Here is a 140,431-nt window from a genome sequence, read left to right as displayed (position 1 = left end):
CTCGTTGTATCCCCCGACACTTCCCTAATAGCACTCAGTATGCTTCCATGATAAGGTAGCGTAAGGACCGGTTTAAATCTACAGAGGTAGGAAGGGCTAGCTGAAGAAGAGGAGCAGCTTACGAGACAGTACCGGCCTAAACTGGTGAACGTTATGCTAACGCGTAGGCTAGCGGATAGGAAAAAAATGACAGGAAACATCAGAAGCGAGAGGCGAGATGGGAGTTTGCATCAGCTTTGTTAACAGAAGCAAGCACGGTGGAAAACAGCATCACTACATCCAGCTTCCTGATGGAATACCATAATTCATATAATGGGAGACTTGGTAAAAGAAGGTCTCTGTTGTGGCATTGTTCCCCTCCTCCTCAACTTGTGTTCCTGCTGGTCTTCCCACCTTTAGATGCACCAGCACTTTTTTAAGCGCTTAGTCTCTGAAGCGTAGGTAAGGCCTATGCTCTTTTCAGTTTATTCACAGTAAATCTTGCATTGAAATATTGAGTGGTTTCGTTGGCTATTATTTGCACTTCAGTGCTTTTCATCTACTCACCGGTTACACGCTTAAGAGTTTAGTAAAGCTCTTAAACTCACTACTGTGACCACCTAGTTTTGCTGGGCAGCTCCCAGGAATTTTATAGCACGTGGCTCTTGGCTACAAACTGGCGCAGGGCTGCCCCGTTGGGGAAAGCTCACTGGAAGCATCACTGACCTTTCCTGACTTTCTGGATGCATCCCACGACGAAGGTGGTCAAACCCCTCAGCAATCTGGGTCCAGCCTCCCTCAGACACTTGTCCCCCTGCCTGGGGTGCAATTCGGCAGCCGAGATCCGTGGGATGCTTCGAGGGCTGCAATCCTATACTTCCAGGTTTTGCAGGACTTCGGCAACCCTGCAGGAGTCAACGGGCCAGATCCATCTCTCGATTCCTCCCCTTTCCCCCGTGAACAGCCAAAGCGTCAAGTTCTCTACGAACGGGTGAGCTGTGAGCCGCGCGGCAGCGCAGGACCGCACTGAACGGAAAAGCGGCAGCTTGATGGGAAGGAGAAGGGCAGACCACCAGCGGAGACCCACGCGAGGCGGCAGCGGGACCTGGCCCCCTCCCATCCGCGCTCCCCTGCCTGTGACCCCGCTCTGAAGGCGGGTGGGCTCCCACCCGCCCCGGGCTCCCCGTCCCTCTCCCTGCGAGGGGCCGCCCGGCCCCGGGCCACCGCGTGGCAGCAGCGCTCCGTCCTCCCGCCGCCGCCGCGGCCGCCCACGGCGGGCGGCAGAGCCCCCGGCCCCGGCCCCGGCCCCGGCCCCGGCCCCGAGAGGCCCGGCTGGCGAGCAGTGCTGACATGCAGAATCCGCTTGCGAACCGCCGGTCAAGGGGCCAGCGTGTGCTCTTCGCCGCGGCCGGGTAACACTGTTTTCCCACCGCAACCAGCTCTTCAGGTGGTCCCTCCGTAGGAGCAGAGGCGGCCCAGAACTCCCATGCGCGCGCAGCAAAGCCCATGCAGGAGGACAGACCTCTACTGCCGTCCCAGCAGCCACCCAGTAACGTGGCCTTGGGGCAGCTGCCTTTTCCACAAGGGTCCCCCCTGTGCCAGGCAGGTTGTGGGTGGAGGGAGAGGTGGCACTTCTAGGTGACAGCAAGCCGTCTCAGCCGCTGACTTCCTCAGACGCCTGCCTGTGTCGGGCCAGAGGACAGCACGGGGGGGAGGCGCAGGCTGGACCACTGTCCCAGCAGGCTGAGCAAGATTTGTGAGCCAGAGTTAGGCCTGGTAAAAATCTCATTTACTGCAACGTAAACCCGTTCCCTCGCATTCAGTGTGGAGAGGAAACGGATTGTTGTCTCCTTCCAGCCTTGTCCTTGCCTCCCTTCGTTTCTCCTGTAGCCGCCACCACCAAGCTCCTTCAGACTGAGCACACACCTCGCATTCTTTCCTATTTTCCTCACTCCCTCCTGAATTGTCCCCAAATTTGCTCCCTCCCTGAGGGCATGGTGCCCACTGCTGAGCACATTTCTCCAGCTGGTGCCTTCCCGGTGTCAGGATGACTTCACATAGTGAGTGACCTCTGCTACTCCTGCTGCCACAGCCCAAGCTTTGTTAGCTCATTTAGCAACCCTCTGGCACTGCTGACTTGGGTTCAGCTGTGGCTCCACAAGGCCTCCTGGGCCAGGCGGCGCAGGACAGCCGCCTGGGCGCTCGATGCCTTGTCCCCCTCGTGCAGCTGGTCCCACCTGCATGGCCCCTTTCTCACTTGGCTCCTACTGCCTGGGACCACATCCCGCAGCAGCCACGAGCGCTGAGGATCCCCGTCCCACTAGCACTTACCTCCTACACCGCATTGGTGTCCTCTGCCAAACCCAGTCGATTGCTGCCTACTCTGTCACCCCGGTTAATAAAGACAATAAGGGCAAGAGCCAGCACAGCCCCGACAAGACCCATCCTGCTACTGCCAGGACAGAGCTACAGAGACACCCGCCGACCAGGTGAGAGGCAGCCAGTCTTCAAGAGCAAGGCAGAGCACTCAGCTATCAATCCTGCCTGAGGACCAGTGCAGGTGTTTGGGATGAAGGGAGTGCAATTTATTCCACCTGTGAAAGCTGTTTCTGGCAGGTTGCTGCTCCCTGCACATCATCCACATGCTGCAGCATCAGGGGCAGACACGTGCCATGGAGGGCAGTAGCACAGTCCCCACCCGCAGCCACCTGCTGAAAGTTGCCAGGCTCTTTGCAGTTAAATCATTGTATGTTGAGAGGGGCTGGGCGAGAGACCGAGGGAACGCTCCCACCTCTCAGGGCCTTCCGGCAGGGGCAGACAATGCAGATAGCCCATGCAGATAATTTAGGGGAAGTCCGAGGGGTGGGGCCGGAGGGATAAAACTGGATTAGCCGTTCAAACGTACATCCTCAGCACTGCTTACCTGTCATGTAACTCGTATATGGCCGTGGGAACTCACCCTGCCTGTTCCCAGCATGCCTGGAGCAAACTTTAGAGATGAGACACAATGAGATCAGGGACCTCCAGAGCAAAACCTCAAGCATCTCTGGCGCTTGCTGCAGGAATATTCCTCTCCTTCTCCCTCAGGTGTCAACTGCTGGCATTTTGGTGCTGGTTTTCCCCCTAGTCCCTGGCTGAGACTCACATTAGCACCCACATGCAGAAGAGGAGAGACCCTGTCCCCAAGGGTGACAGAAATGTCTGTGATAGGTCCAGCAGCACCAGGGCAAGAGCTGGGTCCCTGCACCTGAGGGCCTGGCACCTCCTGAGATCCAGTCGTGAGCCCCAGGCAGGACACGCAGAACAAGGAGTCCTGACACCTTTGGAATCCAAGGCAGGGACCCTCCGGGCACCAAAGAGCTGCCCTAGTCCTACCCCAACGTGTCCTGGGCTCACTCCACCGATTTTCGGGGGGATGGTGCTGGCCAAGTCCTGGCTAGAGACCAGAGAGGCAGATTCCCCAGGAGCTGAAAATGATTCCCCACCTTTCTACCTTTGTCCACCAGTTTTCTCTAACCAAACCACTGTTCAGATGAAAATCATTTGTCCACAGTGCAATATCAACTCAACCTGCACAGTCCTATGCTGCACAGTACTTGTTTTCCTCTGCTCATTCCTGGCCATGTCATTCCAAATAATCCATGAAGGTCCCATTTTATAGGTAGGAAAACAAGATAAGAAGGGCTCAGGTGGCCATTTGAAAAGCCAGAGGCTGGCATCAGTTTGGGGATCAGACGCTACATGTGCTCGATATTCAGGGATGAGCCAATCACCTGGTTGAGCCAGCTCTTTAAGGATAAACTTGACTGATTGAGAAAGAGGAGGAGTTGGGGCCCTACCAGTCACTGGCAACATTGCGTGTTTGCACACCAGCTAGCTGTTACGTGCTTTCCAGCACTTTCCAGACTCCTGCCCCAGCATTCAGGCATGTTAGCTGGGGTCCCTGTGGGGTGCTCCCAGCATATTACAGAAGCTGTGATCAGGTGGGGACATCCTTAGGGGGGGGTGACATTGCAGCCCTTTGCGAGTGGTTTGAGAGGTGCCGTCCTGACAGGCATCCATCCCCCAGAGCTGCGCAGCCCAGTGTCAACGTGGAAGAGAAGCTTTGCTGGTGCAGAACAGGGTAAGTTTGCCTGGATTCTCCCTGTGTGTTACTTTTTCTCTTCAGGGAGGCTCTTGAAGTTTTAGGATTGCTAATCTTTATACCTAATTCCTTTTGCAGCGTTGTTATTCCCAAGGCACAACACAGAGCCAGCAGACTATTTAAAAAGCAGAATGGCACAATGGGCAAACAAAGCAAAACCTCAGCGCTAAGGTGTCCCCAGTGCCAAGCAGAACCAGACAGTTACTCCATGTGTCTTTCCTATGCTACTATTTCTTCATCTGCAGTTCTCTCTGCTCACAGTAGCACAACATTGTGAGCACGTGCTCCACTGTTGCCCCCAGACCCCTATCTGCAGAACTGCTATCTCACCAAGTTACTCTCCTAGCATAGGTTTGGACGGTTGGCTCTTCCCCGCAAGCTAGAACTTTGTACTTGCCTAGTGAATTGCATCCTATTTATTTCAGTCCGAGTATCCCGTTTGCCAAGATCTTACCGGAAATCTAAGCAGGGTGACCTCCAACATATTTTCCACTCTTCCTAGTCTAGTACAGTCTGCAGAAGTAGGCAGCTTGATCTGTCTTCCATCACATGTATCAGCAGGGACATTCAGAGTAGCTGCACTACAGGTATGGATCCCAGAGCCGTTCCAGCAACCCTCTGAAAGTGGGTGCCCTTAGCCCAGCTTCCCAAAACCTCCACAAGCATCCTCATCTAGGTAAAATTAGGAGGGTAAGAACACTCGTGATAATGTCCTGTAACTCTCTACCAAAAGCCATACAATTCTGCTACTTGGCCCTTACCTTACTTGCTTTTCGCAAAGACTCAGGGACAAAATCGCCTGGCATTATCAGCTAGAGAAGGTCCAGCGTGGGTTGGTCTTGAAGCTTATACCTGAATTCTCTGCAGACATGACCCCCTCAAACACAGCTCGGATGAAGCAAAACGCATACCTTCCAGAACACACCAAAAGCCTGCTGTGTGAATGAGTGAATGTGTGAATGCATGTGGTGGTCGACCCTCTGCTGCAGCTCTCCATGAGAACCAGACTTTGCAAGCGGCCTTTGCAGGTTGACTTTTTGAATGAGACTTCTGTGTTAGCACTGCCACAAGACTTCAGAGACAAAACAAGGACACTTTGAAAAGGTAACCAGAAATAGCTAAGAGTAGACATTGGACTGCAGGGTCCCTTCCGTGCTACCTGCCCAGGATTTCTTTTACACTTGCAACAGATCTCTCCCCCTATTAACACTCCAAACGCAAACACCAGGTTAGCACGGGGCATTTTACCCACCCAAACTGACAGGAACCCAGAGGTCTGCAGCCCTTTTCTTTAAGTGAGGAAGTAGATGTGGAAAGGGAAGAGTGTGTTTCCAGCTTCATTCTTTAAAGGAGACAGGGTAGGCAGGTTCTTTAAAGACCTGGAAAGGCAGCTAAACCAGGCAGGCAGGTAAGGGCTTCATTCCCAGCAAGGAGACCTAAAAATGTTCCTGGCCAGCAACGTAACAGCTTGTAGCACCTCTCTCCTTCAGGACTCCAAATGTCCTTTCCTTGGCCAGCCACGCACACTGCCGCAGCCCATCACACATCACGGCGGGGAGGCGCTCTGCTCGGGTGGGAATCCTGAAGGATTTTCAGTTGTGAATGGACTTGGACAAAGGACACAAGTACCACCTCCTCTTTATAGACAAAAAAAAATGCTGCTCGCAAGATACAGCTCTTCACTGGGACAAGCAAAGAGGGAAATGAGGAAAAGCAAGGCTGGCTTCTGGAGGAATACAAAGACAGCTCTCTGCGCTAGCCCCATTGCCCAAGAGGAGAGAAAGCATTCACTTTAAAGGAGACTGAGCTATGGATGTAGGCAAAGTTGGGGGTGGCGGGAAGGGAGAGGCACACCCCATCTTTGAGGTTTTCCTTTGTGTGCCACTGCTAAGCCTAGAGTAGGGAAGGTTGGGACGAGGGTCCAGCAAGTTTTCCCTTTGTCCTTCCTGCTTCTCATACCAGCAGCATGTATGCGTTCTCGGGGCAGCCCCACCAGTTTCTCCCTGCCAGGGTATGCCTGCTTTCCCTAACAGGAGTCTATCAGAAACCTCTCCAGAAGGAGAAGAAATATCTGGGATTCAGCTGGCAGCTTGGAAGGGAGATGTCTTCCTGATCTCTAGATCCCAGGTTATTTTTAACTTTGGGAAACCATTTTTGTTCTCTTAAGCGTTGGGCAGCCCCCGAACGCCCAGGCCGCTATTGCAGCAAGGAGATAGGGTAGAAGGCAATGATGCAAAGAGGATACATAGCGGCATGGGACGCCACGCTTTGCCCAACAGGAGCGGCAGCAAACTGACCTTGGATGTGCCCTCATCCTTTCCTGGTGCTGCAATTTGCCCCTGTGCTGACTATGCGGCAACCCGTCCCCAGGGCTCACGCTCACAGCCCCCCAGCATCCCGTCTCTCCCCACACGGATCCACCCTCAGGTGCGGCTGGCATCTGAGGTGTGTTAGCTGCGTCTAAACCTGGGTGACACCACGGAGCAGGGGACAGTGCGGCACTGCCCACGCCACCGACGCTGCGTCGGAAGGGCTGCCACTAGGAGGTGGCATTTCCCCAGGTCCCTGCGTGGCACTTCCACGGTGCTGGCAGCAGAGGATGCTTGGGCGGATGGTCTCAGCCTGAAGAGAAGAGGCAGGAGGTGTGTGGGCTGCAGGTGTGGGAAGGAAGGCACAGAAGGCCTGGAGGAGGAGAAAGGACAGCCGAGATGACCGGAGCAAATTGCAACCCGAAGGAGGGAGGCTGCAGAACCGCAGAGGGTGTCACTGCCCAGCAAACGCAGGCAGGCCGGGGAGGGTGAGCTCAGCGTGCTGGCTCCTTGGCACCTGGCCTGCCGTGTCTGATGTGGGTAGAAAGACACCAGAGAGCACCAGTGCTGAAGAGAGGGTGGCAACACAAAGACCGCTGTGTTCCTCTGCTCCCCATCCCTTTCTCCCCCTCCTCTCCCAATTTATTTACCCGAGTTCAAAAGACAGCCTCACAGTCCCGAGGGGCTGGCTGAAGTGGCCAAGGGGTGGGCTGTGAGGTCATCTTTAATGAGGGCAAAAATCCAGTGTCAACAATGCTGCCCATTGTATGGCCCTGTTTAGACAATACCGGCTGGGTTCTTGCTGCTGGCAGCCCGAGGACCGGGAGCAAAGCCTGTTTGGGGTAACAGGAGGGGAGGAGGATGGGCGGGGGTCTGGTACTGAGTCAGGCAGCAAGGGATGGGGCAAAGGGCAGAGGTAAGCACCCCATCCCAGTCATCAGCGTGTTATCAGCCTAATTCTCGGTGCTGATAAGATTACTGCACCAATGGCAGGGAATTTAGCCATCCTGGTCACAGTCGGGCGGCATGGCCTGTCACCCCAGTCGTATCTGCTTTCCCTTCTGACCCTGGCAATGACACGCCAGTGATTTCTGCTACCTTACTGCCTCCCTCTAACGCCACATGTCCCACGCAGCAGCAACGAGGGAGCACGGCAAAGGGAGCACCAGCTTCTTCGTTCAGCCCTGGCCCTTCCCCAGGCAGTTGTGGGAAGGCAGCTGGGGGGTTGCCTGCTGCTGCTCTTTTGGGAGCTCCCAATAGCAGCTGTTAACTGAAGAGCCCAGGTAACCCACACTGAATTTAGCCATGCTTTAAGGGTGAGGATGGAGCAGGGGATCTTCAGGAGTTTGGGGGATCCACTGAATTTACGCAGCAAGAGGTGATGTTTTAAGGAGGGGAGGAAACATGTCTGAAAGTGAGCAAGCGAGCACGATGATGCCATTTTTTGTAAACATAAACCTCACTTTTGGTAGATGCCATGATAGCCGACTCCTCGAGCCGCAGTTTCTGGAGCCAGGGGACTACACAAGAGTCTTAGCTTTCCATTCCAAAAAGGAAAGCCATTTGCTACCTTTCCTGGCAGAGGAAGAGCGTGTGAAACTATAACACCGGGTCACCAGATTCCAAAAGAAAGTCCAGGGGAGAAAGCAACATTAAACAAGGGTGGCAACCCCACGAGCTGGCATCTGATCCCCTGGCATCTGAACTCCTGTGACTGACAATCCTGAAGGACCTGCAGTTGCCATCACCTTTCAAGCAGGCATTAACTCTGAGTTCCTGTAGTGTGAGCCAGGTCTTGTCCCAACTCCTTCCGTAGCCGTGGACCCCCACCTCATTTCTCTGCAACACATAACTGTGCCCAGAAGTCAACCTGTCAAAACCAGGGGCACCATTAAGCTCTGAAACTGCTGGCAGCAGTGGTGAACCATGCTGGTGTTCCTCTGCTCTGCAGAGAGGGCTCGATGCCTTTGAAGAGCAGAGTCTTTATGAGGGGAAGGAGGAGAAAGAAAGGAGGATTGGTGAAGTGACAGAAAACCACCCCTGCACCTCTCCTGGGATGAAAGGCCCATGGCGTGATTCTCCTATCACTAGAAAAAGCTCTAAAGCTGAAATTGCTTCACACTTCTTCAGGAAAACAATGCAAGAGATGCAGAAAAATAATCCTAGGAGAATTTTTGCAAACCTTTATTTCTGGCAGAGGGGAAGTGGTAGGGGTCAGCTCTTTCCCCAGTTTTCAGCTTATTCCCTCTTTTATTTGAGTCCCCTCTTCTTTTCTTTCAACTTCCAGTTGTGAAATAGAGGAAAAAGAAAAAGGGGTAGACAGGGAAGGCTGGCAAAGAAGACAAACAAACAACATGAAACAAACCTTGCAAAGCCCTTGCAGCAAGCTTTTTTGTGTATGTGGCTTTTTCAACATTTTTGGAGGGGGTAACTGAGGAAATTCACTAAAATTTCCAATATGTCGACACCAGATGAAATCTCCTTGCAAAACTTACTGCTAGATGGAAAAGCAATACCTTTTGGGGGGTTTGTTTGGGTGTTTGTTTTTTTTTGAGGGGAGAGTAGGAAGGAAAATGTTTTGGTGAAATATCCTTAGCTTAGCCTTGATGCTTTTTTCCTGCACCCCGGCACTGTGGTAGCAAAACCAGGCTGGTTAGTGCATCCCAGGAGAGGAATGCAACCGTTCTTTCTCCTATGGACTCTGCTCACAGATAGCGTCTTGTGATAACCCCCATTGCTGGTTTGTGCCTCTTTTTTCCCCCGACCTTGATAAAAAACTGAGAGACCCTCTGACAAAAAGCACGCTCCAAGAGCTTTTCACTAGCACAGTGCCTCAGCTGGGTCATGAATCTGTGGGGAGGACTTCTCGGGGAAGGTGGAAACAGCCTTACGTTAGACCATGCGTTTCTAAAGAGACCCCGTGCTGAAGTTCATGGCCTGTGCTGCCTGTGGCATGGCTCTGCTCATCGCTGCCCTGCACCATGGCCCTAGCATTGCATCAGCTCATTTACGAAAGACCACGACCTCAGGCAGTAGTCACCAGATGCAGAAGAATTGAATCAGTTTCCTGGGGGCGATGGCTGAAGCTGAATCTTTGCTAAGCAGTGTCGGTGAACTCCACCAGCAACGCACTTCTGCTGAAGGCTCAGCTGGGCAGCTCTCCCTGGCAGGAGGGAAAAGCCCGTCTGGAGAGATACAAACTAGATCAGGAAAAGTCCAGTTCAAGCGGTACTGCTGTGCCTATACTAGACATTGCTGGTTTCCCACCTGGGCTGCCCGGCGATCCCCCCTCTTGTCTCAAGCCTTGAGCAGCAGAACTGAGGCAGGAGTCTGCAGCAGAGACTCAGATGGGCAGGGCCCCGTGGTGGAGGCAGGGCTGCGCAGGGTGCCAGCCATCGCCCCGCCGGCAGCTCTCCATGGAGGGAGGCTGGCTGGCATGGCACAGCCAAGCCGCCAGCCCGCAAATGGCCAAAATGCCCTTTGACAGGCAAGGCTGGAGTTGCCGCAATTTACAAGCAAACTACCCTGCGCACCTCGCCAAGATGTCAATGCCTGAACCTCGTGGCCGCATTCAGGAGCATTAACCTGTTCCAAAAGTGATCAAAATGCCAGCTGGAGAAGCTGGCTATGCTGTGAAGGGCCTTCCTCAGGGCTGTCCTTAGCACGTAGGTCTGAAACCTGCCAGGTGAGCACAGCCCCAACGATGGTCAAGATCCGTCTCTCCGTCCGTACAAGAAAAAACGCGATGTTCACCTCCCAGGATAACTTGGCAGGGGAATGTTCAGAAAACCTACTCCTGGCGTGTGGGAGCAGCCAGACGTGGTGTTAATTTTAGAGGACGACAAAGTCTAGCTGCCCTGTAAGTTCCCTCTTAGCCATGCTCCCTGTCTGAGGAAAGAAACCGGTGGGAAAGGAAGGGGCTCTGGTGGGTCTGAGTATCCGTAAAATGGCAAACCTTGAATGCCCCAAAGCCTCCTTGTCACCCACCGGTAGCATTTCCAGTTCTCCCCCTGGTTTGTGGCATTGAGATTATTTTCGCCGTGTGGCATGAGCTGCTGATTATTTTTTTAAATCAACAAGTGCTGCCATTTATTTATTTATTTATTTATTCCTTTCTGTTTTTCTTTTGGAAATAGCAGGAGTCTGATTTCCTTAGGGTAGTTTTTAGCGGTTTATAGTTCTTCCAATACTCGCATAGAAAGCAGGCAGTATCTTTAATTGAAGCATCATTTCTCCCCAGCGTTCAGTAACCCTCAGTGTTGTTAACCAAACACGTAACGGAGAGTCCTAAAAGGGATGGTTAAAAGTCCCTCTCTGACTCACGTCAGCTTTCACCATCTAGGAACACCTTCTGATGTGGGCTCTCTGTTGTAACACTGTGCCTCAGAAAGTAGGCAAGGCTCGAGTTCCTAATGTAAAACTAAAACACAGACTGCTCTCAGACCTCTTCATCCGTCACAGTGAAATGAAAAAGGAGCGACATATTTTTCCCCCTTTGCTGGACACCTCTAAATCCAGGGAACAACTGGGCTACTGTTATTTTTCATCGTCACTTCTCCCTCCCAGCGATTACAATGCAGCTCACTTCTGACAGCTGCCACTGAATCAGCCCCACTCTGCCCGAGCAGGATCAGCCCGGGGATGGACTCTACAAGATCTTGGTTGTCCGTCTGCACCTCACGTGGTCAGCTCCATCGCTGCAGGATAGCTGTCCGGAGAGGACCTGTGCGAGGGGATATGGGCACACTTCAAAATGGCTTTTGGCATCCTTGTTCCACTCCCAGAATGTCTCGTGTGTCAGCGAGGAGCGGAGATTGAACACGGGAAACACCGTGAGCAGGGGAAGGAGCGGAAACAGGTCCTGGCCAGGGTGATGGCGCTGGGGCACCCCAACCTTGGTGCGAAACGGCTGAGAGTGCCTGGCACGGTGGCCACACGGTGGGGTTAGGAGAGCTGCCTCCGGGCTCTGCCACCAGCAAGGTTTTATTTGTAAGGGCACTCTTTTTCACTTTTGACGGTGAAGGTCTCCTCGGGATAGAGCTTGGATTTTCCTATTGCTGGCATTGCTGGCATTACTGGCTAGCGAGGAGGCTGTTACGGAAAATAGCTGATAGCAAACCGAGCTGCTCCTTTTTCCTGCCGCCCTCCGCCAAAAGGGACTGTTTTCTGGGGGAAAACGGCCAGGACTCTCTTTAAAACGTTACAGCCAACATTTTCCAGACTGGTTTTGCCTATCGAGATAAACACCTACACAGATATTCAGGCTTATCCGGATACACAGTTGCGGGCGTGCTTTTCTTTACAGAGGTGTATGATTTATACATACATATACATGTACGTGTATCTCACGCTCCCCATACAGACGAGCAGGCGTTTTACACTGAAGCCCCCTCCTCCCCCGCCGCACGCCGCACCCAGCTGGGGAAGGGGCGCGGGGTTCCACCGCCGCTCCCCGACGGCCCTCGGGCGCCTCTTATTTCACGAGGGGCAGCCCCCCCACCCCCCCGTCGTTGGAAGGGGGGGTGCCGAGGGCCGGCAGCACCCCCCCGCGCAGGCCGCCGGCCGCTCCGCGCTCCCCGCGCCCTGCGCGGAGCCCAGCGTGCGCGCAGGCAGCGGCGGGCGCGCAGGGTGCGCGCCGCGGGGAGCGAACAGCAGATTGCGGGCAGCCAATGAGCGAAGGCAGGCCGAGGTGGCACCAAATTTCCCGCAGCCAATCGGCTGGCGAGGGGGAGGGAAAAAAAAGGAAAGGAAAAAAAAAGAAAGAAAGAGAGAGAAAAAAAAAAGGCAGCCAGGCATCATGCGAGAGCCTGGCCCTCCTCACCCTCCTCTTCCTCAGCATCCTTCCTCCCGCCCCCCCGGCCCGCCCCGCCCCGCCCCGCCTCCCCTCGCGGGCACGCCGAGAGCCGGGCCCCCGCCGCGACTCGCCGCCAGCCGCGCTGACCCCGCGCATCTCACCCGCGGGCAGGGGGTCACCGGGAGGCCGGGGCGCGGAGAGCCCAGCCCCGCCAGCCGCCGAGCAAGCAGCCCCGCTTAAATACCTCCGCGCCCGCCTCCCCGAGCCGCACAGCTCGCAAGGCGAGGGGCCGACAAGAGCCAGCCGCCGCCTCCGCCTCCTCCTCTCGCCGCCGCCGCGGACCTGCGCGCCCGCGTACCGCCGCCGAGGAGCAGAGACAGGGCCGCCCCATGCCTGCGCACTTGCTGCAGGAGGAGGTAAGCGGGGGGCTGCCGGCAGGCCCGGGGCTGCGGGTGCTTTGGCTTCCCCTCGCCCCGTCCTCCTTCATCTCCGCAGCTCCGGCAGTGAGTGGTGCGCTGCTGCTGTCCTGGCGGGGGGGGTGGGCATCCACGCGTGTCCGTGCACGCGCACACACACGTATGCACACTTGTGTGTGTGCGTGCGACTTCTCAGTCGTGAGGCTAAGTCATGCGGTGCTAGCTTAAGACATCACCCAAGCCTCATGGGGAGCCCCTGAACGAAGCGGGGATCGCCGCCGCTGGGATTATCGCCCCGTGGAGCCTATGCCCTCGGATAGACTGAGCATTTGTCTTAAAAGCGTGCTGGTGAAGGCTGTTCAGGAAGGTCCTTTGTGCCAAGAGGCCGTGGGGTTTTTGGTAGTGCTCAGGCTGTGATTTTTTTTTTTAATTTTCTTAATATTTTTTTTTCTTTTATAAGAAAGGGCTTTGACTTACAGCATTTTTAAGGCAAATGTTGCAGCAGGTAGCGTCTTTAGGACAGACACGAGGTGAAAGCGGCCAGCTGCCCGGATGAAATGAATGACTGTGTCTGCCTTGCCTGAGCCAGGCAAACGTTCAATGGGGAGACTGCCCATTTTTGGCATAAGAAGGTCTGAATAACAACCCGGCACCAAGAAGATGCATAGAGCTGTTGGATCTTTAGAGATTTCATTTTTTATTTTTGCCCCTCCTGGCAGCCACCCTTTGCCTGAGGGGAAGCAGGGGCCGAGTCTAGTATTCCTGCTCTCGCCTTCTCATCCTTCCCCCTCCTGCCTATGCTGGGGAGTGGAGGTAAACCACAGCCCCGCTGTCTTGCCTGGCGCCAGCAGGCGGGGGGTCTCCCCCAGTCCTTTCGTGCCAGTGCTGTGACCTTCCAGGGATGCTGCGATGTAAGGAACTTTACTCCTCTCCCCACCCGCAACGGACGCCAAGGGCAGCGCGCTGAGACCGTGTTTCATGGTCTCGGCGTGTATTTTGGGGCGTATCCTGGAGGCTGGGAAGAATCCTGTCCCTGGGTCATGTTGGGCATATTCAAATATACTGGACCGGAGATGCAGTGCCCTGGGGCCCCTAAGCTGAACCAGCATGGGAGCCTTTGAGCTGCAGTTGGTTGTATAAGCTGGCTGGGTGCCAGGATCACCTATGGCGTGTTCAGTGCTGGTAGGGTGTGTGGTGGGGGCTGGAGATGGGGGGAACACATCTGTTGTGCAGATGCGAGCTGCAAAGTCATTCAGAAATGAGGGAGAGCTCATGGAAGTGTTTTAGCTGGCCTCCTCCCCCTCTCAGTTCTAGACCCCAGATCAATCCCCATCCCATTTTCCTCAGTAGGAGCCAGCCACTGTGGCCATAAGGAGGTAAAAATCCTCTTTCTCTCCTCCTCGTTTCTCCGGTCTCCAGCTAAATAGCTGCCCGCTCTCCCTCCCTCTTGCCCCCGTGCTCCCCCCCCCAGCAAGCCTGTAACGGTGGAGCTGTGTTTCACGGCTGCTTTATAGCCCTTTTGATTTCAGGTTAGTTTACACGTGAGAAATGACCAGTTCGATTACCTCAGTATAATTCCAGCAGCATAAGTATGCTGGTAAAATTCCTCGTGTGGCTACTACGACGCTGGAAGAAAAGGTTTTTCTCTCTCTGCTGTCTTCTCTGCACTCTCCCTCCTCCTCGTCTGCCCCTGTGTAACGCTGACAGTGACATAAGCTATCGCGGAGGAGAAAAATGCAACTCCAACCCCACGTTCTTACTCTGGAAGCAGCATGTCCATATGGGGAGCGTTACCCGTCTAATTATACCACCAGATCTCTGTTGGGACTTTTTCTTGCATAGACAAGTCTTAGGTCTTTTTGGTAGATTGTCTTCCAGCCCAGGAGGAAAATTGTGCCTTCCTGCCAAAATGCCAGATGAGAATATCTGACGCTTTGAAATGGGCAGGACTCTTCCTTGCCTAATCTCTGGATTAGAAGACATTTCTCACAGCGTTTTTTGAGGGGGATTGCCTCTAAATTCTCCAGCAGCTCAGCGTATCATACCCTCAAAACATTAGTTAGGAAAGTTAGGCAGAGACAGCCCATAGCCGGGATGCAGAGGGAGCCCGTCCCGAGCTCAGCAGCTGCCTGGGTTCAGAGAAAGCAGCAGGATACTTCATGTCCAGTTTTTTTCCTCTCTAACCTTTGATTGATTACAGAAGGAAAAACTTGGAGGGCTCCCTCTGTAGATATCATTTTGCTTCCCAAACTTGGGGGGGCATCTGTCAGCTTTGTCAGCTCCTCCCCGTAGGAAGGTATGTCTGTAACCCTCTAGTTTCTACCCCTGGGAAAGGGAGGAGTTGGGGTGGCCACGTAAGCTGCCTGGCCTGATTTTAATGCCTCCCTCAGAAAACTAGGCCATGGCAGGACGGTGGTCTCTGACGAATCCCCGGCGCCTGGGTGGCGATCTGCTGTTCATTCAGGAGAGATTTCTATTGGGAAAGGAGCTCTCCCGGCTTGGCCTCTCTCCCTCCCACGGTCCCAGCTCTCCCGTTCCTGCTGACCGACCTTTAGTGTCCCGTCGCGCGTGGAGGCAGCGGTGCGGACAGCGGAGGGACGTGCCCTTTGGGCAGGTTCCCCGGAGGTGAGGGGATGAGGGCGGCATGCCCTCCCACCGCTGGCATCCCAGATGCTTGGCAGCCCCGGGGTCGAGCCCCGTCGGGCGCTTGGGCTCGGGCCTGACAAAGGGCTGCGAGCACCAGCAAGCACGCGGCTGTCATGATGGAGATGGAAATTGGTGATTCAGGGTTCAATGACCTGTCTCATTAGGGTCAGTCCTGCCTGCTCCTTTCGTCATGCATGCCTGATCGGGCAGGCTGTCACTCAGCCAGGGCAAACAAGCGTGTGCAGAGGGAACGTTGTCTCACGTTTACGGGAGGGAGCCGGGAGCCAGGCTGAGCCAACTTGCCGCTTAAAACTTCCTCTCTGTGTGCTGGTGGCCTCGGCTCAGAGGTTTGTCTTCCCGTGCCTCAGTTTGCCTGTGAGTGGAAAGCGGGAGAGGGATGAAAGCCTTAGCAGCAGGCATGGGGTAGGAGCTGTAGGTCCAACTGGAAGCACATCGCTTGACTGCTTCTGTCCGCTGATCCCCAGGCGTGTCAGTCTTGCCACGTCCCAGCCTGGAAGGTGAGGCAGGAGGAGATAAGGAGGCACCCCAGAGGAATCCCCCCGTGGATGGACCTTCCTGACGTTCTCCCGGTGATCCCTGGTGGGGTGACACAAAGAGGCAGGGTGTCACGAGCAGCCCGATGATTTAAAATAAAACCGTGTTTCAGACCATATTTCTCTCCCACCTCTTTGTTCATTCACGAGATTTCCTTTACTGTTGTCTGCTTATGCACAAGCCCAGACCACAAGCCGACCTAAAAACGCCCACTAATAAAACTGAAGGAAAACGACAATCCTTGCAGCCTGCGAATGATCTCACCAAAGCCACTAGTGGAAAAAAGACTGGCTTTCAAGTCTTTTTCTTTACTTTCTGCACCCTGCCCGCCATTCGCCTCCTCTCCCCAGGAAGATCAGGCCCCCGCCCTCTCAGGCCATGCCTGTGGGGCCAGAGCAGGCTCTTCTTGGTGCCAAGGGCTCAGCCGAAAGAACGGAGCCTGCCAGGGAAACTGCAGGCTGTGAGTCTTGGTACTGCCAGCCTAGCTGCTTGTGTTTCTATGCCCTGCATTGGTAACCACCAACTTCTTGTTTTGTTTTCCCTTTTTCCTTTCTTGAAAATGTCCGTTGCTGCCTCTCCAAGGAGTTCTCCTCCGCTCCCAGCACCACCACTGTCGGCACCATCACCTCCCGGGTGACCAGGAACGGGAATGCCGTCATGGAGAAGAACTTACTCAATCATGAGGACTCGGCAGGAGACCGGGGCATGGTGGATGATCTCTTTGATGAGACCTACCGGGAGAAAGAGGGCCCCAAGCCCCCCTTGCGATACGTCTGGAGGAATATCATCCTCATGAGCCTGCTGCATCTAGGGGCCATATTCGGGCTGATGCTGATACCTTCTGCAAAGATCCAGACGTTGGCATGGGGTAAGCACGTTCCTCCATTTGTTTCTTGGCATCTGCAACCCCCAGATCTGTTGGGTAGTATTTTTCTTTCCTCCAGGCCCACAGACTCGGGGAGGAGAAAGAAGGAAGTGGAGGTCTTCTGTTAGAAGCAGCTGCTCGGCCAGCTTTGGAGCAAGCTGTGGGAGGGCTTGCTAGTATCTCTTGTAAGGTCATGCATGAGAGGGAAGGATTTGGCAGGGAACTGCTTGGTTGCTTAAAGAATGAACTCAATTCACAGGAATTAGGCTTGGAAGTAGCCCACACCTGAATGTGCAGCCACTTCTGGGGTGAAGCAGAGAAAATGTGTGATGGAATACTGTGACAGTCCCAGAAGCTTAGGAAGAAAGATGCTAGCAAGAGCACTTGAAGGGGTGGCTGGGGAGGCAAGGTACAGGGCATGATTTGGCATGAGGCTGCTGCCCAAAGGCAAGAACCGTTCCTGTCTTTACCGAGGGAGGGTAAATCCCACAGAGCCTCCACGTGTGTGTGAGGGGAAGGAGACAAAATACAGTTGTGCTGAAGATAAAAGTCAAGAGTTAAGTCTGAAGCTCAGGTCTTTTATCATTCTTACAAAAGCACAGATTAGCCCCCCTCATCCCGGAACTAAGCCTGACAACTTTCAAAAAATAAATAAGCGGCTCTCCAGGCAGCAAATTCCAGTGGAAAGCACAACCCCGCAGAAGGTAGCTAGGCGAAGCTCCCCTTTCTCAGAGACCTTGCCCTGGGTAGGAACCAAACTTCTCCTTTGACTGCTTGAAAGGCAGCTGGGCCCGGGGCCCAAGCTGCAGGGGGGCCCAAGCTGCAGGGGAGCCTCGCTTTCCACGAGCCTTTGTGTGGACCCCTGGAGAAGTCAAGAAGCCAACCGGCTCCCAGTGGGGAGGCTGAGAGATTGCATCCAGCCCCTGCCTTCCTGTGAAACAGAGCATCCTGAAACGAAAAGCGACAGTCTAATTTGAGACCTGCTGGCATGGCTTTTGGTTTCAGCGGTGCTCCTGCAAAGTGCTCAGCCGGGAGCAGCAACCGGGCCAGCCCAGCTGCGGACAGGCCCTGGAGCGATCCACCTGGTCCGTCACGCTCTCAAAGTCTGTCCTCCCGATGGCTGTGAGCAACAAGCATCACAGCTGGACCGGGAAAGAGATGGCTCCCTGCATGGCCAGACTGATTCTTTTCCTCCTGGACCATCTCTGCCTCTCACAGGCAGAGGCCTGGGGGGTGGGCATCACTGGAGGCCACAGGACTCGGTCAGAGGCTGGCTACAGCATCTGCAGAAGCAGAGGCACTGACACGTTCCCTGTGCAGCTAGCATGGCCTTTCGGGGGGGGGGCATGGTGAAAGAAGACTTTGCTGGGCCTTTCCCTTGTGAAAACCTGACAGGCTGCGTTTTTTCCCGGGGTGGCAGGGTTGGGCAGAACACGCGGCCCGAGCACGACCTTGGAGGAACGTTTCAGGGCTCTTGGTCCTGCTCTGTCTGTCCCATCCCCAGGCTCTCAGCTGGAGGCTAGGCAGGGGCTGCTGGCTTCTCTCACTGAGCTGACAGCCTGGGTCCTCCAACCCCAGCCAAATATCCTCAGAGCACTGCGGGAGGGAGGAGGGAAAAGGTGAGTTGGGTTTACTGGTTTCATTTCAAGCTGCTGAGATGCACCGCGGTTTCCACGTCCATCCAACCCTTCTCCCTTGAGCTCCCCCGAGATACTTAAGTGGGCTCGAGCATCTTGATGCGGAAGGTTCATGCTGCTTTGCATTCTGCTAAGCCCCACCTTACCCCCAGATGGTCTCTGAGGCAGTGTCTTTGCAACCGCGTGCCTGTTCGGGATGTCTGTGTGGCATCCCATGGCATTTTGTGGGAATCTGCCTTGCTTTTTGCCTGATGCCAGTCCCTCCTGCTCTCCTCACTCAGTCGACTCTGATGTGAAGTGCCAGTTGCTCTCCTGCCACTGTGAGGCACTGCAGGATTCCTTGGTGGCTTCTGGAGTGACAGATGCTCTGGGAATGGGAGAAGGACTTGGAGTTTGGGGGAACTGCACTGTTCTGGACTGGCTGAAAATCCATCCTGCCTTACCAAAGCTGGAGTAGCTCCACAGAGCTCCCTGCCCTGCATCCCTGGCTCTTGTTCTGGGAAAGGACCACCCTTCCCTGCACCCAGCAGCCAGGTCAGAGCTTTCCCCTGTGGTCTGTTCTCCTCCAGTACTGACCGGAGCCGGGATGCTTTGGTCCTCCACAGGCCTGGCTTCTCAGCAAGGCTCCTTGCTCCTTCTTGCATTGCCCTTTTCTCAGTTCGTACCTTTCTTTAGCACGTACAAGCATCTGTGGCTGTCATCTCAGTGACTTGCTGTTATTTTCCCGGCACGCCCTGGTAGCAAGGAGAGGACTATGGTTCCCATTTTACACACAAGGACAGAGCAGCAGAGACTTAACGTTGCTCCTGGCAATACACCATGGGCTCAGGGCAGAGCAGCTTTCCCAGTGGTAGTTCTGGAGCTGCTGGGGTTTTTGCTTCTTTCTTGGTTTGTCTTTTCAGATCATTCCTTCCTTAGGCTGTGTACATGTAATATAAAATTAACATGGCCCCAGATGTTCTGTGCTGTGATGTTACAGGCAGCTGCGGTGCCTGGTAGCCGATCTACCTTCTGTATTTTATTATAAGGAGCAATCCCCTGCTTACAGCCTCTTCATCCAGGCCACCGTCTCCTTGAAGTTCCTGTCCCTCTGAAACCAGTTATGTTGGTGACTGTGTCCTCTTGTTTTCATTTCTCTGTGTGCTAATTCCTCTTTGTCTCTCAAGCTCTCCAGCCCTGCCTTCATCGTTGTTTGCTGTTCCGCGTTGCTGTGTGCATTGTATCCCCTGATCTCTTTCTGGTGCAGAGCTTCCCAGAACAAGCTGGGGTTGTTGATCAGGTGAGAGCTCACCATAATGAGGGCTCTCTGAGCCCTTCCAGCACTGGCTTTCTAGGCAGCTCCCCTTTTATTTACTGTCTTCCCCACTGCACTTGACGAAGTCTTGCGCAGTCTTTTCAGGGATCACGGGCAGATCTCGTGTCATTCGCCAAACGGTACAGAGACTGAGTCTGGGAGGTCAGGATGCAAAGGTGATTGACAGTTTCTTCTCTGGCTGTTCTGAGCCTCCCTGGAAACATGATTTGCAGGTTGTCTTCCTGGCCCTCTGGTACAGCAGACTGACAGCGTTTGTGTTAACCCCCTCTTGGCCTGGCCAATAATGTCTATAAAACAGTGACAGTTTGTCTCGACATGGTGCTCTGACAACACCTCAGTTCCCTGCGCTTCCAGCGGTGCCAGAAACATGGGTTGATATTGCTGCTGCATCATCTTTGGACCAAGGAGAATCTTGCTGGATAATTTAGGCAATTCTGACAGCCTGAAAATCTCAGCCAGTACTACCCGCAGGGATGTGTTCAGCAAAACGTTTACGTACCTTTTTTGTTACTTTCCCATCAAGACTACTGCTGGCAACACCTCTCCACTTAGGGTCCTCTCCAGGCTTAACTAGCAGAGGGTGTGCTTTTCCTCCAAGCGTGGAGGGGAAGTTCTGATTTTGCCAGATGGGCAAGTTAGGTTTTAGCAAGCAGTAGCTCCTCTTGCTCCTCCTAAACGCTGTTCCCCTTAGGCAGCCTGCACGTGTTTCCTTGCTCTTGGTATCTTTCTTCTGAGACTAGCAGGACTCACCTGCCTCGCAGGGACTGGGAGGTAAGGAGGGAACAGTCTAAAGCTGTAGTTTTCCCTTGCACTGAGCAGAAGCCCAAGGACACCTGCTGGAGCAGGGACACCTCTTCATGTAAACATCCGTGGTGTTGACTGCAGGTGACAATGCCTTTAGCACATTCCTGGCTTCCCATCATAACTTGAGGTCTGAATCTGGGCCCTGAAGAGGTAAAGGCTAGTGAGTCATATAGACGTGACTGAATCTGGAATGTTTTCGGTTTAATTTTGGAGCACTGAGTACATATTGCTGCCAGTGGTCATAATTCTTTGTATTCCAGTTGAATGGGTCATTGGGAACATCACCTATGAGTTGACAATCTTTTGGATCTCAGATACTTCAAAGCATGGTGGAAGATGACTTTGAAACGTCAGCTGATGGAGTCCCTCAGTCCTTCAGTTTGGGGCAGCATCACAGGCAGCCGTGCAAGTCTGTGCTACTTTATTTCACCTTCTCTGCTCTCTTTCCAATTTCATTCCTAGTGGATGATCTCGGAGGAGCTTTTCTTCTTCCGAGATGCTGATGCCCTGACTATGCAATGATCATCATTGTACCTGTTTGCAGGGATGAACCCGCTGGATTCTGTTGCTTATCATGGACTCCCTGTCCAGTGTTTTTTGTAGAGTCTGTATAGGTTGGAGGTTAAATCCAGACTCCTGGATGCTGCTCTCAGCTCTGCCATAAGCTGTTTGTCACCCTCGGAAATCTACCTCAGCTACTGAGGCGTGGACCGTAGTTATAAAGTTGCCCAGAGGTTTTATGAAACATGGTTTGCAGGGTATAGCAGCTTACATTCAAGGGAGAATAGTGGTGAGTCACACTTCTGCCGCTAGTAGGAGATGTCTGAAACATCCGGGAGCTGGTTTCTTTGTTTTTGCGGTGTCTGAGGCCAGAGAGGTTCTGTGAATCAGTTAGGTGCTTTTTCAAGGTTTGCTCTTGTGTATGAATCTGTGGGGATAGCGACTGATTTAAAATGCGTCTTAAAATCTAAAACCAACGGGGAACCGCTCATGAGCTGCTTCATAACTTTCAAGTCAGCGTTGTGGGGCTGGGTGAGACCTTCAGGGTGTCCAGCATGAGTACTTTCCTGTCAGTAAGGCCAAAGGGAGACCTGAACGAAACGCCCTGCTCCAGCATCTCTCCCCTCTCCCTTCCGGGCTTGGCCAGCTTTGCGAGCTTTGCTTAGCTCCATTGTCTCTTCCAAAGGCCGGATCCTGCTGCATTTGCATGCATTTTCATCCCTCTTCGTGCCCTATAAATCAGCTATGACCAGTGACTGCTTGGCTCCTCTGAGAGACCGCAGAGGTGCTGGGCGACACGAGGCAGAGGTGTGCTGGTCTGAGGCTTGCACTGCGTTCGGCAGCAGGCAGGGAAGCCAAGGGAGAAGATGAAGATGGGAAGTCACGGTCAGATCAGCGGACAGGGATGGTCGCTGTTATACAGCGGTATGGGAGTGAGGAGGGTTCGTGCAAGTTTAAGGGGCCAGAAGAGGGTGTTAAATCAGCCGAGACCAGCTTTTAGCGGATAAGAGATTAGGTTTGGAATGCAGAAAAACAAAAAGGAGGTGACAGAAGGAAGAGAGAGCAAGAGACGATAGGAAATAAAGCCTGGATTATTCTGAATGAAAGAACAGGGCCGTGGTGCCTTGCGCATGTCTCAGATCTCTGATTCCAGACAAGTTTCTGGCAGAGTGTCTATTTTCTGGGTTCAAGATAAGCTTGATTAGAGCCATTTGGCTGGACTGAATGGTATTGTCAAGCATACCAGTGATTCCTATCCAGGGGTTTACGTGTAAGAATAAGGAGCTGTTTTCATGATTGATCCAGTTGGCTGAAATCTGCAAATTTATAACAAAGCAAGAGTTTCCCCTGGGGGACTGGTAAGAAGGCATCCCTTCCCCGAGGGGGCTGAAGGTGGATCAGTTGACCTATGCGCAGATGTGCACCCTTCCTCTCGGTGCCTGAACTTGCAGGGCAAACCAACTGTTGAACGCCCTCCGTCTTAGTGCCAAACTTCCTGACCCTTCCTTCCTAGAGAAAGAGTTGATTTTCAGATGCAATTTTCTTCTTCTCCCCAGCTTCCTAGTGTAATGCTGCTATGACCCTATGGGGGTCTTTTCTCCATTTGAGTTCTAAGACCAGATGCTGGAAGCCAGGCTAAATTCCAGAGGTCCCAGGAGGACACGTGGGAACACACAGCCCAGGGCAGACATAAACGCGCGATCCAGAGGGAGAGGGACGTGGGTTTTTACTAGCTGCCAGAGGGGCAAGGAATTCCTTCTGACCTGCATGGAGAGGGAACGCACAAAGCAGCCTCGAAGCTCAGCTGGGCCCAGCAACGCCTGCCTCTGCCCTGGGCACGACTTGCAATGAGTTGTTGGCCTTGGAATTCCCTTCCGTAAATGGTGCAGGAGCTGAGCAGAGGGGGGATCAAAAAGACCCTGGGAACAGGAGCCTCTGGGCACATTTTAAGTCAGTGGTGGAGTTGAAGGTGAAGCCCAGGCTTCAGTGGGATGGTAGGTTAGATCTTCTTCTAGCCAGCTTCTGCTTAGAAAGGGAGCAGAAGGGAAGCTTAACCCTGGGCTTGAGCTGTCCCCCTGAAGAACTATAAGATCATCTGCCTCTTCTAGGTGGAAAGAATGCAAAAGAGATTTAGTGAGGAGTGGTGAGATAGGAAAGCAAGACCCTTGATTTTTTGGGGTGGGAGGAAAAGGGAAAGCTGTTCCCTGGTGGACTGCAGAGCTGTTACCACAGGGCTATATGGAAGCGGTCGCTTCATACAATTTTGATAACCCTGCACCATGACAGATGGCACTATTATGCTGAAGAACCAACCCTTGTGACAACTCTTGTAAGGGGGAGCCTCCTCCCTTGTCAGAGATGAAGAGCTGAAGTGATTTGCCCCATGTTGCTTAGGAAGCCTGTTGTAGCTTGGGCACTCTCACATTGATTTTTGTTGCCCCAGTCTGTGCTTTCCGTGGGTTCCTCTCTTGCTTATAGAGCTTTGGGGGAAGGCCTGCCTGCGTGTCGCTCTGCCTGAGACTTTGCTGCAGGCTGACTTGCTCTAACTGCTCCAACACTTTTGTTTTTCCTGTCCAGCCGTTCTGTGTTTCGTGGTGAGCGCTCTGGGGATCACAGCTGGATCTCACCGCCTCTGGAGCCATCGGTCCTACAAAGCCACGCTGCCCCTGCGGATCTTCTTGACTATTGCAAACTCTATGGCCTTCCAGGTAAGCACCTCCTCAGCGTGCTGCTGGTCTCAGAAGGAAGTGCTCCCCTGAAACCCTGTCTCAGATGTGGGGCACAGGCTGGCGGAGAGGTTCCTTTCTCCTACTACCTCTTGTTAGGAAACAACCTGCCCTTACCATGTGACGCTGTGGTGCTAGAGTCCATCTCACTGTCTTCACCTTGTCCCATCAGAGGGTGACGCTGAGGCAAGCCGGGTGGGGAGGGGACTGTTGGCCAAGACCAGGGGTAGGAAAGCTCTCCAAAGCAGGAACGTACCCTTCCCTCGAGGTGTGGTCACCCTGTGCTTGCTCCAGGTCCTGTGAAAGAGGTGTGGAAGTACTAAGTGCTCTGCTGGTGTTGCCTCACCCTCCTCTTGCTGCGTGGCTGATAAGAGGGGAGATATCGGCACAGCCCAGGGAGCCAGGCTGTGGAATTTGCTGCTGCAGAAGGACCAAGAACTTGTTGAGATGATGCAGTTAGGGCGATGCTTCTCTGGTTCAGAAGAGTGATATTTAGGAATAACCCTGTTACAAATCACACCACTGGCTTCCAGAGAGTCATCACAGGTCAGTGATGTTTCAAGGAGAGAAGGGTTGGGCCCATTCAGAGTGGCGCAAGTGACTGCAGGCAGCTGATGAGCACCTCATGATATTGCCTAAACACTCAGGAGAGCACTTCACAGTCCACAAAGGAAACAAACTGGGAAGTCCTTAGGGACTGTAGAAAGTAGCAGAGATGGCCCTTCAGAAGAAGTCAGAGTGAAACCCCAGACTGGCATGGCAGAGAAAAATCCTGGGGGTCTCTTGGGTTTGCTGCTGTGAGGCAGCTCTCACGGGACTCTGTCCTCCAACTGTATGTACTTGAAGGGACTTCATACAGGCTTGCTCGTGTGTAGAAAGTACTTGGGAGGGTGGCAGGGTGCAGCACTTTCTGCTGCAAGGAGGTGAACAGAAAAGTCTCAGTGCTGTGCCCCTAAGTAATTCTCCAGCTGAGGTATGGGGGAAGGGTAAAGCCCAAGTGGACCAGGTATTTTAGAGACATTATCTTCCTTTCTCCCCTGTGTAGCCATAGAGGATAGCACTTCATTGACATTTAATCAGAACAGGGTGGGGATGGGTTGTTTCAGCCTTGAAAAACTTCCTAAAACACCACTGACTTTCCTATTCTCTCTCAGTACCAAACCACCAGAGTCTCTCGTGAGGAAGAGGAAGGACCAAGCTGCTGATTCCTGGTCCAGCACTCAGCAAGGGAATGGGATGGGTTGCTGTGTATTGGCTAGTCCCATACAAAGGCCATCTTTCACAGGGTTATAGGGCAGAGGGGGAAAGAATTTGCTGAGCTATTGCTGTAGGGGATAGGAATAGACAAAGATGAGAGACAGACAGATATTTCAGCTTCAATAGGAACTAATCCAAAGTTTTACTGAAAATTCAGTACCATTCCCCATGGATTTTTTTTTTTTTTAAATAGTTACTTTCAATGAGATCAAGAGAAGGTTTATTTTCAATTTATCTCATTCCTCTTAGTAGCAGCAGCTCTAAGGGGAGACCGGTGACTTTGAAGGCCAGAGAAGACTATAGATTATCTTATCTGAGGTCCTCCAGAAAATGCCTGTTGGCTGCTCAGAGACCTGTGGCTTGTGATTTCAGAAAAGTTGGGAATTCTGCACCTAGTCGGCTCCTCCACCTGCAAGACCAGGCAGCTGCAGCACAGCAGAAGCTCTCCTGGTTATAGCCTGTAGCTGGAAACTCCCAGGGAAGGAGGCATTCTCCTAGGCTTTGCTTGCTGGTCTCAGAAAGCCATGATTTTCAGACAGAGCTGCAGTTAGAGGTGGTCCCAAAATAAGATCTGTGGAAAAGATAATGTGCTGAAGTTTGGGTCAAGTTACTGACTTTTCAGCTTTGAGACCCTTGATTTGTGTTTGTGCACAGGGTGAGGTGGACGAGGTGGTACCAAGCTCCAGCTGCGGTACCTGGTCTCTTGCCAAATTTGTGCCTTCTGCCTCTAGCAGAAGGATTTCCAAGGAGATGGGGAAAGCCTCCCCAGATGGGGAAGGCCAAGCTGTCTGACAGCTTTCAGGCTGGGCCCTCTCATGTTACGTGATGCTGTGTAGGGTCTGGAATGTGCAAGAGGCTTTGGGTCACAGGTGAAACATTTCCAGCATGGGTACCGGTTGTGTTTCTCTGCTTACTGGATAGGGAAGGCTGCGGGGCCACCCTCTTCTGGGGGAACACTGAGTGACCGAGCTCTGGCTAACAACGGTGAGGGCTGGTGATACTTGGAGGTGCTCAGGATTTGGCTGGAAGGCAGGCAGCACTTCCCAGTGTTTGGAAGCAAGTGAGAGTTGAATCCTGGCCCGTGTCTATCATTGCCTTATTGCGTGGCCTGCAGGTAAATCATTTTATCTCAATTGGAGGAGGAGTGGTTGCAGCACTTGAGATGGACTTGAGGAGTTGTGTCTCTGCTACAGGTTCCCTGCGCGGCTAAGTCACTTGGTCTTTCCAGGCAAGGAACAGGGATGATTATGCCACTTCCCTACCTTCAAAGTGTTTTGAGGAAAAGTCCTGTGTACTTAGGAGATTAAGGAGCCTCTTGCGTAATACGGGCAATAGAGGCGTGCTTGGATCTCCGTTTCGTGTTTTCTAGGATGGTGTAATAAATGGCTTTAAGCACACCGAAATCGTGGTGTAAAGGAATGAGCACGGGCTCATTAAAATCTATCCTTAAAACCGGCCAAAACAATAATTTCTTAATACAAATGATGAAAGCTTTGATGTTTTCCAAACTATTGATTTTGCAGCTTAAATGGAACAGTTATGGGGCTGAAGGGGCGTATTTTTTTTTGATAACTGTCATTGAAACGGTGCGTTTATTCTATTTCTAAAGAGGGGCCTCAATTTTAAAACTGATTTCCAATGGAAAAAAAAGAAGTTAAAAAAACCCCTCGCCCCTCAAGTTAAACAGGTCTGATTTGGCAATCCCAGGAAAAGCAAGGCAGGTTGACCCATGGAAAATGTCAGGCCAAAGGGAAGGGGCAGGTTGATCAATCCCCGCTGGCACCATGTAGGGATGGGGACAAGTGACCGACAAGAGTGGAGCGTGTGAGGGAGGAGGCACTGACTGGCCAATGGGGGCTGGCTGTTGCAGGGGTGGGGGAACAGGCTGAGCAGTCAGAGCCTGTGATGCTGTAGAGGATGTGCCAACCAAAGCCTGAAGTTAGCCAATTAAAAACAAAAGAGGAAGGGCAGCCCACCAAAGAAGCAGATTTCAAAGAAAATTGGAAGTGGTTGAGCAAAGACGACCCTAACCTTTGTTTTAAAAGCCAAAAACCCCAAGCCCTAATGAAAGACAAAATGACTGATAGGAGTTCACGTCAATGGTATTTAGGTGTCTAAATGTTTTAGACCCTTTTGTTAATTTGAAGGGAATATCTCCAGCGCTGGCCCTAAGTCTCCGCTCCTGTTGCCTTGCAGAATGACATCTACGAGTGGGTCCGGGACCACCGCGTCCATCACAAGTTCTCCGAGACAGACGCGGACCCACACAATGCCACGCGGGGCTTCTTCTTCTCCCACATCGGCTGGCTACTGGTGCGCAAGCACCCCGATGTCATAGAGAAGGGCCAGAAGCTGGACCTGAGCGACATAAAGGCTGACAAAGTGGTGATGTTCCAGCGGAGGTGAGTGGTGGGGTCAGCCCCAGCACAGAGCCATGTGGGATAGAGCAGGGACTCTGCAAATGGGCTAGGGACCCCGAGCGCCTTTGATGGAGCGTGAGGGGATTGAAGGCGTCATTTGAGAATGAGAGTCTTCGGTCTGTGGGATGAACTGTGAGAAATGAGCTGTGCCTCTCCTATAGGAAGTATTTAGGAGCTCTGTAGGAAGTACTTAGGAGCTAGTGCTACCTCCAGCCCTCCCACACACCTTCCTTGCCCGCCTACCCTGTAGCATCTTGCCAGCAGCAGGCTGAGCTTCCCACCGCAAAGCACTTCCACGCCGGCCTGCCCACAGCCCAGCTGCTGCTTTAGCTGGCCCAGAGCCCACCCACAGGTGCCTCCGGGCCATCCTTGGCGATGTTGTGGTATACCTTCCAGGCCATGCCTCTACCCCTCTCCCAACAGCCTCCTGGAAACAGTGTGGTGAAAGAGGAGTTGAAAATGGGGACGTCAGGGAGACAGTAACTGGGAAGGACAGTCTTGATTCACTGCTGCCTCTTGCATGGGCTATCTCTCAGCTGTCTGGGGCTATACTGGGACTGATCCCCAGAGACGGCGAGCCTGTCACCAGGGTTGCAGGGACGGGGGACTGACCCCATATAGTAACCACCCTCACTCAGGAGGTCCCTAGTTCTGTCCCACACAAACCAAGCAAGATTTATGGCTTCCCTCCTTTTTGTGCCTGGGATTTTTCCTGTGGCTCGTCAGAGTGGTTCAGCTTCCTCTACTCCCTTCGCTCTAGTGTGAGAGACCCCACATGCTGGTCTGTTTGATGGCGCAAGTGTCCCTCGCTTGCACTTGTTGATGGGGTGTATTGGTAGGCAGGGCCAAGTCTGCAAGGAAGAGTTGCAGCGCTGGGCCAGAGCCGGAGAAGGGACCTTCTGTGGGACTCTGCAAGCATGGGGTTGCCTTTATGGGGACCAGCATAGCTGAGAAGCAAATGGCAGATGAGGCTAAAAGCAGCAGCTGGTGTCTGGACTCATGGTGATGGGGACATTGCTTTGTGCACATTGAGACGGGGAGAGCAGGACTTCAGTTTGAGTCTCCTGCCCGGTGATAAGACTTTGGAGTCTCCAGGCATGGCTTCTGCACACCCAGGGCAAAAGATGCAGGGCTCAGGGGTGAGGTATTTCTGCACTTGATTTTCCCTGTATAGCTGAGCATGAATCCTCCAAAGGGAGGACTGAACCACCCGTTCCTGTCCTGCCTCTGCCACTGAGCACTTTCCTTCTGGTCCCTTCTTTTCCAGATACTACAAGCCCTCGGTGGTGTTGCTGTGCTTCACCCTGCCCACTCTAGTGCCCTGGTATTTCTGGGACGAATCCATCATCATCAGCTTCTTCATTCCAGCCATCCTGCGCTACGCCGTAACGCTCAATGCCGCTTGGCTAGTGAACAGTGCTGCTCACATGTTTGGCAACCGGCCATACGATCAGCACATCAACCCACGGGAGAACCCCCTGGTCAGCCTGGGGGCCCTAGGTACGTTCAGCGTCCGTGTCTTTTGCTGCGGGTAGACTGTAGAGCGGGGACTGCCCCTTGGGGCTGCAGCTGCTTCTAGGAATTTCTGTGAATCCGGGTGTCCCTATTTGCCCCTGCACTCTTCCCCTCCAGCCTCTGCACCTAGGGGTGTTTCCCAGGCTGGTCAGTGAGTACATAAGGGCAGTGGGCTTATCAGCTCCCACCAGCCTCTCTCCAGGCTGGAAAGGACTCTGCTATACTTAGCACCTCCTTATCTCAACAGCCGTATTTTATTTACCCTGCTCGAAGGTCTCTCTGCCCCGTTCACCAGACTGAAAAACGTGTGCTGTAGGCTCTGCTTCTCTGTCTTAGATTTGTCAACTTGAAAACCAGCAGAAGCACATTTGGACATGTTGTCAGGGCAGCTGGTGATTTTGGGGGTACTTGAGGATGAGACAAGCCAGATCATCGCATGTGTTTTCCTGAAATTTTGGGGACCTAGGAGAGTACATCCCAGGGTCAGCATTTGCCCTGATCTGTTCTCCCAAGCCCAAATCCTCAGCTGGTTTGCATCACTGTACATCACTGGGGCTGCACTGATTTCCACCACCGAAGGATCTGCTCCTGGATTATTAGTAGGGAGGGATCTGAACTGCAAAGACTCAGCGGGGTAGGAGCAGGAGTCCAGGCGATGTCATTGAAGGGGTGAGCACTGAAGCCAGCATTGACAGTGTCCGGAGCAGAGGGTGGCTGACTGGGGTAGATTGCTTAGTAGATGTCTGTCTGCATTATTCCCACATGGAAATGCCTGTTGGATTTGGCATTAGGACTGCCAGTGGTGTAGGAGTATTGATTGGCCTGGCTTGCTGGGGACTTGCTGCAGGTCTAGCTGGTAGCTCAGCCAATACTAGAAGGTTTCTCGTGGTGGCAGAGGAAAAGCCGTTAGGATTCCCCCGGTGTTTCGGTGCAGTCGGTGAGCCCGGGCCTTTCTCGGTTCCTTGCCACACGCTCATTTTCCTCTAAAGCACCATAGGTCCTCTGTGACTGTCATTGCCTCGTTTGGGCCAGCCTGGGCGTGCTGGACCTGCCCAAATGAGGTGGGGTAGATTGCAGAGAGGTGAAGTTGGGCTGAGAGGAGAGAGAAGCCTGGACTCAATCCAGAGCCTGTTTCAGGAATGTGGTGCTTTGGGCCAAGGTAGAGGGCCCATCACCTGGAGCTCTGCCTCACCCCGGTCGTGTTTTTCAGGAGAAGGCTTCCACAACTACCACCACACCTTCCCCTACGACTACTCCACCAGTGAGTTTGGCTGGCGCTTCAACTTAACCACAGCCTTCATCGACCTCATGTGCTTCCTGGGGCTGGCCAGCGATCGCAAGAAAGTCTCGAAGGAGGTCATCCTGGCTCGGAAAATGCGGACTGGAGATGGGAGTCACAAGAGTGGCTGAGTTCCTGCTCCCCTTCACACACACATCCACACCTCTCCTTCCTCCTTTTTTCTCCCTTTCTCCTTTCCTCACCCCTCTGAACACGCTGGACAAAGGTTTAATGTTCTGTTTACTAACTACTGAATAATGCTACCAGTTTGCTTAAGGTAATGATAATGAGTTTTAACCCCCCTCCCACACTGTATTTTACGTGATGTATTTAAGATCTAGGACTCTGCCTTTATAATGCAAGGCCACCCCTTTCCCTCCTCTCCTTCTCCTTTCCATTCATTCTCTCCAGCCCCTCTACCACGCCTCCCACTTTACATCGTCCCGGTCTCTCCCTGGCAGAGGAGCTGGTAGGAAGCAGCCCAGGGCGGCTCATCGCAGCCGGCTACGTACCATGGGGTTAAGGGAAGCCTGTACCAGCCAGCTGAAGAGTGGAGCCAGAGTCAGTGACTCTCTCCCCACCACCTTCCCCCCCCCCAATTCCTTCCTCTGTCCCTCTTCCTTTCTCAAGGGCTGCTGACAGACGTGGCATGGCTAAACTGCTCTCCCTGCAGGGGAAAAGCAGCCCCGTCCCCTTCCCTTGCCACCGGAAAGAGTTGTCTCTTTCCAAGATGTCTCTTGGGAAGTGTTCTCCCAAGCTGGGGCGGGGGGTCTGGTGGCGGCAGCGGGCACTGGAGGGGGAGCCTAGGTGACCTTATTACCTCCTCCGTCTGGTGTCACAGCCTCCCTCTCTGCACTGCCCGCTGTGCCCCACGCCACCAGGGACTGAGGGCAGAGCCTGGCTCTGGGCTCCGTGGCCCCTTTGGAGAGCCACAGTGAGAAGGGGAACAGACAGAGGGGTGTGCCACTGGCCGCCGTGCGGTGGCACCAGCCTGGGGTGGTTTTGTTCGCTGCCGCCACTGAGATTTTTGCCAGGAAACAGGCCTTTGCCAAAACGGAGAGGGGGAGAAGGATGTAAACCAAAGCTCCATCGCTGAGCTCAGCTGCTTTGTGTGCTGGAGGAGCGGTGGGGAGGGCAGGCAGATGTCCTGGTGTCCGTGCCCGCCCTGCGGATCCGCATCCTGCGCTGAGCGCAGGGATGGGGCAAGGGAGCGCCTACAGGCATAGGGAGGGGTGAGGGTGTCCGCGGGAGCAGGTCTCTCCATCCTTGGGGGCTCCGCTCAGTCGATTAGCAAGTGCCTGAGAAACACCGACGCGGGGCCAGGCGGCATGGGGGGGCTCGAGGGAGTCGAGACCTCCGAGGCGAGACACTGCTGCCAGTGCGAGCCACCTCTGGGCTTTCCTGCCCAGGGTCCACCAGGGTGGTTTGTCATTCCCGGCTCCTCTGAGGGGGTGGGAAGGGGGAGGCGAAAGCAGCTCCTCGTTAGTCCCTTAGCTTGCCTCCCAGCCCCCTTGGCGAGCCATCTCGCCACCTTGCTTCTTCGCTGGTGAGGCAGGCAGCGAGGGCGGCTGAGCCTGCGGAAAGGTCAGTTATATCACCGAGCTGACGTGGGCACACAGCTGGAGGGTGTGCTGGGGAAAAAAGTCCTTGTGGGTGTTGTTTCCTGCAAGTTGCAGAGACCGCAGCTTGAGTTCAGGTGGTGGGCTAGGTTCTGGGCATCATGGCCCCGAGCCCCTCACTGGGCTGAATGTGCTCTTTTTCCCCCTTAACTCTCCCCATTATTATTAATTTTTATTATTATTATTAGTTGTAGCAATAGTCTTGGTTTTGTTGCTTAAATGCACCAAACGGAGCTGGAGGAACGCACAAGAGGCGGCCGGAACGAGGTGGTACTGGAGCGGGCTTTGCAGCATCTGCCTTATTCAGGCAGGCCAGGGAGGGCAGAGAGAGTGGATGCCAACTTCCTCGCCTCAGCTTTGCCAGATAGTGGCCGGGCAAGCTTCACGGGAGCAAGTCTCTGCAGCTTTGCTTTTTCCTGCTGCTGTGAAACTCGCCAGGAGCCAGGACAGCTCTGTGATGTTCTCCTTAACAAGAGCACGCTCGTTACTCAGAAAAGAAGTCCTTCTCCTCTCCTTTCCCCTGCCCGCCACCACCATGGCCCTGCTATTGCTTAGCAATGGGACCCTTCAAGGTTTTGAGCCACTGGGAGCGACATGGTCTCCAGCCGAGAGGTACAACAGGGAGGAATGGCGCAGGGAGCCCTTCAGCTCCCAGCGTCAGGAGGTGGCATCCTTGGTGCTCTGAGGCTCGTGACTGCCTGCGGGCTGGCTGGGGCAAAGGGAGTTGTGGCTAGAATTGTATCCTGCCATTTGAAAATAGAAAAAGCCCTCCAAAAAAAAAGAGAAACGCTGTTAGCTCTGTAATTGGGGGCTGACTTTGCTCTAGTCTGAACCTCTCTGAATTCACAGAAGTCTCCAGAGAGGATGAATTTGTTCCATCCAGTAATTTGAAAGGGGTGTGGGAAGGGGAGAAGGTGAGGAGAATGATTTCCTTGCTCCTGCTGCCCTTAAGGGGTCACGTGACACACCCTACCGGAGAGAAGCATGCCGTGACATGCTGCCATATTTCGCATCCTCTCGGCAGAGAAGCAGGATTTGACATCAAGGGTTCCTTTCAAATGTCAAGTGCTGATTCGGGTCCAGAATCTGGAATTAGCGTGGGAGCTGAGGAGCAGTAACCAAACAGTCCTGGTGTTTGCCCAGTCACTTTAAAGGTAGATTGGCAAATATCTCTGGGTGCCTTAAATCTTTCTTTAATATACATAGGAGTATTGACAGCTATTTGCCGTATTTTTTTCTTTTTTTTTTTTTTTTCCTGAATAGTGAACATTCGAGGGGTTTCTTAATTATTTAATTGCCTACATGGAACTGTGGGTGCAGGTGATTTTGAATGTATTGGAGTTAGAATTTTGGTTAGATTAAGGAAGAGATGCAACACTTCAAGTAGAACTTTGTGATATAGGTAGAGATATACATATATATATATACACACACACCCCCCTATAAATATATATATATATATTTTTGGTGGCATGTTTGTATCCTGGGCGCGTCATCCGTATGTTTAGCTTAAACGAGTCTGTGAGAGGTGGAAGCAGAGAAGGCAGCAGTGGGACCTCGTGGCTAGAGCAGCCCTTCTCCTGGGACGTGTTCCCACTGCAGCTACTCGTGCGCTGCGTGATTTGGGACATAGTCAGTCACTTAAAAGCTCTCCGTGCCTCAGTTCCCGGTCTGTACCAGGGGGTTACGCCGTGCCTCCCTGGGGTGCGGTGAGGCTCGCTGCCCACCGGCCGAGCGCGGAGGAGGAAGGCGTACGCACCGCACGCGCACCGCTGCTGGCAGAAGCGCGGACTGGTTGGTTTTCCAAAACCGTTCCCAGCCCCGCTGGTATCGTGAGGAGCAGCTGTCCAAGCGTTGGGTGTTCAGGGAAGGACTGGAAAGTTGAATCTGCACGTCGTCTAAGCTCTGTCGCTGTTGAAATGTGAGTAGGATACAATTTTTCCCAGCTTGGGGGTTTCTGCATAGTAGTATCTCTGTTTTGTGTGCCGGAAAGGAGAAGAAAAACCTTTTTGGAATACTTTCTACTAATACGGCAGCGGACATCCGGTCGTGCTGATCTGAAGTTTTATTTGTTCATAATAAAAACGTTACGTGAAAACTGGCTGGGCTGGTGACGACGCCCGCGCTGCCCCGCCGGGAGGGAGAAGGCCGTGCGCCGCCGTTCCCGCAGCCGCCTCCCCCGCGGCAGACCCGGGGAACGAAAGAGCCCCGGCTGCGGACGCGCCGTGGGGAGCGGCCCGCGGCGGCTCTCGCCCCCCCGCGCAGCCCGGGCCGGCGCGCCCCGCCGAGGCTGCCCCTGCGCCGCGGGGTTACTGCAGGTTAACTCCCGCCGGGGCCCCTCGCCAGAGCCTTGCGGCCCACGGGGAGACACGCCGCATAACACGTACTACCGGCAGCCCGGCCCCCCGGCCGCCGCCGCCTCAGGCGGGTTCGTTCACCCCGGCGAGGGGGAATTTTCCTCCCGCGGGAGCGAGCGTCCCTGCTCTCCCCGCCCCGTTGGCGGCGGCTGGAGGGGAGCGAACGGAGAAGGGGGAAGTCCCCGGCCCGAATCCGACTTTAACTGATGTCAGCTTCCCCGCTCCCCCGCCCAGCCGCCTTTTGAACATCCGATCGTAGCGGCCAATAAGGCCACCTCTGCGCAGCGCCAGCTCGCTCCGTGCGGGAGCAGGCAGAGGGGATGGCCTTGGTCGCAGCACCTTCACCACCCGCAGCACCCGGGGACCCCCGAGGCAGCCCGTGTTTGCCGGCCCTGGCAGCCGGCGTGCTGAATGCCTCGGCAAAACCGGCCCACGCTTCGGTTCCCAGCTGCGGCCGCTGCCGCCGGAAAGCCCTTCGGGGGGAAAGGCCGGAGCCGGCGTGCTGCAAACCGGAGCGCGGGGGAAAGCGCGGGAGAGAGAGCGGGAGGGAGAAGAGGGTGATGCGGAAATGATAAGGTCTGCGCTTTCCCAGCAGCACCATTCTCCCGCCTGGACGTGTGTGACCGGCCCGGGCAATGGGATGTGTGGCTGCCCCAAGCTGTGGAAAAAAGCAAATTAAATGCTCCGGCTCATCAGCTGGTCACAGAAGTACATCCCTGGAGTGACAGAGAGGTCCTGCTTCTGATGATCTGGCGTGCTTTTGATCCCAGCACAGCCCCTCCTAAAACAAGTGAAACGGGCAAGGCAATCTTCAAACCTCCTGATTATTCAGCCAAGCCTAAAAATAAAGTTAATGATCCCTCTAGTCTGGATTTCGTGAGAGTGGAACTCACATCTTGGCCTCTCCCTCTTTGTTAAAGGCTGTTATTAAATCCCCTGCCCAAAATATGTTTTCCTATACTATGAAGCCCTTCAGCGGCGCCAGCTCAGCATTTTGAGCTCGTTGCCTGGAAGTGTTTCACGCATGATTAGTATTCCTGGTTTCCTATGTGATCCATGAATTTGGGCTGCAATTCCAATGCACCCTGACTTTGCTTCTCGAAAGATCTCCCACCGGCCAGGGAAGGAGAGGGAAGCGAAGGGTTAACGCGCCAGCCAGCTCTGCTGGGTGGGAGCGGACAGGCAAACAAGTGCCTGCTTGTTCAGACCCGGCCGAGGGAGGGCTGCGGGCTGGCGCTGGTGGCTGCCAGCAGCCAAGGTGGAGGCTTTGCTGCATCTTCTCGCTCTGGGCACAACGCGCAGGAGGTGCCACTATGGTCTTTGGGGAGGGACCAGGTTCCAGCTGCGACCCCCTCCCCAGAGCTGGGATGCAGTGACTGGAGCTGTGAGGAGCCCAGTGTACCCAGCCCCGGACCCTGGGAGCAGGACCAGGGCGGCTGCTCTAGGGAGGGCAGCGGTCCCAGCAGCAGCGCTGGGTGCCAGCTCTGCACCGGGTGCCAGCTCTGCACCGAGCCACGGGCTCCCACCACACGAGAAACCCGCAGCTGCTGCTTACCCTCCAAGAAAGGGAGCAGGGCCGGGGGCGGGGAAGTGGACAAAGTCCCAGGGGAGCAGGTGGAGGAGATGGCACCACGGCAGCCCTGCGTGCCATATGGATGGAGCGGGCGGCATTTGCTTAATGCCCAGCCAAATAGCCTCGGCCCTGCCCCAGAGGCACCTCTTCTCCTGGGGAGCCCGGCAGCCACCCTGCCCCGGTGGGCAACGCTCCGGCACGTGGCCGCCACGGCCAGCAGCAGGACCGTGGGTGCCGGCACGCACCCCGGGAGAGCGGGGCGCCCACAGGCTGCCCCCCACGCTAGCGACGGCCGACCCGCCGCAAACTCCCACCTCCCGCGGTGCCGGCTTACATAAGGGAGCTGAGCCCCATCTGCTCGGGCTCGAAAGAGCCGCCGGCACAAAAGCGGCTTTGGCCCGAGAGGCCGCGTCTTGCGATGCCCCTGGCTCGGCCGCCGAGGGCGAGCAGGGACCTGCCACGCACACCCCCCCGGGCCATTGGCTGGGCCGCCCGCCACGGCAGAGCCGCAACCGGCTGACGGTGCACAAAAAGGAAAGGGGAGGAAAAAAAACCGAACAAAAAAAAGAAGTAGGCTGAGCTTCCCTGAGGGTTACTGCCGGTCATCCCACGGGCTCCCGGATCGCGTCGGCCGTGTTTACAACAGCCTACAGCTCCTGACCCAGGCAGGGCCAATCGCCGCCGCGCCGCCCTTGTCTGATCCGGCCCGGCCCAATCCGCGCCCCGGCGCCTGCGCCGCACCTCCGGCGGCGGGGGCGGGGGTGGGCGCGGGGGCGGCCGCCCGGCCTCGCTCGGCAGGGCCGCGGCCCATGCCGGGGCTCGCCGTGACGCCCCCCACCCCGCCCGGGAGAGCCCGGCTGAAGCGGTCTCCGTGCCTCCCCAGCGTCCCCGTGCCAGCCCGCTGAGCCCCGCGGCGGTCGGAGGGTTTCACCCACCCACCCACCCAGCGGCGCCTGCGGGCAGCGCTGCCAGCAGCCGCTTCGCCTGCCTCTCGGGGGCTGCCGGAGAGAGACGGAGCAGGGCGCCAGGAAAGCAGCAGATACCCTTCCTTTCCGACGGAGCGGCCCTTTGCCTGCTCGCCTGCTGCCCCTCGTGAGCATCACCCCCTCCAGTTCGGCACGATTGCCCCCAGCTGCTGCCCGCGTTAGTGCTTTCTCATGAAGCATCAGGGGCTGGAGTCACGGGAAGTGCGAGCACCTCGGCTTTCGCGTGGAAATGAGCTGGTTTTAGCTTTGAAAAGACAGTATAAGAACTCCAGGGGACGAGAAATGGTAATCCAGTACGTGTGTGGACACACGTGGTCGCGCTGCAGTACACGTACGTACGTAAACACGCAAGTATCAATCATAAGGCAGGATACTTAGATTTGGGAGAGAGGTGTAAAAAAATACAGCTTTCATACACATAAATACTGGTGGTGGTGTCACCTGCTCATTCGGTGACTGTATATTGAAAGTTGGCATTACATGAAAACAACCAAATCCTCGCTTACCTGGAATTCTTAACTAAAAAAGCAACCTGTGAAACTATGTCTTCTATCTCTTTCTAAACTGCATGGAAAGATACAGCACTTTGCAGAACACACAGTATTTCATAATGGAGACCGTAGTGACGACAGCTGTTCCATGCCAGTTTGGCTTTGTAACAAACACATCCGCTTGGGTTAGGTTTTTTTCAGTTCTCCTAAAATAGCTTTTTACAAAACCCTGGTCTTTAACACTCAAACAGAAGAAATGCGTATCCCTTTTGAAAACGCCGGTGACCTTCAGTCACTTCATAAGCTGACAAAGCGAAATTGTCATTTTGACAACATGATCATAAATACTTGTCCCTTCATCTACAGAGAGGTTTCGCATTCTGCCGCTTTTACACAGATATATAAAATTAACGGTTCTTAAGCTAATCGCCCAAGTCTGGGTGATTTTCAACATTCAGAAACAGGAGGAGACTTACGCAATCATAATATTGCTCTTCTTCCTCGCCTTTTTTAGCTGCCTAATTAAATACTGCTGATCCAAATATGCATATAACTGCCATTTTATCACCTAAAATAGATTTGGCCTGACCCCAAATCCCAAAGAAACTACGCTTAGGTACGTTGTTCTTGGGTGACCACTGGGAAGTGCATCATTGGAAAACCAAGATAATTAATTCAGAAGCCCTGAGAAACTATGGCTGTGACTGAGGTCGGGGCGGTTTCCAACCTCAGGCAGGTGACGGAGCATCAGGCTACCCTGCACTCACCCCCGTGCACTATCCCCCTTCAGCCAAAATTCTTCCAAGATGACTTAGAGTTCAGGTGTCTCTTTTCACAGGGCAAAGACGGTGGGGGGCAGGTTTCAACGAACTTCAGCAATTTTAAACCTCTGTATGAAATCCACTCTGGTTAAATAAGCACCCTCTGGAGTGAAGAGAGACAGGGAGGCGGTTCCCACAGTGACTCACAGCAACAATCCAAGTTACCTGTTATAGAAACGTGTGAATCATCTGCTGGTGGTGCATCTGTAACTTCTATATACGGATACCTGGACTAGCTGTTGGATGCCCGCCTTTTAGATGATGAGTTTGGTGCAATGAGTTCCACACCTGGATTTTAATGAGGAGAGCCATCAACTCTCCAGCAGCGACCCACAAAAGCACAGGCTCTGAGCGCTCAGAGCGAGCAACACTGTAATCGGAGGCATCTTGGTGGCTTTGGTCTGTGACTCAGCTTCCTTGTTTGGAGCTAAGGAGGTTCAAAATGTCTCAAGAACTACTGGAAACTTGAAACTGGAAAATTTTAGATGCGCTTCACAGATAAGAGTACTTTTGGTTTTTTAGACAGGAGGCAATAAACTTCTGGAAATTGTTGCCGTAGGATGTCGTGGCAGCAGACAGCATCAACAGGTTCACAAAGGGTTTAGAGAGACTCACGGTAAACAAGGTCCACAACCAGATGGTAAAAGCAGAGATGTGCCCTCTAACACACACAAACACAAAACATTTGTGGACAAAGGTCTGAATGGAGCAGCCCGGCTTGTGGGCTCTCCCTAAACAGCCTCTCCGGTTGCCACTGATGGAGAACATGACATGGGGCAGGATGGACCATTGGTATGAATGGTCACACCACTGTCAGGCAGGTACAGCGGGATGAGGAATAGTTTCCAGTACTTACCCTGCTCTAAATTCCACTCTTATGATGGCCCCTGCCGCAGCATGGAGACACAGAGGGCTGGAATCACAGCCCCAGGATCCCACCCAGCTTTGGAGGCAGCGCTCCTATGCCTCCGTGTCATTCCTTCCAGATCTTCCAGTTCACTTCCCCCAGGCCTTGTTTTTAATACTCCAAGCTTCTGAAGTCCGGCCATCAAATTATCAAGATGTCTGATGGCACACAATAAATATTGAATCTTTGGGGATGAAGCTCATAACTCAGTTTGCCACTCCTGACTAACGAGCCCATCTCAGACTCGTAAATGAAGGAGTATGTTCTTTGGACTAATGACCACATAACTTGCTGGGATTGATGTTGTGGAAGACATTGCAGACACACGGGAGTTTTCAGGAAATATCAAGCCTCTTTAGAACCACTACTAACAATGCACCAGCTTTGTTTTAATATCTGTGCGGGATTTATTTTCTGTGTTGATGAGATTTTTCTTTGTCTCTAGTCTCTCCAATTCCAATTAAGCTGAGTCATGTGCAGGCAGAGCATAAGGGGTTGTATTAGAGGAGCATCAAAAATGGAAATTTTTGTTTCACAGAAATTATCTATATCACTACTAGCTTTCATTTGGATTCAGAAAGGTGAAAAATTGAAGGAAAAACTTCCCAGTCTTTTCAAATTTATCTGAAGACAGACAAAAACCTGTGATCTCCCAGCTGTCTTGTCTGGTTGATTGTTTGTGAGGCAGTTCTCTCTTTCAGCCTCAACAGAGTTTTCTTTCCTTTCTTTTTCATTTGACTCCTTCCATCGTAATATACATAATCAGCACCTTTGCACACAAATACAGCTGAAAAGTCTTTTCCAAGCAAAAGCCAGAAGCATTTCATCTTGAAAATACCCAAACCAGAACATTTCAAAATGGCCAAAACATTTTTTTCCTCCTCTAAGATGATGTTTCTGGTTTCAGGCAGTGTTTCAATTATGATGACCACGTTTTCTGCTGGCAAGAGGTCCCCTCAGTGGAATTCAGCTGGTCAAAAGCATGATGTAGTTTTATACCCCTTGGGCTGGGCCAGCCTGGAGTCTGAGTCACTACTAATGCATTTGTTTGGTTCCCACTCTGCTATCGGCTGCTTACATGATGCCGGGCAGGTCTCCTAATCCTCCAGGAACTGGCACAGATGCTGCTTTCCTTCTTCCCAGATTTTCTGCAGTGCTCTATGGAGCAGAGACTTCACGTTCCACATCTAGCACAGGGAAGCCAGAGTGTGGTTAGGGATGTTATAATCCAGGTAGAAACCTTCTGTCTTATCTGCTGGGTTTAAAGTTCAGCCATTCCTGTTTCTGTGAGGCTCACAAGGCAGGACCTCGGGCCATCCCTCAGCCTCTGAGGAAAACCAGAGCAGAATAGTATCCCGTCCTTTGCTGCTGTAGAAACCCTTGCCAGAACCCAACTCCTGTGCAATGAGAGACACTGAAGCACTGAAACTAAAGCACCCTCTCCCAGGAGGTGCAGGCACAGGTTTTTCTCTCAAGAGACTCAAAATTGGTTCTAACTGCACATTTAAATACTTAATGCTTTTGAATGATTGATGATTGATGGGTTGAGGTACAGCTCTCCTAATATGTGGTTTGTTCTATGCCTGCATCCTCATCTGGATGTCTTGAGCTAACAGAACAGCACGGACTGATAATAAAGGCTTCTGCCATGGGAACTGGACACATTTCATTCCTTAGCAGCACCTTTACTGTCAGCTCCTTCTTCTACCCGAGCAGGTACAGGACATACTGCAAGGATCGCTAATTGCCCGACACATCTTTGTCAGTAACAAGCTCAGCTGAATTTTCCCTGACCCACTGAGTTACTTTCGTTCAGCCCCAGTATAGTGTTGTGCTGTAACAGATTTCTGGCTGGCTGGAGAAACTCTTCTCTGTCTCCTGCTCAGCCCCGCTCTGCTGCCCAGCAGCACAGTCGCTGAGCTGGGGCACCAGCGAACTCTAAGCTCACTGAATGCTGAAGACAGTCTCTTTGCCCTTTAGTTACACAATAAAGATACACATCCCTTCTGCATGGCCAGCACATACAGGTATTTCTGACCCAAATGTTTGCCTGGGCATAGCGTATGGTGTCAGTAGCAATGGCCTCTGACCTTCTCTGGTCTCTAGGAGGTAGGGCAGATAGCTTTCCTTGCCTCAGGGCATCAGCCATAGCACAAAGGGTAGTACCACACACATACTTATAAACGTGCTTGCTGTTCACTGCCATGCTTAAGTGCATAGGACTGCTCGGGGCGCATCAAATAGTAAATATTTATAACGTCAGCCTGGCATCGGGCATTGCATCTTCCATGCAAACCCCACTTCAGAGCACATTAGCCTATTAAATGGACTCGCTTCCCTTCTGTAAAAGGCTACTGGGGAGAAAATAATCCATTCCTGGTCATGAGGGGGCCCCAGTGCAGCAGTAAGAGAGAGCAGTGCTCACTTAGAAAGTGAGTTAGCTTAAAGATAATCCACCCCCTTAAAGATAATTCCCCCCATCCTCAGTGAAAAATATTGAGACGCTGTAGATTAGCTGGCATAGGTAGAGCACCTCCTGGTAAAAACCCAGATTTATAACTACTGAAAAAGTGCCTCCTTCCTCCTGTATTTGGCAATAGCTTTTCCGTGGCTGAGAGGACAGGGTTAGGCAGCTCTTCCTGTTGGGGGAGATGGGGACACCGATACAAAAATGTTCTTACTGCAAGATAGCCATTACGAGAGTACCATCTCCGAGAAACAGGCAGCAGAGGCTGAGAAATAACCTGGCTGCTGAAGAGCTGTTTGGCTGAGCCAGCAGGGAAATGGGGGTGGGAACTAATTCCAGTTAAGGGCATGACAGGTAACAAATGGCACAGTTGCCATGGCTGGCAGGGTATCTATCACAGTGACATAAGCAAAACCAAGAGAAGGCACTTGGCACTGCAAACCCCCAGCAAAGTCCATGCACAGCACAGTCTGTCAATAAGGGCTGCACATGCCTCTGATTTCCCAAATGACAGCTCTGTAATAAGCTGGGTAAGAAACTTGGCTTTGTGAAACAACCTGTAGCACTTCACTTAGCACTCAAGTCCACAGCTAGTGACTCTTCTTTACTGACACGTCAGCATGGGCTTTTCACGCTTTCCTGCTGGTTTATACTTTTTGTCATACGACCCACAAACCACCACCTGTTTTAAATCTATAATTCTGTGTGGGACTTCTGAACGCTTTTGAAACCTAACAGAAAATGCCAGCAATGTAAAGACGTGCAACATATGCTAGCCTACACACCTGCCGACCTCACCTCCACTGTCACCCGTAATAGCTACACAGCAGCACAACACTCCCAATTTTCCCCACCATGCTATGCGGTGAATGAAGTTACTCATTCAGAGTGTTTCCCCATTCTGGTTCCTTCTAGAAAGCCCACTCCTCCTGTTTTCTTGGTCACACTAGTCAGATCCCCCCTGTGCCTCCTTGTTCCCCTGCAGCTGACCGTGACACGGGTCAGAGCATCAGGCTGCTGGCAGATCAGACCGACGGGGTCCTCTCTCCCTGCTGGCTGCTCCAGCTGCACTGAAAGCCAGCCCTCCTGGTAAGACGGGGAACAAGACCTGAGGGATCCTGCGGTAGGGAAGGGCCCACGTAACGGTGATCAGGAGCCCACAGACTTCTCTATTACAGTGTCCCTTTACCCAACCCTTATTCCCAGCCACTTTGGCTGCTCAGGGCAGGAGCCTCTTTGGAGGGTCAGACTCCATGGGGGGGAAAAGACAGGGCTGGGATTAGGAAGAGTTTCAGAGCACTCACCACTTTCCTCCACCGTGGACACCCAAGATGATAAACAATCCTTTCTCCAGGCTTGCTGGCTGGTGTTAATTTCAGGCTTGCCAGGTACACACCAACTACAGCCCAGGCTTCTTTGGAGACCCTTGCTGTGCAGCCAGCAAAGGTGTTTCCTCTTTCAGCAGCAGGAGACCAAGACTCGTCTGGGCGAAACCAGGGAAAGCCAACCAAGACCATTGGTGAAGCTGCCAGACTGAGCCAGTGCTGCTCACAAAGGAGCCAGACTAATTGGGACCTGCTGAAGGAGTAGACTATTTCAGGAACCACATGTATAGGAAAGCCCCAAGCGAACCTATTCACGAGTAACCAGCGCAGCATGCCGTATGGCTAAGATCCCAAAGAGCTCTCTCCTAGCTTGAAAGGTTGGGCCATCCCACACTGCTATGTTCCAGTATACGGCACAGACATAATTTGCTAGCTGCTGGGCACCACACAGTTACAGTGCTCCTCTTAACCCTTCCAGAGTCTGCAAGGAACTCTGTTCTTCCCCGGCAATCAGGCTGGGCACTAGAACACAGCTACCGGAGGAGGTCATTGCTCCATGTATGAGACAGCAGGACCACCAGGAAAAACCTCTGCACGTCCAGATTCAATTCCATAAAGTGTTAGAAGGAGTGTCCTGAGACACAAATGCTGAGACGGGACAAATGCCACAGATACTATTAAAAATCAGGAACCAGCATTGGTCTACCTGGTCTTGTTATGTGTTTATTTATCTCTAAAGCGTATAGCTGAATAGTTTTGGTCAAAAGGGGAGACAGGAAGATTGGTCATACAGTTGGTCACAAGCCCAAGCACACGCTTTAAAATGGGAAGGGAATTACATCTCCATGGAGGGAGAGATCCAAGGAACAGCAAAGGAGGGGGGGACCCCAAACAGTCTGCAAAACACAAAGGAGAGGTGTAGCAGGGAGCCTTTCTTTGTGTCACATATAGGCTCTTAGACCAGTTGGAGTAGATAAATGTCGACTCCATCCATGTAAGGATGATGGTGTCCGTGTGCCCAAGGACTGATCCATCCAGCTTATTCCCTATGAATTGGAGCCCACCTCATGCCCCAACATCACGTACTCTGCCAAGGACATATACCTTCCACCACCCCAGTAAGGCACTAGCTCCTGGTATCATAAAAGCCCCCTTTGTACAAGTTTGTGTGTTTAAGTTCTGTAAGTTTCTATAGATTCGGATGGAGAAATAGTTACCAGAAAACACCACAGGCCAAAGACAAGAAAAATATGCTAAGAAGATACTGTGCGAAAGTTTCCCAAGGACTGATGACCTTTGGAGACAAGTAATCCTGATGAATTTGCAAGAACTGATAAACTTAGACCACTAGAGTCTAATGCTGCACAAGGCTGCCAGCACACATTAGCATCTACAACAGGTTGTATAACTTGGATCGCGCCCAGGAGGGCAGTGGCTGCTATATGCAGATGAAGAATACAGAGTTGTGTATACAGGTGGTGAAACAAAGAGCCCTCTGAAGGAATTTCTACAGACCTACCTAGAAGCCAGTGGTGCGTCAGGATGACCTTCTGCTTCTGAGTGTGCACATTGGGGTTGGCCTCCCAACGGTTGCTCCAGCTAATAAGTGAACGTGAATGAGTGGTGTGTTATGTGAATAGTTACCTGCTATTACTAATAACACCTTGATTCTCTTAACAACAGCAGCTAATGAATAAAAGACATTTTAAGAAATAGCATTTGTAATCTGTGTTTTCTCCTAACACTATCCTCTATTTAAGGACAAAGGAATTTACACCACCTGTTCGGGAGAAACATGCTAAAGACAGTGTGGCACTCATACCTCTTCATGGTGGGACCTTCAGACCCAGCTAGGACAGACAATGTTAGCACAGGACAGCTTCTTTGACCAAACAAGCCACTAGCCATGAAATGGTTTGTTGAAAACCTTGCCACTCCTTGCCAGAGAGAATTGGTGGCTGTGGGGAATATGTTCCTCCTCCTGAAACATGCTATAGGAAATACAGTCAAATCCAGCCCTGTGGAGGTACTGGACAGGAACCATGTGCACGTTTGTAAGGGCAAGATCTGTTCAAAAGGAGAAGGTCCCACGTAAGAGCCAGCTAACCGCTGTCTGCTCCATCTCCCACACATGGTCTTCTTTGCATGCTTCAATGCATGGCTGGGGACCATGTACTGGCAGACCCAACTCTGTCACTTAGTCACTCTACAGACATGGCTCGTTGCTTGAGTCTGCTGTTTTTCTGAAGCATCTCCATAGGTGATGCCTTGTGGCTGCCACTGATGTCCAGAGAAACTATGCAGACTCAGCACTCCTGATGCAGAAAAACAACAAGTGTTGCAAGTCACACTGCCGCAAAAAAGAGAGACCCACAACGTTTTATCTTGTAAGCCTTCCCCTCAATCTGCCTTCAGGTGACCTGCATTCCCATCTCTCCAGTGCTGTCAAGTCTAGTGCCTCCACTTAAGGAACAGGCAGATTTCTCCATCTATAAAAAGAACGCAGGGCTGTTTGAGTAACTATTGCAACAAAGCTGGCTTGATTGAGTCAGACCAAAAGTATCCTCTGACTAACCACAGCCAGTAGCAGATGCTTAGAGGCCTGTAGAAGAACAGTCAGATTATATCTGGACTTTTATTTTTAATAACTACCAACAGCCTCATCCTCTGTGAAGCACTCCTTCCATTTAAGCGTTGAAAGGCTTGAGCCAGACCACAGGGTCTTGCAGCTCCTACCCTACAGAGAGTTTATAACCCAAGAGGCAAAACCCCATATAAACATGCAGGCACAGAACTGCCTTGCAAAGGCAGCCTGGCATTCATGGCAAAGCTGAGAATCAAATGCAGTCTCTTGACGCTGGGTTATATTTTCAAAACCATCTGTCCAAAACATGATGGAAGTTACTAAACTAAAGAAACAAAGGCTTTGACAGGTGAAACTTCCTTCCAGATTTTCTGGCGGCGTTCCAGCCTCGATCACTGAAATTTCACATGCACACATGACCTCTGCGAGCGCAGGAGCGTGGTGCTCACACACGCCTAGCTGAAATGCCATTCAAGCAAAACTTTCTGCTTGGTGAGCATATTTCCTGTTATCTCCAGTAACCCCTTCAATCCCAGCACACTGGTATCAGCAACATCATGATTTATTAAGACATGGAGTGGAGTTTTTCCAGCGTTTTTTTTTCCTCCCTCGCCATTGTTGTCACTGATGAAGTCCTGGCTTTGAGAGCTTTCTGGGTTCGGGCAGCCGGAGCTGGCACCCCTGGTGAGCTGTGGTCAGCAAACATTTGCAATCAGCAGCTGACTTCCCACTGCCATCTGCCTGCTCGGGCAGACAACGAAAGCACTTCGCTTTTGTGCCCAGCACCTTACTCCAAAGGCAAAAGAAGGTCCCCCAGCCTGTGGGACCTCCTGAGCCCACGCATTGCCTACAGCCATTGGATTTGTTTCATGCCCAAATAAAAGCAGCCAGATTGGGTGTGATTGAAGAACAGAGGCAAAGTGACTGGCTCAGCTCTGCTTTAATGGTATTAGTCATGAATTTTTACTCACTCAGTGTTCTCAAAGCTTACTTTCCTTTTTTCCCCTCTTCCCTCTTTCATCTGTGTGATCACACAGGTGATGTCAATCCTGCCGAGAGAGTCCTGAAAACTTTGCTTATCTTTGACACTTCCACCTCTACCTCAGACTTCAAGGAAAGCCTGCGGGATGTCAGCAGCTGTAAAGCTAAAGGGACTCCTTTCCAATCCTCTCCACCAGTGCCAAAACATTTTCAAATCCCCACACTTCCAGCAGAAGCCTTCCTACTTCAGAAAGCAACATGCCTTTCCCTCTACCTGCGCGTCACCTCCTGTGCATCAGCAAGCAGGGTAGCTGATGGCACGGCTCCAGTGCCCTCTAAAGCTTCCAAACCACTGCTGCCAGCAACCCAAGCAGATGCCACCTCTGTCTTGCAGGGTGGCATTTAGAAAGCCATAGGCTATCAAGTGAGATTTCTCCTAAGCTGTTATCACCAGACTTGCCAGAGAGGAGCCAGCAAGAACCTTAAGACTAAATCCCATCACTTTAGGAGTTAAATTAATTATAGTGCAGATAGAGTGGGTGAGGGAACCTGTATGAACTAATTAAGCAGTACACCTACACAAGTTAAGCCCCAGTGACATCCACTCCCTCCCCTCAGAGAACTGTCTCCAGTCTGGGCCTATATGTAACAAGACAAACATACCAGCTCCTCCACCAACAGGGTAGAAATTCCCAACTCCCCTTTCCCTCCATCAGTCTCATGAGGATAAAAATGGGGGATTTTTCACCTGATGCATGAAACGTGAACTGGACTGGGCTCAAGAAGTTTGGATGCTCATTCCCACTCTGCCACTGACTGGCTGAGCAACCTCAGCCATGCCCTCTTGTTCCTTCTTCACAAGAAGGACTAATCCCCACCTCACTGAGCCTCATGCAACACACCCCTGCTGCAGTTGATGTGATAATGCTGCACATTTTAAAGAGTAATTGGGCCTGTCCTAGATGCACAGAGGCTTGGCAAATCAGTTGGTTTTGAACCATCACACGCCCTATTTGATTCTGCACTCTTGCCCAAGATCATTTTGCAGATGGAGGAGGAAAAAAAAAAAAAAATCAATTTCAGGTCAAAATGTTTTTAAAAATTTGACGTTATTAAGTAATGTAAAGGTTTGCAACTGGTTTATTTGCTTAGTGATGAAACAGCAGAGGATATAGCCACTGGAAGCCTTCCAGCTAGGACATCTGCTTTTCAGGTATCAGAGGAGATATGATAGCTGTTCAGATCTAGTAAGATTCCCTACACACACTGTTTGAAGATCAAACATCTGTAATTTTCCCTCAGACAGGACATCCTGCCAACCACCACAGGGACATGGTCACAGTAACAAAAGCACCAGATTTTCTGCTTGTCTGCAAGCACCAGAGAGTTGCTGAATCTTTGGCTCACCACAGAAACCCAAGAACAGTAAACTTCATGGGTGATAAGACCGATGCCAGGCAGTGAGGAAACCAGCTGATTGATGCACACCCCGCACTCTCTGACATGGCAGGAGCAAGGGGTTACTCGGGTGAAATGACCTGATCAGGCACTGCCAACAAACAGATACCCGCTAAGGCTGAAATCACCCAACCAAGATAGCAGCTCAGGGACAGACCTCATCGAAGGGTGGCCTCAGCCTCTAGCTTCTCAGATGACATTTCCTGAGCTCTGCCCCTCCGCCCCAGGATCTGCAAGGTCATCAGCTGAGAAATACTCCTGACTTGGCCAAAGAGACCCTGCAGCAGACCTGCTCCAGCACAGGGAAGAGCCTACTAAGTTTTTCAGAGACCTGAGAAACAAAGCTCTCCTATGCCTCTGGAAGAGGGCACAAAGGCACTTAAAACAGCAGCTATGTCCCCAGAACTAATTCATAAGCTTCTAGACCCTAATGATATCCCAGCAACAAGCAGAGAAATGCCACATAGGAGGTCAGACTGCCACATCTCATCATCAGAAGAGAGACAAGAGAGACAAGCCTTCATTGCATGTAAGGCCAGGGACAAAGGCACTGCTTTCCTCAAAGGCAGGAGACTCAAACTGTCAGAAACACAGGCTCTGGAGCCTCAGGAGTGCTTCAGGTTCCCAATATCAGACCCTAAAAGCTTCTTATTCACACTACCCAGAGCATACCTAATCCCAGAAAAGAGCCATATGGAAACAGGAGAATTGCAAAAGATACCTCCCTACTCAACAAAGCATGCTTTCTTTCCTGAGAGCAGAGCATGCATTGCTTTGCTCCCCTTCCCCTACAAAGTACCGGTTGTAATAGGTGGTTTAAAAATACATCTGCTTCCCCTTTTCTCCAGCAGCTGCTTTACTAGCCTTAAACAACTCCCTAAACCACAAGCAAAGCTTCTGAGGCTTAATCTCTAAACCTGCACCAGAGTTTTGCTGCAGCCCATCATTTCCCCAGCACACAGCAACACCCCCAAAGCTCCTGTCCCAGCAGGCTCCTTTTATCGAAAAGCCCACTGCTCAGCTGCCCCCTATCCCCCACCAATCCCCCCACCTGGAAGGGGAGCAAGCACAGCTGAGGCTCCCCATAAGGGGTCAGTCTACCTTTCCTCAGCAGAGAAGTTATAAGCTCACGCTAAGTTCAGTACAAACCTTTCAAAAGGCACAGGCTGAGCCCCTACCTATGCCTGAAAGAAATTTATTAACATACTTGAGTGAGCATAAGAGAATGATCCACCATCTTAGCCTTGCATAGAGGACGTCCAGCCCAAGGTTTACATATCTGGAAGGTGATTTTGGAAATCCTGCTAAAGATACTGTGAAGCACCCAGGTTTCAGAGGGCAGGGGCTCTGTTTTTTTCTGGAAATCAGGATTAGAGAGGGTTTTATGACTGGGGGGGGGGGGGGGGTGTCCTTAGATTTTTCTGAGTTCTGCTCTTGGAAACTTGCTAGTAGTCGCTAGTTCCTTGGGAATTCTGGCTTTTGTCCTCTCAAGATAACCCAGCAAAGGGGGAGGGAGAACAGCTCCAAATTACCGTTTAGCTGATGCTACAAACAATGTATTTGGGGCCACTTTCTTATTATTATAGGGCTTAGCACATTTTGAATGTGCGTGCTTTGTCTCAGCTCAGATGAAGCCCCAACAGTGTCTGCTGGTGGTCCAAACCAGAAGAGTCACTCAGCTCTGCATGAGGGGTATCACATGTAGGACATGCTGGGGCTGAGGTCATGAGAGATCGTGGTAGTGGGCACTGTTCCTGTTTGTTGGAACATTGAGGGCAGAAATCTCAGAGGACTGAGTGATTTTACTGGAGGTCCTTCCTTGTGAAGGGTGCTTGCCCCTTTGGTGCATGGGGAAGATGGTGGACATGACAGGACGCTGCTGAATTCTCCTCTGCTACATCATTAATGCAGTTGCTTTAGGAGGGAAGGGGGAGAGACCCTGGAAACGCTGAAGGCATCCTGATATCTAGATTCTTCCTCTGAGAGGAGACTTTGCTATTGGAGTCAACTTTGCAAACAAGATGCCATTTGATTAGTCAGTTGTTTTCTGGGCTGCTATGGCCAGAAATGATTGCAGACTGCTCTGCCTTTGGCCAGACATTTGATAGAGTGCCACATTATATATTTATTGAGTGAAGAAATCCTAACTGGATAAAAATAGCAAGGCTTGGATTAGAAACTGGCTGGCAGATGAGGAACAGAGGTTCATTGTTGCTTCAGGATGCGTAGTGCTGCCAGAAAGATCCTGCACAGTGTTGATGTGGGTCTGCCAAGCTGGGGCAGAGAAGACACAGAAGACACAAGACTGGCCTGAGGAAGCACAGTGAAAAACAACACCAGGTCTTTTGGACGACTGACTGATGTCTCGACCAAGAGTAGTAAGCCAATGAAATAGGCTCTCTCTGGTAGAGACTGCACACAGATCTGCTCCTTGCAGCCCAACAAAGCTGGAAGACATACCATTGGAGGTGAGGTGCACAGTGGGTTCTGCTCTTCTGCCATGCAAGACAGGAAGTTCACTCTCTCAATGACAGGTGGAGCAGTAACAGTGGTCCTCACATTATTTATGGGAAAAGGACAAAACCTCTTGTTTAAAATGTCCTTTGTGAGGCTTCTTTCAGTCAAAAGGGAGTTTCCCTTATGAACTGATACCTCCTACCTCCCATGGTGTTGCTAGTGGGTCATTAAAAATGGAAAAGGGACTGGAGGGTCCAGCCTCCTCAAACCTTCGGTTTTTGCTCCCTCTTCAGACTGGTCAAGAACATCCCTTTGTAACAAAGGTACCAGTTCATTCTCCGGTGCCAGTGTGCTATTAGCCCTGCTCTCTAAGAAGTTGCTCTCTGCAGAGAACCACCACAATTGCTACAAAATCGCACTTTGGGATCCAAGACCAGGAGTTGACTTCTTTTTTTCCCCACACAGAAGAAAGCTTCTAGCAGGCAGTGGAGATGGCATACACATCATGCACCACTTCCACTCACAACCCAGATGTTACACCTTCCGTCACTCCAAACCCAGAAAGTGGTTTTATATACACACACTTTCCTCTGTCACTTCTTATTGCACATGTGATCTGGAGTCAATATGGCCAAAGGAATGTTCAGGTAAATTAATTCATATAAAGACTTTGATGCTTCTGTTAAGATAATGAGTGAAGGCTGCCATCAAGATCAACGTCTCCATTGTGCTGGGTGCTCTACAAACCCACGCCGGGAGACACCCACTGTCTCCAAAAGCTTACCGTCTAAGTAGACACTTGAATGAGGAGGGAGACTGAGACATGTGAAAAAGGAATAATTTATCCATGGTAACAGGCTCAGCTGGAATTAGAAGTGGGATCTACTATCTCCTCTTAGCATCAGCACCTACCAATGACAGATACAGTCTGTAAATACTCATAATAAAAAGCCTCCCAGAAACAAGCCACACTTAATTCCTGAGGACATTTTGTTCTTTCTCTGATTACAAACCATGGGTGGGTGAGGACTGTTCCAGCAGCTGCATGTAAGGCTTTGGACGTAACAACAGCAGGCAGACCATGGCTGTAAGAATGACTCCTGTCATGTGCAGTCATTTATCAGCACACCCCGTGGTGCTAATAAAAAAAGTCCTTCACTGAGTGCACAGCATGCATTATTAGCTGAAGTAAGAGCTGAGGCAGCATTGCCATCCCTGAGTGGGAGAGGGAACTGCAGGGGGAAATGTGTCCAAAGTTGGTGCCTTCCGTACCAGTGTGCGTTACATATTCCTCTTTGCTCACCATAATGGCATGAGGTCTGAATCACGTTGCCATATTTCTGGAAACTGAGGAGAGGAAAGGTGGGACTCTGGCTCCAAACACATACTGCGATGAAATCTGACAGCAGAAAGTCTGGGAGTTAGCACATCTTTCACAGTGGCAACGGGTAAGGACAAAACTACCTAAAGTACATCATTCCAGAAAATACCACCCAGTGATGGATTAATATGAACATTAGTTTCTTCTAATGTGGTGACAGTTGGGTTTTTTTGCTGCCTTCTCTCTTGGTGTGGCAATGAATGCTTTGTCCTCTAAATACAGGGCTCATTCCTACTTCGCACATGTTAATGTAAAACCAGTGTAAACGTCGCTGTTGATTTTCATTCTGAGACCAGATGCAGGTCCCCGTATAAACTCTGATGTTTGGGAAGCTGACTTTATACAGGATCCTCTTTTGCTCCTGAGGTGGTGCCATCCCAGTGTAGTGGGGTCCCAGCCCCCAGCAACCTCTGGCCAGAAGCCAGGATGTTGTTGCATCTTCTTTGGTAGGGTACCCCCCTTCTCAGCACTGACATGTCGTAGGACTACCCTCAGCCCCCTCTTCCTCTCCCTAGTAGCAGGCTGTGCTGTTTTCAGCTCAGATGTATCATACGATACACCATCTTGCTGCCTGAGTCCGGGCAAATCATTACCTGTGCCATGCCTCAGTTACCAGCCTCTAGTCAATGGTTGACACTTCATAAGTGTACTGAGAGGTTGCACTAGACCGTGTCCTGGGTTGCTGCAGTGATGGAGGTCAGATAAGAATAACTTTGTAAAACATTCGTACAAAGCAAGCTTGACTGCTATCAATTGTGACAAATGAACGTAACTGGCCAGAACAAAGTTCGCCGCCATGCATTGACTCCCCTCAGCAGCACCTGACCAGCACAAAGCCCTCTTTCCTAGCTGTGCTCCAACAGTGGCACTCAGAAAAGGGTTATTATTTCTAGCCATATTTTTCTTTCCTTCACTCTCTAGGTCTCTGTTTTTTAGGGCTCAGTGGAAAAATCTTGATCAGGCCACAGACAATGCTCTTAGCCTGTAACCAAAATGCCTGATCCCTTTAGACAGGAGACGAAACACCTCCTTTGGGGAATGTTATGCTTCAATAAACACCTCTTTGTGGTGGCCCTCATCAGTGGTGAAACCTTGTCCAGGCTGACAGTATGAAAGCCAAGGGGCTTGTCCCCAACAGGCCAACAAAAGTGCTGCTTTATTATTTACGCAGCTGCCTGTTTCTTGGGACACTTAAAAAAGAGGTCAGGGTTGCCCAACAATAGTGTGTCTGCAACATTTTTCCAACAACCATCAAGAAAAGAGCCTCATGCTTAAGAGTTTGACAGGAAGCTGGATTCTGGCTCTGTCAGCAATGGCATTTGCAAAGGATTGGTGATAGATTTTGTGGTGCCAGTTTATCCTGACCATCTTGGAGCTGTTTCTTCATCTTAGCTGTCTGATTCGGCCTCCAAGCTCCTCCTCCTCCTCATTTATTGGGCCTGACTGACTATTTTGGCAGAAGAGATGGTCCCAGTCAGTGCAGACGACACTGGGGAACGCTGGAGCCAAATCCTGAGCCCTGGGTTTTATTGGGAAACGATTCTCAGCCTTGCTACCTCCTGTGATTTATGGCAAGCCTTTTGACATTCAGTGTTCATCAGAAAGCCTGATTGCCTGCAGCCCAAGACTCTCAGCTTGCTTTTCATGTGCGGGAACAGCATGTTCCCAGCCATGCTGATTCCAGAGGAAACAAGCCCCAAGAGTACCTTAAAGGCTTGGACACAAATAGCTCCCACTGTGTATTATTTTCAAGCCAGTCTCATGATTTTGCAGGCCTGACTCATTCTGGGTAACTGTGGAGAGGGTTAGTCATGTTAGTCATCCATAGGCAAAGAGGAAGGACTTCACTGGACTTAGGCCAGCACAGTTTTTACTGCTGTTTTAGGGCTAAGAGCTGAGCCAGATTTGCAGGTCCCTGACCTTGGGATTTGTCCTAGGACCTGTTAGGGGGCACACCAGTGAAAAAGTGTGGATCCAGATCTTCTGTGCATACCACTGATGGCTTTACATCCATCTCCCTGCTGAGGGTTGATGAGCACCTGATCCTTCCTGAGCTAAGGCCAGGTGTCAGTAGAAGACTTGTCGGCTGCCACGGCGGCCGGCCCACAGGGAAGCGTGCCGCAGCACACGAGTGGCGGCTGCACCACGGCATGCTGTGGCAGAGAGCTCACGTCAGGGCGCTGCTGGCCCTCTATCCGCGGGCACGGCTGCCAGCCGCTCTGCACCGCTGCTGCGGACACCTGAACCGTTCACGATCATCTCTGGTCTTAGCCCGTGCTGAGGCCTCAAGGTGCATTGGTGTGGAGAAGGAGGGAGGAGGAGAAGAGATTTTTTTTAAGCCCGATTCCCCTGCAGAGCCTGTTGTCTGCGCTGGACGTGGCAATGGCCAGCACAGGAGCATTTCCCTGCGCCCCTGTGATCCGCGGATGCTCTTCAGCAGCAGGGGCAGCAGTGCTCGGCGCCAGCCCGGCTGCAGGCTGGGCCGGGAGCACCATCTGCCGGCTGCGGAACGGCGAGCTGGCTCACCCGAGGGACGAATTACAAGGTGATTCACAGCGCTACGTATGCCGCTGCACGGTCGTTAGGCCGCGTAGCAAATTAGAGATGAAAAAGATCACAGGATTGTGTAAAACCCTCAGCTAAACCTCCTCCTGTCTGTGTTACAAAAGGCACTCTCCAAACCAGTCAGTCTCTGCGCTAGAGCCGAGCAAAACCGCTTGGGTGAAGGATATCCAGTTGTAAGTCGGTTGGAGCTATTTACAGCTCCCGCAGAGCTCCTGGACGGTTTCAGCTAAAAAAAGATCAAAGCATGTAAACGGGTGGTTTTCTTAATAAGAGGGGTCGATTTTGTTCAGTTTGAAATATGGATTTGTTTCCAAATATTCCTGATGATAATAATAATATTGAGGGGAGCACAGGGAGCCTGAAAGGGAAACAAAATGTATGTCTCTGGTGCAACAGTAGACCCATTTAAGCAGCTCCCATGTAGATTTTTGTTGGGTTCCTCAGGTCTGCCAAAGATCCAAGCCAGCAATTATTTACACTGTGCTGCTGAGCCATCTTCCTGCTTTACCACCTCACCCTCTGGTCCACTGAGATCTACGCACCTCAAACCCATAGCCCTTTCCCCCTCCAGCTACTAATCCTTCTGGCCAGTACAGAAGGGTATCTCTGCCTTTTTTTTTTTTTTTTTCCCCATGCTCCAGATCTTCATGTGCAGGGGCGAAGCACATTTCCCACTTGAGAGGCTGAGCCCTCATGGGTGCTGAAGAGAGGCTCCTTTTGCAGAGAGCTGCCTGCATTGATGACTGTGACATTTACTCCCTGTGACACTGAGTTTGTCTGTGGTGGCCCGAGCAAGGCTCTCTGAAGGATGGTGACCGTGTCCAGGATGAGCAGTGGCATGTGGCCTGGGCTCCTGGTCCCCAAAGAGCCATGCTGGGGAGCACTGTAGCTGCCACTCCGCATGGGAGTCTAGCTTTCCTCTGAGGTGCACAGAGACAGGAGTGAGGTGTGGCTGGCAAATGGCCAGGGTATGTTGCTAGACCTGGGAGCTCAGTATGGTTCCTCTCACCTCCAGGGTTATCTCACCTCCTGCCAGCCAGCCAGGAATGCACTTTGACTTGCTCAGTCCTGCCTGTGCTAATTACACCTTCCCGGAGTGCTATACATAATTTCACTCCCACCCTCACAGTCCTTTTTCTCCAAGCTGATCCTGCTTGTCCTTTAATGGCACATCACCTCCTCACTTTCCTTTGATTTTCATCCCCAGATAACCCACCTCTCAGCACTTCTGTCCCTTTCCTTCTCACAGCCCTCAGCCACCTGGTCAGTGGATGCTGGAAAAAGATGCCCTGGACCCGTACTTGCTTTCTGGACTCTTAAGAGAAATACTTTTTTGGCTAACACAGCGTAAGCCTGTGCAAGTCACTGCCATGGCAAGTCAATACCATTGAGAAGGAATATGCTCTAGTACTGTAACTGAGAATATGTGAAAAATGAATCATTGTAGCCCAGGCTAAGGATGAACCAGAGCTTTTGAAGTGCTCTAAGCTCACTTGCTCCAGACACAGCCATATTCTACATACCATGGCTCAAGAGGATGTTTCCCTAGAGACCTTTGCCTTTCCCTTGAAACTGGCTGCCTTGAACGTCAGACTAGTCAGATGGAGGCTGGATCTATCCCCAAACTGCTGCCTGATTCCGGGCCTCAGTTTTGCATCCTGAAAATGGGAAAAGTGGGGGAGCTGTTTCACTAAGGCACTTTGAGAGCTGCAGGTGGAAAATACTTTGTGGGTGTCCATGCCTTGAACCGACCCTGTATAGCCATTGCAACATTTCTGCCCCTTCTGATGTGAAATAATTTTCTTGGTTTCTTGTGCACACCTTAAGCTTTTCTCCAGCAACTGAAGAACAGCCTACACATCTGACCCGCCTGCCTTTCCCCACAGTTTGGCAGAAGTCACTTCCTATGAGATGTGTGATGGATATGTCCAGTCACTGCAGTAGGCAAGGATCTGCTGAGCTGTCCCTGCATGAACTTTAAGGAGAACCTGCATATGTGAGGATACATTCAATACTGGTAAAGTGCAAGCAGACCTTATGGGAGGCTGCTCAGAATGTGTCACCCACGCAGAGAGTGGCATTAGGGAACATAAAGGTTACAAAGTCAAGCTTACAGCAAAGAGGTCATGCAGGCGTTTGCATGTCCTGGTGTGTCAATACCATCTTTAATGGCACAATCTCAGACTGATACAGCAAAAAAACCCAAACAAACCAGACAGGCTTCTGGGCACACCAGCACCTTTCCTGCCTTTTCAGAGCCAAAATGCTCAAAAAAAAAGATGCTTGCTTCTTCCATTGTGTATCAGTCGATCTAATAAAAGCTATTAAATTTCCACAGCCTTTGCCTAGCTTTGTTTCTGGAACCACTTGGCTGTAGGAGCAGAATAGCACAGAGCATGTTCAGTACAGGATTGCAAGCAACACTTACACATTCTTGGGGTGCTAGGGGATGTTTTGACAGGCATTAGACACTATTGAAGCTGTATTTAGCTGGTGCAAGAGGCAAAGCTGCAGTCAAGTCAGTTGAAATCTGCTTACTGCACTGCACAGCTGGACCTTCCTGAGACTTTTTGAGCTCTTTCAGGGTTGAATTCTCTGTGCTCCCTAGACAAGATTAATTTCTTTTTGTTTTGATCTTATACCTTTTGCATATATTTTAAAATAAGAGACTTCAGATTCCGTCTTGATCTTTTTAATGGCCATTTTGTTTTTAAAAATCTGTCCTTTGAGCACTTTGCGTTGACACCAAGAAACTTTTGAGATATCTGTGAGCCAGACTTGGAATTTTTACCCCCGCTCCTTAACCTAATTTTTCATATCCATTAGTTGCATTGGTACCAGGGTGGAAGGCAGCAAGAGCATTAGAGGCTTTGTTTTTCACCATGATTACTTGCATAAGCTCTTTAAGGACACGTCAGATCTTCTCTGTACTCTGGAAATTAAACCTAGACATCTTACATTAATGTTTTGGTTTGTTTTTTTTAACAAACTGGAACAAATTACCACAGATCGTGGTAGGTTCTCTATCTCCTGTTGTCTTCAGACCCCGTCTGCCATTCCAGGAGATGAACAAATAGTCAAACACATATGCCAGTGCTCAATGCAAGGATCAACAGCGATCCATATTGGCCAACAGGTCAGATGGGATAATACACCAGTCATTCTGGCTGTAAAATGTATTTTAATGCTCTCTGGGCCCATTTTAGAAAATTTACAGAGCTTTTGTTGGTAACAATAAAAAAAAATTGAGGAACATTATAAAACAATTTTGTATCCCATTTCTTTAGACAGTACTTCATAGAGTCTATTAAACAGCCTTTGAGAGCTGTGATTAAGTGCTTTGAAACACATTTGGGACAGTTTTGTTTCAGGCTTTGCCTCCAGCCTCTTTGGTTTGAAAAACATGCTTGTTTCCAGGAAAGTGACTATTGCATTTAATTGAAATTAGAAGTTGACTGGGAAGGCTGCTGGCTCTGAAGCACCCAGGTGCTGCTGGTGCTTCTGTGAGCTTGGAGGAAGGCCTAGCTGCCTCTTGTAACAGCTAATAAAAAAAATAAAGTCCTCCTCCTTACTTTGTATCCAGCTACAATTATTTTTTTCCTCATTTTTGCAATCCCTTTAATTTGTCTTGGAGTAAACAAAAATAGCTCACCCCAGTGAACCCAATGGTGTCCTTCCTTTCCAGTTGGTCAAAACATGTCTGAAGGGTTGCATGATTTCAAAATGCTGTTGCTGCCGGCCCCAAGGAATGAGAAAACTCTGGTTCAAGAGTCATGAAACAAACATCTGGAGACTTACAAGAAACAACTGGAAAGTCGTCTTCTTCCTGCCATCAGAAATAAAGGCCAAGTGCAGGGTGGCAGCATCCCCTGCATCCCAGCAGTGCTGACCCAGTGGGGCTGAGACCCCACAGGGTGGGCAGCCTCTTGGCAGCCCCTCAGCTCCCCCAGGGCAGCATCAGCCTCTGCAGCTGCTCCTTACACTGGGTCTGGGACAGCCTCTTCTGTCAGGGAGAGCACAGCCACCCCCAGTACTTGAATTAGACCACCAAAACCATTAAACTGTGCTAAATATCACAGCATTGAAATTCTATTTCAATACAATAATAATAATAAAATTTTAAAAAGTCTTATTTCCCTCACCTTTCAGTTTCTGGGGTTTTATCTTCTACTAGATAAATTTTCAAGCTTTTTCTTGGTGTACGTAACACCTTAGTTTTTAAAATGCTCATGGCTCCAGGAGCTGGGGCTTTAATTAGTGCAAATACTGTCAGCCTTGCTGTAATAGGATGCAGCTGGGAGGCTCAGCTGGCCCTGAGATCAATTGCTGTCGGCTGCATTTTCTCCTCACCTAGGTGCTGGCAAACTGCCTAGCCACCCCCCAGGGTGAGGGGCACCACTGGCTGGGTGAGCAGCACTCTGGGTAAAGGTAGCATTTTGCCAGTGGTGCCCTGCTTGGGCAGAACCTATCTTGTCATGGGATGGCCAAAGTCCGGCTGAGAGCAAATCTTTGCTGGGCAGGTTTCCCTCCCTGAGACTGCATGACCTGGGAGGGACTTTCGTCCGCCTGAGGTGGCCCTGAGCAAAGCTCAGCCTCCAGCCAGCCCTGCCTGATGGCTCAGCCGTGGGGTCTTACTCCCCTTCAAATCCTGCCCTGGTCCAGCCCTTCTGCCTGGCAGCTGCACCCCAGGTGAAATGAGTTTGACTGGTCTCAGCCCATGTTTTAGCTGAATAATGTCCACAGCACAAAAATCAGCTGTGCAGTGTGGAGAAGATGCTCCTACAGCTCTGGGGCAGGGTGCTGCAGCTGGTCCTATTGACCTAGGACCGGTCAGAGTGGCTGTGGTGGGCAGTGTAACAGTAACTGGGATGTCCCACATGGCCAGGAAGCACAGGCTGGATGCACTTCTAAGTAGCTCCAGCAGCTCTTGGCCTGGGATAAGCCCTCACTGAGAGACCGCTGACCCTCCCAAAACAAAGACCCCCTTCCATGGACTTTGTAGGAAAGCCCAAAAGCAAAAAATTAAGGGGGAACGGGAAGGCTTAGTCAGAGGCCTTTCTCCTGGGGTGAAAGTGGCATGCTGCAAACAGGAGGTGGGCAGAAAGAGCCGGTCACCGCGAAGAAGGAGGAGCAGATGGAAGTAGGAATTGGCCTCTATACCCCTTAAAATTCTGGGGGAGACTAAGGCAGAGACGATGGTCACATATCTGTTTCCCAGCCTTCTCCCTGAAGCACGCTGCCTGGCCTCCAAGCAGCAGGCACGGGCGGCCTGAACCCAAGCCCCCCCATCCCAGAGCACCCAACGCACCCCAGCCCCAGCAACGTCTCCAAGGCAGGAGGCGGCAAGGGCATGCCGAAAGCAGCCCTTCCAGTTGCCTTTGCGGGGGATGGAGGCGCAGGGCAGTGCTGCTGGAGATTGAATCTGGTGATTACTTTAAGGGATTTGCTGTCTCTTTCTTTATCCCTCTCTCTCTCTCTCATTTTCTTTCTTTTTTTTTTTTTTGTTTTCCCCTTTTCCCTCCCTCTTATCCCTTTCGTGGTGCATTTGTCTTCGAGGAACCTGGGGTGTTCTTTTCATCAGTTCAATCTCTCTCTGGCACTTGAGTCCTGATTGGCTGAAGGACTTAGTGAAAAAAAAATCTTTAATTAAGTAGATAATCTCTTCTTAGGAAGTTCTGCGGCTCCATTTCACCAACCCCCTTTAGCTCTTACTTTAGGATTGGTTACCCTTTGCAGAAGTTGGGATTCAGGGGGCATATGCCTCTTCATCACACCAGGGCCGCCGGGTGGAAAATAACTCCATCCTTTCCCTAATTTTGTTGTGTTTCTTTTTTTCTTTTTTTTTTTTTTTTCTTTTCTCTGGTGGTGGTGGTACCCAAGATTTTTTTTTAGGATCTCCTTTCTCCCTCTTTATTTGGATTTTATATTTCCCATGGACCCTTATCTGGGCATCTTCTTCCTCACTCCCTTCTTCCAATCCTGCTGTGCCTGGTGAGTATCAAGAGCACCTCAGTCTGTGTCACAGGCAGGTGCTCTTCCCGGACACCCTAAGGAAATTCCTCTTCACTTTCCTAAATGTCCCCTCTTTCCCACTTAGCTCAGTTCTGGTCTTTAATGGGACCAGATATTTAACTAAGTCCCAACACACTCATTGGCAGAGAGGTTAGATCTAAGAAAGTCCCCCTTTTCCCCTGCACCTCCCAACAATAACTATATGGGCCAAATCCTGAGGTGGGGTAAACTAGAGTAGAGGAGAGCGGATGCGGAGGATCTAGCCCCTCACTTCCAACTGGGAAGATAACCCAGTGGGAGAGCCAGGGATTTCTGTTCTTCCAAAGGCTCACAGTCAGCTTGTCCCTTGTCTTAATCAAATCAAGTGGGGTTTCTCCCGTACTCTCCGAAGAGGACAGTCCCTGATTAAGAGCTCAGAGCCAGCAGGGGTGACTTAGATCCACGCGTCACTCTGGATGAGCAGCCTGAGACCCAGGCTCCTTGGCAGGCACAGGGTCAGGATTACACATCTGAAATTTATGTATTAGGATTTCCTGGGGAGAAGCTTTTGGTACGGAGATTGCTACAGCTTGGTTCCCAACCACCTGGGTCCCATCAGACCAATTCCCCTGTGCACAAACCTGTGGTCTCCTGTGGGCCTCTTGCTCTGTCCTAAGGGTAGTTTTACATTTATTTCCAGAAATAAATGTTTTGTAAGGGTGAACAGAAAGAGATTACATTTGCATCAAATCTCATATCATTCCTTGCCGAGTATATCTATCCCATGCCTGAATGGAGATGGACCCACACGACCTGGCTTTGTAGGTATTTTTTCCTATGTGACTTTTACCAAGTACCCCAAGCTTTATTCTCCAATTCTGTGATGCCCTGGGGAACCTGCTCAGTGGGTTACAGATTTATGTCTAACAGCAAGGAAAGTCTTTTTCCATTCAGTTACTAAAATCCCCTGCTTCCCCCATAGCAGATCTCTAGGGTTATTACCATGGATGGAGAAACCAAAATTACAGAAAGAGAAACTCAAGAATAAATGGGAACTCATTCCTGTTAGGCTGGGAGTGAAATTTATGTTCTTTCAGAGTTTATCTACTCCCTTCATTAAAAGAATGTGCAACAATTTGTATGTGTCTAAATATTATACAGTAGCAAACTCAAGATAAATCTCCCTTCTGGAACAAGAGGAGTATGTCTGTTATGCAGAGAGGCTAGGCAAGAATTCATGCTGCTTTTTTTTTATTTTTTCTGATCTTCCTGTATATGTTTCTTGCTTTCCTCAATATAAATAGATTTAGAATATATTAAAAGATAACCCCTCCCAACATTTTAAAGAAACAGTTCAAAGGGGAGAAATTTCAGACCACAAAGTAGAGTTAAATACAGAAATCCCAGGCATTTTCAATGGAATTTGGGTATCTAAATTCTCTGTCTGCCTTTTGGAAGTTTTTCTCTAAGAGAAAAGTTTATAGATAGTCCTGCTTCTCTCTGCCTGTTGTTCATAGGTCATGGTTTCCTGAGGGAAAGAAAAACTGAAAATCTTTATTCAAAACAATCATATTACAGAACCTGTCCCTTAACTCTTGAGGAGAAAAAAGCAAGGTTTGTGGGAATCATACAATAACCCTGCTTGCAGTTTTTGCTGGTCGTCTTTATCTGATCCAACAGCTTAAAATGCAACAAGATTCTTTTTTCCTGTGATTTAATCATGAGAATGGGGGGGGGGGGGGGATATAGATCAACATATATATATATATATGTACACACACACACACATATGTGGCCACTTCTCTGAGTGTGGATTAGATTCTGCCATGTCAGCTAGGTTGAATGGTCAGCATGTTTCTAGATGAAAAAAATATCAGGGTTGCATTTAGGAACTAGAAAATAAATAAATATAACAAAAGAGAGATAAATGAAGTGGGGGGGGAAGTAAAGCTCCAATGATAATGAGTTGCCTCCTGGTCTCCTATGCTGTGGGAAAAATGTGACAATCTAATGCAGCAGCTTGTTTCTAAATGTTTTTTTACACTTCAGCTTTGGGATCACCTTTAGTTTCCAATGTCACTGGTTTTCTAATAACTTGGGGGAGTTTGTACTTGAGAATGAAATTCAGATCCAAAATGAAATTGTATCTATTTTCAGTATTTACAGTAATGATGGTAAAGATCTAAATATAGCTTTATAATTTTCTAAAGAGCTGAACCAGCAGCACAGTAGCATGAGTAGGTGATAAGGTATCAAACAAATACTTTAATGGGAGATTTGATAAGGCTCTTGGGGCATATTAAACTGAGGAGTGGGATGCTGTTATTGGTTAAATTTATAACTGAACAGAAGTTATCAGAGGCTTATTAGTATTTGATATACGTAAAATATAATGGGACAGCTGCTTGGCAGGGTTATTTGCTTTCTGGTTCAATAAAACTATGATAGAGAATTCCGGCTATAGATACTCATTAGCTTTGAGATAATTTCCTAATATCAAACACAATGAAAATCACTTGCTCTAGATTTGCTTTTCACCTGCATGCATAGAGTTGCAGTGAGGGAAGCAGCATGCCCTGCCCAGGGCCCTGCATGGGCTGGGAAGAGGCTGAAGAAGTCAGTGGGACTCCTCTCTCTACCTGCTGAGGTCTGTCTCTGCTCTGCTTCAGTCCATGTAATGCTGTCCTGGAGTCTGAAGGTGGAGGGAAAGAGGTTTAGTTAGCTAGAAACCCTGGATCCTTTCTTGCAGAAAAGAAATAATTTCAAGTGTTTCCTTTCATGTGTGTGATTTCACAAAGTTTTAAATCAGTGTGGTGGCACTGAATTCATGGGAATTGGGCTGGTTTACACCCATTGTGGATGCAGCTAGCTAGTTAGTTTAGGATTATATTCTGCTTTCCTTTAAAGTGGTATGGAAAATTAATAGAAATAAATAAATTTTTTTAAAAAATCACACTACAGAGACAAAAATGGAGATTCATTTTCGCTGTGATTCCTATTTGCAGCACAGAGATTACTCTAGTGGCATTGTCAATATTGCACTACATCCGTGGAACAAGTGGCTTAATTACTCTCTGCCCTTGCTGGACACTATATCCAGAATAGAGATGCATTTTTCTTAGCTAGATCATATAAGCAAAGACAAAGTGCACAGATTTTGTCTCCATTATTATCTTTCCTTCCCTCTCAGCATAAATAAGAAAAATTTCAGCTAGCCTCCAGCCATATGACAGTCCCATCTCCCCTCTCCTGAATCCACTTGCAGCTGCAAGAGTTAAATGTGGGGGGTCAAGTGTACCAGTCTAAATGAATCCTTTACTTGTCTAAGTCCTAGAAACTCACCCAGCAGCGTGCCTGCCTGTTGATCAGAGAGCTCAGGGAAAATGCCTTCTGTCTCTCCAACTTAATAAAAATGTTTAGAATATCCTGCTGGGAAATTGCTACTGTACCATTTGCTCAGCTGCAGATGGTGAATTGGCACATTCTGAACTTGGCCTTTTTGTGAACCTTGAGGTTTATCCTGGGAGGAACAGATCCTCTGCTTTAATGCAGTTATGTCAATTGACATCTGCTAACGGGCTGGTTTGGTGTAAACCCTGAACTTGTGGATTACTGTCCTCCTCCTAAAGCCACCCGTGCAACTGCTCGGATGTTCCTAATCCAGGATGAGGCCAGCAAGGGTTTGAAGCAAATCCTTCTTGCACACTGTGAATTTGGCTTTTCCTACCCAGGTGGGAAGCAATGTATCTCTTGTTTTGGCCACAAAAGCAAGAGAAGAGAGGACTTGAAATTGTCTAGATCTTGCCTACACAGGGGCATTTTACCAGAGTTTTCTCACAGCTGCTGCTAGGGGCTCAGATTCACACTGACACCATCCTGAGTGTGGTCCCCATAGCAAAGCACCTAAGGTCAAGGCAAAGGACAGGAGGGAAACCAGATGGAAAAGTGACTTGTTCATGCTGCTACCCAGTTGCGTTAGGATGGGGACCTATGGAGCTTACACAGTCTGAATAGCCCTAGGTTCATGGCCCTGTGTGATTCAGGTCACCCGATGCTCTAATCACTCGGCTACAGATGCCGTCTCTCCAAGTCCCAGGAAATATTTAATTAGCTGTACAATGCAGAAGCAGCTCCCAAAGGAAAATTCCTCTGCAAAACAGCCATCAACTTCGTGCTAAAGTACCCACGGGGGCTGGAGCATAGCCGGGTCTGAATCCCAGGCCTGGAACAAAGGGAAAGGATCTCCTGCTCTCACAGTGCCCTGGCACAGCCCTCTCCCTCCCGTTCTGACCCAGGGGAATCTTTCCCAAAGCAAGTTTTGTCAATATAGACACATTTCCACAAAAAAAAAAAAAAAAAGAAAGTTAGACTTGCCAGAGTGAAACTTTGCAAACTAGTTCTCTCAACTCTTTCTAAACTGTGAGCAACAGCAAAGATCAGGTTTCTTGCGATTTTGACCAAGCTAAAATAACAAGACCTCCTTTTTGTGGTGTACCTTGGAGAGGATCTCCATGAGGGCAGTTCTAGTGGCAGTGAAACAGGCTTGTTGACCACAGGAGCAGTTTTCCAGGGCAGGGAAACATCTACCCTAAATCTCTCATGTGTCTGATGTCTGGGCACCAGTCCCACCACCGTGGGTGCCCTCATGACCATGGCAGGGCTGCAGCATGGCTACACTTTGTCCCCCAGCTTGGGACAGCAGTGCCTGCTTCTGCCTGCACCCAAGCCCACTCTGGGATGGCCCTGCACTCTCTGTGCTGGATTTGTAGCACAACAGGACAGTGCCTTTCTCTCCCTTAACCAAGGATACCTCTGGCTCCAGACAGCATCACTTGAAAACACACAGGGGAAAAAAACCCCATAACCTAACCTGCACCTTTCTCCCCTGCATCCAGCCATGGTCCACCCAGCTACTGGGATTTTCAGAGAATAGGCGCTAGGAAACCAGCAAGCATCACTGCACACCAGGTAGCCCAACTGCAGAGCAGAGCATGCTGGCCCATTGAAGGGACAGAATGTGGACACTCCAGAGACTCACGAGTAGTGATGAGGGTTATTTTGCAAACCTGGAAAGAATGGAATGAGGCATTTGTAGGAGAAACTTCCCTTTTCTTGCTTCATTTCTGGCTAGGGATATTTGGGGTTGGCTCTTAGGCCTTTTTAAAGCCTCAGTTCTTTCTGCTATGACACAGCTAAGCTGGATTCACCCAGCCATCCTCCAGATTCTTAATGGTGGTCACTGCACTGCATGGAGTCCTAATGCTGATGGACCATTTGCACTGAAACAGTCTTTCATGCTGGAGAAGGAGACTCAGACTGGCCAGCATCAGCTCTGCTTTGCAAGCCCCTGGAGAGAATGATGGAGACCAGCCACACTGCCTTGTGGCCCTTAGAGATGATCCCTTCAGTGGGAACACCAGAAAGTTTAATTTTGGCTAGGACCACCCCTACGCATACCCCCACTCCACCACTGTGCAGTGCCCAGCAGGATGGGGAGGACAAGCATGTTTGTACTCAGCCATCACCATAACATGGCCAAGAGTAGAGCATGGATAGCAAGAGTTGGCACCACAGCAAAACAAGCAACCATGATCTGGGGGGGATGCTGCTGGGACACACACCATGAAGGAGCAGTGGTGTGACCTTCGCTTTCCTTCAGCATGGTCCCACAGGGAAAGCGGTGCTGGCACACGGTCCAGCTCCTGGGGCTGGGGGCAACGCTACCCTGAGTTAAGCCAAAGAGCAGTTTGGTAGGGTAAAAAGCAAGGCTGGGGGAACAGGAAAGCACTAAAAAAAAAAAAAGGGGGGGGGGGGGGTGGTATGAAGGGCAGCTGTGCAGAGGAAAGCAAAAGAAGGCAGCAGCAAGGTTGCAGCCCAGTACAGCTTTGCTGGGGGGAATGGGGAAGGAGAAGGCACCATCCCAGCTCACAGGGAGCAGTGAAGGGAGACGGGGGAGAGACCAAAGGTGCCTGCAGCCAGGAGACAGGCAGGCTGCAGGTGCCGAGAGAAGAGTCCTGGGATGCCAGGCATTCCCCAGGCCCCTCTGCCATCACCCCCTCCCTGCTGACACTGTCTCTGTCTTCCAGGTCAGTGAATAATTTCCTGATGACAGGCCCCAAGGTAAGAGAAATCCCTTTGATCTCTGTCCCTGATTCCACTAAACCCAGGGAGGGAGAGGCTCCTCCTTCCCACTCCTCTCCATCCAGCCTCAGCCAGAGCTCCCCTCACCCCCAGGTTTCCAGCAACAAGGCAGAGAGGAGCCAGAAATACCCACTGTGAGCCACAGCTCCTTGATCTATGTCAGCTCTGAGCAAAGCTGGCCTGAGGTCCTTTTAAGCTGGCTGGGGCCAGATTTTTGGAGATTTGTCTATTGGCACCAGCTGAGGCTCTCACCTGTCATCTATTGCTTCCTGATGATCAGGTTAGCATCAGGATCCACATTCATTGAGCTGAAAAGGTACTTTCTGTAGGTCCTGCAAATCATACTTCCCCCAAGGAACACAAATGGAATTGCCAGGACCTTCTTCAGTATTTTTGACCTCCCCCTTTTTGCATCCCTCTTTCAGAGGCTTTTTTTCCTAGCCAGGACCAGTTGTAAAATTCACCTGATTTTTTTTCTGGCTATTTCCCAGGAACATCTCCAAGCCCATCTAGCTCTTTCTACAGCTCTTAATGCTAAGGTGGAGTGACCTTGCCCCAAAGCACTGGCTGTCCCCCTGGAGCTGCGGTGAAGGAGGAGGCAGGCTGAGGCACCTGCTGGCCTGGAGCTCCCCAGTCTCTGAGGAGAAGGCTCTGCCTCCTCTCACACTGGCGAGATAAGGGGTTCCCCATTGCAGGGGCTGGCTGGCACATCTCTTAATGTGGCTAACAGCCAACAGCTCAGCCTTCTCCCCCAGGAGGCCCAGGCTCTGACCCAGCACAGCAGAAAATGCATTTGCTGCTGCTGCTGGTGGTGAGCTCCACTCCCCAGGGGAGCCAAGCCTGAGAGACCTCAGTTCTGTACATCTTGTCTCTGTAAGATGGCATGCAAGTTATTTTCAGTCGAACGCCAGCCTCCTGGGGAGCCTGGGGCCATGTTCTTCCTGGTGTTTTGCACTGTGCATCTCCATCCATCTAGACCCCAAAGCAGCAGGACCCACAATATGCAGTGCAGGGCAGGAAAGCTACACCTGCATCAGCCCCTCTGCTGTGTGGGAAGCTGCTGGGGCTACACCAGCTTTGCACTGCCTGCGATAGAAACTAGAGCTGCTGAGTGACTCCCCTGGACCCTAGGAGTAGCCTGGGGACATTCCCAGTCTGTCACCCGTGGGGCTGTCCCTGTATGCCGGCCAATGCGTCCTGCCTCCGTTTTGCAAGTTAACGCTGAGGGGGCTGAAGTGGGGCACACACTGTCCCCCCTTCCTGACCTGCTCCTCTGCTCCTAGGCCTATCTCATCTACTCCAGCAGCGTGGCGGCCGGGGCACAGAGCGGCATCGAGGAGTGCAAGTTCCAGTTCGCCTGGGACCGCTGGAACTGCCCAGAGAGGGCACTGCAGCTCTCCAGCCACGGCGGGCTGCGCAGCGGTAAGGAAAGCATTGGATACCACTACTGGGACCCCCTCACTACAGGTTAGAGCCCATGGGCCCCTCTTCTCTTCCCAGGTGCCTCCTTTTCTTCCCCATCCCCATCTGGGATGTGCCTCTCCGAGGAATGCCTCGGAGGGATCGTTCCAGGAGGCCCCTTCACCCATCAGCTCCCAGACACACGCTGGGATCCAGCTTCAAGACAAGGCAGCCTCACAATGCCAGGATCGCCTCCAGACCTGCCGAGCCCCAGCTTGCACAGGACGGGAGTGTCCCACCAACCCTCACACAACTGGCTCCCTGCAAGGATGCACCACCACAACCTGTGGCATGGGCTGCTGGACATGCCATGCCTATGTGGTGTCTCTTGCCAGGATGTCCCAGGGAGGCTGAGAACCAGCACAGGGTGGTGGGGTGGCAAGCAGAGGGATATGGCCAAAGGAAGCAGGAAAGAGCTTATCAGTGGCTGTGCTCTGGCCAAGAGGCAGGAGAAAAGTCTTCCCATAGCTTCCAGATGTCAGGGTCACCTTGGGCGGAAATCCAGCATCCATGACCTGTGCCACTGCAGGGCATGGAGCTGTGGTCATTGTCACTGTATCCCATTCCTTGCCTGTTTGCAGGTGCCAGGAAATGTTTTGGTGCATACCTGGTCCTCTAGACCCATGTATGGCATTGGGCTGAGCTCATACCTGCCCTGTACAGGCAGGACCTGGGTATGGAGGAGAGCCTCAGGCCTCTAGTAGGACTGGCAGCAGATGAGGGACCAGGGTCCCAGGCAGAGGTGGACAGAGGTTCCAAAGTGGGGCCTTGAGGAGGCAATTGCAGGACGAAGTAACCCTCTGGGACTGGGAGCAAGTCCCTGAAGCATTCACATCAAGGTTATCTGCTCAGATACCTTGCTGGTATTAAATGAAAGCCAAAGGCTCAGTGAAGTCCACTGATGATCACCACACTGGTCCTGGTGGGTAGGTATGGTCCCTGCTCTGAGCCCTGGACAGTGTCCAGCAGAAGGTAAGGCTCGAGGTGGCTATGAGGAGGGAGCTCTTTAATACTTGGAGAGATCCCCTTCCCCTCTGGGATCTATTAGCACGACATGGGGGACATTTGGCTGTCTGTGCTGTATTCCCACTGCTGAGCTCCCACAAGGACAGCCAAGTGCTAAACTCATCCACACCCTTGGAAATGGCATGAGTCAGTCTGGATCGGGGAGCTTCTGCCTTCGTGCAAGCCAAAACTAACCTAATCTGACATGTTGGGCCTCCTCTCTACCCCACAAAGCCCTGCCCATTGCAAATCTCTTCTTATGCAGTCTCCTGCATGGCAGGAGTTGTTTCTAACACTGGTCTCGCCATGAAATCTTTAGCACATCTGCTCTCCTTGTATTCCCACTTGACAGCAAACCGAGAAACCGCTTTTGTCCATGCCATCAGCTCTGCGGGTGTCATGTACACGCTGACCCGGAACTGCAGCCTGGGAGATTTTGACAACTGTGGCTGTGACGACTCCCGCAACGGACAGCTGGGTAAGGAGAGATGAGCTGCCATCCCTCTCTCACGTCCCAGGTGGCAGGAGACAGCTCCTCCTCTCCCTCTCCCTCTCCCCTCCAGAAACAACTCCTCCTCCTGGTCCCTGCACCTAGAAATAATGCCCAGAGCAGAGCTTTGCCTAGCTCAAACCAAAGTAGCTCTATGGAAGCTAATGGGGCCACCTCCAATTTACACCAGCTGAGGCTGAGCCCTTGGTGTTTTCCATTACTTTCTCAATGAGTAGGAAAGTAGAAGGGGGTTGCAGTTTCCCTGTTTCAAATCAAGAACCACTCTGTTTAAGCTGCTGGAGGGAATGACTGTATCTTACCGGCAGAGGAGAGAATCTGATGCCGAACATCTAAATGGCAGGTCTGGTTAGAGCAGCACTGATCAGGCACCTCGGGGCTTCCAGGGTCTCCAGGACCAGGGTGGCCCCAGAGCAGAATTACCAGGTGGGAAAGTAGGGTAGCATTCATAAATCCCTCCAGCATTTGTCAGCATGGCAGGTGCATGAGAGTACAAGCAGGAGAACTGCTGTGGCAGCACACAGCCTTCACCCCGTTCCTGACGCAGCGGTACCCAGGCCCACAGCCACTAAGCACCCCTGGGTATGGAACCCAAGGCTGCACCACTCCAGTTCTCTGCTCGGCTTTTACAGAAAACATTGACATTTTGGTCTTTTGTTTTGAATGGAAAGAGGCCAAATTTCAAATTATCAAAATCTTTTAAAAGCCATTCTCCGCCCAGCTGCACTGGGCAGTCGGTACGTGTTAGTTTATGACAAACTCCTCTGGAGTGTCCAATATTTAGTAATCTGCTTTATTGGCTAATAGTTTTTAAAACAGCCACTGCTTCTTAGGTGTCGGAGGCGTGGGATAGGCCATCTCTAGCAGAACTAGACTTTTGGGCAATGACACACCCAATATTATCTTCTCTGGAAAACTGAGTTACTCATACTACACTTCTTTTCCCCCAAACATATCTGTTTTTCATGAAAATTTTCCATTGTGAACTTAAAACCTTGGAAGGCAAAGGAAAATTTTGGGCTTGTCTAGAACAGTGTGGTTCAATTCTAAATTACATTGCGCTGAATCCAAGTTGGTGAAAGGTTGCCATTCTGCCTTCGGTCCCAGCTCTTGATATGGACTTCATCATCCTCTGCAATTACCCACCTCCCATGAGACACCCCAGCCTTTCACTGGAAGAGGGGACCGTGATCCTCTGGGGAAGTCCAGGCAGGAGCTGGGCCTTTCAAGAGAGGCACAAGGCCATTAAACCACAACTTCCAAGATGTACCGCCAAGGCACGTTAGAGTCAGAATGTTCCAGATTTCAAAACTTCAAAATGAATTTAACATTTTTCTCTAGGAGGAAAAGAAGCAAACCGCATGACATGTTTCCAGTCAGCCAAGCTAAGTTTTTGAGCTCCCATGCAGTTAGGAAAAGTACCCTCCACATCTTTCTGTGCATTCTCCCAGTTCTGTGCTGACCTCTTTGTCTCTTTATGATAACTGGAAAATCAGACCCTTCTGAGATGCTTAACATCATCCCAGGATTCTGTGTGTACCAAAAAGAGGGCCTCCTCAATACATGTGTGCTGGGCTTGGGTTGTTTCCCAGAGGAGGGGAATCTGTTCCCTCTGACCAGGATACCTCCACCGGTTCACTAATCCATGTTAGCAAGATGCTGCCCCTGCGAGTTGGACTGAACCAGTTCAAGTCAGGGTTTGAGGGAAGGTGAGTAAAGACCCAACGCTTTATCTATATGGCTGCTAATGCATGATAATTAACAGCTTCTGAATCCTGCTCTACAGAAAGCGCGGAAATCCCTGGGTTTGTCCCACAGGACATACCCCTTCCCTGCCTGAATGAGTCACTATCCAGGCCTCAGTAGAAATGGCATGAGCCCAAGGGGAGGGAATCAGGGAATATTGCGAGGTGAAAGGCTGGACTTGCCCCACAGCCTCCATTCCCTCCCATCACTTCTGAGACCCTTTCTTGTCCCCAGAGCCATAAGCCAGGCACGTGAGGGGCTGGTTCCCTGACAGCACACATCTCATCTCCTATCCTAGGGGGGCAAGGCTGGCTGTGGGGAGGCTGCAGTGATAACGTGGGCTTTGGGGAAGCCATTTCCAAGCAGTTTGTGGATGCCCTGGAGACTGGACAAGATGCCAGAGCTGCTATGAACCTGCATAACAACGAGGCGGGTAGAAAGGTAAGCCCTTCTCTCCCTCCAGACCTGACAATGCATACCAGATTGGCTCTGGCGATTCACTGTGGAGAGTCACAACTTGCTGTGGCTAAAAGCACGTGTCCAGAAAAAACAACTACCGTGCTGAGGAGAAGGGGATGGCAGCAGTACTGACGTGATGGGTGGTGTTTGTTCTAAGGTAGCAAACCTTCTATGATCACACTGTTAATGGCTTCCTGCTGTCCTCTTTCTCCCGGTTCAAGTAGGGGAGTACTGTGGAGAAGCAAATCTGTGAGCTTTAAGCCAACAACCCCCGGGCAGGACTACTGCACAGGGAGGGTCAAAGGCAAACCCCTCTACAGGCGTGGAGCCATGTTTCTCCATGCACTGCAGCACAGAAATGACCCCTCTGGGCTTTTTCCTGAATCCCCTCTCTCCTCACACTGTAGGCTGTGAAAGGGACCATGAAGCGGACTTGCAAATGCCATGGTGTGTCGGGGAGCTGCACCACCCAGACCTGCTGGCTGCAGCTGCCTGAGTTTCGGGAGGTGGGCACTTACCTCAAGGAGAGGTATCACAAAGCCCTGAAGGTGGACTTGCTGCAGGGGGCAGGGAACAGCGCTGCCAGCCGGGGTGCCATCGCCGAGACCTTCAGCTCCATCTCCAAGAAGGAGCTAGTCCATTTAGAAGACTCTCCTGACTACTGCCTGGAGAACAAGACGCTGGGGCTGCTGGGCACGGAGGGCAGGGAATGCCTGAAGAGGGGCAAGGCGCTCAGCAAATGGGAGAAGCGGAGCTGCCGGCGGCTGTGCGGGGACTGTGGGCTGGCAGTGGAGGAGAGGCGAGCCGAGATGGTGTCCAGCTGCAACTGCAAGTTCCACTGGTGCTGTGCCGTGCGGTGCGAGCAGTGCCGCAAAAGGGTCACCAAGTACTTCTGCGTCCGCAAGGAGAAGCGGGAGCGGAGTGGAGGTGGTGGGGCCAGCCGCAAGCTCAAAAGAAAGCTCTAACTTGCTTCTGCTCCTCCATGGCCCTTTCTGCCCCTCTGCTCTCCTGCCCTCCCCATCAGCCTGTGGCAACATTTCCCTTTGGCTTAGTTTTGTCTTGATCCCAATGCTGCCTCACTGGGGCTGGGGCAAGGCAAAAGAGCTTGCATGAGCCCCTAGACCTTGGCCATACAGGGCATTTCCCATTAATGCAGTGGGTCATGACCTCTGGGAAGACCCTCAAGTGTTGACAAAACAAGGTGAGATTTGGTCCCCTCAACTCAGAGTAACTCTATCCAGTGACTATGGTTTTATTGCTGAAAACACAAGTGGTCTTGGTGGCTCCTGCTCTTTTGAGTTTGTCTATTCCCCGAACAAGCACCTGCTCTGGGGTTTTTAGTGAGATCAGCACTTAGGAAAGCACAAGGAGATGGCACCACCACCAGAGTCGGGCAACTCAGAGTGGTAATCCCTAAAACAGAAGACGCTTCTAGTACCCTAAAAAAATAGAGGCACTAAAATAAACTTTGTTGCTTTTTATTAAGCCCTACTCTGTAAGGGAATAGAAAAGGTGTGCAACTCCTTCCCGCAGCAAGCCAGCCTCCAGGAGGCCCACAGTGTCACTTCCCATTCTTTGACAGCTTTGCTAAACTCTCCAGTGCTTTACTTTGCATTCGGGATGGCAGCAGCAACACTGAAGCTGCTGCTTGGCCTGCCCATTAAACAGCTGTCCAAAAGAGGAGTCCCATCACTTGCTTTTTTTATGCTTTCTCCGTATCTTCTAAGCCTCCGGGTCTGGTCTCCCTTTTCACCCCAGCTTCCCTGCCAAAGTCCTTGACTGATGCCATGAAGATGCCCTCACACTTCTCCAGTCCCTCTTTCCTCCCAAATCTCTCCCAGAGAGGAGCTGCCAGCCGAGCCCATTCCCCACCTCCTGGTGTACTTGCCAAGCACTCTTCCCCTGTCAGCTAACTAACTAACTACTTCCTCCTAGTCTGAGAAAAGAAAGTCAGTTACTATTTAATGGTGTTGTAAATAGGAAAGTGAAGCACTTTGAAGTTTAATTTATTGCACAGTTACTGTGATGTATACATAACAGTTTTTCCTCTACCGCTTATTGTATATATTCTATAGGCTAAGCAAGCAGCAGGAAGATTTGGTTGATGCATCTCTGTTCCCTTGCCAGGGTTGGGGTAGGGAGGGAAGAAGCTGTCAGCTGCAGGACCTGGGGAAGCTCACTGCACCGTCACAGTGATCTCCCCCAGGCTGTGAGGTTATCGTCTGCTTTGCTGTTTGAAGTGTCCTTTAGCAACATGAGAAGCCAGTAGAACTGTGTTACTGGTCATTAGACCTGTCTTGTAGCCAATATTTGTAAACCAATAGCCAATGCAATAAATCAGTAGCTAAGTGCTTGCAAAAGGCTGTTGTGTCTGAGTAGTTGGGTATTTTTTTTCATCCAATTGTGTGTGGATGTATGTAGTTACAGTTCTGGAGGCTAAAACCCAGCCACTTACCCATCTGTCAAGCATAAGAAGAGCTGACCAATTCCCTCCACGCAGCACAACCTTGGCCCCTACCAGGAGGGGAAAGGGCCTGCTCTCTCCCTGGGCTTGCTTAAGGATGCATCCAACTGCAGTGCAGCTGCCAGGAAGAAAGGGGGTGGCAGAGGGGCAGACAGAGGCCCAGTTGCCCACTTCAGAGATGATACATTAAAGACACTCAGCAGCTTGTATGTGTCTCTTAGTTTTCAGATAGTCCCTCAACCCTAGGACTACTTTGTTGGGGGTGGAGATGTGGACCTAGGGCAAGCTGGGGTCTCACCAGAGCGAGAGCATTCATGTCAAGCAGGAATCTGGCCCTTCAGAAATTGCAAGAAACAATCTTGACCTATTCTCAGGGAAATCCGAAACACTTCCACTTCACACGCAAACCACCAGCTGTTTGCGCAAAGGTTCTTATTAATACAGTGACCCTGCCCACGGTCTCCCTTGCACCTCTGTCAGCAGTTCCTCAATCTTCCTGCGATGGGAATGCATCCTTGGGCAGGAAAGCAAAGAGGTGGCGAGAGCCTCTCACCCAGCAGGGAAAGCTCCAGCACAGGCTGGCTTGAGGACCACTGCAAAGCAGAGAGGACAGCTTCTAACCCCTTGTCCCTCTGTCCACCCACCATTCCATGGCCGGCTGGAAATACAAGAAAAGGAGAAGATGTGGAAGCTGTTTCCCCATTTCCTCCCCTTCCTCAGTGCATGGCAGGCTGTGCTACCTCGTCCCTCCCTGCTGACATTATTGCCCCATGCAGTTGTCCCATGAAGGCCGTGGCAGAGCCCAGGATGTGCCCGCTGGGCACAGTGACACGCGGGGAACATTCCAAGCGTGAGCCCCATCACTACACGCTTCTTTCTCTGGGAGAAAATGGCGACACCGCAGCTGCAAAATGTGCTGACCTCAGCAGCGGGTCGGGCCCGGAGGGGTCCCCCCGCCCCGGTGCAAGGAGCCCTTAGTGGCAAAGGCCCTGCTGCCATTGTGCGGCAGGATTGGATGCTTCCATGTATTCATTTCGGTTTAATGAAGGCGCATTCCTCAGAGGAGAAATATTTACATTCAGCTTCCCAGGTGGTCACCTTCGCCCAGATGACACACAAACAGGCAGCCCCCCGCTCCCTTTTCCAATCCAAACCTCTTTAGAGGGCTCAGGGAGGAGGGGAGCAAGGGGAGGGGGGCTGCTGGGGGAGCAGAATAGAGAAGGGAACAAAATGCTAATAAATCAGCCAGCCAGCCCTTTTCCCCTCCCCTCTGTGGAGTCAATGGAAAGTGTCATTTCACATGCTAATCCCCCTCCGCTCTCTTCACAACACCTTTTCCGAAAAGTGTTTGGGAAAAGTCCTTGTGGCCCGTTTACAGCTCCCTGCCGCTTCGGATTCCTTCTTGTCTAAGGCCGTGGCCCCCGTGTGGGTCTCTCCCTCCAGCAGGGCTCCTTACAAAAAAAATCTCAACAAAGACTTTGGAGTTCATCAGCCTCCCACTGAAATTCACAGCTGCTGAACAAACTAATCCCCTCTCTTGGCCTTTCTTCCTTTCAATGGGTTCTTGGCTTCAAAGACACTTTGGGAAAGGACTTTGTGGGGACTCACACTGCTCCCTCAATAGAAGTTAGTGCAAGCATTATCTGCAGAGCAAGTGGCTTTACAAACAAATACTGCCTAACAATCTCTGCCCCTCCAGCTCCCCCAAACACACACAAGCCTAGCCTGCAGACATGATGTTATCTGCAACAGGATTAGAGCTGTGTTCTCTGTGCCCAGAGATCCTTTCCTACTGCCCCCTTAATTCTTTGTCAACCCAAAGGCCTTCTTGCCCAACAGAAAATGTTTTCTCTGTCAAGACGCGCAGGGATGCTGTGGTAGCATGTGCCCACATGGGAGGAGGCACTGCGGAGGAGCCACTGTCCAGAGACCAGAAGCTGTTACTAGCCAGCAGAGCTAGTGCTATAAATGGAGGAGCACTTTCCAGTGGGGATTGTGAGGACATATACGGCAACAGGGCCCCAGCAACAGGGCTTCCACCACAAGCCTCTCAAAGACCCTCGAGAGGGTCACCTAGCTTCCCCCTGCTTGGTGTCCCTAACAAGAGTTTTAGGGACAGTGCTTGCTGGGATAAACCTGAAGCAAAACTGAGCAACAGCGGGACAAAGGGGCAAGCAGGAAGGACGCACAGCAAAGGCAGAATAAATAGCCAGTCTCTGCATGAGTCCATAGGTAGCGGGAGCTGTGCGTGCTGGAGGGAACTAAAGTCAAATGCATCTGAGAAATACATGGAAAAATCCATGCTTATTCCTCAGTGGTACAAGTGGCCTGAGTTAAAGAAAGAGAGGGGCTGGAATGCACAGGGTACTTACTGTAACTGGCAGAATCTGAGAAATACCAGGCTTGTTAAATGATCTCAGAAAGTTAGGACTTCCCTTATATACTCGTTAAGCGAATGTACGCCTCCGGGGCTACCTGCTCACTTGTGCAGCATCAAAAGGGGTCATAACACAAGTGCTGCCTTTGAAAATCAGCTTGCATCTTCCTGATGGGGGACAGCTGGGAGGCCAAGCCAGTTGCTAACTGCTCCCAGACCAGGCTGCAGAAGCTCCGCAAGACTCCCTTACACTTGGTGTTTGCTTCTGCCAGCAGCAGAACTCACAAAGGCCGGTTTTCCCTGAATGTGTGTCCTGTGTCCATAACACCCTAGAGCTCTCATAAACCCTGGTACCTTCCCAGCAATGGCCCTTCAAAACTTCCCCATCCAATCTTTCTCAACCTTTACTTCCCCCCCCAAGTCCTCCAACCACAAGCCAGGTAATACAGGCTTGCACATTTCAGTCTCATGTGTGCTGACTGGCTGGCCTGTACATATATACTAGCTAGCCAGCTGACAGCAAAAAGAAAACCAAAGTTTGAGATTACATCAGTTTTTTTGCAGAAGCTAGTTTGATTCCCCCCAACTTTATTTCAGTACCGATGTTTCACTTCAGCTTCTTACCTCCTTAAAGGCTTACATGAAGTCAGCCAACAGATTCAGAAGTTACTAACTAATGGTAAGAACTGACAATTCAATGCTGTAAATCTGATTTCCACACAGGTCAGATCCTCATCCTAGTTTAAGTGGCATGGCTTCAGTGGTGTAACAATGATTTCCAACAGGAGAGGATCTCATCAAAGGCTCTCTGTTTACTTACTGACTGAACAGTCACAACTGAGGCGGGTGGTCTGAAGAAGATCAGTTCTCTGACCCTGCAGCCTTAGGGCGTGGGCAAGGCCTAAGGTCTCACCACACCAGGACAGCTGCTGCCCGCAACAGCAGAGCCCAGAATCTGGTTTTCCCCACATCATTCTGAATTGCTCCCCTCACCGAAGCTGAGAACTCAGCTCTCAGTAGGTGGCCCTGCAGACTGAGGGAAGTCCCCTGTAGCCAGAGGTGACAAGCCTATGAAAAAAAGCTAGCAGCATCACAAAACACAGCTTTTATTTCACTGTTCTGTAATCAGTCAGTGCATCAAACCGCAGCAATAGAAACAACACAGCAGCAACAAGGAGGCACTTTGACCTGGAAAGGAGAGAATGAGACGTGTCCTCTGCCTCCCTTCTCTGGTTCTCCTCCCTCCTAAGTCTCATGGTAGAGCAAGTCACTGTGTAAGTCACTGAACCACAGGCCCACAATGGCACTATCACTCAAACAGCAAGCAGAAGAAGCAGGGGCTGGCTGCAGCCAAATGTTGGGAAGAAGCCTTGCTCCCAGCTAGGGCCCAATGATTACGCTGCCAGGTTAGCATGAAAAAGGGTGAGAGAGGAAGGCAAGGAGGGAGGAAGAGTGGGACACACACACACACACAGATATGCCTTAAAATCTCGTCTGTCTTGCCAGACTTCTTCCCCAGGACAGATATGCTTCATTTATCTATTTTACCGCAGAGGAAATGCCACAGTGATGAAAAGCTTCAGCACAGCCATATCCTCGAGACCTGACAGCATCACCTCCTGCAGCATATTCCTACCACCATAGTGCCAAGGGGCCTTTGAGAATCACCTTCGCACATATCTGTTACTGTAGGCAGAATGAATGCACCACACTTGGAGCAATCAGCTGTCTCCCCCTGCTCAAGTCTGGGCTGGTCAGAGTAGCTCAAGAGGATTCTTTATGGGACCTGAACAATCCCTGCTGTTCTTAAACTGTCTGAAAAACCCAATGTAGGAAGCCTTTAGGTAACACCAGTGGGCAAAAAGCCAACTTGCTAACACAAAGGAAGTGAAAAAGGCCAGAAGCCAGAGAAGGTGGCTTTTAGCCCAAAACCAGGATGCGACCAGCTCTGGGGAAGAGCACGCAGAGCAGCGCAACCTGCTAGCATTCCTGAATGGGGGAGTCCCAGGAGCTAGAAAGGGGAATCAGCCCTGGGCCTGAAACATAAAGGGCTCAAGCCTGCAGCTTATGGGGGAAAAGATATAAAGGAAGGGGGATATAGGGTAAAAAGGACACTCAACTATGAAAAGAGAGGGCTGGGCAAAGAGATAGAGAAACAAAGCTAGCCTGGAGCAGGCTGGTAGTTAGCCCTAGTTGTAGCAGGATATGGGTACAGAGGGGTGAGAGGGTGAGTCAAGGATGAGAGTGAAAAGAAAGGAAGAACCAGAGGAGAGATCCTCACTGCAGCCCAATACAGCAGGGACACCCCAGCTTAGGTCCCAAGGGAGCCCAGCTATCACTCAGGCAGTTTACACTGAAAAAAAAAAAAAAAGCAAAGTCAGCCTGGGAAGGAAGGAGTTTCCCCTTTGTGCTGGGGATACAGGGAAGAGGGAGGATCTCTGTGCAACCTGGACAGCCGGAAATTGACATCTCCAGGCTGGGAAGCAGCCTCAGACTAGTTAAGAAAGAAGAGAGAGAAAGAACAGTCTCCAGGAGTCCCAGGCACCAGTGGGCTGTCTGGAGAGTGGATGGGGCCAGGCATGCTGGCCCAGCACAGTTCCAGGCACTGGCACAGATTTATTTCTCCAGAGTCGGAAGGAGAGTCCACAACCTGCAGCACATCAACAGGTGAGGGAGTCCATCAGCTCTCAGTGTGCACTGTTCCAGCTGCTCCACATTTTACACATTCAGCTTGCCAGCAATGGTCATGAGGACTTTCAGGATGGGCATGAAACCAGACACCTCACTGAAACTGCTGCTGCTCACCACTTGGGTGTGAACCAGGAGACCCTGTTGGTAGTTCCTAGCCTCAATGCAGCGGGCAATTTCATGAAGACCCATGAGGATGGCTGGAGAGAGCTGTGGGGAGGGAGCAGAAATGAGTCAGCATGCTCAGCACTGTAACACAGGCCCCCCTTCCTTCACACCCTTCCCTCCTGTTCCCCACCTCATCCTCACCAAACAGCACCTACACAGTCAAGCACTAGCAGGAAGGATAGCCTGCTTTCTCCCTTGGTTTCCCAGCCTACAACAAACATTAATCTAATACCCAGGCTGGGTTACAGTGAATGCAGGTACTACCGTAATGATATTTCAGCATTAATTGAATATCTGATGTATCTGAGGAGGTCAAAGGTCCATCTAGCACAGAATCCTGTCTCTGTTCAGGCCTCATATAGACACACAGGGAAAGGGTGTATGTTAAAAGGATTCTTCCCTTGATAGCTATCCCTCCAGCAACTGGCATCAGTAGCTTCAGCGTTTTCTAAGCCAGAGGTTATGCTAGGTTCACACTCTACAACTACCCCCAGTTGCCCCTTCCCATCTGGAATGTGTCTATATGCCAGTATACTTTCTGGGGGTAAAAGCACCCTGCAAATACCTCCCCAGTTTTTCCTTACACTATGTCTTGGCCAAGATTAAGGAAGAAGAGATAAGGCTGACTGGATTCAAGGTGCGTGGTAAGGTTTGGCACTCCCCTAGCTTTCTCAAGATGATATGTGCTGATAACACCAGGACAGACACCAAGGCCCACAACCCAGCACAAAGGTAGGATCAGGAACCCGGGTGGACACCAGGGAATGGTGGCATCTACTTACTGCCTGCTCGCGGAGCTTCTCATACAAACACTCCAGCCGCTGCAATGCATCCTCCAGCTTCCTTCGGGTTTTCTGAAGCGAAACAGGTATTGCCAGCTCTGCCAAAGCTTCAAAGCCACCTCTCCCAGAACCAAGTAGTTCTCGCTCAGTCCCTTCCCTCTTCTGTTATTCCCACAGCACCTTACAATTCAGCTGCATCTCAGACTCAGCCAGCCACAGACTGTGATACAAGCCAGCCATGCCCTCACTGTGCACATATACATGCACGCATTCTCTCCCCAAGACAGGAAGCTGAATTTGCCCCTTTTCCCATCTCCCAGCCTAGGCATTCCTCCCTTCTGCCAGTGCTTGCAGACCACAGGACAGAGCGACTACTTCCAAAGCTTGGGAAACATCCACTAGTTGATCCATGGGGCGTTCAGACAGTGTCACCCTGGCTGACCTAAGCAACAGCTTCTTCCTGGTCTCCTTGAGGAAGAGGGAATGTCCTTCCCACTCTAGGTAACCACTAAGGAAAGGGCCTGAGTACTGAAGCTCTGGTGGGACTAACCCCATTAACCCCACCTTGGATAATCCACTCACAGGTAAGTTATACCATGGATAGAAATGCCTGGCTCTGGGCAACACTGGGACAGGCCTGGCATCCTTAGGAGCTCAGGTGCATTGCATTGCTGTACCAACCCAGCTATTCAACCTCCATATAAGCCAAGTGCTTAAGCCCAAACCAACAGGCCTTTCTGTCCATAGAGGGAACCTTTGGGTTATCTCCCAGAAATTGCTACACTGCACTCTCAGAAAGCACAGAGCAAATATGCCAAAGCTGCTGCTACACACAAAGCAGCTTGGAGTCAGTGCTCATCCCAACACCCACTAAGCAGAGGTATTCTGGAAGGCTTCATGGTTCCCCCAAGTTCTGGGAAGACTTAGCAACTTAACACGATGCTGCAAAGACTGCTTTTCTGCTTCCAGACAGTCTGACCTGATACATTCATGCAATGTGACGTGTATGCCAACAGCCTTCCAGGAACCAGGGTGGAGAAATTACAGTGACTCGGACACAAAGATTGCCTGGCTTTCTCTTCCAGCCAGGGTATCTCAGCCTTTCCCTCTAAGCTCTGAGGATAGCTTGTAATCCTAGCTCTGCAGGAACTATCTACAGATCAAGCCAGTGAAAAAGGAAGCTGAATTAGCTGGGTCATTTCTTCTACTTTCCTCAGAGAGAAGAGCCAGAAGGACAGAACCATTGCTCCAGAGAGGCAATGAAAAGCAGTGGATAAATGCTAGAGAATGCATCTCAGTTCCCAAGAGATGGACAAACCTACAGCCTAAAGGAAGGAGGCAGATGGAGATTAACTTGGTTATAGGGACAAGACTCTTCCTCTCTTTTCCCAACCAAAAGAAGGAAGCACCAGTCAAACACAAGGGCAAAAGCACCAAATATCAGAGAAGGGAGGACTTACTGGATCAGTGGCGACAGCAGAGCAGCGTTGCACCAACCCTTCAAATGTGACCTTCAGAGCCTGGTGCTCAGGGGGCACCTCCTTCCTCTCAACCCTCTCCACAGGTAGCTGGTGATACTGACAGAGAGAGAAGCAGCTGAATGAATGCAACAGGACCATGAAAGGCTGGAGCAGGTAGATTCCCCTCCTGTAACTATGAACAGAAAGAATTTAATCCCATCGCAAACCCAGAGAATACCTGGAAGCACAGAATTAGATTATCATCTTCAGATTGTGGTATTGCTTCAGGCCTCTGTGGATTCCCAACTCCCAGCAGGCTGACAGCCTGCCTGGCCTCCCTCCCTGTCTCCCAGCCATACCCAGGTGTCATTTTCCACCCTGGCAGTTCCTCTAACACTCAGGTAGAGATGTCTTATAAGGGCTAGGGAGCAACATAAACCCTGCAGCTGCCAAGTAATAAGAATGTCAAAAGCCAAGTTGTTTTTCTACTTGACAAGGAGCTGGTGGCTGGGGAACACCCCACTTTTCCTGGGTACCTGCAGGCTGCCTTCCTTGGGTGCTCCTGGGGGTGACTGGCCAGATTCTTGCAACCTGGACATCTGAGGATGGATCCTTTGGGGCTCAGCGGGCAGGCTCATTACTGGAGCTGTGATGGGGGCTGGAGGAGTAAATTTCTCAGGCAACTGTCAGCAAAAAGAAAGAAAAGGAAAAAAATAATTAAAAATCAAGAAAACCAAGTCCAAGGAAAAAAGGTTGGTTATACTCTCTGCAGTCAAATGCAACTTCCTTTCTAACTTGCAGAGAGCCCAGTTCTCAAGATGATGTGTAACACATCCCTGTTCTTTCAGCCCCCTGACTCAGAGCGTGGGGCCCTTCCTCTTGCATCCTAGATGAACAGTCAAAGCTACAGCAAGAAAACTCCTCTGGAATTGTTCAATCAAACAGATCCGTTGCCCCTGAAAGCACTGGTCCTCAGAAAGCTGCCTTGGCTCTGCGACGGCACGAGTCCTGAATGTAGAGATTAGCAGCAGTAAAATGTCCAACAGAGCAAGTGTTGGGGAAAATCCCACGACATGGGGGGAGAATCCTCCCGCAAACACTTCATCGTGCCCCTGCTAAGCCAGAGAGTCAGGATAGATTCACTCTGACAGGGCTAGATCAAAAGGAGATGGCTTTAACAAGAGGCTAATCCTGTTGTAGTGAGCACAGCCTGAAGCAGGTTCCCAGCTATGCTGCCAGAAAAAGGGCGAGAAGTCTGCTCCAAGCTAAAGAGGAGCGGGGGGTGGGAAAGGTGCCAAAGAAGCTTCTTGTCACACCTGCCAGGAGGCAGCAGTAATAGAAACGGGGTACCAAGAGCATTTGTTGCAAAAGACCTCAGCTCACAGGTCCTCCAGTGCAATCACTACAAGGCAGAGAGCAGCAGGGCCAACATGGCAAGCAGCTCACAGCTACACCTATCCCAACTTCTTTCAGCAGAAGTGCCTTATCAGTTGGTATCAGCACCTGAGGGAAAATCACTGTGGGTCTCACTGTGCTGAGGGGAAATGCTGCCCCCAACTGTCAGGTGTAAAGTGAGTGTGATCTCCCCAGCCACTATCAAAAAAAGCATGCGGGCAAGGGGACTAGATTAAATCCATATTTCTAGCACCAAGTGACTGTAGTCAGCCTGGGAAGTACTGACAGAAGATGCAGCATCACAGAACCGTGTTACAAAACAGCCACGCTGGACAACGGCATGTGAGTTTGGATGGCAAAGGGTCAAGATGATTTAGACTCCACTCCTAGCTATGCATGTAATGTAGAAGCAGACAGACCAGCATGGAATGAGACCTGCTGAGTGTGACAGGGAGCATTTATAGGAATGTATCTATTGCACAGAGCTCCCTGGCTAAAAGACAACCAACACATATTGCAGCTGAAAGCTTACCTTTTTTTTTTGAAGGCCTCCTCTTACAGCAGAGGCATCAGTCCAAGATTCCTGAGCTGCCAGGAAAGAGAACAAGACACAAATGTCAGACTTGAGAAGGTGGCCACAGCAACAATTTGTGGTTGCTTGCATGGTTTGGAACTTCCCTCAGCAAAAGGGCCATGGCTCCAATTCCCCCATCATTGCACCTGCAGACCATTTCAGCTGAGGAATTTCAGGCCCAACTCATGGACCCAAGAACTGCTCTTGCTTCCCTTTCTCTTAATTACATTCTTAGCAATGGAGTATGTGCACAGGCTTCATGAGGTGATGATGTCTGATCAGATTGAATCTACTGGCACATACCCACTCCCACACAGAAAGCTTTTTTGCAACTACCTGAAGCTTTCTGCATTCTGCATAGGCTGCAGAAGTCAGCCTCAGCATCAGGCCTGAACCTTGTTCGGGACCTGCATGTGTGTGCATGTAAGGGTTCAGGGAGTTCCTGGGGTTCCCCAAACAGAGAATCTAGCACTGTGGTATGACAACGAGGGATATGTCATGCGTGAGAGAGGGTTTCTCACCAACACTCGCAAGAGTGCCTCACGGTGGCAGTATGCAGCAATGCAGGTTGCTATGATAAAGCAGGGAAAAGTCAGGGGTAGGTTGAAATTTTCCCCTTCCAAAACCACGTTCAGAACCAAAGCTTAGCAAAATTTGCTGGCTTCCCAACTAGAAGGGAACAGACTTAACTAGTAAACACCTTGGGAGCAGAGGGGTGTCTCAGCAGACGCTTCTGTGGTACCTAGCCTCTAACCTCACTCCAGGCAATTAAAAATCCATCAGACAACATAACATTAAAAGACTTGTGACCACACTTAATTCTGCGAAGGTCAAATTCCAACTACCTTTTCTGCTGCTGTCCTGTAAGGGTACTTGCATCTCTAGACAAAACCCCGGTGCTTCTTTTGTCACCCCAGTATTAACAACCTCAAGCCCATGAGACAGGAATAATCTGTGAGTAAATGGCATAATTCTAAGAAGCAATATCAGAATTGCTGGAGCTCAGTGCCACACTTAATGAGCCACTGATCCTGAACTGAGCTTTAAAAATCACAGGGGAAAGATGCAAAAGGTGCTTCATTATTTTAATTACCTTTATTATTAAAATTCTGGCAGCCTCTTTTTGCCCTCCCTTTTCCCATCATTTCAAGACTCACTCTCTGATGAGTTTGGATCAGTAGTTTAATTAAGTTGGCACTTATTTCTAGCTTGGGGATTCTGTGCCCTAGAACTCTGCTGGCCCCCACTGAGCCTGTGGCCTAGCAGTCCCTGGCACTATTCCAAGCCAGTGGTACTTTGAATCCTCACAGGAAACAGCTATTTAAATTATAATCTTTAAGCCAGGCACTTAATCATAAGACATGAGACAACAGGACTCTGCTGCATTTTGCTGGAATGAAACTCTGACTATCTTGCCTATGCTACTTGTAAAAGAGGATTTCTCACCAACCCTGAAAGGAGTGCCCCATGGCAGCAGTATCCAGCAATGCTTGTCCTAGAAAAAACAAGACTGCCACAGGCTGGAGTCAGGGATAATCCCAGCCAGAAAGATCAGCCAACATGTTGCTGTCCTTCACCCCGTCACTGACGCTCCCCAGGGGCGTGGGATTTCTACAAGTGGAGAAGTCTCTTCGCTGCGCTACTGAGAATGTGTTCATGAGCTGTTCAGATCATGTTCAGGAATTTCCAAAGCAATCAAGTTTGGCCAGTCAGGTTGAGTGATCTTACAGTCCCTTTCCAGGCTAAAGAAAAGTACCCATCAAAACCAGAACAATAATAGCAGGCAAGAAAGCACTCTCAAGGAAGCCAGTTTGCACTGCTGATCTGGGTGCCATATGCTGCCATTAAAACTGGGGGTAAATGCCACCAGGAGAAGGGAACTTCCCAGCAGTGAATTCCCACAGGGCATCTTCAGACTGAGGAAGTCCTTGAAATCCTTGCCATGGAATCATCTTTCCTTTATCAGGGAAACATTGGGGTCTTTTGTTTCTCTGCTGAAAGGACAACTCCCTTTCTAGACTCCCACTCCATACAGCAAGGTTTGCTTGGTGGTGTAAGTGGCTACCGAGTACTCGGATTTCCTAAATAAAGCTGGGGCTCCCTAGATAATCCCTGATACCTTTTCAGAAGGAATTCATCCAGCCTTAGCTAAGAGCCTTTGTGTGCAGTCCCCACAGGCTTCACACAGTGGGATTTGCTATCCTTGGTTAAACACAGCTCAACAAAGGATTCCAGGTGGAGGCAAACCTCAAAGCCTCAGTTCCTTCACTCTCAGACTATGCATGGCTTGGAGAAGCATCTGCTCAAAAATCTAAGGATTGTCAGCCTTGTTGTTCGGGTTCTCCATAGCCTGGCTAAACCTGTCTCTGAGACAGCAAAGAATTAACAAGCACCAGATGTGGTGATGTTGTGGGAAATAGAAAGAGGGAATGCCTATCCACTGGGAACTAGGTCCAACAACACTCTCTTTTTATTCATCATGCTAGCAAGGACTTCACAGTACTTGCAGGCTGGGCTGGATTCTAACTACAGAACCAAAGGAGAAAGGCTCCAGGTCTGGAGCACTGCACAGGGGAATCCAGAAGTGATTCCCAGGCAAGCACTTTATGGCAACAGGAAAAAAAATGGGAAGAACTAGAGCACAGCAGAGGAATTTTATCCTGAAGCTAAGCAAGGGGTATCTCATGGACACAGAAGCAGCACCCTGCTCTCCCAGCATTTCAAATGCACTTCTTGTGTAAGTTACATATGCAGGGGTGAGGTCAGCAAGCCTTCCACCAGGCATTCCCCAGGAACCACCATCCTTTCAGTCAGAGCAGATGCCTCTGCAGTGGATGGCCACTCAGGATACACTGGGGACCTGAAGAGACAGCATCTTGCTACCTCAACCTGGGGGACAGAGCAGCTGAACAGGCTGAATGAAGCTGTTGTCATTGCTGTGTTTTACCACCACAGTAAGACTCAGCACAATGTGCCTGTAAGGTTAGCCTCAGCACCACATCCAGCCTCTATGGTGACAGACCAGACCTCAGAAGGTCCACGTCCAATATGTACTGAAAAGCCCATCCAGGAGCGTTCCGGATACACAAGTCACACAAGCAGTACTTACCTGTGGGAGGAGGAGGAACGCTGGCTGCTGGCAGAGGCTTAGTAGATGGAGCTCCAGGACCTCCCTGAGGGTAACCCATGTTCATGGGGCAGTTGAAAGGTGCTGAAGAGAAACCTAGAGGAGACTGGCTTGCCACAGGGAGAGGACAAGCTGCAGGAAGCTGAGATGATGGGACTGAGGCTGGAGTGAACAGGGTGGGTCCGGGTGGTGGAACACCGGGAGATGTCATGGGCATGGACTGTCCTGGCAGAGAAGGCTGGTTGGGGAAGGGAGCAGGACCGACAGGTCTGACTCCCACTGGTCTGAATGGCTGAGACTGTGACACAGCTACAAATGAGAAAGAAAGTGTATCGGCATCGCTTGTTTCATGTGCAAACTATGCCTGATGCTCTCCTTCACACTAGTAAGTCTGCCCTTCTCCAAGCCATACCCTAGAATAGCCATGCCAGGCATATCCCCCATAACCCAGGCTACATCAGTCAAAGTCTGCCACAAACTTAGCTGTGGCTTCTCCACCCCTATATATGCTTAATATCAGTGGATGTGCAGCAACAGATGCTAGAACTAGATGTGTCAGAAGCACTGAGAGGCCTCTCAGACAGCTAACTTGTTCTTTGCAAGTACAATAGGCCTGTGAGGAAGAAGGTAGAGCAGCCATCCACGTTGAAGACTTTAGTCTAAGAAAACCTGGAGAATGAACATGACTATCAGACAATGCTTACCTGGCCCTGAAACTGTTGCTGGAACCAAGCCCAAGTTGTACTGTGGGTATGGTGGCCCTCTGGAATAGACACTTGTTTGTGGACCTGTGCTGGCCTGGGGAGGGGCAACGTGGTGAGTTGTCATAGACATCGCTGGCACTGGCTGAGGTGTGAAGAGGGAAGGCACTGAAGGCTGAGAAGGTGCTGAAGGGGCAAATGATGACTGATAGTTGGGCTGCAATTAAAAAAACAAAGAACTTGCAAATGGCCAACAGAGTCATGTGCATACACACACAAGCAGATGCACTTTCTATCCCTGTCACTTTTCAGGCAAGAGAAGATGATGCTGTTGTCAGTGCCCTGGATGGGTTGGATCAAAGGCCTTTCCCACCACATAACTTGCTCAACGAGCTGGGCACCACACTCTTCAGAGTATTCTCTGGCTCTCAAGGATTAGTCCTCAGGAGCCATTTCCCATACAGTGACTTCCTCGAAGCACAACCAGAGAAAATAATGAAGGAACAATAATGAAGTAATAGAGGCTGCAAGCAAAACTTCCTGAACAGTTTTCTTGTGCAAGAACTGAGATTAAGCCATACTACACTAATTTTACTGAGATATGAGGATGAGATGGGCATAGGAGAGTGAACCACAGCCCCCTTTTCCCTCAGTATCTGAGATCTCAGTGGATCACTACACTTGTAACAGTCTCCTCCAGTAACTGCATGTGGGACAGGGCTTTGTGAAAAGATGCCAGACAGCCTACTTTTGGATTATCACAGAGCTTGTGTTTACTCCAGTGAAAGACATCACTGATGAGTTCTTCAATGCCTGCCATCTGTGTCATCTCATATTACTTTATATGCCTTAACCCAGTAAGCCTTACTCCCTCTCCCCAAGCCACGAACACGCGAGTTTAAAGCCTACCTTCTCCGGATGTCTGGGACCTGTTTTGTGGACTGCTCCTTCAGGGCCAGAACCACCCTTGGCTGCTGGAGATGTGTGTTTAATGACACCTACATTGACACGAGTGTAGGGAAAAGGGGGTGGCTGCTCATCACCCACATTCTCTCCTTGAGCATGGAAAAGCCGGTCTCGGAGCTGTTCAATCAGGAGCTGAAACAAACTATGCTTTAGGAGAAGTGCCTTGAGACCCTCAGATGGAAGGTGCTGGGGAGGCATTCAGAGCAGACCCTGGCCCACAGCACTGAGCATCAACCTGTAAAATTAACCATTTCCCCAGTAGTCACCAGGAAAACAAACCAAAACCAACTGTAAGCAATCTGGGACATCACCTGCCATATTCCCAGGCAGATGAAGTCTCACCGATTCTTGCCCCAATCTTTCAACTTTTCCCCCCCCAACCCCTGCTCACATTTGGGCACTAGACAGATTTGTTTCAAACTACAAGGTGACCTCCTCATTCCCTTTCTCTACCAGCTAGTTTCAGGAATACATGCAGCTTCCCCAGAGAGCTGCTTCCCAGCATTGTTCTCCAGGAATCATTTTACAGTTCTATAGCTCCCTTTCTTTTTCCTGAACCAAAGGAACTACAAAGAAAAAGCAAATAAAGACAAAAGCTGTGTCCTAGGAAAAAAAAAAACCCACAAAACCAAACAACCCAAAACCACACCTCTACTCTCAAGCCACCATAATTAAGGCGAAACCTTAAGTCCTGATGTATGTCAAAAATCTAAGCTCTCTCTTGTATAAAGTACCATTTTTTCCCCATATACTACTCTTTCCCACAAGAACTTGTTTCCCACTCACTTCTTTAGAGCTGCTGGGTAGGTAATTCATTGCGGCTGCCAAGCATCCTTGTGATGCCAGGAGACTGGCATATTGGGTGATTCGTTCTGCCAAGACAGGGCCTGGTGCTTGTCCTGCTGTGCCTCGGAGCATCTCAATGGACCTGCTCAGCACCATCACCTTCTCTATGAGATCCTGAATAAGTCAGGGGGAGGGAAGAAATAAACCACTCAGAATCTGACTTACTTTACCAGTCCATCTCATGCTGAGACAATACCAGATGGCTTTCCCCACTTTCAACCGACATTGGGTCCAATGTGCACAGAAGTTACTCCACTCTGTACCAGATACTACCACTGATTACCATTTCCTCAGGTGCACTTTGTGGAGAAAAACAGGAACCAGGAAGCAAACCCTGACACTGCTACTTTTATGGTAAGGGAAAACAGAAAATCAGAAGCCACAAGGACATTCCAATCAACTATGATATTTTTACCAGGAAGTTACTACTGTAACTCTGGGAGTTACAAGCTATCAGCTTGGAAGAAGAAGAAGATTTAAAACCATATCAGGAGAAATTCACTAGGAAAAACTACTACTGCTGACAAACAGACCAGAAGGTTTTTAATTATTCAAAGTTCCTTCAACTCCTAGAAATCAAAGTAATGTTTATATCTGTGGAATGATATATGCATAGTTGGCTGATAACTGGGAGGAGGCCAGTTTCAAACATAACCAGGAATACTGAAGATGCCTTTTTGTTGCTGTTATTCGCTAGTGGGGTTGCAAAACCAGGGAACTCTGTAGCAGAGGGCATTATCTGCAGATATCCAAGTGGAAGACTTATCTAGTTCATTCTGGCAACTGATGGACACAATAAGGGTTAGTGACTTAGCCAGGACTGGTTTAAGAGTAACAGGTGGGTAACAACACTGACTTAGAAGCCTTGATTCATCTACAAGCTGTGACTTCCCATACATCATCATTCTACTTGCAGTGGGAATAATAGAGTCTAGACTATTTTATTTTGCTAGAGGCTGTTCCGAAGGTACAGCCAGATAACTGGAGCATTACAGTTAGACATAATAAGCACAGCAGCAAATGTACTCGCAAGCAACTATCAGTAAGAAAACAGGTACAGTCTAAACTTCTCTGACTAAAAGGAAGCTCAGACATGATGTCAGTATACAAAGACAGGTGGGTAGGCCATAACTCTTGTCCACGGCTGGATTTATGTGCAATGTAATCAGTACTCTCTAAACACACAAACCCTTAATGTTTAAGAGTGCATCTCCTTTAGATGTAAGCCCATAATCCAGGCTAGAAGGAGATACCTTGGTGACTACGAACACGTCTCCATTGTGTGCTGGAAGCCAGATACTCCGTTTGATGGCATAATGCAGACAGATCAGGGCTACCAGACTGGCCTAAAGAGGAGTCAAACCAACATTATAGCACCTGTACCTGCAGGGCAAGGGGTGATGAAGTCTCATGGTTTTTTACCCAGCATTCCACCAACCTCTCCACATTGCCTGATGAGATATAGCAGAGGCAGGCATCATTGGACAGGGCTGCATCTCCCTCTGACTCTAGGCGGGTACCCAGCATATCTAGAGAGGAAAAAATACAGCCAACATTTAACACACACTCTCTTTTTCAAGAGCTCCTTAACCCCAATGCTCATCTCTTAGCAATCCTACTGTGGCTTGTCATGAAAAGATGTTGACAGCTTTGGATCTACACCTAATTCTTGGATAACACAGAGAAATTGACATCATTAAGGAATCCCAAAGCCAACTTGGTTGAAAAAAGAAGTAATTTTTTTATAATCTGCCAATTTTCATATGTCTGCCCAGACATATAAAAGAAAGAAAAACCCTTAAAAATGACAGATGAATTCAGTGAAAAAGCCAATGCTTTTTTTTTTTTTTTTTTTCCCCCAAAGAGGTGTGGGAATCTCCAGGTAACAGTAGTGTCCAGTACCAGGGACAGCTAGTAATCTGGTAGTTGTCAACGTTTAGCAAATGCTAGGATATAAAGGTGAGCTGAAGCTATCTCACCACTGCCACGTTCCATGCCTAGAATTTGGTCTGTAAAAGATGTCATGTTTTCTTGCATTTCAAGTTGTATCATCTTACTTGTATAAAGTGCTGGCCTTTCTCCAACAGCACTTAGCTGTTCCATCAGCCAGGAGCTAGTTCCCAGCTAAGCAACATGAGTAACTTCATCAGATTCAGTCACTAGACTGTCCCTGAACTCTGACTCTCAGAACAACCAGTTGCTGAGCATGTTGGACTGTTAACAGGGCTGAGGAAACTACTGAAGCCATGAAACATTTACTAACCCTTGTTTCTCAGCTTAAAAGGGAGGGGAATATGCTGGAATGGTAAACCTCTTTCAGATGGAGTGAAGCCACCTGACCTTTTACTGTCAAGGAAATCCCTTTCTCCCCCCCAAAAATAGTAAATAAATAGTAAGTATCACCCTCTCAGTATCTCAGTCTAGTGCCTATCCTGTTTTTTCCATGCTATTGGTAGAGGTGACAGGAAATATCAGCATATATAACTTTATACTATGACTCACAGCTACAGTGTGCATATATCATTCTCCTAACTCAACAGTCCACACTTACTTAATAAGTTCCAGCTAGCTGTAATGAGTAGGGAGTGCCTTCCTTCCTCAACAGTATCTACTTCTTTCTGAAAGCAGTCCATAGTTGCCCTCCCCTAAGGGAAATCACATCAAAACATAGTATGCTGCATACCACAGAGCTGGGTATAGTCCTCATGCTTTGAGTATGTTAACAAGATGGCCAGTGCCTCCTTCCAGCTCTGTAGATCGCAAGTGCAAACAATATCTTGCCAGTTCTGTTGCACAATGGAGGAAAGCAGCTGTAAGGGAAGCAGAAGGCCTGCCAGTCACTGAAGACAAAGATAAGCTGACTGCTTTAGCAAGTGCACCCACAGGGATAGCTCACTTTCAGGCACACTTCCCACTATGCAGCAACTACCTCACTGTACATTAAGGTCCACCAATCCCAGCATCCCAATGTTAACAGCAATTGGAACCCAATGCCTCTAAAGAAAGTAAAAAAGCCCAACAAAGCACTTAAGAGAATATGAAAACAGCCACACTAGGCAAGAGCAAAGATCTAATACATATCCTGTTTCAGAGCAGGTAGTATCAATGACTGGGAATATAGTATTAGGATATCCCAACCCCCATTATACTTCCTCATTTGTCAATTAATAAGCTAGGACCTTCCTAGCGAAGCTGTAAAGGGGCGGTATGCTCCACGGGTTACAAGCATGGGGAGCTAAGGCAGAAACCATTAGATATAAAAAAAAAAGGAACAGAGAACACAAACATTCTAGGTGGGCAACATGAAGTTGTCATAAAACTACCAGGAGATTAGAGTAAATGTCTAGCCAAGAGGAGATGCACAGATTCTGCTGACATTCTACTTCCTGCCAAAGCATTTCCACATATATTCAGACAAACATCTGCCAAGATATCACACACCTTCCCCTGCTCAGTAGGTACACAAAACTATCACTTACCAGGGAGAGTTTTGTCTTACGCTTGGCAAAGTAGCGCTTCTGGGTCTCCTTCAGGAGGTTCTCCCCACCAGCTATAGCTAAGATGATGGCATCAGCAAAGCGCTCTGCCCGCATGCACAGCTCCACTGCACCCTCAAAATTCCCCAACAAAAGGGCTTGGCTGATGAGTCCATCCGTATCTACAGAGATGAGAAGCAGAGTTAACCCACAGGGACATCATCCAGATGCATTAATGATGCTCATTTTAAAGAGCAGGCAGTAAAAACCAATAAAGTATAGAAGCCCAGCTAAAAGAAGAGTTGGAAACCCAAATTAGGTTTAAAGAAAACCACACTGGCTTGACAGTAAGTCTTCCATCATCTAGAATATTCTTCTATACTCTTAATGGGTCTCTCATCTGCAAAGAGTATTTCCTGCACAATGCTGAGAGATGTTGCATGACACTGGAAGGGGTCATGTGTTTTAAAAGTACCCATCTGATGGAGTGGACCAGATTCTTCCTGGTAATTTTCTGGTTTTTTTCCTCCTCTCCCTTTTTCCTAAGGGGGCAGAAACACATTTCATGTAACCTACCTTCTGTGACAGGAATCTCCAATGTGCTCATATTCTGTGGGATGAGGTTGTCAAAAAAGGCTGAAGAGGAGGAAACAGCAGCTACATCATCACTGGAATTTATCAAAAGCTGTGCAAAGAGTGCAAGAGGTTAATTCATTGCACACACAGATCCTGCCCAAAACAGTTTAACGGATTACTGAGTGGGATGGGGCTGCTCTCCATTTAGTTGAGCATGCTCATATAAATCTGATTTCAACTCAGAAACCCATCATGCCTCCTGTCACTGCTCTATCAAGCTGCACAGTTTCACTGGGGCAGCAATAAGAGCAGTGCTGCTTATTGACAAAGCTTAGGAGTTTGACAGTATAAGACATGCAATGCCAACAGTATCACTGGACAGCATTCACCAACTCAACTGCCAGCCCTTGAGCAAACTGAATTTTGGATGGAATAGGGACAACAAGTGATATCTGTAACTAACAGGTAAGATCACAGCCATGCTTGGTGCTGTATTGAAATGCAGGACACAATTGCTACCCCTAGAATATCTCAGCAAGTGTTTAAGGTTTGTGAAGAGGATTACTAATCTGAGGATAGCAGTTTTAGATACCTTAGAAGAGCAAAATTTACAGTGCACAGTGAACCAGGCCTTGGAAGGCATCTGAAGATGGACATCCCAAAATCATGTGAGAATACATTTCGAAGGGTAGAGGTGAAAAGGGAAGAAATGCAAAAGAAATACCACAGCAGAAGCTTCACAGAGGAAATCCAGAACAGTAGCATAAAGTTAAGCTGGGGTGAGGCTAATTCTATCACTGAAGAAATCAGCACTGGTGAAGCAAGCCTTCTTGCAGTGTTAATAGCCAGGAGTCCATCTTCATCATTCGCTGATTTGTTTTAAAGCCAGAAGGGACTGCTATGATCATTTGGTCTGACCCTGTGAGGGTCTGACAGGACTGTGAACTGCCCTCTGCGATGCCTGCATTGAGCCCAACAACTTGTAGTGGGAATTAAACTTTCCTGTTCGTTCTGCCTTCCACTGCTTTACCAGACTGGCAAGAGGTACAGGACATACCTGATCTGGCTGTGCAGCATTTGTCTCATCTGCCTCAGGAAGGGGCTGTTTATCTGAGATCCCATTACTCAAACATGAGGTGATCTAGAAAAGTAACAACATTCACAGTGAAGCCTCTATCAAAGTTAAACACCTGGGCAGCAAAGCCACCAAGTGACTGGCATGGCCCAGACACAATTCCCCCAGCTCTTTCACCTGTTTGAAAAGTTCCACCTCTCCCTATTCCTGGCTGGGTGCCTATCAGAGGTTATTTATCCTTTTCAGAGCATTGTCCATGCTGCTGCAAAAGTTTCCTCCCCTGCAGCTCCATCAGTGCTATGCCAGACTGTCTTCATCTGTCACCTTCTTCCTGGCTGATGAATCCCCTGAGATGCAGAGAGCTGGATGCTAGAAGCAGCTCTCAACTGCACTGTTGCTATACATTTCCCAGAGCACCAACAACTGGAAGCAAGATAACTGTGCTCAAGATGCCTTTGGTTTGATCCAGTACAGCTACAGTTATACCCTTAAAAGTGCCCGCATTTGCTTTTTTAATGGGGGATATTTGAGGTGCCTCTCAGCTGAAATTTCATGCAGTTTGGTCTTTTGTGTGCTATGAGATCACTCACTCATTCCCAGTAGGGACCCTACAACTCTCCTGCAGCAGCTTTAGTCCTGTAAAGGTTTCTCTCTATTGGAAACACCTCTTACCTTTTTTTGCAGATCGTCTTTACTGTAGCCCAGCAGCTTGAGGAGTTTAGTCCTGGACTCCTGCTCCAGGTTCACCTGAGTCCCAAAGGATATTGAAAAAGACAAGAAAATATGTAAAATCCTAGACATCTACACACTGCCAACAGTTGGCTGCTTCTGGCAGCAGCAAAGTGTAGAGCTCAGTTTATAGATAAAGAATACAACTATGACAAGTCTACCTAATGACTACTGTAGGAAAAATCTATGGAATTTAAGTTATTATCATGATAAAAGGGTGAAATTCAAGTTTGTCACATAGTTACAATTGTGTATCAGGGCTATGACTGTATGCATACTTAGTGTACTTGGTTATTAATTCCCTGGATGGTCTAGGAATTGCCAAGCTAATCTCTGCATAGAGACAATGGACTGATTTGAGTCCGGATGAAACTGAGACAAGGTGGTTGCCTGAACTCCTAGCTGGCTTCACAAAAATTAGTTAACTAATTGTTACAGAAGCTCCCTGGGTGGGGATTTCAGACAGTCCCACAGATTCCTACAGGCTGCATGCAGCCTAATTGAGAGGCACTATTTGTATGCTTTAATGTGTGATTAACATTCTGCAAGGAGAATCTGTCTGTCTCAGTAAGTCCCAGGCTGTTCCTACTACAGAAATGACTAAACTGTACATGGATAAGATACTTGTAAACAGTCAGTAGAAACTGTTCTTGCAGATGCAGAAATGGTCATGCAGAACAGTCTTTTGTACAGAAGCTTGGTTTGTAGTTTAAGACAATCAATAGTAAAAGATCTTGTATGTGCTGGAGTGGTCTCACAGGACCATGGGCCAGCTGGATTATAAAAATTTACTAGAATGACAGTTTGACAAGTCTCATCCAATGCAACTGAAGACATTGTTGCAATGATCCTTGCAATGAAGACTACTGTCACCACCTAGACAACAACCCGTCCCACACACAGTCTGCCTACGAGTGTCTGTAAAACACTACCAAGGCTAAGCCCTGCCCCTGCAGAAGGGTGGCCACTCCTCGTTACCAAACTCTTTCATATTACCAAATTGTCAATGAAACCATCATCATGTGTGGGGCTACAGTCAGTCCTGATACCACCACACCTCTCCCTTATTACTGGGGAATCTCATTGCCCATGTGGACTTTGCCTTGAGAAATAGTAACAGTAGAGTGCCACAGGTAGCAGGCAGATACAGCTTGGCAGTGGGTTGAGATGAGAAAATCCTGTCTAGCACCTTGACAGGAAGCCCAAACAACTCCACTTAAAAGACCGTTCCTATTGAAAAATAAGGCAACCTCTAAGACCTCATCTGCAAAAACTTTTCTTTAGACAAGTAACTAACTAGCCCGTTCAGTTCCATTTTATATCTTAAAGAACAGGAATATAAACAGCTAGAGAGGACCATAATGAACACATTCCACCCCAGGACTGTAAAAGAACTGACCTCTCTGTTTCACCACAGCCATCCTACCTTCAAGAAGTTCCAAAGGTTCTCATCGAATGGCAACTTGGCTGTCTGGATCTTGCCCTGGCAGTAATCAAGGAGGTTCCCTGACTGCAATGCCATCTGCAGTTCTCTAGATCGGAGCAGGAATTCAGTTTCAGTAGTGACTTGACTGATGAATACTTGGTGTGGGTATGTCTGCTGCATTTGCTGTCCAGGAGCTTTGGCAAGACCAAAGGAAATAAGTTTTCCTCCAAACTGAGAAAGACAGAGGGAGTCACAGTAAGCATTCTTATAAATGAAGGTAAAAGCAACGCAGCTCTTCATTCAGCACGGTGGACTCAAGCTCCAGCTGTGATCACAAGGAATCCAAACAGTTTAATGTGTATGGATGGTAGGGCCATTGAGGGAGTTCACACCACAAGCCCTTCAGCTGAAGACTGATAACCATGGCACTTCTGTATGTGCTATCAGGCCTAACCAACTGCAAATGCCAGAGAGGCACAGAGGAAAAAGTACTATTTGGAACTGTTTGTTCCTTTCTGACATGGAGAGGCAGGCTGCAATGACAGAAACGATCATGTGAATGGCAGGCACTAGACAGACAGACAACAAGTCAAGCCACAGGCTAAAAGAACAATTCAGCCTTATGATTTAGTAGCAAAGAGGTGAAGAAAATTAAATACCTGGATAGGAAGGAGAAAGACAGAGGAAAATGGGAACGCATGTCAAAGCCTACAAGGACAGCTTTTATGACTCTTCCTTAGCTTTGTTAACTCTTACTTATAACCTCCCATTCTCTGCTGCAGGACTCTTTCTTGTTGGAAATGTATCTGAATGTTGAGCAAAAGAGCTTTCCTCCATGGGACACCATACTGCCCATTAAACAGGCATCAAAACAGCTAGCAGTGGGAAGAGAAAAGGTTTCTCTAGCTAAAGAAAAGGATTGTGTCACAAGATGACACACCTGCTGGATTTTAAGCTAACAATGCTCCATTCACTTACTGCAAATGAAACCCCCACAGGTCTGCGAATCCACTTGGGTGGCTTTTTTAATGGTGGAATCAAGGTGGTCTGAGCTACTTGCTCTGGCACCTGCAGAGGAGGAAGGATCTGTCCTGTGCCAAAGGGATCCAGGTTGTTGAAGGATGAAGAGATCTAAAATCAGATGGAGAAAGGACTAAGATATAATTCAATTCCTCTCTGTACAGACTAAGCACAAAAAACTGTTGCTTAGTAATTAGTTACTTTCCTTGCTGATGAAGAAAAAGGCTATTACAGCACCTTTCCCTGGAATACCACCACGCCTCTATGTGAAAGAAGTGGTATTTCCAAACAGTTCCAGAAATTATTTCTCAAGAAAGCTTCACCTTGAGAGATTTTCAAGTAATTTTTCCTTAGCAAGATGCAAATTCCCTAACATACACTGCCTGGCCTAGCACCCAGCTCATAAACACAGGAGTTACAAAATTACTAGTTTTATGCAAGATAGTGACAACATAAGCTGGACAACTTTTGACCATATTTCTTGTTTTGCTCACAAAGGAATGCTGACTCCCTTTCTGGTTTAGGGGTCTTTCAAATGGGGTAGTTTTATGGACTGTCTCAAGCTTTTATAGCTTAGATGAGAATGATGAAATAATCTCTCCAGACTTTCTTGCCTAGACAAGAGAGTGTCAAAAGTAGCCTCTCATCTGGATTTCTGACATTTAGGAAGTCAGTGAGCATACATACAATGCTGTTCACAAGCATTCTTAATTTTTAACACTGTTGGCATAATTTGTTGTTTGCTAAAGATAACCCTGTTCAAGTTTGACTGGACCATAGGGCACAGCTCTAAAATACTACAGCTGAAGGGCATACCTGAACAGAAGCAACACAAGGCTCATCAAGCTAAGGTTGCCAAACAAAGAATCACAGGCAAGACCTACACGTTTTGTCTTTCAAGTCTTTCTTGAGGGGAAATCAATTCCAAAGACAGACCATTTCCCGGAGGAACAGGTTATACCTAATAAATCAATCACTCTAAATCTTCAAAAACTAGATACACACTACCAGGGTACCAGTAACATCAACCACCAGGTCTTTCACAGAGTTTCTGTCCTGATACCATGGAATCCAGAGGAAAGAGGCCCCTTGTTCATGAACTCCCCGCCTCCATAATTGTCATTATCTCCTCCTATTTTTGTTCTTATTTGTTATTCTATTTATCTAGGAGTTATTCTACCCTACTGTTCTCCAATTTTGAAGAGTGGAAGTGGGGTGCATGCACATGAAGAATGCACAGAAAGAAAATTCTCCATGGGTTAAATAAATCCTTAATCTCCTACAGCTGTTGCTTGATAAAGTATTTTCTTTCTCTTGCAAATCCTATGAAACTGAACTCAGTCAGCTGTAAATGACTATATAAATAACACTTAAGCCAGCTCATACGTATTCTCTTAAAACCTGTATTGCAAGGCATTTGTTAGCTGGGAGAGAGGGAGGGAATTAAAAGACTAGACACCAGATTAAAAGTAAAATTTTAGACAGTACTAACATATAATCTGTTCAGAGTTTGCCCATCTATTCATTGGCTAAGTAATGGGTTTCAGTATCAAAATATTAACATGCTCCAAGTTATAGTCAATTAACTGGAGGAAAATTGCTAATAGTGGCTTATAAGCTAGTTTTTAGAATTCTCTGCTGAACTAATAATGAACATGTTGTATTAATTAGTATCAATGTATTTAATTTTAACCTAATGACAAGACAAGCTTGTTGCTCCAAGAGGTGTGCTGCTTTATTTTTAGTCTAGTAGCAATAACCATAAAATATATATAACATCAAAACTATACCTGATCTTGGCTCTCTTTACACACTTTAATGAATTTTACAAGAAATTCGGAGACACATTTGTCAACAGGCAACGTAGTTCCTTTGGTACTTGGCGGATATTAAGTCCCCACATAGGTAGCTTCTGGTTCCCACACCATATAGCTATATGTCGTGGCGTGTGGGACAGACTGCATCGCTTAAAAATCATACTGTTACGCACATGTGCTTCTAACGCTCTCAGAAGCCAGGTGAGTAATTGCCGATTTGTCAAGCCGTAACGTGCTCACAGGACTTTACCTTGTCAGCCTGCGTCCTCTGCTGAGCTTCTAAGTTCCCACCCATAACAGAATAAATGTTGATCCACCCATCGAAAGTGGCAGCAGAGAAGACTGAAGGATTCCTAGGACACCACTGGACGTCAAAGCACCATTGACTCCGAATGGGCAACTCGTAAACCACCTATCACAGAAAGAGAGAAGGCAGAAGCACAACACAAATAGTCCCCTGCTTTCCCCAAATTACTTGCCCACAGCAAGTGTGTCACACTTTATTTACATATCACCACTGTATACAAGTGTCTTATTTTTGCTTCTTGAAAGACACATTGCAACTGAGTTACAGCACATAGAGCCCAAATGGCAGAAAGCCACAGAAAGCTGCTGTACCATAGGATTCCTACTGTAGAACAAAATGCAAATGCAACAAGTCAATACTATCACACCTGCTGTTAACCAAGGGAGACACATCAGAAAACAACGCAAGAAAACCAGAAGCCAAAAGGCAAAAAGGTGTCATGAGCAAGAACATGTAAGCAGAAAGAATAGTCTGGAATAATAAATTTTACAAGGTAAATAAAATTCTACAGAAAAAAGTAGAACAACAAAAAAGAGGACTGTAATAGATGCAGATGAACTATGAAGGATTTTGCAGCCAACAAGTTTCTGGTCCAGCACTCAAAAATCCAAAGTTCAATTCATGGCCCAGTCACAGACTTCCTGCCTGATGTTGAGCAACTCACTAACACAACCTTGACTTTGAACCTCCAGTCTGTAAAATTAAGAGATTTCCTTTATGCCTCACAGGCACAAAGCACAGAGAATCACAGCTTCCTTCTCTGTCAGAACATGATCTGTTTTCTGTTCCCAGGTACAAAACTTTACATTTGCTTATATTAAAATCTGGACTGCTAAATTAAAAAACAAAAACCAAAAACCAAAAAACCCCCCCCCAAAAAAAACAAAAAACCCCCCAAAACAAAAAAAAAAAACCCCAAAACAAAAAAAACCCAACCGCCCCCAAAAAACAAAAAAAAAACCCCAAAACCAAAAAAAAACCCCAACCCCCCCCAAAAACCCAAAAAACCCAAAAAAACCCCCAAAACCCCCCAACCCCCCCAAAAAAAACCCCAAAACCAAAAAAACCAAAAAAACAAAAAAAAACCAAAACCCAAAAAAACCCAAAAAAACCCAACCCCCCCAAAAAAACAAAAAAAACCCAAAAAAACAAAAAAAACAAAAAAAACCAAAAAAACAAAAAAAAAAACCCAAAAAAACCCCAAAACCCCCCCAAACCCCCCCAAAACCAAAAAAACAAAAACAAAAAAAAACAAAAAAACCCCCCAAAACACAAAAAACCCAAAACCAAAAAAACAACAAAAAACCAAAAACCAAAAAACCAACCAAACAAAAAAAAAACCAAAAAAAAGACAAACCCCCTTCCCAAATATCCCCCCAAAACAAAGAAACCAACTCTTCCCCAAACTCACCAGATCAGCCATTCTGTTAACTGTACTGATTTTTGTATAACCTGAAAATTTTCTATTCATTGGTACCAAGCCAAGAACAGCCCCCTAACAATAGTTTGTGCATAAATGCCTAAGTTGAATTTGGACTCTGCAAATCTACAATAGCATGCATAAAGATGAGCCAGTTGCACTAAAATTGTTGTTTGTTTTTTTTTAATTTTTTCTGCTAAAACACACTGAAAAGATTGTAGGAACCTTTCAGAGTCTGATTCTCTTCTAACCACTAGACATCTGTAGAGAGTAAGCATTAAATCCCATGAAACCACAACAGCAGCATTTCATGCATTTTATGGAAATGGAATATTTTTTCCATGCCTCCAAGGCAGAGGTGGTCAGCTAAGTGAAACTGTCCCATTAAATGAATCCAGCCTGGGGCTCCCAGCTGGACTTTCTTCAGTATTGTTAGAGTACGTTCCCCATGTTATCATCAAGATCAACTGCTTGAATTCTGTTCAAAGTTCAAAATTCAGTTTTATCCAGAAATTCAGCATTGAATGAGTAGGTGTGCAGAAAATTTTTTTTACACAGTCCTATTTTAATTCCGGTGATACCAAAATATTTCAAAGATGGTAATTTTGAGATACATGACTAAATAAGCACACACATGTGAAACCACTGTACTATGAATAAAGTTTACACACATATTAGTTACATTGTTCCCCTCTCAATGACCCTAACAAATGCTCCTCATTCTCCTTCAAGTTTCCCCCCCCAAAAACTTACTACCCTAGGAGAAGGAAGAAGAAGAAACAAATGGACACAGAGAACACTACATGTGTGAACATAGCAAGAGTAATCATAATTAGCTGAAACTAAGTTTTAGTTAAAGCTTTCTTCCCTCTATGATCTCTGGACATAGTTATATCAGAGAAAATCTCTGCCTGTCTCTGTTGTTTTCAGTCTCATTCACTCCAGACAGAAGAATGCAGAATACATACTGGAGGAAATTACATTGACACTCGACAAAGATATAGAGAAGGGACACATACATAGCATAGCACACAACTCTGTATAAAGCAGACCATGTGTACTTATAGCTGTGGTTATGTACCTCCCCCACACTTGGGTTCCAGCACAAGATCCGGTTGTCTTTGGCGCTACTCAACAGCAGTTCAGGGTCAGCCTGGCACCAAGAGATGGAGAGAACTCCCCTAAAATAGATCAGAAAGAAATCAGTCATATTTCATACCCAGTCCACTCTCCCACCCTGTCACCAAGAAAGCAGCAGAAATGCTGCTTAAGCTCAGAAATGCTAGTTCTCATCTCTACCCTCAACCAGATTCATCTGTGAAACAAAGCAGGCCTAGCAAAAAATCATAGTTGTCCTAAGTCCAGTCTCCCAGATGTCTGCCTTTTAAAGATGGAGATCCTTGAAAAGACAACAGAACAAGCAGGCCCTCACCTCGTGTGCCCTTCCAGCTGGCTCAAAGGAGAGGTAGCAAAACGTAAGTCCCATATTTGTATCACTGGCAAGCGGTCATCCTCGGAGGAAAGGACTAGCTGGGTTGCAACTTCTGGATGCCAGGCCATTCCTGAGCAATGCATCTAGGGACAAAAATAACAGGCTGAAAATTCAGCAAAGCAAGTTGGCATTAGCAAAAATGGCCCAGAGCCACATCATTCTGCACTTAACTTGCCTAGAATGCTTGACATAAAGCAAGTCTAGCAATGTCTTGCTGTGGGAAGCAAGTATTTCTACCTTCTTGTCATGGTTCAAGCCCAGCCACCAACTAGGCACCACGCAGCTGCTCGCTCACTCCCCCCGCCCCAGTGGGATGGGGAAGAGAATTGGAAAAAAAAGTAAAACTCATGGGTTGAAATAAGAATGATTTCATAACTAAAGTAAAATACAATGTAATACTAACAATAATAATGAAAAATATTATTATAATAATTGTAATGAAAAGGAATATAATAAAATAAAAAAAACCAGGTGATGCACAATGCAATTGCTCACCACCCACTGACCAACGCCCAAGCACCGATCTGCCCCTCCTGGCCAACCCCTCCCCCCCCCGCCCCAGTTTACATACTGAGCATGACATTCTATGATATGGAATATCCCTTTGGCTAGTTTGGGTCAGCTGTCCTGGCTGTGCTCCTTCCCAGTTTCTTGTACACCTGCTTGCTGGCAGAGCACAGGAAACTGAAAAAGCCTTAACATAGGCAGAGGAAAATTAACTCTATCCCAGCTGAAACCCGGACACTTCTCCACAGAGCAAAAAACACACTAACCATACAGAAGTTGAAGGACTAGTTCAAAGCTGGTCTAGGAAGACAGCTGGGAGTAAAACACAGGAGGCTTCTCATAAATGAGCTGTGAACATAGAAATTGAATGCAAGGGTGCCCTAATTTTAAGAACAGATAGGGGTCTTTTTTTCCCTAATGAAATGGAGAAACAAGAGATAAGTGCTTTGATGCTACAGTTCCAAGAGAACCAGCCCCAACAGCTCCCACAATAAAAACACTTGATCCCAAGAGCCTGTGCCACTGCTTTGCAGTCACATGTGGCATTGTTGTAAGCTAGTCAGAATCACAGGCTTTCCTCCACTCACTCTGTTGCTGTGGTCACTGACTTTGATGATAGGCTCATTCTTCCTGAGGTCCCAAACCACAGCCTTGCCGCTGGGGTGAGCGGAGGACAGGATATGCTGCACCTGCCGATTCCAGGACACCACACTGACATCTTCATGGGGCTGCCAAGACAGGAAAGGCCACACATCCATTATTCCCATGTTGAGGGAACACTAATCACAGGATTCTGTCACTAACTTAACTAAGGGATTTGAGGATATATAGATTCCTCTCTTCAATCACTGATCAACTAACTGGAAATAGCAGCACTGACCAGAAAGACTAGGGAGCATAGAAAGTCCTTTACTCAGAATGTACAGTGGACAGTCAAGTTCTACGGGGAAGGTCACCTGGAAAAGCACCTTTGCATTTTGGGAGCAGGTACTGGATTCTGCATTGGCCAAATGTGTCTTAAATCAGTCCAGAAAGAACTGCAGCTGAGGGAACATAGATGCTTCTACCCTGACTCCTGGGATGAACTCAAATGGAAAGATGACCTTGTGCAACATTTCAGGGGTGCAGCAAGATGGAAAACAATGAAGCATTCAAGGATAATTGCTGTTACTGTACCTACTGCAATGCAGGAGATAAGTCCCCCATTTATGTCCTTGCCTATTGCAGGAAAAACCTGGCCTGATTTTAGGCAAATTTACTACAATTTTTTTACTTTCAACAGTTGATTGCCTTGAATAACATAATCAGCATCAGAAGATCAGAAGCTTCTTCCTCTTCAAACTCCGGAAACATTATCTGTGAGTAATAGCCAAGATGCATTAAATGGCTCACTGGCTCTGCTAGTTATATTACTTTCAAGAGATATGAAAAGCTTCAGCTGAAGCTTGAAGTAAATTCATTCCTCAGAGAAGGTCCAATAAGCCTTCTTAATCCATCACACATGCACCAGCTGGATCACAAGATAAACTGGTCAGTTACTTGATTCAAATCCACAAAGAGCTTACCCATCCATGCAAAGTGCATCCTTCCAGAGCTTGCCAGCCTATCTCCCCACCCTTATAACACCCCTTCCACCTGCCCAGAATGAAGCTGATCAGTCAGTTCCGATTCATCTTTCTCCTGACAGACGTCAAGGTCATTTCCCCTTCACAGACTGACTAGACCAGGATGACTCCACACACTCACATCTTTCTGCCTTGCCTACTGAGATATAAAACTGCAGGGATATTGCCCAGAGAAAAACTTGTTTACCTGTGATTTAGCCCCTGGAGTCATAGGCACACTGAAGTTATTCAAGTCCCAGATGAAAATTTCAGAATCGTTGGCTCCAGAAGCCAAGAGGTTACTCTGTAGAAAAAAAGAAAAGCTCAGCTGAGTTTCACAGGGAAAAAGGACAGATTTCTTAAAAATAAATGTAAGCAAAAAACCCAAAAGCTTCCAAAGTGAGGTGAGAGCTGCATTTCACAGCCACTGGTAAGCAGAAAGGTACTAAACGGATTATAAACCAGGCACATTTGTGGCCTCCATGCCTTCAGCTGTGCCATGGTACAGACCTGTTTAAAATTTGTCTAGCAAGCTACATGTGCTAGTGTTACTCATCATGAAACTCTGCTACAGGCCTGGAAGCTGCTGTCTCTGGCCAGCTGAGCCTTTGCCCTGCATCCTGGTACCAGGGACATTTCTTCTGACAAGATGCAGGCTTCCCACAAGGGTCTGCAGACAACTGTCAATTTGCCTTTGTGCTACCACAAGAACTTATGTTCTGTTCACTACTCACTTATGTTGCAGTCCCTTCAAGTGTGATCAGAGCCCCACTGAATTAAACACCAACTGAACAAATAAAAAAAGTTCTGATTTCAAATGGGTAATGGTCTAACACGTAACAGTATTACAAGACATGTTTTTACAGAGAAATAAGAGACTTGATCAAAGTCACAAGGGAATTCATTGGCAAAGCTGTGAACAGAACCCAAATCTGAGTCCCAAAGCAGACTTGTGTCACAACTACCAGGCCTCTTTCAGGTTAAAGACTGTTCCTTCAGTTTATAAATCTCTATACACAAGGGGAAAACATATTTTTTAAATATGGAGGTTAATTTTCATTTGGTTATAAGTATCTTAATGTTGCATACCTGGAAAGGATTGAAGTCAAGAGCTCGAACAGGACCTGAATGCTTCTCCGTCTGCCCAATTACAGGCTCACTCTTTGAAGCCAAGATGTGGTGCGCACTGTACATTGTCAGTACACCATTATCGCCTCCACCAATGATCACTCCGGAGGACTCTGGGGACCCATTTCCAAAGTTACCCCAGATCAGCTTATGAAACCTAAAAAAAGACAAAAATAAAGCTTTCATAGGCCTCAACATTTGGTGGAAGTCAAGACACCATCTGCATTACCAAAAACTACATCCATCTTCCAACTTATCAAACATAACCATCAGTCTGCACCTTAAATAGCCATTTCCCTTTGAAGTTGACTCTGGCTCTTACATGGAAAAAAAGAAATGAGCCTCATTCCAAAGACTTTTAAGGGGAACTTAAAAAGGAAGAGCTAGTCTGTCTCTTCTTTTGTTGGTGTTTTTACCTTAAAACATTCAGGACCTCATATGGGATTTGGTGGGTGAACTCGTCTAACCTAGGCTATATAGAAGATTAGATTACAGGACTATATGCCTTCTTTTCCAGAGCTATGATCTGAAAAATATGTTTACCCACTGTAAAAGCTGCTAGTTACAAATCAAGGCTGTGTTTTACACTGGATGCAAATGTCACCCACACTGATGAGCCTAAGAAAATCACCTTGTCTTAAAAAGCTGGAAGACAATTTTCACTCTTCCTCTAGTCTCTTTATTGCAAATGATTAGCCCCAGCAAATTCACATGATACAGAATGACTCTGACTGACTACCATATAAGTCCTTTCAGCCTTCTACAATGGTCCAACTGCTGTACTTTTACACCCAGCATGATTTGTGTCAACAAAAATATTCAATTCTTGAAGATGGAGGTCAACTGACCCAAAAGATCACTTTATACCCCAAAAACATGATCTCCTCCTCTCCTTTCTTGTACCAGAAAAGCCCTTTCCAGCTCCACTGATTGATACGTCAGTATGAGTGTCTAGTACCTGTTTGAGGCAGGAAGCGTTCCTTTCTGCTTCATATCCAGGGAGGGATCCCTGAAGTCAACCTCGAATATTTCCAAGGTGGCATTTGTACTGAAGGATGCATCCAGTTGTTGGGCAGATGTTCCTAGCAGAAGTACAAGGGCAAAACAAGTGGGCTCTTTTTTCAAGAGCACAAGATACAAAAAGAGCAATGCACTGGAAACCTATTCTTGATAGTCAACACAACCTTGGTTGTGCCTGTTCAAGGAGAGGACATGTTTGAATACCTCAGAAAGAGGAACCAACAATTATGACAAAGACTTTGAAATAAATTAGAACTTCTTCAAGAAATTTTGGGCATTAGGGTCAGTGCTGCGCAAATACCTTTCTCTCTTGAGATAAATATAATTCATATACCCTCTTCCAAGCAGCCACATCTTCTGATATGAAGCCCTTATCTAAATTACAAATGCAGTCGCATCATGAAACCCCACTACACATATGATCCCAAATACTTTTGTATACTGCTCCTCAACCACAACCATATGTCTTGATCAAGCCTTCTAAATCTCGTCTACAGCAAAAGTTCTTCAGCCTTAGCCAACTAAACACTCCCCAACAACCCACGGACAGCTAGCAGTCACACAGTGGTGGCTCCCTTCCTTCTCCCTAGCTTACAGAATAAAAGCTAAAAGTAGATTTAATATTGCCTAATGGGACACTGCCAGGCAAAGAGTCACCCAATTACCACAGAGGTGCTTTGTAACAGCCTATGGCATGGAAAATGCCCAAGAGACTATTAAAAAGCAGTACAAATTATGAAACTATGCAGTTTGTGGTCTAAAGCAGACTGAAGCCAAGACCTTTGGTCCAACCAAAAATCTGTCCTTATTAGAGAAATAGACTATCTACCCCAAAAATGGTAATGTTGCTTTTAAGGCAACAGCCGAACTTTTGTCACTTTCTTTTGACAGTCACCCCTGAAAAAAAAAAGGAAAACAATACAGCAGCACTGCACAACCCAGGCAGGAGACAGAGCTGACTAGTTCTCATGTTGGGCAGACAACCCAAGCTGTTGGTTCCACACACACACTAAACTCACCCACTGCCAACTCAGTGAACAGGCTGACCTTGTGCTTCAGGAAATAAAATTATTATAACAATAGTGAATAATGAATAATATCAACAAAATGCAAATTTAAGGTTTTGCAGAAATATTGAAAATTGAATGATAACTGAAACATGCAACTTTAAAAAGAAGGGATTTCTATTATTTGATTGTCAAACCACGTGATAGTGTCTGAAGACCAGCAAAGTAAAAGTAAGCTTAAATGAACACAATTAGAATTAAATTTTTTTTTCCACAGACATACCAAGTAACCAACCTTATTTTGTTTTAATTTTTATAGCAAGCACGTGTTGGAGTTCATACAGACTTAATCAGAAGTTAGATCAAAAAATCCATGTATTCACCTTTTGAAAATCACTGGCCTTTAAGGTGTCAAAGCTGGGCATACAAATAGACCTCTACAGGTCACTTAAAAAAAAAAATTAAGGCTGCAATGTTTTTGGTATGTTGCTTGTAAGTTTTCCAGGGATTATTAAAGTGGGAATTGTTGAAAGTTAAAGCCAATACAACTCTACATAAAATCTCTCTGTGAATCATACTTTAATCTTCACAAATTGTGAAGAACTTTACCTGTTGCTAGATAAATGGGGTGGTGGTTTGCTGGACTCCACGCCTGGACAGCTGTTCGCTCAATTTCCTTTAGCTTCATTTTCTAGGCTCTAGAAGAAATTTCACACAGTGGTTAGTAGCCAGATAAAGTCAACACAAAAATAATCACACCAGTAACAAAATATCCCCCTTACGAAGGTACCGCACGAACAAATTGCTCACAATAGAGAGATGTTACTTGTTACTTCCTGAGCTAGTGAATACAGTTTCATAGGAATGAATTAGGGTATTTTAGAATTCATGAAAAAAATCCAAACAATCCTAGCTGTCTGATCCCAGATTTTCTTTCATATATAGCTCTCTTTTTCATAAACCCCAATTACAGGAGAGTTTCAGTAAAAGGAAGGGGATCTAAATTAAGCAACATACTCAAGTCTTCAGTCCAGGCTGGTTTAAATCAGCTGCAGATATTAAACAAATGTATTTGCAAAGCACTAGTTGCTGTCTCTGAACAAGCTGATGCCAGTATATACATAGGCAAAAAGGGAGCAGAATGAATCTCAGGGCAGGCTAAATTCCAAGCAGAAATGTGACGTGGCAACAGAAAACAAAGTGCAATGCTATCACGTGCCAATTCAGTTAATGTACTTTGTTCTCATCCTCTGAGAAGCGAAAGGAAAAAAATCATTTGACTTCCTGCTTGAGTTTGTAAATGGTAGAAGGTGAGAAGAAGAGATCCAGAAGTAACTGCTGGGTTTCAATCTCAGCTCTGACAACAGTTCTTTTTATTTACTCTGGATAGATCAACTGACACCTGTAAAATGGGAACACAACTTCCCCATGTCACTGGAGAGAGATTAGCTGGGCATTAATGTAGTGGGATAATTGCAAGTCAAACAACAGCAGACAGCCAGGAGGTTGCAAAACTGAATATAAATACAAATTATTGTTCCATGTAGGATCCCGTTCTTGCTGAGGAGAAAGCAACCAGCACTTCTCCATCCCAGACTATGCCCAGGCCTTCTAGGCATGTCAGTAACACAAATGATGTGTGGACATATCATTCACAGGCTAGCGAGGTCACTCTCATAAGTGGTTCCTAAACCTTTCAAGCTTGGTTGCAGTGCAGTCTTTTAACTCTAGCTAAACAGAGCTGCTAACTATGCACTCAGATGATATCATGCTGAATAAAGTAAACTGTCAGCAGGCAGCACAGCAAAACACTGTGCATCCTGCCAGTTCGCTGTGATTAACCTCTCCTGGTTACTTGACACTGTTTGCGTTAGCTGGGCTGACAGTTAAACCACAGTTTGCATCCATGGCCCTCTCCAGATGCAGGGCTACAAGTCTAAGTGCTTCGGAGTTTGGCCTTACTCAGGCCAGAGTATGGATGTTTATTTGTAACCAAGTTCATAAAGGTAGCTTGCTGTGGCCAGCCCATTGTCTGGCCAAACCATCCAAAAAAACCAAACCAGTTTTGAAAAAGCCTTCTGTCATCTTGTGGTTTATATGAAGCTATGGCCTCCTGAGGCCCACACAAAGGGAAATCTGGTCAGTATTACTTATTGGGCTTGGACCTCCTGGGTAATAACTCCACACTCTTTTAAGGGTTTCTTCTCCACAGCCAGGCTGAAGCTAAGGACATCCTCTCTCTCCCATGCCCTATCAGGACATGCTGTTTGATTAGAATTTAATTAATGCTTTTTAGCATTAGTCTGCAGTAGTATCTCCCAAAGCTTGAAGTGCCTATTGCTGTTCTCACATTAACCTTGTCCCAACTTAGCTGAGGCCCAGTGCAATCTGAACAGAACTCTTGTAGGATAAGACAAGTGCAACTATTTCCTCATGCAGCCCAGGAACAGAGGTGGAAAGGTCATCTCCGCATCACCGTAACAGACCTCTAAAGCTCACTTTCCTATCTTCCAGCACACAATTTGCAGAGTACTTGTTAGGGCTCCATTACATTCTCTCTGCCAAGAAGTTCCAGTGCCTATTCATCTGTCTCCCATACTAGCGCACGAACACTGTCTGGGTCTCCTCTCTTCAATGAAAACATCCCCAGGAGGAGTCAGGTGAGCCTGCTGGCAACAGCCTACTGCACAAAGCACCACTTGACTCCACTGATGTGGGGGAGCAGGACAGCTGGTATGTTCCTTACCAGTCCCTTTCTTGTCTCTTCCTCCTCCAGTTACAATCCATCAATTGTAGGAGCTGGCTGTACATACAGGCCTCACTGCTTCTTGGCTTTTGAGAGGGTAACTCCCCTGTGAACATTATTAGACAGTGGCCAAGAGACTTCTTCCCTCTAGTAAATTAACTGGTAAGGAAGCAATGAAGAGCACAACCACCACAAACTTAGCCAGGTGAATGGTACAAGCTCCCACTCCTTACCCTCTGTGCTGGACTGACTGCATGGCCATCACAATTTCCATTCAACACACAAACAAAGACAAGCCACAAAAAATGTGCAGAACAGTATTGATCAATTGTCAGCTTTTCTTGTCAATAGAGCATTTTGCATAAGGAAGTCAATGTTACTATTCTCTTTTCACAAATTTAAGTCAGGACAGAATGTGAAGGTAAAGTGTCTTGGCTGTGATAACTCACCCAGACATAGGAAAGCAAACAAGGCACCATTTAGAGTGGCTCAATATCAACAGAACAACTGTAGGTATTGAACAGGTACATTGTGTCCCTGATCCTCAAGGCAAGGCAGCAGTAGTGCCAACAGACTTGAGAAGGCCCACAGGAGATGCATAAGAAGCCAAGATCACAGTATCACACCATCTCTTAGGCACCTCCTACCAGTTTGGCTCCATTACAGCTGAGGTTCTGCAGGGATGCAGCAGCACCTCCTCCTTAAATCAGTGGGCTCTGAGTTTGGAACGGAAAAAAAAGCCTGATTTGAGTCTTAGTCTTAGAGAAGTGATTGTTCTATACACTGTGCATGTCCGTATCCAGGACAGGACTCAACAATCCTTAAAGCTGGAAAAAGCCCTTCTTTAGCAACCTCTTGTGGCTGCCTGAGAAAAATTCACAAGCATCGGACTCTTCCATAGGAGAATTTTCAGGGAGCCACTGCCACATGGTGTCATCTCCCAAAATAGCATCTAAGACTCCTGAGAAAGCTCATGCTTTTCTCAGGACCTCTAATTAATTAATCATGACAATTCCTCCTCCTTCTACAGACATCCGATTACAGAGCTAACGTTATTAACAAACCTCAGCCCCAAAGGGAGCCACAGGACAGAAGCAGCATTTCCCCACAGCCTCCCCCGCCATGGTTTCCTGCACAGCATCCTTAAAAGGTAACACTGTCTGCAAAGCAAAACCGGGCAGGTCAGAGCACTCCCCACCACTGGGAACGGAGAGCACACACCTAAACAGTGAAAAGCAAAAGCATATGCTCTTAAACCATGACAGACCGTGCAGGCAATGCTGACAGAGGCAAAAATTCCTCACCTACACTAACTTGAAATACCTGTGGCTTAGAATATATCCTAAAAGACTGTGGTTGTTGTATCAGCTAATTGACCCTCAAAGCTGCCATGATAACCATCCCAGGTATCACTCTAGTAAGGCCTTCTCTCTCTTGTACCACCCAAATACTGTCAATCAGAAATCCCCTCCTACCAATTTCCCCAATCCTCCTCCCACCACTGGGCACCCAACCATTCCTCTTTGAACAGTTCCTGCTGATACTGGACTTCCAGCACAGCACACAAAGGAGCTGATAGCCTGATCTCCCTTAGCTAAAGGTGAAACTTGGGCAGAACAGAAAAGACTTGTCCAAGGTCACCCGTGTGACAAGCAACCACCCTAAGAATTGAAAAAGGCCTCACAGCCATGACACATGGGTTAAGATGTAAACGTCCCAGCATCAATTTGAAATGTTTGTACTGCCCCTTCCCTTTGCATTGCTCTGACGTGCTCCCTTCACAGCTGCCCAATGTCCTATAGCCAGGCTGTTCTCATAAATTCTTATTATAAACCCCGATTACAGAAGGCAGAAGGCACAGAGACACTAATCTCAGCTAATCGTTGGCGTTTGCAAGGCGGGGTTGTTGCAGGGCAGGGCTCAGCACATTCCTCCATGACAGCTCCCATGGTACATAAAGAAACTTCCTGTGCTCCAAGTACTTTCAAAAGCTATTGCTAAGTGCCACAGCACTATGCAGACGGCAGTGTGTACACACGCACCTAGCCAGCTTGCTCTGCACAACGGCGTTACACCGTGCGATAGTCAAAAAGAGGGAAGGTCTGGGAAGAAAGCATTGGCCTCGGACACCGGCTGTCACAGAACAGGCTCTCGGCTGCGCCAGAGGCCCCTCCGCGGCCCGGGTCAAACAGCCTAGCCCCCCCCCCCAAGCGCTCCCCGCCTGCCGCTGCCCAGAAGCCGGCCCACCGGCGGAGGGGAAGCGAAGTCCGGGGCTCCCGGGGCAGAAGGGTCGTGACGGAGCCACGGGACCTGGGGACGGAGCCGGCACAGCGACACCGGGACCGGCAGGGCAGAAAAGCAGGCCGGGGCTGGGGGAGGGCGCCGGGGTCAAGGGGTCCGGCCCCGGGGCGCGGCAGGGCAGCGGCGCCGCAGGCGGGGCTGGGCCGGCCCGGGGCGGCTCCCGGGCCCCTGCCGCCGGTGGCGGAGCCTGAGGGGCGCGAGGGCCGGGCCAGGAGCAGCCGCCCGCGCCAGGCCGAGCGGCTCGGAGGTGGCGGAGGAGGAGGGAGGGGGAGGCCGCCGGCGGCCCTTACCGGCTCGCTGGCCGTCCCCGCCGCGCCGCCGACCCAAGCCCGAACGGCTCCCGCAGCCGAGCCCTCGCGACGGTGGCCGCCGGGAGCCGAAAAGCCCCCGCCCGCGAAGCACCGCCCGTGGCCCCGCCCGCGGCGCCCGCCCCGCCTGCGCAGGCGCCGGCGGGAGCCTTCACAGCTGCCGTACCGCCGACGGCCCCGGGGCCGCCGCGCAGGGCGGGAGCTGTCACCGCCGGCGAGGGTGCGGGAACCCATCCCCTTGCGGGGTCTAGGCACTACCGGCCCGCGGGCGTGTCCCGAACCGGGGAGTGGGGCGCGGAGAGGCTGCTTTTAGTCTCTCCTGCCCAGGTTCGGGGCGTCCGCGACCGGGGGCCTCAGCAGCAGCCCGGGCTGAGCACGGGGCTCCCAAGCCAGAAGACTGTTGGGCACAGTTCCTGTTTTTAAGATACTTGAATACGCTCCATCCACTAGTCCGAAATGGTTCATGCTGGTGGGCAAGGAACACCGTAGCTGGAGCTGGGGTCTGCTGCCTCTGAAGTCACCCCTCTCGGAAGAGCTTTGCCTCAGCTACAGATTCAAGCCTTCCTGAGAGGGCACGCAGAGGGAAAGGCACACAGCTTAGGAAAATATATTCCTGAAAGCATTTTAGCTGCCACGAAAAAAAAAAACCCAACAAATGCAGAAGGGCTCAGACCTCCTTCCGTCACCTCTCTCCTCTTTTGAGAAAATTTGCCTACACTACAAACCCCATTTTTAAGGATTTCTGAGCCATGTTCTCTGCCCAACCTATTATGCCTTCCCAATGATGAATAACACCATCAAGTTACCGGTTAGATACAGACTGGGTGTGAAACTCCCCAAAGGAGGAGGCAGCAAACAATGCTGGGGCAGGGCAGCCCTGTGGTATGCACTACAGTAAGTGGGATGGGCTGCAACCTGCCTCTGTGCAACTGCTGCATTATCATTTTACATATACTAAAATAAGGTTCCTATTACTGCTATGATTGTTTTAATTTTACTTGAAGACTCTTAAAACTCTCACAACATTGTATATAGTGCTGTCACATAACTGCAGTGGATGGCAATTCTTACTCAAGTACTCCTAACAAGTATTTTCCCCTGCATAATACTTTGTAACAGAATTCATTTTCTAGGTCCCCACAGCTCAAAAAATACTTTAGAAACCCTTCTGGGGTAAAACATCATTGTCCATAATTTAAAAGCAAGCATTTCTGTACCTAGAAGAGAAAGCGACAGCTTACAAAAACCAGGAGGAATGGTGATCGTTCAGCACCTCCAAAAAGGTTAGGTTTATTTACATGTAAATATTCCTATGTCCTAGCATTCAATCATGTAATTCCCTTGAACATAATACCCTTATAGAAACCCCTACACAGAGATCAAGCTAAGTGTCCTTTAGATCTGGGGTTTAAAATCTTTATAGATTGAAAAATCATGAATCACTGTCTTCAAACACCTGCTTCTCTTAAGGCACAAAACTATGAGTCATGACAGGGCATTGAAAGCAGAGCACAGCATCCAGTTTATAGGAAGCACCCAGAACAGCCCAAGCCCTTAGCCTTCTGCGATCACCCACTCCTGCAGCCAAACAGCATGGTCTAAGACATAGCATAGGGGAGCTGAGAAAACTTCCACTGTAAATCAGTACTGAAGGTACTGTCTCCTCCAGTAACAAGGGGGGGGGGGGGGGAACTTATGTTAAAGGAAGAGTGGAGCCGGACAAATCTAGGAGCTTAATAAAATTGTATGTATAACTGTCCCAAGAAAACAGTTGATGAAGCCATAGGAGGTCATACACCCGTGGTTTGGGGAAAGACAGGCAGACTTTGTGGGTGAGGCATAACTCCAACCTTGGTGGATAAGCTCAGGCCACACAGGAGCAATGTGGGCATCCATGCTCTTGGACCACAGCCCAGGCACAGCAGAACAGGTCTGGCCAGAATTGGACTTGCTCATTGGCCTTTTTGTACCACTGCTGTCCACAGCTCTTCTGTCAGCTTCGAGCTATACACTGCAAGGCTCCGTGCCTCCCTAGTGCTCCCTACTGGTTGTGCAAGCTTCACTTAAGAGGGCATCTAGAGCAGGAAGAGATCAAAGCCAAATCCCAGTGAGGACAGACAGTTATTGACAAGGTATGAGACTTCCAAGCACTGGCACTTGCCAGTCTGATTCTGCCCATCATTTCACATTAAATGATGACACTAGTTCAACTCCAAGCAGCACTTGCAGTAAGCCACTTGATAACAAGCAATATCTGCATAAACAGGCTTAGCTAAGGAATGTTTGCACACAAGGTACATAAACTAGCAGCAGTCCTAGACTGCACTCAGAACTTTGCCCTGCAGATACTAGCCCATTTAGAAAAACAGGCAAAGGTCATTCAATTTCACTGGCCATTGTTCAGCCTTCTCAAACCAACAGAAGACAACTAGCACAGTAGGTATCATTGATATATTTCACTGGAGTTAGTGGTTGAACATTGAAGAACAAGTGTTATATGCCACAGTGAATGCTAGAGAAGATGCCATCCCCAGCAGAGCTGACACAGGAGAAACAGAGCACTTCAACTTTCAGATTTCATAGTGCGTCACCACTGGTGGCTCTTTATTGGGGTCTCCTCCTCTCTCCAGGTACAGGTCATTGAAGGGATATTGCTTCGGTCCCTACAAGGAGAGATAAAGAGTGGCAAATTCACCACATTCACCAAGCAAATTAAGGGGTAAGGGGAAAATGTCTCATCCCATCCCACCTCCCCAAATCAAGGCTTGTCATTTACAACAAATGTCTATTTCTTAAGTGCTTCAGCAAGAATAGAGTACAAGGGAAGTATATTCAGAGACAGTTCTTTTTATAAACCCATGTCCATTAGCAGAAACATGAAGGTGGTCTTGCATTTGATCTTAACCAACAGTTCATCTCACAGCATGAGGATGATATATTGCAAAAGCTGTTTGTATAGTCAGATATATTTTTCTGAAGTACATTCCAGATGATCCAGATCATGAGATATAACTAAAAAACACAGGGCAAGAGAAGAGATAAAGCATCTTCCTCAAGCAGATGCACACACAGAAGGAGAATACCTAAACCAAAGAAGGGATACTGTAAGAAGCATAGCTTAAAATTAGTTCCCTGTAAACAGGAACTGCTCACTATGAAACAGAACCTGTGAGCTCAGCCAAGCCAGTCAATAAAACAACTCGGGCTGGATGAGGCTGCAGAACATCCCTTGGCCCATCCCCTGCCAGCAGCAGGGTTTTGCATTCACCTTCATTACTCAGCTTCAGTCAAACCATTCTTAGGGGCATCAGCAGTGACAAGAAACATAGCTAGTTTTACTCCCTTTACCCAAGTATGCCACTCACCACAGGCCTGTAAGCTGGAAAGATCTCTCCAAGACCAAACATGATCAGCATGGTACTCAAAAAGATAAGGAAGTGTTTGCGCATGGTGTGCCAGGGAACTGGAGTGGGGGATGTATCAACACGGTTCCGAATATACATGTCAAAGTCCCAGTGCATCTAAAGAACAAAAGAAAATGGCTGCACATTTACCAAAAGTGCTCAAGGGAAGAAGTGCTTTACAATACTCACAAAACTGCCATAAGCTGTTTCATCTTCACCTCGCAGGTGGAGATAAAGCCACAGAGGAGATTAAGTGATTTACCTACAGTCACAGCAAGTTGTCACTTACAGTAAAACTCAGGAGTCCAAATGCCATCCTATACTTACACCAGACAATATGCTTAATTATAGGATAGCAGCAGCTTTTATTTATATACATAATCACTCCACCTTAGATTTGCTCCCCAGCACTGTTGAAAAGGCATGGTACAAATCAGTACCCTCATTTATGGAAGTTCAGTCACACACCCAAACAGAAGGAGCAGTGTTATTTCAAACAAAGCAGCAACTACCTGCCACTTGGAAGGTGGTTCCTCAAAACAGGTAGAGCACCTGCCATGGTTACTAAAAGAGCAGGGCTGGTAGCAAGCTAATGCCCTTCCTGATTGAAGCAGAAGTGCATTTAAGCTTCTGCCTTAAAATATACACAGGGAAGTCCCAAGCACGTTCTGCCTATAGCCTCCTTTCACATTAACGAAAGCAGAGAACTCAATTTGCAGCTCAAGTACTGCCTCTAGCTCCCCAGCCTTCCTCTTTGCACACAGAGCCACTGGCTATCAAACCCCGAGAGCCAGACTGAGCAGAATTCGGTTGCCTAAACAGAGGCATCTCCTGACACCTGGGATGCACCAGTATATTCTGCTTGGTCCCCACTGCCAACCCATCTGCAAAGGTACCTATACAAGCCTTCCTGTACCAAGCACGACAGCAACACAGAATCACTGTGGGGTTTTTTCATGTGCTTCTACAGTTATTACAACATGCACTTTACTGTAGTACTCTAGAGCTGTGATGCTCTGGCATGTTTATACTATGATATATTACATACCCATGCTTACATAATCTCTACTTTTAGGAGAGCTCAAGTCAATTACCAAGTTCAGTAATCACAGTTAGATTGCAGTCATTCACAGAAAGACCATGCACTAACTGAAAAGTTACTCCTGACAAGGAGTTTGAGGAACTCAGATTTTGAAAGTTTGAAAGTTAACATAAGTGCTCTATTCATCCATTTCTCTTAAGGATATCTTGCAAGCTTTCTTCAGAGAAAGCCTCTTTATTTGTATTCTATCCCAAAAAAACCTTGGAGTAATAAAGCAGCAATAGCTACTTCCGTTGTACTAAGAGGACTTTACTCAAATAAAGGCTTCTTTGCCAAATGATTCTGAACTAAGCTCTCATACTGAGTCAGATCAGGCAAAGAAAATGGATGACACTTTCCTATTCCTACAGAGAAACTTAAGTTTGTAAAGTCTCCCTCCTCATATGTAATAAGAGGTTAACATTCCTCAGAACTTTCAAAATATTTACCCTGATGGCCATAGCCTACATTTCCCTCCAGCTGACTGTCCTGCTTGCATAGGCAACACACACCTGCACTTGGGGAAGCAATCACACAAAAAATTAAACAGAAAGCACTAACAAGACATGCACATCAGTATTTAATAACAGTAGCATTGATTAGCAGCTTGAAAAGTGCTACTAGCATTCCTACCGGCTCTCCCCAGTTATGCCTCATGTCTGGCTGGTCCCACTGATACCAGGGGTCTCTCTCATGGAAAGACTTATTAGGGAGCTTGGGATAGTCACCATACCTGTGAGAAAGACAAAAAAACCCAAATATACAAGATGTCTGTATTAATTTAGATAAATTTTGTACAGGACACTATAGGGTAGTCCTATGGAAATGGAAAACTTAAACCTTACCTTATTTTTATAGCTCCTATGCATATAGATGTTTTAAATGCATGCATGCAACTAGCACAACAATCATCACCTTGATATCAGGCATTGTAACAAGTAGCCCAAAAAGGCCACTTTGAGGAACACTATAGTAGTGGGAAGAAAAACGTAAACTTAACTGAAATACAGAACCCTAGCTGTCTTGCATTTTGCACATGACAAAGTATTCCCCAACACTTAGACACCTCCTGAAATCTTTATTCCAGAGATGGCTTTCAGTTCATCCCTCTTAGCCTTGCATTACAACAGCATATGAAGTCTCTCGTACAGCATTTTATTCACATGGGCCTCCAACTCATTCCATTTCTCCCTGGTTTAAAACACTGATGTGTGCCTTCAAAGCACTAAGCTAAGCTCACAGCACAGCTCCCGCAGGCATGCAGCAGGGACTACCAGCCCACAACACCTCGCCCCAAAGCCGGGAGGCGCTGGCCTTGGCCTGCTCCCCGGCCGCAGGGCCACGGGACCCCCCCCGCCCCCGCTCACCCGAAGCCGTCGTCGGGGTAGGGCTCATAGTCCTCCACCCGCATGTTGTACTTCTTCGCGGCGGCTGCCCGCTCCTCCGGTGTGCGGGGGTACGGCCCGGGCATCAGGTCCTTGGACATCTCCGAGGCTGGCGGGAGAGCGACGAGGCAGGGTGGGCGCGGGCCCCGCCGGCAGCCGCAGCCAGGCCGGGGAGGTCGCGCCGCCCTCACACCCCGGCGTCACCAGCCCGCCGCCCCGAGGACGCCCGCCGCGCCGCCGGCCAAGGCCCAGCCCCCCACCCCCCGCTTCCGCCTCCCCGCTCGCTCACCCGCCCGCGCCCCTGAGGGCGCCGCCGCGGCGGCCCGCGCCGCCCACAGCCGGGCGGCCGCCCGCTGCCAGAGGACACCGCGAAGCCCAGCCACGGCCACCGCCATCGCCTCCGCCGCGCAAGCGCGACCGACGGTGGCCGGTAGGGACAGAAGACCTCCTGCGGGGGCGTGGCTAGTGCGGAGGGAGGCGGGGCTAGGGAGAGGGCGGGGACGGGGCGAGCCCCGCCTCCGCCTGCGCTGTCGGGTACAACCCCCCCAGCCTCGTCCGGGGCGTTAATTAATCAGCTGCTGTTAGTGCAGTACTGATACAAGAGCTAATGGACGGAAAGGGCGTGGGTGCGAGGTTTCACTCTGGCTGTCACGGTCCGAAGCGGGGCGATGGGAGCTTGCGGCAGGTATTCCCTTCCAGAGGCGGGGCCGCCTCCTGCGGGGCACCCCCCTCAGCGCTCAATGGGATCGATGCCCTGGCTGGAGGTGTTATGCAAATCGCCTTCTTTGTATTAAAGTTAATACCCGAACGTAATCGCCTTATCTGCGTGGAGCCAGGGAAACGTGAACAGCTGAAATGGCATGTTAATTTAGCGATGCTGTTCTTCAAACGTAAGCGATATATTATTGTAGATAAAATCGATATGAGCATTAAAGGATTTTGCAGTTTACTTCATTATGTAAACTCTGTGGTAGTCGAACTCATTTTCCTTCAGTTATTCACATCAGCCGTAATGGCTAATGTCTCTATAACGATCTACATTATAAGCCTTTGCAGATCAAAAACTATCACAGACAATTTGTCATTAAAGTCATTCCTTCTAATAACAACATTAATTGTAAACCTACTAAGTGAATGAAGATGGCGATGAACCACAAAAATACATCTGAGATACAGAGTGCCTGAGGTGGGGGCATTGCCGCAGGCTAGAATAGGATCCTTTCATTTATCCCAAAGAAAGGCCTCGTCATGTCATTTTAGGGATTAGGGACGGTATCTCAATTCAGCCAACTCCCTTACAACCAAGTATGCAGTAAAGTTAGTATGTCAATTAGTTATTCAATAAAGTTACTAACTCAGAGCCCAACCCTCCGGTGCAGAGGCTCCTGGTGTTTTCCATGGAGCAGTGTCCGGGCCCTGTCCCTGCTCTGCAGCGCGTGGTGGTTTGGGGACAGCAACATTGTGCTGGAAGCAGGGACCTTCGGTTCCTGGCTGCACCGTTGATCTGGGCTCAGACCTCGCTTCAGGCTCAGATTGTGGTTGGCTGCTCCTTACATCAGCTCTTCACTGCTGGGTATTTACTTTCTGGCTTATGCTTGAATCTCCCACAGATGTGGCTCAAGCTTCCTAAACATGCGAGTAGTTTGCAAATACGTTGTAAAGATTTTTCTTAACCTGTACAGGAACAGTGCTGTAGATTTAAAGGGCAAGGGGGCATTCATTTTCCTGGAAACTAAGCATATTAATAAATTTTGGAAGGACAGAGGAAAATAGATTGCATTCTTTGTTCTCATGAAGGCAAAGTTCTATGCAGCCAAACCAGCAAATCTACCTGCTGTAAGATGAAAACTACTGAATGCCAGAGATCGAAATTTTCTTGAGACCTGATGCCTAATGTGGCACGCGTTCTTGGGGAAAGGGCAATCATCATTCTTGCTGCTTCCACTTTAAAAGCAAAACGTAGGCTTTGTCTCATGCGATAAAGATACACTAAGAAAAAAAATCAGTAGCTCCGGCCCTAGGCACACAATTCATGCAATCTTGCTACAATGATGTAGTCACACAACGTCTGTTCGTGATCGAAAGGCGGGTGCTAGTTACGCCGAGCAGCGCTAGGTACTTCTTCTTGTCGCAGGCGTTAATTAAACCCCTAGCTTTCAGGCACAAACGCCGCTGTACGTTTCCCGCAGACGGCCCGAGGACAGCGGGCAGTTCGCTGCTGCCGCTGGGGTCCCTCCCACACGGCAGCAGAGCAGCTCCCCATTTTGAGCCGCGCTCCCGGCCTGGCAGCTCTGGCGGCCTCCAGGGGAAGGGGCCGGCAGCTGAAGGCACGCAGGGTGGCATGGCGCCGAGCACCGGGGGCCACGAAGGCCCGCAGAAGGCTTCACAGACGATCCTTTCCCTTCTCGGTTGTGGGTTTCTTCCCGCGGGTGGTCCCGGCCCCCACGGGTGTCCGACAACCTCGGAAGGGGCCAAGAGGCGGAGAGCCGCAGAAGCCGCCCACAACCTCCCCCCGCGCGGGGGCGCTGCTCGCCGCCGCCGCACCCTCCTGCCCTCCATGGTGCCCCCTCTGCCTCCCGCCTTCCCCTTCGCTTCCGGCGTTGCTATGGGCGGGCAACTTCCGCTTCTGGCTTTCTAGTTCCGGGTTCTCCGGTGGAGGTGGCGATGGCAGCGGCCTCCTCCTCGGCGGCGGCCGCGAGCTGCCGGGAGGGCCCTGTGGTGGCGGCAGCGGCAGGGCCCGGCTGGAGCGACTCCCAGTTCCGTCGTTACTCCTTCGAGACGCGGCCTATCCCGCGGCTCAGCCACAGCGACCCCCGCGCCGAGGAGCTCATCGAGAACGAGGTGTGGCGGCGGCCCGGCCCGGCCCTGCCCGGCTCAGGGGCTGCGGCGGGGCCGGGAGGCTTGCGCTTTGCGGCGCGGGGGTTGCCAGCCCTGCCCGTCAGGCCGGGCGGAGCAGGGCCCGCAGGGCGGCTGGCAGAGCGCGGGGCTCTGCCGGGTGCTGCTGCCGTCCCGGGTGCGCTCGCCTCCCCATCCCGGCTCTGTCCCTCTCGGCTACCGCGCTGCCTGCCGCGGGGCGTCCGCCGAGCCCCCTCCCTGCGCGGACTTGGTTGTTGCCCCTCTCCCGATCCCCTTAGTCGTAGTGGACGTTTCTTTTTGGTGTCCCAGCGTTGAGTTGTGAAATTTGCAGGAAACGTTTGCTTTAAGTGCTTTGTTGTCCGGATGGAAATCGTGGAAATGTTGTGTAAAACCATGGGCATGTGTTCGTTATTTTCTAAGTGAGAGTGACCACAGACATGAAGGTTGCCTTGCAATAATGGCTCTTGAGTTGGTTCTGGACAAGCTCAATCTCGTTTTGGTAAGAATGCTAGTTGTTTCTTTTCCTTTAAAGAAAGCCTGCAAGAAGGGAAGTTGTGCGTGCACAGCTTGGAAACACAGCAATTGTCATTCTTGTTTAGGTTGCTTACTACTTATAGGTGAGGGGATAGGCAGTGTCCTTTGTCTTCCTTTTGTAGTGGTTCTTTTTTTGGTGTAGAAGAGATGGGGTGATGTCAGTTTTTTGATGGCTGAAGGTTATCTGTGATCCTCTGAAAAAAGAGATGAGTGCTGTCTCTTGTTTCTGGATTCAGAGGTATCTTTCTGCCAGCCTTTACCCCTTCATAGCTGAGGCTGGAGGTGACCAGACAGAATCTACTGTGTCTCCTTGTTGCGTGGCAGGACCAAGTAGGCCTAAAACTGTTCCTGGCTAGTGTTTGTCTAACCTCACGTGTTAGAGATTAGCTAAGTAGATAGTGGAATTTGTCCCATTGCTACCAGGAGCTTGCTGCAGGAGCAGGCCACTGCTTCCTTGAAACTTCCTATCACGTTTTGCTTGTTTTTCTCCCCAGACCAAGGCACCTGATTACCCTAAATGCCTTTTCCAATTCCCCATTTTCAAAAAGAAGTGGTGTGGTTGCAATAATGAATGTGATCATTCTCAAGTTCAAGAGGTCCTTGAATCAATAAACTTCCTGTTTTCCTCTAGGAGCCTGTGGTGCTGACAGATACCAATCTGGTTTATCCTGCTCTGAAATGGGACCTGGACTACCTCCAGGAAAACATTGGCAATGGGGACTTCTCAGTGTATAGTGCCAGCACACACAAGTTTTTGTACTACGATGAGAAAAAGATGGCCAATTTTAAAAACTTCAAACCCAAGTCAAGCAGGGAAGAGATGAAGTTTAATGAGTTTGTGGACAGACTCAAAGAAATACAACAAAAAGGGAGTGCTGAGAGGTAAGTGATCTGTGGAGGTTTTTCCATTTCTGTAGGGCTAAGTAGGGTGTAAGTTTCTCATCGGTGAGTGTTGATGACTAAAACCTCTCAAACTTTTCACTTTTTTTACAGCCCTGCTTTTTCTGCAGGGCTGCTAGTTGACAGCAGCCTTGTTACCTGATTAAAAAAGTCATACCATTAGTTAATCAAGCTGTTCATGTTGTCTGCAGAGATTTATTTATTTATTTTCTTCTCTGTCCGAGGCAGTGTTTGGATAGAGAAAGCCTTAAGCTTCACTTTCTTTTGGTGGACTATGATATTGGTAGAGGAGCTTAGTTATGAAAAGATGCAGGCTATGGCACTCAGCCTTTTTTACAGAATACCGAGGTATCTGGTGCTAACCTTCTTTCAGAAAGATGAAAAAAGATTGCATATATACTGTATATTTGTTGGTAGCGATGGCCTACACCACTAGCAGAGCTGTAAGTTACCGAGAGGAGCTTTACATTTATATGGAATATAACTATTAGCAACTGTTCTTAAACCCTTAGTTAATTTTATCAGTCACCAGCCCTCTGAAAGGACTTAAAGATGCTTAATTGTGTCTTAATTGGAAGCAACTCTGTGTCTGTGTCCACTTGTTGTCCGTGCCTTTCTCTTCTTTCTCAGCTTTGGGTGTGCTTTTTCCCAGAGAGAAGGCAGTCCTTGAGCTTAAAAATGCATTTTTCTTCCAGCATTGTAGACAGTAGTCTGTAATACTGCAGTTGTTAATACAGATATTTGATTCCTCTGATCCTCTATGTCTAAACGTAAGTGTGGCTCTAAAGTAACTTGATACTGAAACATACTGGGTTTCCTGAGCCCTTTTTTGCCCTCATGCACTTTTACTAGAAGAGGTAATTCCTATTGCAGTTAAGTTAGAGTGGTGGCATCTATCTGGGGATTATTCATGAATGCATTTGATATTTGATAGTGGCCAGTCTGTTTAGAGTTTCCTCCTCCTGCACTGCAAGGGGGTTGTTCTTGCTCTAAAATTCACTTTTTCCCTTGTGATTGTTCAAGCAGAACTGAGTTCTGTTCCCCTCTGTACCAGGAAGTCTTTCAGCAAAGTTTGGGGACTTTTTGAAACCGTTTCCTTCCACGGTTGTTTATGGTGTGTGGTGACAGAGCAGAATGTTTAGGGGAGTTATGTATCTTTGTTTTGAAATATCTCTGCATCCCTTCAGAAAGATGTCTTTATGTTCATGACAAAGCTGAATACTTGATTTCTGCTTGTCTCTGGGAATATACAGGCTATATCTGCAGCAAACCCTGAATGACACAGTTGGAAGGAAGATTGTGGTGGATTTCCTTGGCTTCAACTGGAACTGGATTAACAAGCAGCAAGGGAAACGTGGCTGGGGTCAATTGACTTCTAACTTACTTCTTATTGGCATGGAAGGTAAGCAATTTCCTCTGATTGGAGGAGAAGGGGAAAAGATTTGGTCAGCAGTTCTGTATTTCAGTTCCAGAAGGTCTTTCAAATGGATTTTCCACTAGTTTCTAAGTGTTCCCTCAGAGCAGGCAGTTTAAAGCTTTGGGTTGGGGGGGGCCTGTTGTCACAACTAAACTTGGGTTATAGAGAGGAAACAACCAAAGGAATAGCTTGTATCTCCCCAGGGACATACTGTGAATGCCTGGATGTCATCTGCTCATGGAAAGGCTCTGTGTGGTGCTGGTAGGGCTGTGTTTTCAGTAATTGTTAATCATGTTCTGAGACCTGTTTATTATTTGAAAGCTTCAGATGCTGTAGATTTAAAATGCTCAGAGTCTTCAAATTTAAAATGCAAAAGGGTTTGCAAGTTGAGCAAAGTTTGTGTTCTGGGCTTTTCTTAGCATGTCCAATGTCTACCTAGGAGGAAATGTTGATTATTCTGTGAAGCATTTGTTCTTATTTGAGCTGGTACACTGTGGGGAGGAATTCTCTTTCAATTAGGAGCTGAATTTCTTCTTGGGGAGGTTGGAGGGCATTGGAGAACTTGAAGATGGATAAATCGTAAAAATATCTGGATAGAGTGGAATTCCAAATCCATGTGGAGACTGACTCATAGGCAGGCACCTTAGAAGACAGAGGTACTACTATGCTGTTGACAAGGAGAGCATTCTAGTAGAAAGTAATCTCAATAACTGGGCAAGGAACGTACACAGTTTTGTGAAGTGGGATGGCCTATAATCGATGTGGCCATCACATCCAATTATAATTATTTGGCAATTCATAGCTGTTCAGTTGTGACAGCAGATGTTTTTTCTCCTTTGCAACAAGTCATGCTCAACTTACAGTAGTTTGTCTTTGCCATGTGTTTTACTAGCTGAGAGAAGAGAAGAGAACTTCACATAAAAGCACTGCACCAACAATTCCCTACAGGTCATGATTTGATCACTAAAATCCTGTTATCAACAGTTTATGCACAAGAACCGAAGAATTGTCTTGAACCAGTGTTCAAGGAGCATCTTTACAGGAGCATGTGATTGTATGATCTATTTGATGAAGTTATGGGCTTAACTGTTATCTTAATTCTCTTTAGTGAAAATACATATAAAGAACAAGCTGAAAGAGTAATATCTGAATTGGCAAACACCCTGAAAAATGTAGTTGTGAGGGGTAAAAAATGTCCCGCTGTATTTAAAGATTTGATTACATTTAAGACCTAGTGGCAATAGTCAAGCTTCAGAACTGTTAATCAGACTGAGGAGGTGCTATTGGGACACCCAATGACAAAGGGATTTGTTTACTTGTTCTCTTGCAAAACTACTAGGAGTTTTTTCAATATCAGACTGTTAAACTCCTTTTCTCTAGACTAATAATTTTTGAAAGTCCATTCCACAACTTGTCATCTAAAGAGAGTGCTTTATGAAAAAGCTTCCTGTCAACACTCACCATCTGCTCTTCATGGAAACAAGCTGGAAATCCTAATCCTGTAGAGCATAAGTTGCTGAATATGGATTTAGAATGGAAATTAAGTAGCAACTGCTCAATAAAGGCAGACTGATAATAGTGATCAGTTTGTAATGTTCCTGTGGTCATTTTCCTTGTTTAGTTTTCTAAATATGTGAGAGTGTATTTACTGTCTTTAGCAAGGAATACAACTTGCTTCCATCTTTCATACCTGTACTGAGAGTGTCTTGTTTATCATCTTTTCTCTCTGTGTAGGGAATGTGACACCAGCTCATTATGATGAGCAGCAGAACTTCTTCGCTCAGATTAAGGGTTACAAGAGGTGTATCCTGTTCCCTCCTGATCAGTTTGAATGCCTCTACCCTTATCCTGTGCACCATCCATGTGACAGACAGAGCCAGGTGAGAGTAGCAGATCTGTTCTCTGCCCTGTGCCAAAAAGGGGCATTTGTGAAGATGCTAGGTGGGAGGAAGCTGCACTGGAAGGAAAGCTGCATACCACTTGCTGAGCTTTTGCAAAACCTGTGTTCAGATCTGTTAACTGGTGAATACATGGAAGGACTAGTGATGTTTTTGTTTGTGTCTGGTCCTGACTTCCAAGTGCTAGGGCTATAAACATCCCCTTACTGATAGCACAACTGGGCTGCAGTTGCTACCTTCTCTGTTCTGTTTCATTGGTCACTTAGTCAAACACAGGTTTGCTTAGAGATAAATTGCAGGACTCCTGTCTAAGTTGGTGGTACTTTGGGGGTACTGCAGGACCTCACAATGGGAATGCAGAAGCCATATAAGGAAGATCAGGATGATTTGATAGTGGGAGCCAGTAATGAGGACTTTAATTGCAGGAAGCTCTTCTGATTTTCTTAATGTTTTCTTCTGTTAGGTGGACTTTGACAATCCTGACTATGAGAAGTTTCCAAACTTCCGGAGCGTGGTTGGCTATGAGACGGTGGTGGGTCCGGGGGATGTGCTATACATACCTATGTACTGGTAAGAAGGATGGTGGGACTGCACAGTGACCAGCAAACAGCGATTTAAAAAGTGTTGGGTTGGCTCTTAAAAGGCTTTTGTTTTGACTTCTCCAGCAAGTATGATATTTTCTGTGATATCTTGGGCCAGTCTGCTTCTACTTCCTGTCTGTTGGATGGGAGTGGTAATTCTCCCTGATGCTGTGTTATTGTGCAAGTACTCCACTAATGTGTGTGAGATCTGTATTTAAATAAGGGGAGTTTTCCAGAAGTTCTGAGGTCTTGATGATGGAGGTATAGGTCAAGGCTTGTCTAGTGCTGTCTGAACTCATCCATCCAAGGTATTTCACTATAAGCTACAGCAATAGTTTATTTTCTTTTTTGTGTGGTTTCCATGCAGGTGGCACCACATTGAGTCTCTCCTGAATGGGGGTATTACCATCACTGTGAACTTCTGGTACAAGGTGAGTACGAGCACCTTCCTGTACAGCTTGGATAGGTCTATCCCAGAGGATTTTTTCAAGTAGAGATGTTTTGGCACATGTCAATATGAGAACTTCATTGCACCAAATCCTTTGCTTTAAAGCTGAAAGCTACTTTCTCCCTTTAGAGTGGTGTGTGAAGAACGGGGTGGCTGGGAGAAGGTGGAATAATCTGCCAATTCAGGAAGCATGCAATGAGCTATTTTTGATATTTCAGGGTGCCCCAACCCCAAAGAGAATTGAATATCCATTAAAGGCTCATCAGAAAGTGGCGATAATGAGGAACATTGAGAAGATGTTGGGAGAAGCCTTAGGAAATCCACAAGAGGTACAAAAAAGAATCATATAGTCACTGCTGTTGAAATCATTGTGGCTTAATGCAAAACTCGAGATGCCAACTATTTGGCTCTGCAGGTGTCACAGTGAGGGTAGAGGAAAGCAGGGTTGCTCTGTTGCTGTGAATGGTTCTTCCCGCAGTCTTCAGAAGGTCCTTTGGCTACAAAAAGGCAAGCTCTTTAAATTATAATTCTGGAGAGGACCACTACAAACAATGGAGTAATTGTTCTTGTATGTGGGGGAAGGTGTATTTTGGCTTTGGGCACTGCCAGGAAAGTGTTGCTCCCAAACTCCCTGTAGCCTTCAGTGCAGCAACAATACCGACTATTTGCCAAAAAAATGAAACCGTTTTACCTGTTGAATCCAAATCTCTTAAATAAGAGAAATCTCTTCTAGTAAGTCATGCAATTTCCCCTTAACGCAGGTCTTGGTCATTTCTGAATTCATTGCAGTTTTAACCAACTGATATTTCAAAAAACAGATTGAAGTACTAAGAGTATGCTTTTGAAGATCTCTTGCTGATCTGAAATTGGAAATACTGGATGTGAATAAAAATGTTTTCATGGTCTGTAACCCTTACCACTGTGCAATAACTCCTCTTTAGCACACTCGTGCCTCTCCCCTGAGATTATTTTACTGCCATAGCATGCTGAACTTCCCTCAGTGATCAGGCAATGCTGAGAAATGGGGAGTAGTCTTGACTGAAAACAAAACCTTAGCAAAACTGTCAGTCCTAGCCTTCCTTCCAAGTGATCCTAAGGACCAGAGATGATTCAATGAGTTCTGAGGATTCGACAAGAATGTTCCTTCTCTGCCCTGCAAAAAGCAACCCCTGATGACTATTAGCTCCTTTTAATAGCAGCTATTAAGAAATCACAAATCTAGGGTGAAAAAGTTTCAAAAAAAATACCAATGGATGCAATGTTTTGGTGACAGCTAAAGTTGGGTGTTGGCAGAGAACCTTGCAATTTTGGTAGGGTATTTGAGAATGTGGTCAAGGATGCCCCAGTGTTTTATCTAGAAAATACTTTGAAACTGATTTGGTCTACCTTAGGCTCAGTTTGTGTGCTGAGATCCTCTGCCCCGGGCTGCTCAGCTTATAAAGTGTTGTGATGCAGAGGGAGCAGGCTCTGCAGCTGCCATTTCTCTGTAACTGTCCTAGCTAACAGTCTGTTTCTGCTTTGAACAGGTGGGTCCCTTGTTGAATATGATGATTAAGGGACGGTATGACTAATGCCTGGCTGCCTGGGTGACTGATGTTGGAGCTGCTTTGTTCACAAGCAATGGAAGATACTGAGCGCTAGTATTGCACGCAGCACTTAAGAGACTGATGGGTTTCCTGGCCCATCCCTGCCCCACTACAATAAAGGGGGCTACTGGAACTGCAAAACCGTTAGTACCCCATTCATCCTCCACTCTCATCTAACTGAACCTCCCAAGAAAGAGTCTGCACTTATTGGAAGCTGGATTCATGTTCACTAACTTGTTTTTTCTCCCTCTGCCCTGTTTGCCACAACAAGGAGCATGGCTTCTGGCACTTGGATGTGTCGCTTCAGGATTTTCAGGCATTTGAAGAAGAGCTTGGAGGAGAACCAGAAGTGATCTTGTTTCCTCAGCCTCATGGGGTTTGGGTCTCCTGGCTGGGTTTATGTGTTGGTGCCTGCAGTGGATATAAGATGGGAAATGATAGGTCTTATGGTCCTCTGTTGTTAGAGGACCTGTCCATGCTCAACTCTGGCACCTTTTTTTATAACAGAAACAACTATGTGAGATGGCCTGTGTGTGATAAGCAACTGGACAAATGATTCAATTTCTTCAACTTAAGACATCTATGCTTTGGACTTAGTACAGGGTAGACATCAGAGTGAATTCATCTAGTGTGTGAGCGCCAAATCCTGTGCTCTCCAAATAACATCTGTGTTGTAGGAGTGTAGATAAACCTCCTTTGTGATAGCTTTCTCTGGGGAGTGAAGGCTTCTCTTCTGCTCTTCTGAAGCTGCAGTGTGATTAAAAGGGGATATAGCGTTATGAAGGGAGATGCGTAAATGCCAGGGCACTCTCCAAGTCTTGAATGATTAAGCCACATTTTTAAATAGAATTCCCCAGGGGTGCCGAGCTAGACTGTCAAAACACAGTGTCAGATAGGTACAGAGGCTCCCATCTCCCCACCAGGGGTGCTGCCTCCTCAGACTAACACAGGAAAGAAAGTGCCCTTTTTACTGAAACTGCAAGAACTCAAGTGTGTGTGGCTGCGCACAGGTGCGCATGTTTGTGTGATGTTGTGTGGCTCTTGTCCATCAGTTAAATCCATGCCAGTGTGTGGTTCCCTTCTTTGTACAGTCATGTGAAAGAGGTCAGGGCTTTCTGTTTAAATGTGGTTAAGTTTATCTTGATCCTTGTATTCTGGGACTTGACATGGCAGGCTGGGAAGTGACAAGACCAGGGCACAGGAAGCATACAAGCCTCTATTTAAGAGTCCTCAGCAATCACCCTGAAAAATCATTTTGCTTTCTTCCTCCTCTTCCATGCAAAAGCCTTAGGCTTATATGGAGGCTGGCTTTTTATTCCCTGAGGTGTGCTGCATTGCTGTCCCTGGTTTGGGGTGTGGTGCAAAGGTCTTGTATATTTGATGCGGTTGTCATGGGTCCCAAGAGCTAGAGGTGTGAGAAGCTGTTCATAGCCCATATATCTCATCCCAGAGAATAGTGGGGAATTTGTTCTGTTGAGACTTCAGTGCTTCGGGGCTTGTTCTGACATGGGATTCTGACAAAAGTGTTGAGAACATGCTGCTCAAGAAGCACTCCATCTTTGGCCTTGGGTCCCATCTTTTGCTGGGACAGCTCCTGCACCACTTGCAGTGAGCTTGTCTTGCACAAAGGTGAAAGGCTTCTCAAACAGGAGGTCCCAGGGGCTAGGTTTCTGGCTGCTTTACAGGTCAGAACAAATGAAGTGTAATTGGCAGCTGCAGGGTCCTTGTTTAAAAAATACATTTGCGTCACTGAGTAGTCCGACTGCCACATTACTTGTTGCAGACTCTCCAGAGCTGTGGTTAGATCCTGACAAAGGTCACTCAGCTGGATACTTAACAATGCTCAGCATTTGGGCAGGTGGGGAAGAAGGCTAAGCTGCTGACTCTGGCCAAAAGCAAGGCCTTCCCAGGAATCCTGGGCACATGCCCTTGGTTGAAAGATGCTCAAATGTAATCCCATCTCTGTGCTATTTATTCAGTACATGGTAGTATCCAGTACTACTTGTTAGACACCATCAACTCCTGAAGCTTAGGGTGTGAGTTCATATCCCATGTGGAGAGAGAATGGTACTTAGAGAAGTTTAGGATCCTTTTTTTCTTTTCTTTATTTGCCAAAGGTCTAACTTTTAAAGTGTCTGAACAGGTTTTGCTGCACTTGACTTCGTGAAAGCTCATTTACAATGCACTGATGGACTGACTTCCCCTCCCTTCCCTTTTCACCTTGTGCTTTCAATGCCCCTTGCCATGGTATTGGGAAGCTGTGTGTGTTCTCTGCTAGGGGTGTGTGTGCAGGGGGTGGGGTGTGACAAACACACGGTACCTTCTGAAGTGTAGTTCTTAAATACAACCAATGTTGAACAACAGAACTGTGTGGCTTTTGTTTTGTGAGCTGCTGTATAAGGAGATGTGCATATAAAGCTACCCTTAAGTCTTTCTAGTAACTCCACTTGTGTTCTTCACTGGTGAAAGCTGCTTGTCTCCAGAACTGCCTTCAAAACAGCAATACCAACTGCATTACTGTGTGTCTTCACAACTTTCCCCATCCTACTTCCATAATCCTGAAAGGAAAGCTGGGAATAAGATGGTATCCTTGAACCCTGTCAACAGCAAGTGTTGGTGGGGAGGGAAGAAATTCCCCTCCCTGCTGACCTGAATCGTGTCACCATGCTCTGGTCACTGACAGGATGTTGGAGCAAACTACACTATCAGGTCTAATGAGTTCTATCAGTTGCTTATCCTTTGGGATATCTTGTCTTTCATTTGGTCCTTTATCCAGTTCATACTTTGGTCAAGGAGATTTTGGGGGGAGGCTCCCTCTGTGTACCTGTGCTGTATGTTAGCAGCCTTGGTGGTGGAGTCCTCTCTCTACCTAATAAAGACACGGGTTATTTTATGGTAATATTAACTCTACAGCAATCTTGGCATCTAACCATCAGCGAAATGTTGGCTAAGTCTGAAGAAATTTCTAATGCGTAGTGAAGTGGGGAAGCGTTGAATAGAGATTAGGGATGTTGGGGCTGGTGAGGGGAAGAAGGACAGCAGTCTGAGCCCGGGGTACCACAATTGGCATTCTCTCCTCATGCCCTTAGGGGACAGGGTAAATGTGGAGGGAGTAGGAAAGACAAGTGGATAAAGTCTTCTCTGACCATGAGTGTTCAGCCTTCCCTGCTGTACCTGGTGGGATCATCATCTCTGAACACATACTTGCTTCTGTTCCACTGAACTTAGTGGACTGTTACATCTGAGCCTGTAGGCTTTCTGTTGTGCACATGCCTCTTGGGTAACATGCACAGCTGGCACCAATGTCTCAGGTTGTGCAGAGAAGCAGAGGAAACTGAGGAATGAGAACTGTGTGATTTGAAAACCCTATCAGACTCCCAAGATTTTTCACTTTTAGGCTTTTTCTTGTTTGCTTTTATTAGCTTAGGTCATATACCTTAGGTCATATAATACCTTTTCTTTTGTATCCTCCAGTTCCCCGTTCCTTGAAAAGTGGGATTTTTCTAAGGAGAAGTGACCTTTCTCTTACTGCTTGTGGATCATGGCTGCAGGATCTTTCCCATGGAAAGAGAAGAGCATGAGACAGATACTTAGTGATCAGAGTCAGGCTCAGCTCAGTGATCAGCCAGGAAATTTAGAGTGATAAAGCAGGTCCAAGCTGAAGCCAGTGGGTCAGGATCAGGGCCAGGGTTGAGGGGGTATGAGACATAGCTGCAGTGCAGGGGCAATCTAACATAGGTGGGGGTGAAGGGGGAGACTCTCAGCATCAAAGCAGCTCTTGAAGGAAAGAGGGGGAGGCCTGGGCTGAGACTGCTGCTTCATTTCTTTGCAGCAGTTCTTAACAGTGAACAAGTTGACCTTGAACACAGTCAACTGCTCTTTGAAGCCCTAGAATGGTGATGGTGTACTCAGGGTCTTGGCTATCTTTTGGCAGGCTTCTGTGTTGATGCATGGTCAACCCATGCTGCTGTCTCAGCCCTGGAGGCAGAGCAGCAACTGCAATGGGATACTGCCTTTCCACATGTATTTTTTCAAAGCCCTTTTCTCTAAGCCTCTCTTCTGTCACATGTGTGTGAGAAGCTTCCTTGCATTCTGGTCTATGGTCTTCATCTTCTGTTCCTGTTTTGGCAACAGCGCCTCTGCCATCAATGTCCTGGAAAGTCCTGAAGTCATCATCTTCCCTGGGCACTTCTCTGCATTGGCACTGCCTAGAAGGAAAGGGAAAGAGATGCTGTTACTGTGACAAACACATGCAAAGTAAGTTCTAATTACTGCCTTGCAAAGTCAAATATTTGTTGCAAGCAGAGGACTAATTGTGGGGGGAGGGAGCGGAAGTTGAGGCTCTTGGAGTGTAAGTGGAACAGATGCCCGGACGCCTTGGGGAAACGCAGCTTTCCTCTACAAATCAGAGCTTTAAATTACAAGGCTTTTACCAACGAGAACAGTTGTGGGAAGTCGTCTGCTCTCATTTGCGTAATGGCTTCTGTCACTGGTGATTAGACACAGGATGAAGGAAAAGAAATTTGACAATTAGGAATGAGCGATCATTAATCAGAATCTTTGTTAGAAGGAGGGAAGGGGGGGAGAATATCCCACAAACAATGGAGGCAGCCACTAGAGCCACAGTGAAGTCCATGAGGTGCATAACTCTGAGTGCTACTGATGCTCTACAGAGCCCCCACCGCTTAGGTATGGAGCAGCAGCAAGGGTCTTGGCTGGGTTGGAAAGCTTGTGGAGGAAGGCAGCTAGATGAAATCCTTCCCATGCTGTTCAGTGATTCTCAGCAATCTGCTTAGTAAGGGAGGGAGCACATCTTTGAACCCTCTCATTGCCCCATCAACACCTTGCGCTTCCTTCTCAGTGCCTGGCCGCAAACTGCCAGCAAAAACCATAGAAACAACTTAAAATTTTTGTGGCCTCCTTTCCCCACACCTTGCATGCAGCCTTGCAGTTTCTACTGCAGAGGAGAGCAGGCATGGGCCTTGACTGGCATGCAGAAAGATTAGGATGAGCAATGTGAAAGCAGTTCCAGGCTCTTTTCCCAATAATGTCATTTCCTACAAGAGCAAGGAGGAACCTGATGGCCTGCATGACAGGTAAAGAAAAGAAGGCAGTTGTTACTTCTCTATGTCTGTCATTTGCTGCCTTAGCTCATGATCCAGCCATGCACAATCCAGTGTACGCATTTGTTTGCATTTTGTGGGTTTTGATCAAATTGTCAGTACACATGAGATGTTACCTGGTTTTCCTACAGCTGTCATTCAAAGTCTTGTCAGGTTAAATATTTTGGTATAATTTACATGAAGAGGCACTGCCTCTGATTAGATCAACAGCTATAACTTGGAGGGGGGAATGACAGACCATTTGTGGGGTGTATAATGCTGGTGGGTTCATCTCAAAACTTAAGCTTACTGGATTCATTGATTTCAGTGACGATTCCTGTCTTTGCAAGGCTGGGTCATTCACTTGAGGCGGAGGTCTCCGTCAGGGTGATTATTCTTTCTGTGACTGGAAATCAAAGTGGATACCTCCAAAGCGGAGAGCTGAAGCCATGTTGCCTTGTTCCCAGCTGGCTCTGAGCTCAGACAAATGATAGCAGCTTGTATTTTCAGCCTCTTCCCATGGCTAGTGTTGTTTACCACAGGAACTCAAAATGAAAGAGAAAACAGTGGATCTCGGGACAGGATCTAACAGGGCTTTCATCCAGTGCTCATCATGAGAGAATTCAGGAGCATCATTGGTCAGATTGCTCAGGGTGGGGAGATGTGTCAGGTAGTGACTTTTATCCCCTCTTAAACGCGTCGGGGGAGGACTGCTGCTCATTTACAGCAACATTTTAACACGTGTTTACAGTTGGAGGAGTGCACCTCATGCTTTCTGTGGATGGTAAGGCAGCTTGTGATGTTGTGGGGTTGCTGTCAGAATTCGCTTCATAAACTTGGAGTAAACCCTGAGGAAGTCCAGACTTTGACACGGCAGGGTATTGCCCTTGCTGTAGGTAATGTTACTGTGCTGGATGGCAGGAGCCACAGGTGTGACTTTCATCTCAGAGTTTCAGTTGTGTTTTTTTCCTGAATAGTCAGGAGTCGCCACTGAGTGCCTTTACAGGGAGGACCTTTGGATGTGACCTGAAAGCCCTCGGGAAGCCAGGAAGGGAGGACAGTGTATGCTATTCTGTGCGTAAGTAATCTGTGTTATGAGATATGGTGCATGCCCTGGTGCTCCCTGAGCTGCTTAAGTACTGCTGGCCTCATGCAGTGAGCTGTGTGAGGGCTCTGGCTGAGCTGGAGGCAGCTAAAGGGGTGAGGTCAAATCATTTGCTTCTATAAAAGGACAGTACCTATGCCCACAGAGTGGGCACATAGGGTTATAACAGCATCCAAAGGGGTAGTTTCTTTGGGAGAGCCTAATACCACTGGCGATGGACTGATTCTGCTCCAAGTTCCTCTTCCAGGACCTCTGACAGTCTCAGAAGCTGCTCCTATCCAGCTGTGTTTCACTGGGGTAGAATGCTTCCGGCAGCAAAGAATTAATGGTGCTGGTGGGTATTTATGTCAAATGCCAGCCACTACAGGCTGTGGAGCTGGAGGGTGTGGGGTGGTAGGGCCTTGCTTGGCATTTGAGGTAATAAGCTTTTGGTCTGTTAGATCACATGAACTGCAGAGATTGGTAGAGCTGGGGAGTCGCAGAGCCATGTTACTTGGGCTGTCAGGTCTGACAATGCTTTGGCAGGGCAGACCTTAGTGCTCTTTGAGCCTGTGTTTGGGGGTGGTGCAAACCTGGGGTGTGAGCAGAGATGGGAATCTCCAAGTGGAGTTTGGGGCTCTGATGGACCCATTCATCTACCACCGGTTCACTCCAAGCACAGCCTGAGGCCCCTTGCTTCCACCTCCTCCCCAGAGCAGAGGCAATCCTGCGTCTCCTGCTTTTGCTGTTTGTTTATAGCTCTCCCCATCCCATCTGTCTTTCTCTCCTCCTTCCTCCCCGTCCTTTTCCCTCCCTCTCCCTCCTCCCCCTCATTCCCTGTAAGCGATTAATCATTCTGACAGGCTCGGCGATGGCCTTTATTTCCTTGAGGCGGCCAAGAAATGTCTGTGAGCACCTTCTCTGACACCCCTCCTGTTCTCTCACCAATCAGATCAGCCACTTTGCTTGGAGTGACACCACCAGAAATGCAGGGAAGGGAGCAGGGGGGGAAACTCCAGCAGAGCCAGCTGGGAAATGGGCAGTGGGGCAGCATCCAGTTGGGGTGCCATGTGGGCCCCCATTAGCTGTGATGAATATGTAATTTCACTATAGCTTGAATGTGTCATACTTCGCTCCCTCCCTCTCCCCAGGCTCCCCTTCAAATCTTGGTTTCAGTGCAAAGGCAGTTGAGGAAGAAATCAGGCTGCTCAGAAAAATATCAGCTTCCAACAGAGTGGCTGGAGGGAAGAGCTGTCGGAGAAGAAAGAAGAGCAGGCTGGGATCATCAAGGGAAAAAGAATGGGGATGATTTTGCAGATAGATGTGGAAGCCTTCCTGGGAAACTCCCCTTTGTCTTATGCAGGAAGGAAGTTGCTTCTGAGTCTCTGTCATGATTCACCTGGACTAGTCATGTTGTCATAAGGATGCTTTCCATTCACCTGCAGCCAGGGGAGCTCTTGGGCCACAGTACATGCTATTGCAAATGCTCTGCCACCTAACTAGAATGAAAATGAGGTGGATCAGGGTGCATGATTATTCACCAAAGGATTTTTTTTTATCTGCTCTAATCAAGCTTTACAGCACTCTCTGTCCCCTCAGCATGGAACCAAGGAATGCTGTAATTCTAGAGTTATTCTTTTTCCTTTTAGCATGAAAGCAAATATCCTCCACAGGGGGAAGGAGACGCCCAGGAATAACCATTCTGCTGAGGGCCTCTGGGGATGTGTAGGGACCCTTTGTGCAGAGCAATGGATTGTAACTAACGTTTACAGAAGTGGAGGAGGTAGGGAAGGAGAGAAAGAAGTTGAAGATGATGTACTAGAAGTCAGATGGAATGTGGTGTAAAGATCTTGCATAAGGTGGTCAGGTATTGTAAGGCAGGAGGCTTACGCATATAGTGACCCAAAGGATCCTCTCTAATCTTGTGTTCCGAGTAAATAAGCCCTGAGTTGAGCCTACAAGACATTGAATAGGCTCATCCTGGATGAAAGGCCCTAGAGTAAGAATGCCCCAACTCTTCAAGCAGGCCAAAGAGCAGGGCAGATGGAATGAGGTGTCTGTGCTTTGAAGTCACCACCTCTTGAGATGGGGCAAGGCAGCAACACAAGGCCAAACCCCCTAACTCAATGCAGCTATGCCTCTGGCCAAACCCCCTAACTCAATGCAGCTATGCCTCTGGCAGGAGTAGCCAAGCAGTTGATAGCTCCCAATTGACTCTGGAAGCTCACACCCTCTTATGAAACATCACTGCTTGCTATTCACATGAGCTTGGGTTCTTGCCGTATGTGAAAGGCACGAGAGTCAGTTTTAGCAGCAGGCTGGATGGCTTCAGTGAAAATGCTAAGGAAAAAACACCACCTCACTCCTACACCTCCCTGTTGTTTGTTTTCTCCTTGTGAAAATGTTTTCCTTCAGATACAAACCTAAAAGCTCATACAGCCTAAGTCCAAAGGGAGGGCAACGAACTCATCTGGAATAAGCATCTTTGCCCCTTGTGGGCTGACTGCATCAGATCTCTGGAAGGTAGGAAGACTCAAACTAAAGAGGAGTTAACAGGCACTTCCCAGCAGATGAAAAGGCAGTGTATGCTCCCTCTGATAGACATGCTGCCCCATGTCTTGGGAGTGACCTCTGCCAAGGTCACTGCGGAGTTTCTCTAAACTAGCGTTTCTCTCAAGGAAATATTGATTTTGTGCTGGTGGTGCTAAGGAGTGTTGTTGAATGAGAGGCTGTAAATGCTTGGCAGAACACTGGTGGCCCTTCTTGGCGGCTGGGCATACTGATCTGGCTTGCTTTCTGCATGCTTGTGCTCATGTGTCCTGGGTGAGGAACACTGGCTTTGGGCTTCCAGGCTAGTGACCACTAATGGCTTCAGTGCTTCTTCTCCAGTATGGGGTAGTTATGTTCGCTCCCTTGTGTTTGGTCAAGGACAGGAGATATTCATTAGCAGAAGAAAGTGGCCTGTCACCAGTCAGTTTATATCCAGTAATAGGTAGTAACATTTATTTCTTGAATATAACATAAGAAGGGAGCATGGCAGAGGTCTTAAACAGTTTCTCTCAGGCCTGGGAGTTTTCAGAGAAAATGTATGGGATCTTCAGAAATTAAGTCCAACCGATGCAGTTAATGCTGGCTATCCTAGAAAGCCTGTTTCAAATCATCAACAGCCCTAGTGAGATCTAGGTCTTTAAGGGTTCCTGCCTGTAGCGTGCACTCAAGGCTTTGAATCACGTAGCACTGCAGTGCCAAAATTTGTGCCTTTGCCCTCCTAAGCCATGAGCAGCAAGCAGAACACAATGCTGTCTGTCTTTTCTTCTCTTTTTACGAGGCTAAACCATGGAAAGAGGATGTCATGGTTTAACCCCAGCCAGTAACTAAGCACCATGCAGCTGCTTACTCACTCCCCCCCATCCAGTGGGATGGGGGAGAAAATCGGGAAAAAGTAGTAAAACTCTTGGGTTGAGATAAGAACGGTTTAATAGAACAGAAAAGAAGAAACTAATAATGATAACACTAATAAAATTACAACAGTAGTAATAAAAGGATTGGAATGTACAAATGATGTGCAGAGCAATTGCTCACCACCCGCCGACCGACACCCCCCCAGTCCCCGAGCGGCGATTCCCCGCCCCCACTTCCCAGTTCCTAAACTAGATGGGACGTCCCATGGTATGGAATACACCGTTGGCCAGTTTGGGTCAGGTGCCCTGGTTGTGTCTTGTGCCAACTTCTTGTGCCCTGGCTGGGCATGAGAAACTGAAAAATCCTTGACTATAGTCTAAACACTACTGAGCAACAACTGAAAACATCAGTGTTATCAACATTCTTTGCATACTGAACTCAAAACATAGCACTGTACTAGCTACTAGGAAGACAGTTAACTCTATCCCAGCTGAAACCAGGACAGAGGAGCCTGAGAGTGTGCAGCAGTATTCTTGCTATTGCTTTCATCTGTTGAATTCACATTTCCTTGCCCAGAGAAGTTGTTGTGTCTCCATACTTAGAAATGTTAACTTGACTGGCCAAGGCCCTGAGCAACCTGATCTAATTGTACCTGCTTTAAGCAGAACTAGATGATCTCCCGAGGCCTCTTCCAACCTAGATTGTTCTATGATCCTATGGGTTTGTCCAAGAGATCTCATCACCTGATGTGCTGTATTTCATCCCACCCCATAAAACAATTATAGGGCCCAGATAACCTAGAACATAAAGGAAGTATCAGGCTATTCTATTTTTTGATGTAGAAGCCTTTGTGGCAGGATTTTGTAAGCTACTTTCTTTGGTCTCCAGGGTTATGAAGAGCTTCCTCACTGAACTTGTACCAAGTCTGTCAGCAGAGCTGGTCGGTAAAGCAGGCTTGGGTAGATGCTAATGGATTGACAGTTTTTGATCATCACATGGCAGATGCTTGTCAATTCCCCACAATGAGTGTCCATACCATGCAGTGGAGAGTGTGGGATATAGCAGGGGAAGGGCAGAGCTGTTTGACTGCAGAACCAAAGTAGTGTTGCCACGTTAGCATTGTATTGAGGCTTGGCTCACTACTGCAGAGGTCTTACCGCTGCAGCTGAGCCTGCATCCTCTGCTCAGTGCTGTGCTGAGCTTGCATGGGGATGTCAGTGTTGCTGTGTAGATGCATCCATACTCTCCTGGAAGGCTGTGGAGTGGTTGCGTGAGCACCGTTGTGGCCCTGAGCCAGCTGGAGTTAAGGGGACCTGTGTCCTCAGGCAGGGGCTGACCTTCTGGCCAGGATGCCATGTGCTGTGATAAGGTGACAAGTTGCAAATGGGCAGGTGTTGCCATCAGGAGCTCTGATGCCCACTGTGGACAAGCTGGACTATGCCCAGTTGGAGGCTGAACAAGAACTCACTCCTGCTTTCAGGGGTGCAGGATCTCATTTCAGAACTGGTCTGTGCTGCATGTTGGGCTGTTGCTGTCCCTATGGACTTCTACAGCTTCAGATTTAGGTGCTAAGCACCCTTGTAGTGGCCTGGGTCATCCCCTGTCTCCTGGAAAATCTGCAATATCCTTGGTTATTGGCAAGCATCTCCACATTGTGCAGCTGTTCCAGACTTATGAGCAGCACCCGGTGCTTAACGGGAAAGCTGGAGCATAAAGCTAACTTTGTGTGTTCCTTTAGGTGACAGAGGTGCTTGTGCCCTTGAGGACTTCAGGATTGGAGGTTGGGTCGGTTGGATTTAGG

The 140,431-nt window shown here is 48.8% G+C and overlaps 5 protein-coding genes across 9 annotated transcripts; 3 read left to right on the top strand and 2 right to left on the bottom strand.

Moving 5' to 3' along the window:
- The first annotated feature begins 11,875 nt into the window (after positions 1 to 11,875).
- LOC142030185 (acyl-CoA desaturase-like) lies at positions 11,876 to 33,879 on the top strand. Its single transcript, XM_075025934.1, has 6 exons — positions 11,876 to 12,642; positions 16,426 to 16,711; positions 23,543 to 23,673; positions 27,145 to 27,350; positions 28,636 to 28,868; positions 30,094 to 33,879. Exons 1-6 carry the CDS (start codon positions 12,616 to 12,618, stop codon positions 30,291 to 30,293), a joined length of 1,083 nt encoding a protein of 360 aa, XP_074882035.1. The 5' UTR covers positions 11,876 to 12,615; the 3' UTR covers positions 30,294 to 33,879.
- A 25,537-nt stretch (positions 33,880 to 59,416) lies between these two features.
- Positions 59,417 to 72,453, top strand: WNT8B (Wnt family member 8B). Its single transcript, XM_075025933.1, has 6 exons — positions 59,417 to 60,125; positions 66,212 to 66,245; positions 67,550 to 67,688; positions 69,085 to 69,210; positions 71,285 to 71,427; positions 71,853 to 72,453. Exons 1-6 carry the CDS (start codon positions 60,067 to 60,069, stop codon positions 72,408 to 72,410), a joined length of 1,059 nt encoding a protein of 352 aa, XP_074882034.1. The 5' UTR covers positions 59,417 to 60,066; the 3' UTR covers positions 72,411 to 72,453.
- Positions 72,454 to 72,780: 327 nt separating this feature from the next.
- On the bottom strand, positions 72,781 to 113,026 carry SEC31B (SEC31 homolog B, COPII coat complex component). 4 transcript variants are annotated; one of them, XM_075025928.1, is made up of 26 exons: positions 112,935 to 113,026; positions 108,207 to 108,295; positions 106,529 to 106,652; positions 105,532 to 105,727; positions 104,651 to 104,746; positions 103,426 to 103,566; positions 102,272 to 102,414; positions 101,921 to 102,020; positions 99,363 to 99,524; positions 97,254 to 97,406; positions 96,276 to 96,506; positions 94,793 to 94,867; positions 94,103 to 94,186; positions 93,046 to 93,154; positions 92,473 to 92,651; positions 91,677 to 91,803; positions 90,377 to 90,522; positions 88,934 to 89,107; positions 88,091 to 88,279; positions 87,185 to 87,398; positions 86,463 to 86,789; positions 83,312 to 83,367; positions 81,921 to 82,067; positions 81,385 to 81,501; positions 79,925 to 79,996; positions 72,781 to 79,184 (listed from the first exon to the last, which is right to left on the bottom strand). In XM_075025928.1, exons 2-26 carry the CDS (start codon positions 108,283 to 108,285, stop codon positions 79,005 to 79,007), a joined length of 3,621 nt encoding a protein of 1,206 aa, XP_074882029.1. In that variant the 5' UTR covers positions 108,286 to 108,295; positions 112,935 to 113,026; the 3' UTR covers positions 72,781 to 79,004. The 4 variants fall into 4 exon arrangements, with proteins under 4 accessions (XP_074882029.1, XP_074882030.1, XP_074882032.1 ...); XM_075025929.1 differs by lacking the exon at positions 112,935 to 113,026 and adding an exon at positions 111,408 to 112,553; XM_075025930.1 differs by lacking the exons at positions 72,781 to 79,184; positions 79,925 to 79,996; positions 81,385 to 81,501 and having other exon boundaries at positions 81,927 to 82,069; positions 83,313 to 83,367.
- A 2,362-nt stretch (positions 113,027 to 115,388) lies between these two features.
- On the bottom strand, positions 115,389 to 119,271 carry NDUFB8 (NADH:ubiquinone oxidoreductase subunit B8). The gene is made up of 5 exons (XM_075025927.1): positions 119,112 to 119,271; positions 118,805 to 118,931; positions 118,071 to 118,170; positions 116,318 to 116,473; positions 115,389 to 115,615 (listed from the first exon to the last, which is right to left on the bottom strand). The coding sequence occupies exons 1-5, from the start codon at positions 119,215 to 119,217 to the stop codon at positions 115,523 to 115,525; spliced, it is 582 nt and encodes a 193-aa protein (XP_074882028.1). The 5' UTR covers positions 119,218 to 119,271; the 3' UTR covers positions 115,389 to 115,522.
- Positions 119,272 to 121,472: 2,201 nt separating this feature from the next.
- Positions 121,473 to 131,408, top strand: HIF1AN (hypoxia inducible factor 1 subunit alpha inhibitor). 2 transcript variants are annotated; one of them, XM_075025925.1, is made up of 8 exons: positions 121,473 to 121,663; positions 122,844 to 123,094; positions 124,366 to 124,514; positions 126,264 to 126,409; positions 126,891 to 126,997; positions 127,376 to 127,439; positions 127,675 to 127,785; positions 128,983 to 131,408. In XM_075025925.1, the coding sequence occupies exons 1-8, from the start codon at positions 121,487 to 121,489 to the stop codon at positions 129,025 to 129,027; spliced, it is 1,050 nt and encodes a 349-aa protein (XP_074882026.1). In that variant the 5' UTR covers positions 121,473 to 121,486; the 3' UTR covers positions 129,028 to 131,408. The 2 variants fall into 2 exon arrangements, with proteins under 2 accessions (XP_074882026.1, XP_074882027.1); XM_075025926.1 differs by lacking the exon at positions 121,473 to 121,663 and adding an exon at positions 121,730 to 122,177.
- The last annotated feature ends 9,023 nt before the right edge of the window (positions 131,409 to 140,431 follow it).

The sequence above is a fragment of the Buteo buteo genome, chromosome 4 (genome assembly GCF_964188355.1).
Source record: "Buteo buteo chromosome 4, bButBut1.hap1.1, whole genome shotgun sequence".
In the NCBI taxonomy this organism is placed as follows: Eukaryota; Metazoa; Chordata; class Aves; order Accipitriformes; family Accipitridae; genus Buteo; species Buteo buteo.
This window is presented reverse-complemented; position numbering and strand designations above follow the sequence as displayed.

Coding starts and splice junctions, on each gene's coding strand:
- LOC142030185 (XM_075025934.1), top strand. CDS start 12,616: ATGCCTGCGCACTTGCTGCAGGAGGAG. Junction 16,712..23,542: donor GATCCAGACGTTGGCATGGG/GTAAGCACGTTC, acceptor TTTCCTGTCCAG/CCGTTCTGTGTTTCGTGGTG. Junction 28,869..30,093: donor GGTCAGCCTGGGGGCCCTAG/GTACGTTCAGCG, acceptor CGTGTTTTTCAG/GAGAAGGCTTCCACAACTAC.
- WNT8B (XM_075025933.1), top strand. CDS start 60,067: ATGGACCCTTATCTGGGCATCTTCTTCCTCACTCCCTTCTTCCAATCC. Junction 60,126..66,211: donor TTCCAATCCTGCTGTGCCTG/GTGAGTATCAAG, acceptor TCTGTCTTCCAG/GTCAGTGAATAATTTCCTGA. Junction 67,689..69,084: donor CCACGGCGGGCTGCGCAGCG/GTAAGGAAAGCA, acceptor CCCACTTGACAG/CAAACCGAGAAACCGCTTTT.
- SEC31B (XM_075025928.1), bottom strand. CDS start 108,285: ATGAAGCTAAAGGAAATTGAGCGAACAGCTGTCCAGGCGTGGAGTCCA. Junction 103,567..104,650: donor CTCCAGGGGCTAAATCACAG/GTAAACAAGTTT, acceptor CTGTCTTGGCAG/CCCCATGAAGATGTCAGTGT. Junction 94,868..96,275: donor ACCTTTGGAACTTCTTGAAG/GTAGGATGGCTG, acceptor TTTGGGACTCAG/GTGAACCTGGAGCAGGAGTC.
- NDUFB8 (XM_075025927.1), bottom strand. CDS start 119,217: ATGGCGGTGGCCGTGGCTGGGCTTCGCGGTGTCCTCTGGCAGCGGGCG. Junction 116,474..118,070: donor GGCATAACTGGGGAGAGCCG/GTAGGAATGCTA, acceptor TTTGTTCTTTAG/ATGCACTGGGACTTTGACAT. Junction 115,616..116,317: donor TTCCAGCTTACAGGCCTGTG/GTGAGTGGCATA, acceptor CTCTCCTTGTAG/GGACCGAAGCAATATCCCTT.
- HIF1AN (XM_075025925.1), top strand. CDS start 121,487: ATGGCAGCGGCCTCCTCCTCGGCGGCGGCCGCGAGCTGCCGGGAGGGC. Junction 124,515..126,263: donor ACTTCTTATTGGCATGGAAG/GTAAGCAATTTC, acceptor CTCTCTGTGTAG/GGAATGTGACACCAGCTCAT. Junction 127,786..128,982: donor CCTTAGGAAATCCACAAGAG/GTACAAAAAAGA, acceptor TGCTTTGAACAG/GTGGGTCCCTTGTTGAATAT.